The sequence below is a fragment of the Pelodiscus sinensis genome, chromosome 4 (genome assembly GCF_049634645.1).
Source record: "Pelodiscus sinensis isolate JC-2024 chromosome 4, ASM4963464v1, whole genome shotgun sequence".
NCBI classification, from domain to species: Eukaryota; Metazoa; Chordata; order Testudines; family Trionychidae; genus Pelodiscus; species Pelodiscus sinensis.
The window spans coordinates 99,454,466-99,598,644 of NC_134714.1; the positions used below are offsets into that span (position 1 = coordinate 99,454,466).

Sequence of the window (144,179 nt, forward strand, 5' to 3'; positions counted from 1 at the left end):
GTATTTGCGCAAGAGAGCGTCTACACTGGCACGAATGTTTTTGTGCAAAAGCACATATTTTGTGCAAAAGCATCCGTGCCAGTGTAGACGCTCTTTTGCGCAAGAAAGCTCCAATGGCCATTTTAGCCATCGGGCTTTCTTGAGCAAGAAATTAATGTTGCTGTCTACACTGGCCGTCTTACACAAGAATACTTGTGCAAGAGGGCTTATCCCTGAGCGGACGCATCAGAGTATTTGCACAAGAAGCACTGATTTTGTACAGTACAAGGTCAGTGTTCTTGCGCGAATACTCGTGGCCGGTGTAGGCAGGTGGCAAGATGCAGCCTTTGTGTTTAAACTCTATTTCTCACCACAGTGTACTCAACTTGTTTTGAGTGAGTTTTATCATTAAATAACCAAGTCCTACCCGAAAGTGCTTATTCCAGGTTCTTTATTTCGTGAAAGGGAAACCACTTAAAATTGCAATCCATTCAATGCATGGAAGATAAAGTTAGTATTGCATGTGTACATATGCATTATTATGATTTTTTGGGGGGGTCAGTCATTTCATGAAATTATTGCTGGAGCAATAGGGGATTGCTTATTGCAGTATATACATGACTTACATTAAGGCTGTGAAATATTCCCTACCGCAAAAGCTGTATTTTTAACTTTGGAGATTCGTGTATTTGTGTGATCTTTTCTTGAAAAGGATGTCATTGTCTCTTGGCGGAAAGGTGTTTGTAGCTTAATGATCATTTATACTTGCAATGGAATTAGTAATTTTTTGAGCATGAAATACTATAGTATAGAAATTGTATTGGTTCACAATGAATAACCTTATCAGAAATCATTTACCGCCATTGTATGCTTTTTTCCCACCTATTTTCAATGCAGTGAGAGCTCTTTCTCATTTTCTCTCCATAATTTATTGATTTTCCATTTTGTGTGTCAGAGAGATGTTCTTATTAAAAATAAATGTTCAATGTTGCATTTATCTGAATATCCAGACAGGCTTCATACTGGCAGCTGTTATGTAATAGGACAATTTAATAAGTTCAAAGAAAATGGTGGGTTGAAGAAAGATAAAATAACAAATTAAATGCTTCAGTGAATGTCTCATTTTGGAACAACTTCAATCTGTATAGCACTTGAAAACTGTGATGGATTTTTAAATTACAAGGCAGAATGAACAGAGATATTCATCTGACCATGCAATGTCATGTACAGTAACTTTCATGTTAATTTCTCAGATTTTAAAATTAATCAATCACCTATATTCAGTTCAGAGAGGGTTTTTTTTTTAATAAAAGATACAACTTAAATGGAGTTGTTTAACGTTGTTATATGAGAGAGAAATTAAATGGCAATTGAAGTATGTGGTCTGACTAGAGACTTCAGGTTCCTTGATGAGAATAAACCATCAAACCATCTTTTTCAAGCTTTCTTCTTGATTGTATGCTGTGAGGGTATGTCTACACTACCCTCCTAGTTCGAACTAGGAGGGTAATGTATGCATACCGCACTTGCTAATGAAGCCCGGGATTTGAATTTCCCGGGCTTCATTAGCATAAGCGGGGAGCCGCCATTTTTAAATCCCCGCTGCTTCGAACCCCGTGTAGCGCGGCTACACGGGGCTCGAACTAGGTAGTTCGGACTAGGGTCCTATTCCGAACTACCGGTACTCCTCGTTTGACGAGGAGTAACGGTAGTTCGGAATAGGACCCTAGTCCGAACTACCTAGTTCGAGCCCCGTGTAGCCGCGCTACACGGGGTTCGAAGCAGCGGGGATTTAAAAATGGCGGCTCCCCGCTTATGCTAATGAAGCCCGGGAAATTCAAATCCCGGGCTTCATTAGCAAGTGCGGTATGCATACATTACCCCGCTAGTTCGAACTAGCGGGGTAGTGTAGACATACCCTGAGAGACTCAGAATTCAAATATGAAGGAATATTTTGTAATTAGTAAGGCTATATTAATCTGTATAATCTGTGGACTCCAGATTACCATGGCAGTTTTACTATTACTAATTTTGTTTAGCACTTTACATTTTTCTCTGTATGGCACTATTGAGCCATTGAAAATATAATTAATGGTTTGGCAGGAATTGAGTCATAGCTTAACATTTGTTGCACAGTGTATAATAAACACGTGCCTATATTGGATATTTTTTCCATCCATCTCTGATATGTGCTCATCCAGTGGATGAGTGCTTTTAAAAAATGTTCTTTAAAATACTATATACGGTTTCTGTTAGTGCTGGAGGAAGGATGCAGGTTAAATCATTTAATTAAATAATGCAATGGTCCAAAAATCAAATGGTTCACAGTTCCTGGGTTGATGTATCATGGCATACTTGGTTTGACACACCTAATTAAACTCACTGTGTCTCTGTATTAAAATATCTCACTACAAAATTAGAAACAAACAAAAATCCTAAAGTTACTTTAAATCAGTTGGAATCTTAACTTCTCAGGTAGTTTCTGTTTGATAAAAGTATTAAAATGAAACATTAAGAGAAAAAAAATCTGACTTTGATAGGCAGATTGAGGGTGAAATCCTGTTATCTCATCCCCCCACAACCCTCCCTGGAAGCTTTTCCATTGGCTTCAGTGCAACCAGGATTTCAATTTAGCCCACAGAAACCTGCAGAAATCCCCGGTATGCATATGTAGTTCAAATCAAATAAAATGTGATGGCTCCCAACAAGTTTATGAAGGTGATGGTCCTAACCTACCAAGATCAGATTGACTTAAATGATATGTAAGAGAGCCAGCTTGAGATTCACTTCAAAAATACAGGCAGGAAGAAGTCTAAAATGATGTCATTAATCTTTTTACAATTTCTTTTAACTGGGGAATTTTACTTTCAAAGCTCAGTATTTCAGTTGTTACAATTAGCAAAATGTATATTACTAAGTGGCATGAAGGCCATGTTTCTGTGTGACAGATTCAAAAGTGGATCTAATGTAAAATGAATGATGTAATTTGACAGGTTTATGGGTTACAGATTTCAATATTCTCGCATCATGCTCAGCTACATTGTGTTAGTGATCACTGGGCATTTGCAATTTTATAGAATTAATCTTGCATTGTTATAATCTTAATGATCTAAATGACACCAAAAGGAATCTCTGTGTTGCCCTGATTGAAAAGAGAATATACTTTAATTTTCAAAGGAAAATTAATTCATTGGGTGGGTAGGTGTGAAATGTGTATTGCTGCCCCTTTCTCTGAGCCGAACAACTAATCAAATTATGGGGCTTACTATTTCTTCCAGTTTGAAGTTAAAATTAATGGAGTCTGGTATTTTCCTAGATGCAGTCTTGTTTATTTCCAAGGAATGTATAAAGTCCTGCTTCTCCAAATGCAGGAGGAAGAAAGAACCAAGGTAACTGTTTTATTAATACAGGTTGAACCTCCGAAATCAGGAGGGCCCTCTGGTATGGCAATAGCCCTGGTCTGGAAGGATCACAGATGTGGCAGGATCAGAGAGCCCCGGAGCCCAGAAGTGTGAACTGGCTGGGAGCCCCATCCCCCAAGAGCCCCGGCCAGCAGGGCAGCAGTGGCACCAGCGAGCCCTGTCCCTGGGGAACCCAGCGTAGCACTTCAAAGGTAGGGCAGCCGCCAGCCCTGTCCCAGGATCCCTGGCCGAGCGCAGAAGAGGCAGGGCAGCCAGCAAGCCCTGTCCCTGGGGATCCCTGGTGGGGAGGGGGAAAAGCGGGGCCATGGTGGCTGGGAAACTCTGCCCAAGTCCAAGCCTTGCAGGCTGGAGCCCAGTGGCAGTGGGTCTGGAGCAGAGCCAGTTGCAGGGAGGGGGACCGTCCTGCCAGGCTGGTGGCAGGGAACTTCCCCTGATCCAGCAAATTTCCTCAGGTCCTGAGGGTGCCAGATAACAGAGGTCCAACCTGTAGTCTCTTTACCCAAAAGTTCTCTCTAGAATTTTTCAGGGTGTCATTGTGCTCATAGGCTAGTGCTTCACTTTCTTTCCTATTGTCTCTTCCTCTCTCTGTTCTTGGCTAGTCTCAGGTTGTATCTTCTATCTTCCCCACTTATATATGACACTTAGCAAAAGTCTTCCAGAGACTCACTCTAAACTCCTGGGCAGGTTCTCAACTTTGGTCTTAAGTTGGGTCTTCTGTTGAATTTATCCTTGCGGGTATGCAAAATTGAAAGGTAAGTTCACACCCACCAGGTTCAATGAGGTTTTAACTTGACCCATAACAAGGTCTCATCCAGCTCATAAAAGCAGAAAGCTACAGAATGAAAAGAAAATGCATTCCATCCCTATAATGGCAGAGTTGCTGATATTGTTTCTGTTTTTTAGAAAGGGGAGAGAAATAACATAGGCTTGGGAAAAAAATTCAAAGAGTAAGTGGTTAAGAACAGAGAGGTGAACGGTAATTGGGATAAAATAGGTGTTGTTTTCAAAACTTTATGCCAGAGAAACCTCTCCTTCTTTGAGAAAATAACTGCATTTTTTTAGCCAAACAAAATGCAATTAGTGTAATCTACCTGGATTTCAGTAGAGCAGTTGATACAGTTCAACATGGGAAATTATTAGTTAAATGGGAGAAAATGAGGTTTAGCATGAGAGCTGAAAGATGAATACATCTTGTTTGAAGAAGTGATTTCAATGATTCGTACTTGAAAGGTGAACTGTCAGGCTGGAGGGAGGTTACCGGAGAGAATTGCTCTGGGATCTGTATTTGGGATAAGGGCCATCCTTAGGCATACACAGAAAACACAGCTGCCTAGGGCACCACTACATTTACCCCAAATATAGTGGTGTCCTAGACAGCTGTATGCTGGGTATGGGGCAGCAAGGCATGGCAGTGCTGGTTCTGGCAGCCAACCCTATTCCTATGTCACTATGAGGGTGGTGAAGCACTGGGATGGGTTCCCTAGGGAGGTGATGGAATCTCCATTCCTAGCGGTTTTTAAATATTGGCTTGACAAAGCCCTGGCTGGGATGATTTAGTTGGGATTGGTCCTGCTTTGGGCAGAAGGCTGGAATCGATGACTCCTGAGGTTTTTTCCAAACCTTTGATTCTATGCTTCTGCTATGACTCTGTGGTGGAAAAGCTATGGTGCTTAATGAGATTTCTGCAAGTGAGACAACTGCAAGATTATCTCCAAAGGGATAGTAAAGACATATTTACATACCTTTTTTCACCGAACAATTGTGACTTTAAGCACATGACTGCCCCCTTGAGAAAAAGATGGAGTTTGTGTCGTTTTCTGTTCAACGGGAATTTGAAAAGCTGAATTTTAGAACTATTCACATATTGGTTATTTAAAAATTTTACTTTGTGAATCAGCATTTTAAAAAACCAGCAGCACAAGGTATGTGCTATAAAAAGGGAAATAATTACACATGGATTTTGCATAGAAGCTATTTCGCCATAAAGAAAGCATCTGGTAAGCCACTCTAAGAGTAATCTTTTAAAGCAGTGTTTCTTACACTTTTTAAGATCGAGGAACACCAAACAATATTTTTTTTATGAGGAACACCAAGGATTTTTTGTTAAACAAAAAAGAAAAAAAAAAGGTTGAGCGGGAAAGTTATAGAGAAAAAAAAAGTCACCTGCCCCTTTAAGGGTGTCCATTTTGAACTCTGGTGTTCTCCCTGGCACACTGGTGTCCCGCTAAACACAGGGGGGCGATCCCGTTTCTTAGCAGTGTTCTTAAGAAACACTGCTCACCCACACTGCCTTGCTGGGTCCTGGAGACGAACCCTGTCTCTTACCGTGGGGGCCTGGACAGAGCTCAGGACTGAGCCCCAGGCTGCAGCTGGGACCCCAGGTGTTTAATGCAGTCACAGACTGAATCAGAAAAGGCATTTCCAGTAGAGACAGGGATGTGTTAGTGCCACTCTACAAGGCAGTGGCGAAACCTCATCTTGATTACTGTGTGCTGGTCTGGTCTCCCATGTTTGAGAACAATGGATTTGAACTGAGTTAATGCAGTGAGGGGCTACGTGGATGACATTTGCATTTCTGAGGAATGTAAAACCTACCTTCTGAAAGTCTCAGGGGGTAGCCATGTGAGTCTTTAACTTTAAAAGCAATAAGTGGTCCAGTGGCCCGTCTAGCTACGTCTATGCTGTGGAGCTATTTTGAGATATCAGAGGTACCTGAAATAACCATCCCGTTTCTTAGCAGCGCGCCCATTATTTCCAAATATAACAGGCTCACTATTCCAACATCCCTGTAAACTTCATTCCACGGGGAGTAAGGGACATTTTGGAATAGTGAGTTATTTCAAAATTTGGCACTGTGAAGATAGCAACCAATTACAAAATAAGCTATTTCAAAATTGACTTGAAATAAGTTCCTCAATTTGTATAGCTCAAATTGCATAGCTTATTCTGAGCTATGGGTGCAGTGTACACACCTTAGAGCCTAACAAAATATATATGCAGGTTGGACCTTCCTGGCCTGGTACCCTCGGCACCTCACCAGTCCCAAACAAGGGGATTTGCTGGACCAGAGGAGATCCCTTCCTTTCTGGTCCATGCTAAACCACTGTCCCCTCCGGTTAAGGCTCCAGCCTACCCTGATGCGGCTTGGCCAGCCATTGCTCCCAGGGAAAAGAGAAAAAGAAGGAAAAAATGGTATCTGTCAATTGTAGGACTGGTGCCAATGCGGCTAATTAAGTGGACTAGGTGTCCCATACTTAGTTTTTGTTGTAAAAAAGAGCTGTTAAATGCGGTGGAGACTGGCTTCATAATGCAAAATCCATTGAATACCTCTGTTCAAGCCCAGGGAAACAGTGTCAAATGTGCAAATGATTGTCAATTCCGCAAACTCTCTCTCTCTGTAATTGGCTGTTGAGATTCCTTTGCAGAAGGATGGCTACGTTTAAATCCATTAATGAGTGCCCAGGGAAATTAAAATGTTCTCCTACAGGTTTCTGTGTGTTACCATTTCTGATGTGTGATTGGTGCCATTTATCCTTTGTCGCAGAGACTATCCAGTTTGGCCAAGGTACATGGCAGAGGGGAACTTGATGGCATATAGCACATACGTGGGTTTGCATTGTATGAGCCCCTGATGTTGTAGCTTATGTGATTAGACCCTGTGAGGGTGTCACTTATGTAAATGTGTGAACAGAGTTGGCAATGGGGTTTGTTTCAGAGGTAGGATCCTGGGTGAGTGTATCTCAGGTGTGTTGTGGGGCTGCTGGAAAGTATTTGCTTCGGATTAGGGGGTTGTATCTGTAGGTGAGAACTGGCCTGTCTCCCAAGGCCTGTGAGAGTGAGGGGTCATTTCCAGGATAGGTTGTAGATGATCAATAATGCGCTGGAGGATTTTTAGCTGCGGTCTGTAGGTGATGATTAGTGGTGTTCTGTGATTTTCCTTGTTGGGCCTTGTGTGAAATGTTGATGTAACGATCTTCTACCTCCCTGGTGGCCAGGATGGAAGATTGCTGATGTTCTGTAGTTTCCTCAGGAAACTTGTGAAAGCAGACTCAAAGTGCTTGGGTCGTTTAGACTAACCCAAAGGAGACTGAAGGGAGATCTGATTTGTTCTCTATAAATACATCACACAGATAAAAATTTCAATAATTCTTCTCCCACCATTGTAAAGTGCCAATATGGACAGAAGAAAAAGTGACTATAAATTTAGGCTCAAAATTAGGCAAAGTTTCCAAACCATCACAGGAGTGAAATTCTGGAACCACCTTCCAAGGACCTGAAATGTTGTTTCATGCAACTAAGGTATCTCCTCCCAACCCCATATACAAGAGCAGCCCTTTCTGTTGATATAGTCGGTGGCGGGGGGCGGTGGCTGGTACCAAAATGCAAATATAGATGCGGCTTACAGCACCACCACAATGCAGGAACCCATCCTGGAAATTCGTCCATTATGCCCTGTGGAGGGGGACCAACAGACTTGCCAGGCCCCTGGTCAAGGTGGGGGAGGGTGACTGCTCCTGTAAGGGGCATGGCCTCAGGCAGGAGGGACGGGGTTGCTGGCTAGTCTCCCCTAATCAGCCCTTCCGTGCTGCCTGTGTCTCAGGCAATGATTTAAAGAGGCTCTATAGTGGCCGCTGCTGGGATTCCCAGGCCCTTTTTAACCACCAGGCCCTAGGGCAATTGCCCTCTTCACCTCCCATTGTTGGGCCTGGTCCTGCACCTTGCTAAGAGTCACAGTCCTGCTTCTAAGGAGATAATTAATGGCCATACTGTGAAAGGGCCTGTCCCCCTACCCTGGGGGCCCCCTCTCTCCTCGGTCCTTGTCTCAGACCTCCCGATGGCGCTCCCTCAGTCAGCGTGGTCATGAACGCTTTTTCTTTGCACGATCACCCCACTTGGATGCTGAGGGGGGCCTGGGCCCAGGGCCCTAAGGTGGGGGTGCTCCTTCAGGATGCCACCCACCTGGCTGACAGGGCTAACTCCCAAAATGCATCAGCCCGCAAGCGGTTCTCCATCCGCCCGCCCTGGGTACCTCCTCACCCCCAAGCATCCTGGCTTCTCCTTCAGCCTTCCACTCTTTTGTCCTCAGTCCTTCCTCCACGATCCCTGCCTCCCGCCCCCCTTTGTCCTCCTCATCTTCCCTTTTTATGGATGCTGCTCCACCCCCTGCGCCTGCGCCAGCATCCGGAGACCATTTCCCTTCCCCGCCCCCAGTGTATAGTGGGCCTGACCTGCCTCCCATTGCGCCTGAGTCGGCGTTGCAGCGCCCAGGGTCCAAGGCACCTGTGCAGTCCAGGGACAAACAGTCACTCGCCAGCTCTGCTGCACGGGGACAGGTTGCCGTTCGCCGGCTCTGCTCCTGCCGCCGGCTTTGCTCTCGCCGTGGCCGGGGCGGGAGCGACTTGCCCCGCTCCATGCGGAGGTCTAGTGGCAGGGATGCATTTAGTTCCACTACCCCATCACACATACACATTGGCATGCCAATGCCCCCAGCTGGGTTTTCCAACTCCAAAATGATTTCCCACTGATCAGCAGTCGCCTAGTGTTGCCAACTTCCAGAGTGTAATGACCCGTCACCGCTCAGCTCTCACTCTGGAGATCCTGCTCTGCAGAGCCGGGATGAGCCTGGCATGCCGATCCAGAGAAGTGTCCTTTGCTGTGCAAATGTTCTGCTGCCACCGTTGATTGCCCCAAAGGGGCGTTACTGGGCAATCCACCAGCCAGGGCTCATTTCTCAGGCTCAGAAATCTTGAATTGTTTTAGGGCCATATCCCTTAGTGATATTTCCTCAAAGCAATTGTTCTGTCCTTGGCTGTTGTGTTCACAAATACAGGAGAATTGCGCAATGGTCATGAGACTAGTGCAGAGCTCTGCACGCTCCATGCCTCTGTCAGACAGCGAACACCAACAGTGTGGGGTAGGTTTGTGGGATTACGAAAATCAACGTGAATCACGGGATAGCAACTGCATTTTGGGACGGAGAAAGCTGCATGCTTGGAACTTAACCCCTAGCTCCCAGACTTTCCTGGGTGAGTCATTGCTCCACCTCAACACTCTGCAAAAATGTCTCTAAAAACAGAAGTGTTGAGTAAGTAGAAAATAGAAGGAAAGAAAAGTTGATGGATAATTTTGATTAAATCTGAACAAAATCGGGGTATGGCTACACAGCAAAGTTAATTTGAAATAACAGCTGTTATTTTGAATTAACTTTAATAGCGTCTATACATTCAAACCGCTATTTCGAAATTAATTTGAAATAGCAGAGGGCTTATTTCGAATTTGGTGAACCCCATTCTATGAGGAATAATGCCAAATTCGAAATAGCTATTTCGAAATAAGTGCTGTGTAGACACTTAATTCGAAATCGGGTGCCTCCAGCCCTTCCCAGGGAGCCTTGGTGGCTACTCTGGGCACAACCAGGAAAACTCTCCCCCAGCCCCGGGGCCCTTAAAGGGGTAGAGTCTGGACACTGGGCACGTCTCAGCTACAGGCCTGCCTGCAAACAGCTGCAGTGACAGCTCCTTGCACAGTGGCCAGACCATGAGCTGGGCATCCAGTGGCAGCCAGCCGTCCCCCGCCCAGTCTCCCAGCACCCAGGGGCCAACCAGGGGCTGTAGACAGTGTGCACCCTTCTGAATTGGTGCGGAGAACATGGACCTCATTGAGGTTTAGGGGGAGGCCCCCAAAGTCCATGATCTCCACACTAGGTTTCTTTTTTCTTTTTTTCTCTCTCTTTTGTTGTTGTTGTGGGCTTTGTGTGTGTGTGTGTTTTCCTTCACCCTCTTTCTTCTGCCACACTGTGAACTATTCTACTCTTGACACCAGTTGTGGCAAAGCTCCGGACATTCCCAGTGGGTCTCACGCTACTGGCAGACAGTGTTCGCCTCAGAGGCTCGCTATGGTCCTCCACATGGCCTCTTTCTCTTTACTAGAGGCAGGGGTCACAGCCTACTGAGCCATCTTCAGCACAGACTAGTTCATAAGTTTGGGGTAAAGTCCCCTCTGGAGTCCTGATCTCACATCTCAGGGCTCACCCACTACTCTGGGTTCTGGCCCAGGGACCCTGAGGCAGCAGCAGCAGGCAGGGTACTGTCACTCCCAATCTGGCAGCTTTTCCCTGGGCCACTTCCCCAAATGATCCCTCCCAGTATCTTTCGTTTGGTACCCACTCTTCAGTCTTTCACTCACACCCACACAGCTCTTCTACACCACACTTCCTCCTTCCTGTCCTTCGCTCTTTTCCTTCCCCCCTTCCTTGTCTGGTGGGAGACCTTTTAAAACAGCTCCACAGGTAGGGCCCCAAGCAGAGACAGGTGCATCCTGGAGGAGAATGCCTGGCTGCAATATGGTGTTGCCAGGAGAGTTTTGGCTTCATTGACCATGGGATGCTGTTCCAGGTAGAAGGACTGCTAAGCAGGGATGGGGTTCACCTTTCAAGGGAAGGGGAAGAGAGTATTTGGATACAGTATGATTAACATAGTGACGAGAGCTTTAAACTAAGTTTGATGGGGGCAGATGACCAAAGCCCACCATAAGCGAAAAACATGAAGGCTACGTCTACACTGGCCCCTTCTCCGGAAGAGGCATGCTAATTTAGAACTTTGGAATAGGGAAATCCGCGGGGGATTTCAATATCCCCCGCGGGATTTAAATAAGCATGGCCGCCGCTTTTTTTCCGGCTTGGGGAAAAGCCGGAAAAAAGCGTCTAGACTGACGCGATCCTCCGGAATAAAGTCCTTTTCCGGAGGATCTCTTATTCCTACTTACAAGTTCACCTTACAAGTAGGAATAAGAGATCCTCCAGAAAAGGGCTTTATTCCGGAGGATCGCGCCAGTCTAGACGCTTTTTTCCGGCTTTTCCCCAAGCCGGAAAAAAAGCGGCGGCCATGCTTATTTAAATCCCGCGTGGGATATTGAAATCCCCCGCAGATTTCCCTATTCCAAAGTTCTAAATTAGCATGCCTCTTCCGGAGAAGGGGCCAGTGTAGACGTAGCCCAAGACTTTAGAGGCGGGTCAGAAATTGCGGGGAGCATGGGCTATAAGAGCAGGGATAAAGGGGAGACAAGGCAGAACTCGGAGGCAAAATCAAATCAGTATCTTAAATGTCTGTATACAAATGCAAGAAGTATGGGGAATAAGCAGGAAGAACTTGAAATGCTGGTAAATAAACACAACTATGATATAGTAAGTGTCACAGAGATCTGGTGGGATAATACACATAGGCTGTGTCTAGACTGCATCTCTTTTCTGTAAAAGGGATGCAAATTAGACACATCGCAATTGCAAATGAAGCGGGGATTTAAATCCCCGCTTCATTTGCATGAACATGGCTGCCGCTTTTTTCCGGCTCGGGGCTTTGCCGGAAAAAAGCGCCTGTCTAAACGGGGATCTTTCAGAAAATAAAGCCTTTTCCGAAAGATCCCTTATTCCTCTTTAAAAAAGGATGGTCCCTTGTTCTGCCATCTGCCACTACTGAGAACAGCCTCTCTCCATTCTCTTTGGAACCTCCCTTCAATAAGCTATCAAATCCCCCCTCGCTGTTCTCTTCTGCAGACTATCCTCATAAGTAATGTGCTTCAGCCCCATAATAATTTTGGTTTCCCTTCACTGGACTGTCTCCAATGTGTCCACATCCTTTTTGTGATGGTGGTGGGCAGGGAGGAGGGGGGAGGTAGGGAGGGGAGAAGAGGGAGAGAATTGGATGCAATACTTCAGATGTGGCATCACCAGTGCTGCATAAAGGGAAATAATCACTTCCTTAGATCTGCTGGCAAATGTTCTTACTAATGCACCCCATTATGCCCTTAGCCTTATTGCTAACATGCCTGTAAAAACCTTTCTTCTTACCCTTCACATCCCTTGCTAGCTGAAATTCCAATTGTGCGTTCGCCTTCCTGGTTATTCCCCTGCATTCTCAAGGAATAGATTTATACTCATCCCTACACCTCTGTCCACGTTTCCACTTCTTGTAAGCTTCCTTTTTGTGTTTCAATTCAGCAAAGATTTCACTGCTAAGCCAAGCTGGTCGCCTACCATATTTGCTTTTCTTACTGTGCGTAGGGATGGTTTGTTCCTGCACCTTCAATAAGGCTTCTTTAAAATACAGCCAGATCTCCTGGACTCCTTTCCCCTTTATGTTGGCTTTGGTCTTTGTAAGTTGTTTCTGAAGTGAACTGGCCAACAGCATTTGGAATCCCTCCAGGACTAGTTAGAGCTGTTTTACATGATTTCAGCTCTGGGAAGAGTTAAAGTTGAAGGTAAGTAAGTCTTTCTTGAGATGACTGTGACATCAGCTCCTGGGTCCATTTTCAGATCAGTAGTCTATCCGTGAATATTCAGTTTTACTGTGCAGGCAGGCTCTATGTCATTGTGAGCAATGGATCCCAAAAACATGGCTCTGGGTTGTCTATAATATAAGTCAACTCCCTGACTAATTTTATGAGTTAAATAGCTGCCAAATGTCCCTGTTTCATGTGTTTATTATACCATGTGCCTCTGGCTGGACATGCATTGTCTCTGAGTATTTGACTTTTTCCACACACTGTGCATGTAAGCTGGAATGTGTTCCTCTTAGCATGGAAGTTCTCTGTTCTTGCCTCTGGGATTTTATGATCATGACTTTTAACACTGAAATGTCTGTTTGCATTTTCGAAGCTAGTTTTTGGTTTGTCGAGTTTCTCTAGGCTTTTCCATTGCATCAGCTCAGATACTGTTATATGAATCACTGTTGCTAGGGTTAAATCTCTCTTCAATTGTAACTTCTATGAAAGGCTTTCATCTGTTAACTCAATAACAAGCTTGCACCTGATATCTATATGTTTTGCATTCCTCAAATCAGTTTTCAGCCTGTGAATGCAGAGCTCTTATAAAACATTCAAGCATATCCCCTGGTTCTTGAATTTTCTGGTGAAAACATGTTCTTTCATAAAGCACATTTTTCTGGGGCATAAAATATGCATAAAACATGGCAACACTCTGCCGGCTTCTCCCATAGCAATGGATGGCAGGAGATCAGTGGGCTTTGTTAGGATAGCCCAGAGATGGCCCATCCCTTTGGTATAGGGCTCCGCTGTCTTCCCCTGCTGGAGCCCAGGGCCCTCCCCAAAGCTGCAGGGCCAGGTGGAGGGTTTGCCATGAATCCCCACCTCTGTCTGTGCAGCTCTGCCTGACCTGGCTCTGGCCAGGAAGAGGAGAGTCTCAGCCCAGGTAGACACAGCCATGTTGACAGCAGTAGGGAGTCGTGGCACCTTCACCTGCCTGGGATGCAGGGGGCTTAGAGGAGCCCCTGGTCTGTGTTCCCACCTCAGGATTTCTGGCTGCCCAGGGCAGATGGGGAGGTCCCAGGCTCCTCCCAGCTGCCTGTGCACAACATTTATTGTGGCCAGTAGTAGCTTGAAAGCCCCACCCCCAGCTGGATCTGGGTTGGGGAGAGATGTGCAGGAAGTGGGAGGGGGAGCTGGAATGGAGTAGTGGACCTTCCTCCTGCCCTGGGTGGCTGGGGAGTCTGGGGAGCATAGACATGTCCCCCCAAATCCAGCACAGGTGGGGGGGTTTACTATGGGTCCATGCTGGCCTGGCTGGGGCCAGGTTGGAATGGTGGAGCCTTTAGGGGAAACAAGCAGAGTCTACCCTGGGAAAAAAGTGGATAGGCCAGGCCCATTCACTTGCAAACACTGGAGGGCTATGGCCCTCTTGTATTCCCTGGCATTGCCCCATGGTTCCAGGGCAACTGGCATGGGGCTCAGCCACATGGGAGAGAAGAGCCTGTCACCTATAGTGGGAAGCAGGAAGAGATACTGCAACCTTTGTTGCTTTGTTCTTCCAGTCTGTCACCTTCGTTACTGTTTTGTGGGTTTCTGTTCTTAATTTATTCCTGACACCATAGCATATTCTTCTGTACCAAATATGGACTGGTCACAGAGCTTGCTTATAGATAACAGGTACCAGATGTGTTTATCATAAGAGCTTTTCACTTTTTCAACCTCCCTAGACATTTAGTAATGGATTTGAGAATATCCATCCATCTACAAAAGAATTTAAAAAACTGGTTACAAAGGGAGACCACTGAACTGGAGTTCATTTACAAATTCAACACTGTGAACTTAGAATCAAATAAGGATCACAATTGGTTAACGCACTACAAAGGCAATTTCCTCTCTCTAGATATTCATATCTCAACAAAAATTGCTGTGAATGGCTCGCTTCTGCCCTGACTTGATTAACTTCATTAACACAAACAGCTTCTGCCTTATAGATATCCCTGCTTCTGTAACTTCCACTCTAATTCATCTGAAGTGGGTTTTATCCACAAAAGCTTATGCTCTAATAAATCGGTTAGTCTCTAAGGTGCCACAGGACTCCTCATGGTTTTTGTTAATTAGATATTTCACATATAATGCCATCGAAAAGCTGAATGGTGTAGTACAGTTTAGGATACAATTAAAACTGGCACCTGAGATTTTCATGATTACACTCAAATACCACAATTTTATTCTTTATTGTTTCAGATTTCCAGGAAGGCATTTTGGTTAGTAGTGTGGGTCTTTAACAATTTCCAGTTTTTGATATGAAATGATTAGATAAATGAACTAGACTGTCAAGCTACTTCCCTTTGGAAGTTAAAGACCTTTAGTGCTATCACAGGACTTGACACTGCACAGTTAATACGCATAATTTGAGATTTTTAAGAGAAATTAATTGAATCTGAGATGTGGATGGGAAAACATTTGGAAAATGTTAAATTTTCTACACTAAAGACACCTTAATGGTAATAGTCTTCAAAGAAACATAGATGTGGTGTTTAAATTTAAAGTTGCTCAGATCTTTAAACTGTGTGTTAAAGTTTCTGAAATGTGCAGTATTGTTATGTTTATCTGCATGTTTTTAAACTTATGTCAAACTTTTAACCTATTTATTATAGTACAAGAGGTATATTTATCGTCTCTGTTGGTATAAATCCACTGCATTTGGTATTAGTGTTTTCATTCTGGAAAGGGAAAATCCAAGATACATGTCTAATTAGTCAGTCTTGTGTCATGCTGGGTACTATGTTAAAGCAGACCAAATAACTTACTGGCTTGCATAAGCTCAAGTCCTTTCTCCTTTAATGCTAAGGGTAGCACTGGACGTGCTACCATACAACTATTGTGTAAAGATTTGACATGGCCTTGGAACCAGAGTGCAGCATTTTTAGTGTGTTTTTATTAGTCCCTTACTGCAAGATAAAGAGCAGAGCTGTGAACTTCTGTGGAGAGTACAGTGAATTCGGCTTTAATGTTTCAGAGTATGAGGTCTCTGAGCTGAAGCGGGCTTTTACTTTTTTCTGTGCTTAGTCTGAAATTTCATAGTGATGTAAAATGAGAGGGAAAGTGACAATAATACTGTCTTACAGAGAATGCATTCTGATTCTGTGTCTCCTTCACTTATTTTATGTATGAGACTTGAATACTATTGTTTCTGTCCTGTGCACTTGCAAAGCCAGAGGTAAGGCATGCCTCATCTTGATTTGTATACTTATTTTCGTAGTATTTCACGAATGATTTCCATTTGCTTATATCACTGCGTAGGGATGTAAGTGACTAGTCGAGTCACTACTCAGCTACTCGCATTTCCCCCTTGCTGCCTCGATACAGCGGCAGCAAGGGGTGGGGAGAGCAGGAGCTGGTGTTGGAGGGAGTCATCTTAAAACCCCAGCACCATCTTTGTAGGGGTAGGGGGACAGGGGAGGCAGAGGTGCAGCAGGGAACCCTGCACCAGCTGGGACCGAGCAGTCCTGGCTTGTGCTGGGTCCCAGACCACTGCAGCTATACTTTTGATATGTAGTGAGAGCCACCAGTCTTACTACATTTAAATGGCAGAAGCACAGTGGTCTGGGCACTACTCAGTCCCTGCTTGAGCCGTGTCCCCCCACTGACAGGCAGTTCTTACTAGATTTAAAAGGCAGAGCCACAGTGGCCCAGCTCATTCTGCCCCCTGGAGCTAATCCCCTTATTGACTAATTGAGTAGTCAATGGAAATTCCATTGACTACTCACTTAGCTTATTAACCGCTACTTAACATCCCTACAACTGGGTCATGCCAGGTGTTTGGAGCTCATGGGGCTTGGCCCAATGGAGTGTTTAATTGCAGTGTAGGGTTTGCGGCTTAGGCTAGAGTCCAAGCTCTGGGACCCTTTCGCTTCACGGGGTTTTAGAGCCCAGACTCCAGCCCAACCCCAAACCTAAACATCTACACCAGATAAACTGCCTCATAGCTCAAGTCCAAGCCACCTGGCACAGACCAGCCATGGGTTTTTCACTGCTGTATAGACAGACCACAGTGAGGAAGAGGACACATTTACTTCTTGAGTGCATGGAATTGTACTAAGCAGCTCCTTAAAGAACTTTAATCACTGAATGGTGGCTTTGAACATTCTCCTATATAAATTAGGGAGTAATGATTAGCACTGCTATAGGCTGGGTAACAACTGGCTAAACAGCAGAAAAGGACCTGGGGATTACAGTGGATGAGAAGCTGTATATGAGTCAACAGGGTGCCCTTGTAGCCAAGAAGGCGAATGGCATATTAGGTGCATTAGGAGGAGCACTGCCAGCAGATCTAGAGAAGTGATTATTCCCCTTTATTCAGCACTTGTGAGGCCACATCTGGAGTATTGCATCCAGTTCTGCCCCTCCTCCCCATTACAGAAAGGAGGTGGATGCATTGGAGAGGGTCCAGTGGAAGGTAACAAACATGATTAGGGGGCTGGAGCATGTGACTTACAAGGAGAGACTGAGGGATTTGGGTTTATTTAGTCTGCAGAAGAGAAGAGTGAGGGGAGATTTGATAGCAGCCTTCAACTAACTGCAGGGGGTTTCCAAAGAGGATAGAGAGAAGCTGTTCTCCTAAAACTACCCTTTAAACATCCAGAAGCACATTCGACCACCATTCTGCACTTGCTCAGCCTGTAGTTGAACTGCTCTTTGCTGGGCTAAAGGGTACCCATGCACAGCTTCATGTGACACAGGAGCAAGGGGTAGGCTGGATTGCCACGGATCAGAACTGGCATTTCCACCTTTCCTAGTCTGATTTTCCTGTCTGGGGGAATAAATTCCACATAAATCTTTCGGACCATCCCACATTGATGTGGTAAACAGCCCTTGTGATCTGCCAGCACTTGCAGCATCATAGAGAAATCCCTCTTGTGGTTTATGTACTCCTTGGCAAGGTGGTTGGGACCAAGATGGGGATGTGCGCCCCACCGCAGTTAGGGAACCCCATCGCAGCAAAGCCATCCACTATGGTGTCCATGTTTCCCAGAGTCACAACCCTCTGTAGCAGAAAGTTATTGAATGCCTTGGCTACCTGTATAACAGCACCCTCCGCTGTAGATTTCCCCATTCTGAACTAATTCCCAACTGACCGGTAGCTGTCTGGCCTTGCAAGCTATTGCTACGCTCTTTTCTACAGCGAGATTGGGTCTGATTTGGGTATTCCGGTGCTTCAGGGTAGAGGAAAGGCTTTTGCAAAGTTCCTGGAAGGTGGCTTTGCGCATTCAGTAATTTTGCAGCCACTGCTGCTTTCCCCACCTCTTCATTGCAATGTGGTCCTACCAGTCTGTGCTCATCATACATCACACAAATCAGCATTCCACTGTGCCAACAGGATTGACTGGTGGCTACGCTTGCATCAGTGCAAGGGCTTGCATGAGCATTGACTCCATGCCAAACTGGGATTCGTCCTTGTCCTCTTCCTGGGGGAGCGATAAGCGTACACTCTTGAAGGACTGTACCATTAGGTGCAACAAAGCAGACACCAATATCACAGTGGTTTGCTGTAAAATGGGATTCATGGTCACACTGCTATGGCATCGACATGGGCAACGAGTGCAAAAAAGGGAGCAAAAAGACTACTTCCTTTTGATCTTAAGCAAGGGCAGAGGGATTAGACAAGTGCATTATGGGACACTGATGGCATGAACCCATAACCACCCACTGCTCAGTTTTGGTCCTGAGCACACCCCAGAATGCAAAGCAGCTCAGGCACTGTGGGATAGAATCATAGAATCATAGAATCCTAGGGCTGGAAGAGACCTCAGGAGTCATCAAGTCCAGGCCCCAGCCCAAGGCAGGACCAATCCCAACTAAATCAACCCAGCCAGGGCTTTGTCAAGCTGAGACTTAAAAACCTCTATGGATGGAGATTCCATGCCCTCTCTATGTAACCCATCCCAGTGCTTCATCACCCTCCTAGGGAAATAGTTTTTCCTAATATCCAACCTAGATCTACCCCATGGTAGCTACCCATGGTGCATCACTCTGTGAGTTGATGGAAGGCTCTCTAATGTGAACATGCTTCTTCAGACTATATTATGTTCTTCCCTGCAATGAGGACATGGACTTTGCAAAATTGTGTGATCAGAAATTGACCATAAAAGGTTCAGTCTCGTGGTGCAGACATGGCCTTGGTCTGATTTGTTTTTGTTTTTTTTTTATAAAACCAAGTCCTGTTTCCTTGAAAAAACAGCATACTGTTAACTAAGTTACCTTTTGCAGAAACTTCAGGGAAGGCATTGGGTCTCTATCTCAAGGAGCAACTGTCTTGGGCGTCTGCTCTCTAGTGTCCCATGCAAATGTAAATTACTTACCAGTTTTCTTTTTCTGCCAAAGGATTGCCTACAAATAGCTATGCTTTATTGATTATAAACTCTCTGTACCCACATGCGAGTGGGTAGACTAGAGCGTTGCACCAATTTAATTATATTAGTTTCTAAAGTAATGTATTTAAATGGATACAAAACTGCATGTAGACCAGCCACTGGGCCCTGAGGTTACACCAGGGAATCCCCTCTAGCTCAGAGTGCCTCCTTAAGCACATCACGCTTCAGTTGAGAGTTTGAGTCTCAGATTTCCCTTCCTGCAGCTGCTTTGCTGTACAAAAGAACCTCTGAGCTTTTAACTGCCAGACAAAGCACAGTATCTTAACCCAAACAATCACCAGTGCCCCCTAATGAGCAAATCATGAGCAAATGTGCAATGGAAGATAGACTAAGGCTTTGTCAGATCAATGGAAGCATAATTTTGAATGAAAAAACTACATGAATTACCCCAAGTGCATGACAATTTAAGAAATACTCCGCTGAATGACATTGCTATCACACAATGGGAAAAATAAGTATTCAGTTATCCTGTAGGTGTACGCGTGAAAGCTTGTAGCAGACTAAATGACAAAAGGGCAATGAGCATTGGGGGACAGTAATCTGGTGGACTGGCCCTGCAATTGGGAACCATAAGATGTCTGATCTCTGCAACTGACTCACTACATGGTTTGTCTGTTTCTCGTCTGTAAAAAGTACAATTCTCTTGTAAGTAAGGCTGTAGTTGTGCATTACTACTTAAGTTTGTGAGCACTTAAGCACTTTGATATCTTGTTATCTGACATTTCTCCCATTTGTTTTACACAGACAGAGCTAACCTAACATATACTTTACCTACGTAAAACTTAAAAAGCAACAAATAGTCTGGTGGCATTTTAAAGACTAACAAAAAAGTGCCACCAGACTATTTGTTGTTTTTTAAGTTTTTCCTGTTACAGACTAACTCAGTTACTCCTCTGAAACTTTTCACTTAGGTGACCTTCTAATTTCTAAAAAGATTCGGTATTCCAGTTGCATCTCCTTAGAAAATTAGGCTACTAAGCACAGATCAGCTGCTGTCACTCAAGGATAATTCTCATGCTGTTATCCTCTATCGAAAAGGTTATTTCTGCCTCCATATCAAGCTAGAAAAGAATATTATCAGCAACCAAATAAATAAGGTACACAAGTGAATGCTGAATAAATTTCAGTGTGACCCATGTACACAACTGGAAGGGGAGCATGAAACTAAGCTTTAAATTTGTCTAATTTACTTTGTAATAGATATTGTTTAAATGCTCCTCTTGAGCTCTTCATGCCAGCATATGAAGGAGGTTCACATTATCCTTTATAAACATTCCATATATTGTTTCGACTAAAGCTGCATATATTATAAATGGTTAATGAAACTCAGTAAGGGAAAGCTGGCAAGGCAATCAGGCTAAGGAGGGCAGTAAAAGTTCCAGACATACCCATAGAATCATCCCCTCTCTGTCCCCCCTCTTTCGTCCAGATGCCATGACTCCCCCTGCTCCTTCCCACACACATCCTCCCCACCTCCACTCCTGGCAGCCAAAGCCGTCTCCTCTCCAGCCCCAGACTGCATCTCCCTGCTCCACCCCCACTCCCAGCAGGAACCTCTAGAGATGTAGATTCCACCACCTGCAGTCTAGGAGCTTTAATTCAAACTACTTAACCCGTACTGCGTGTAGCCGCGAGCAGGTAGTTCGAACTACCAGGCATTTAAAAATGGTGGTGCCCGGGAACATGCAAATGAAGCCCGGGATATTTAAATCCTGGGCTTCATTTGCAAGTTTGAATGCCTACATTAGCCACCCTACTTCGAACTAGGGTGGCAGTGTAGACATACCCTTACATACAGTGCAACTCCTCCTCCTTTTCTCCCCCACCTGTTCTTCCTGAATAGTTTATACCTTTCCATGACAGTGCTCCAGTCATATGAGTCATCCCACCAAGTCTCCGTTATTCCAATCAAATCATAGTTCTTTGACTATGCCAAGACTTCCAATTCTTCCTGCTTGTTTCCCGGGCTTCTTGTGTTTGTGTACAGACATCTTAGATAACTATCTGATTGACCTACCTTTTCAATATAATTCATGTATCCTCCTCTGTTGCATCTCCCTCCTTGTTCTTCTTCTCAGTATCCCACTTCCCCACTTCCCCTCTGCAGCCCACTGTCTGTTGTCTGGCCAGAACCGGCTCTGTCCTCTGAGCAGGGCCGGGGTCACCAGGGCACTAGACTCCAGGGCTCCAGTTCTGGGCTGTTCTCTGAAACAACAAACTCTCCCCCGCCCACCTTTTCATATTAAATCAGTAACATCTAGGCACTGGGTGCCTCCCATCCCGTATACACCCCCCCCTTTGAACTCCCAAAGCTCCCCAGTTCCTCACAGGGATACCTGAGTTGCCTTTCTTCTCCTGGAGGTTACTTGCTGCCAATTTCCTTCCCCGTTCTGTACTGCCAACTCTGGTTCATCAGCATCCTGTCTGCAGTGTCAAACACTGACTTTTATCTAGAAAGTCTTCATCTTCTCTGATGGAACATAAGGTTGATACTTGGGCCTCTACTCTTTTAATCTTCTCTTCCAATATGGGGACCAGCTTGCACTTAGTACAGATGAAATCACTTCTGTCTTCTGAGAGGAAGATAACCATGGCACATGATGTGCAGGTCTTCCTTTTGAGAGACTCCTCAGATGTTGTTGTTATTATTGCACCCTGAAGCCTGAAGGGGAGAAGAGAGAGAGAGAAAAAAAGAAGGGAAGAGAACCTGAGTTTTTGATTATAGCTATTTATATCTTCCTTTCCACCCTTAAAATACTTAGAAAATAATTTAGCTCCAACTGACATCCATGACAGTCTTTCCATTGACTTTAGTGGGAGCTGAGTCTGGTTCTTAAGATTTGGCTTGTAAGTAAATTTCTTAACATTTTGTTTACTTCAAACTTACTTTTCTCTAGGAGAAATATTAGATAATTTTTAATTAAACTGCAAAGTTTTAACCAGGCCCATTTCTGAAATGAATCAAAGTTAACATTAAAAATAGTAGAAAACCATATGTTCACCTTTTAGTGTGTAGCTGTTTCTTCAAGAGTGTAAAAAATGTCTATGTTCTATTTTCAAAAGTGATGCAGGCTCTTAGGAGTTATCCTGAAAGTGAACGGCTCTTAAATTGCTTAGGCTCTTTTGAAAATGATCCCTGTTTCTTATTGTTTGTTCAGCTTTGATATTTCTGGTTTGACTTTTTTGCTAATATTTGTGTGGTTGTTTTAGAAAGAATTTATTTGAAATCTGAGCAAGGTAGGTAATTCAAAGTACCTAGAGGCAGATATGGTTGTCAGTTTTAATCAATGTGCACAGCTCGGAGGATAATTCATATTAATCTATTTATAATCATTTCTTCCACCCAGGTAAAATCTGTGTGGATAGACACTCTGGGAGGAAAACCCCCAAGGAGTTGAGGGTGGACTGAATATGCCATGCATAGACAGGATTTCTTGCAAAGCGTGCAATGTCAGTATTGCGTTGCATACTTTATTCATCCAGAGTCCATATAAACCTGTTTGTGCCACATACATAAAAAGAGAGTAGTTTTCCTGCCATCTTCAATCTCCTCAGCTTTCCTGTGGACTATTTTCAGAACTCCATCGAAGGGGGGAATGGCATGGCTCTGCTTGAGAAGCATATACTGCAGCTTGAGGAGCAGGAGCACTGGATCCACTTGGAGAGAGCATGCAGGGTTTGCAAGGTAAAAGATCAGTCCAAGCCCAGCAGAGCTGGAGCTCGATTTCTGCATAGGTGCCTCAGAGGGCAGCCTTCACTCTGTGCAAACATCTGTGCAAGAATCCCAAGCATTATTACAGGCTGGGGACCGAATGGATAAGTAGCAGTTCTGCAGAAAAGGACCTGGGGATTACAGTGGATGAGAAACTGGATATTAGTCAACAGGATGTCCTTGTAGCCAAGAAGGCTAATGGCATATTCCTGTGCATTAGGAGGAACATTGCCAGCAGATCTAGAGAAGCGATTATTCCCCTTTATTCGGCTCTGGTGAGGCCACACCTGGAATATTGTGTCCAGTTCTGGCCCCCCCCCCCCCCCCCACTACAGAAAGGATGTGGATACATTGGAGAGGGTCCAGCGGAGGGCAACCAAAATGGTTCGGGGGCTGGTGCACTTGACTTATGAGGAGAGGCTGAGGGACTTGGGTTTGTTTAGTCTGCAGAAGATAAGAGTCAGGGGGGATTTGACAGCAGCCTTCAACTTCCCGAAGGGGGGTTCCAAAGAGGATGGAGAAAGACTCTTCTCAGTAGTGATGGATGGCAGAACAAGGAGCAATGGTCTCAAGTTACAGTGGGGGAGGTCTAGGTTGGATATTAGGAAAAACTATTTCACTAGGAGGGTGGTGAAGCACTGGAATGGGTTACCTAGGGAGGGGGTGGAATCTCCACCCCTAGAGGTTTTTAAGTCTTGGCTTGACAGAGCTGGGCTGATTTAGTTGGGATTGGTTCTGCTTTGGGTAGGGGGCTGAACTCAATGACTCCTGAGGTCTCTTCCAGCTGTGTGATTCTCTGATTCTACTACAGTTTGGATCTCTCTGATCCGGCACCCTTGGGACCTCAGCAGTCCTGAACCAGGGAGTTTGCCAGACCAGGGGATTTCAATGCTCCCTGGCCACCTCTAACTGAGGCCTCTTGGCTGCAACCCCCTATTGAGGCTCCCTGGCTGTCAGTCCAGCTGTAGCTGATCAGCCCTTGCCCAGGGCTCCTGGCCAATGCTTCTGGTCACTGAGTAGTCCTGGTAGGCCATGGATGTTGCTGGACCAGAGAGTCCCGGATTTCAGAGGATCAACTTGAATTGTTGTCCACGAAGATGGTGCCTTTGTGGCTTTTTCCCTGTGTGCCCCTTGTTCACCAGTTTATAGTATGAGTTTGCAATCAATTAACATGGCATACAGAGTCCAGTACATGTCTGTTGCATATATGAGGACCTGCAATATAATCTGTTGTGCTTTATAGTGGATGGGAACTTACATATGCAGCGGGGTGTGATGGGTCTGCTCCACACTGGTCCAAGAAGGGTTAAATCCAGCCCTGGGAAGGGCTGGGGTTGTGAAGCAAGCAGCTGCAGCAGATAACAGCCAGCTGAGGGTTGTATAAATGAGGGTTGCTGAGCGGATAGTGTGTGTTCTTGCTGTGGCTGGGGAGCACAAGCAGAAGGGACTCGGCTGCCAGGGAAGCTGGGGGCTTTCTGAGACAGAGCAGTGCTGGGGAAAAGCAGGCAGGGCTGGGGAGCTTTGGTCTGACCTCACTCCCAGGCTGCAGGACTTGAGACAAGGACTGAGGGACTAGCAATGCAGGAGAACAGCTGGGCTAGAAGAAGGTAGCAGGTCCACTCCCCTTGCCTATGTCAAGTGGCCATTTCAGATGGCAGTTTGCCCCGGAGGCAGGGGCTCAATGGTGACTGGCAGTGGGTTACTGAGGCCAGGTTGGTATAGGGGGATCGGGGTTCCCTGGGAGGGGAGGACCCCAGAGTGCAGGGGCACTGATACAGGGAAGTCCTAGGAGTGTAACGGATACTGTGGGCAGAAAAGGACAAGCTGCTGAACCAGCTGAAGATTTGTAAGAGAGGATGGGACACTGACCAGCAGAGGGCATTCTCTCTTCTGCAGGAGAGCTGATTCCCCCGGAGACCAGCAGGAGGCGCCATGGTGGGGAATGCTCAGCTCATGACAGTGGTTTATAACTAAATGTGTACAGGGCGTCCCCGCTATAAGTCGCCCGAGTATACATCTGTTCTGCCCTACAGTCATTGACACTTGTAGGAACTGATGCATTATAAGTTCTCCCATTCCCTGCTCTTAAGTCACACAACCCCCCCCCCCCCCCAAAATTTTTGCAAATGGAAGTCAGCCATGGGAAAAAAATTCCCCACTTCAAATTGTTTCTCTATAAATCCAAGTTTTTGGGACCGTATCTCAGACTTATAGCGAGGACGGCCTGTGTTTGCAGAAGGGACTTGCATCATGCATTTAACTGCAGTGTTGCTAATAAGACTGGCTTCATTTAATATATTTGTCTCTATTACATACAATTTCAAACAAAATATGTAACTAATTAAAATCTGAAGGCTACAAAACAACATATGTTTGTGAAGGTCTCAACATGCTGATCTTTCTGTGCTCGTTAGGAAGATAAATACTGCAAGAACCATGCTTGTGAACATTTGTCTCATAGCATAGCTTTTGGCTTCAACAGTCTTTGCACCATTTATTACTCAGTATTTTCACATAGACATTTGCATGGGGAATGTACAGACACGGTAGTATTATAAACAATGGTGTTTAAAAGTGAACAAGAATGATGCTGATGATCAATATCATGTGACCTAAATGGCACCTTGCTCATGCTGAACAATGAATATCAATCAAATGAAAGATTAAATAACTGGGTTTTCTGCTGATGAATGTTTCTGGTTGAAAGGGTGGAAGATGACTTACACATTGACTTTTGATATTGCAGTATGTTTAACTGAATCTCTTTCAATCTCTTTGGGCTGAATCACTTAGTCAAACCAACGTAGAGACTGGAGAAAGAAAGATGGGTTTTGTTGCAGTGGGTGAATAAAAAGTGAAGTAGATTTTCCCCATGAACCATAGTGGATTAACATTGTTAATTCCCATTACTACTACTGAGAATTAGCCATTTATTAAACAACAGAAGTAGAGAACTCATTTATATTTATTTAGGTTTACAAAAACTCCTACAGGTGCATATCCCACATTCCTGTTAGAGACATTAAAATGCAGTGCCAGTATATAGAAAATGCTCGCTACTTCTGCCTTAAGGGATAAATACAATATCTACTAGCAAACACAGTGGTGTTAATAAAATAAATCCAGATTTCTAAGCCCATCCACGTCTCAAAAGTCAGGGAAAACAGCATGCAGTATGCTTAATGGACTTAACAAATGTGGAGTCTGGAAGACCACAGCATAGAAGAATGAGTTGCGAGTCAAGGAACCCTTACAGAAACTAGGCGTAAGACAGCAGGCTAAAAAAAAAACCAAAAACCAAAAACCAAAAAAAACAAAAACCCCAAAGGAAATATTTCTTTACACAAAGCACACTTGGGGCTTGTCTACACAGCAGCAATATTTTGAAAATAATTTCAAAATAATGGGCGGCTTATTCTGGATTCTGTAAACCTCATTTTATGAGGAATGAGGCCTATTCTGAAATAGCTATTTTGGAATAGTGCATGTGTAGGCAGGGCGGCTGGAGTTATTTCAAACTAAGGGACCTCCAGGAAATCCCACAGGTGCCCCACTGGCTGTTCTCGCCACACTTGTCACAGCTCTATAGCTTCCCTTACCCTGCAGCCATTAAAGCTGCAGGCAGAAGGGAAAGGGCTTATGGCACAAAGCCTGTCCTAGAGAGGCATAAGGAGCTTGAACAAAACAGAAGTTTTGCACAAAAAACACCTGTCCACACTGCTTCTTTTTTGTTCAAAAAACCCTTGAACAAAAAGAAATGGCAGAAAATATGCTAATGAGATTGCGAATTAGCATATTTTCTGCCGGAAGAACTCGCAGTGAAGACGAAGCTTCAGTGTGTGGAACTTATTGCCAGGGGATCTTGTACTGGACACAAGTATAACTAATTCCATATGTTCGTGAAGGATAGCTCTGTCAATGGTTATTGGCTGAGGTAATCAGGGATGCAACCCCCTCTTCTGAATTTTTATTTGACTGCCAGAAGCCAGGATTGGACAACTGGCTGATCACTTGATAATTGCTCTAGTCTGTTCATCCCCTCTGAAGCTACATCTATACTGTATACTGTAGCCTTCTTGAGGAAAAACATATGCAAATAATGAGCAGCCATTTTTGCCCAAGAGGCTTTTGCACAAAAACAAGCAGTGTCAATGGCTCCTTTTTGCACAATAACGCCCCCTCTTGCGCAAAAAGGAGCCATCTACACTACTCCTTTTTGTGTAAAAGCCTCTTACGCAATAACAGCTGCTCATTACTTATGCAAATGAAGCATGGCGATATTCCACGCCGCGCTTCATTTGCATACTCTTTTCCACAGGAAGGCTACAGTATAGACGTAGCCTGAAGCATTTGACACTGGTCATTGTTGAAGATCCAGCTATTTCTTACATATGGGCTACGTCTAGACTGGCATGAATTTCCGCAAATGCTTCTAATGGAAAAGTTTTCCATTAAAAGCATTTGCGGAAAAGCGTCCGTGCCAATCTAGATGCGCTTTTGCGCAAAAAAGCCCCGATCGCCATTTTAGCCATCGGGGCTTTTTTGTGCAAAACAGTACTGTGTTGCCTACACTGGCCCTCTTGCGCAAATGATTTGTGCAAGAGGGCTTTTGCCCGAATGGGAGCAGCATAGTATTTCCGCAAGAAGCACTGATTTCTTACAGTAGGAAGTCAGTGTTCTTGTGGAAATTCAAGCGGCAAGTGTAGACAGCCGGCAAGTTTTTCTGCAAAAGCAGCTAATTTTGCGGAAGAACTTGCCTGTCTAGACACAGCCATAGGGTACGTCTAGACTGCATTCCTCTGTCAGCAGGGGGATGCAGATTAGGCAGGTCGACATTGCAAATGAGGCAGGGATTTAAATATCCCGTGCCTAATTTGCATAAAAATGGCCACCATGTTTTGCCGACTCAGCACTTTGTCGGCAAAAAGCAGCAGTCTAGAGGGGGATCTGTTGAGAAAGAAAGTCTTTTTCAACAGATCTCTTATGCCTTCTGCAAGGAGGTTTACAGGATCTGTCGAAAAGGCTTTCTTTCTCAACAGATCCCCCTCTAGACTGCCGCTTTTTGCTGACAAAGTGCCGAGTCGGCAAAACGTGGCAGCCATTTTTATGTAAATTAGTCACGGGATATTTAACTCCCTGCCTCATTTGCAATGTCGACCTGCCTAATCTGCATCCCTCTGCCAACAGAGGGATGAAGTCTAGACATACCCATAGGCAGGGCTCAACAATTAGGGCAATCTACTCGCCCATGGCGAGTAGATTTTAGCCTGGTGTGGGGGCTCGCCGTCGCCTGTCAAGCCCTGCCCATAGGAACATATCAAGGATGTTCAACTTTTTTAAACAGTGATTTCTATTTAATTCTGGTTTTTTCCACACTAGATGATTGTGAGTAAGGCTCCTATTTCAGATGAGAGCAATTATTAAGTACCATGGGTGTATTCTCTTTTATTTTAACTTGGTTTTGACATAAAGGATATGATAGTGTGGACATCACTGCTGGCTTTATGACAGCTTTAATGAGGAAGAGCTTCATGCCATGTGGTTTATAACTTATACAAGCAATGTCATTTTGTTGCTTGCAGCTCTCTTCGGGATATTTCTTTACAAGTCCCTTAGTTGTCTTTCGGCGTTATATGTAAACTAGTTCTGTTCAGTTAAGCATCTTTATAATACATTACTGATCTATTTAGATGCCCAATAGTAATATTTTCCAGCTACTGATCTGCATCAGAGACTCAACACTAATCAGAAAGTCAAGAAAAGTAAGTGTCTTCACTGTTTCTGAAATGAGATGGCATAACTAATGGATCATGTGATATTTTCTGGGCAGACAGTTTTTCTTCACACAGTTTCAGCAGCTTTCTCAGCAAAAGCCCCCACACGATGCCAAAAAGTACTGTGTTGATTTCTTTGCATTTCTTTCTTTTGGCAGAAACAGATGGAATTGGATTTCCCTTAAATACTCTGAGCCCAGAATAGCAAGAGCTAAACTGTGGTGTTAAAAGTAGGACCAGTGCAACAGTACAAATACACCTATTATGGAAAATATTGTTCTAAATTTCGCTCACTGTTACCTGAAACCCGACATGAGCGGACATAAAGTTTTGTTATCTTCCATCATGTACTAGCAACATAACTTATGTCAATATAATAATTGTTGACTATGAATGTATGAGTTGACCTTCCTGCCAGTTCCTAAATATATTTATTGTATAATTAGAACTCAACATATACAGTGTTTAAAGCCACACAGTCAAGATACCAAGCTATAGAATATAAGAAGGGCCATGCTGGGTTAGACTAAAGATCCATCTAGCCCAGTATCCTGTCTGCCAACAGTGGACAATACCAGATGCCGCAGAGGGAGGGATCACAACAGGTAATCCTCATGTGATCCCTTCCCTGTCACCCACCTTCAGAGAAACAGACGCTAGGGACACCATTCCTACCCATCCTGACTAATAGCCATTGATGGACCTAACCTCTGTGAATCTATCTAGCTCTTTTTTGAACCCTGTTAAAGTTTTAGCCTTCACCACATCCTCTTGCAAGGAGTTCCACACGGTGACTGTGTGCTGAGTGAAGAAAAACTTCTTTTTGTTTGTTTTAAACCTGCTGCCTATTAATTTCATTTGGTGACTCCTAGTTTTTATATTGTGGGAATAGGTAAATAACTTTTATTTATTCACTTTTTCCATACTAGTCATGATTTTATAGACCTCTATCATATTCCCCCTTAGTATCCTCTTTTCTAAGATGAAAAGTCCAAGTCTTTAATCTCTCTTCATATGGGATCCGTTCCAAACCCCTAATCATTTTGGTTGCCCCTTTCTGAACCTTTTCCAATGTCAATATATCTTTTTTGAGATGTGATGACCGCATCTGTACGCAGTATTGGAGATGTGGGCATCCCATGGTTTTATATGCAGGCAAAAAGATATTTTCTGTCTTATTCTCTATCCCTTTTTAAATGATTCCTAACATTCTATTTGCTTTTTTGACTGCCGCTGCACACTGAGTAGATGTTTTCAGAAAACTATCCACAATGACTCCAAGATCTCTCTCTTGAGTAGTTGTAGCTAAATTAGTCCCCATCATATTGTACATATAGTTGGGATTATTTTTTCCAATGTGCATTACTTTACATTTATCAACATTAAATTTCATTTGCCATTTTGATGCCCAGTCACTTAGTTTGGTGAGATCTTTCTGAAGCTCTTCACAGTCTGCTTTGGTCTTAACTACCTTGAGCAATTTGGTATCATCTCCAAATTTTACCCCTTCCTCTAGATCATTTATAAATAAGTTGAATAGGATGGGTCCCAGGACAGACCCTTGGGGGACCCCATTAGTTACCTCTCTCCACTCGGAAAACTTACCATTTATTCCTACCCTTTGTTTCCTGTCTTTTAACTACTTATCAATCCACGAAAGGACCTTCCTTCTTATCCCATGACAACTTACTTTACTCAAGAGCCTTTGGTGAGGGACCTTGTCAAAGGCTTTCTGGAAATCTAAGTATACTATATCCACTGGATCCCCTTTGTCCACATGTTTGCTGACCCCTTCAAAGAACTCTAGCAGATTAGTAAGGCATGATTTCCCTTTATAGAAACCATGTTGACTTTCCCCCAACAAATTATATTAATCTATGCGTCTGCCAATTTTATTTTTTACTCGTTTCAGATAATTTGCCTGGTACTGACATTATACTTGCCAGTGGCAGGATCACCTCTAGAGCCCTTTTTAAATATTGGCGTCATGTTGGCTATCTTCCACTCATTAGGTATGGAAGCCAATTTAAAGGATCGGTTACAAACCACAGTTAATAGTTCCACAATTTCCCATTTGAGTTCTTTCAGAACTCTTGTGTGAATGCCATCTGGTCCCGGTGACTTGTTACTGTTCTGTTTATCAATTTGTTCTAAAACCTCCTCTGATGACACCTCAATCTGGGGCAATTCCTCAGATTTGTCACCTAAAAAAAAAAGGTTCAGGTTTGGGAGTCTCCCCAAAATCTTCAACCACAAAGATGGAAGCAAAGAATTCATTTAGCTTCTCCACAATAACATTATCATCTTTGAGTGCTCCTTTATCATCTCCATCATCCAAAGGCACCACTGGTGGTTTAGCCGGCTTCCTGCTTCTGATGTACTTAAAAAACCTTTTACTATGACTTTTTGAGTTTCTGGTTAGCTGTTCTTCAAACTCCTTTTTGGCTTTTCTTATTATATTTTTACACTTAATTTTGACAAATTGTATGGTTCTTTCTATTTTCCTCACTAAGATTTGACTTCCACTTTTTAAAATATATCTTTTTATCTGTCACTGCTTCTTTTACTTGGTTGTTAAGTCATGATGGCACTTTTTTTGTTCATTTACTGTGTTTTTAAATTTTGGGTATACATTTAATTTGGGCCTCTATTATGGTGTCTTTGAAAAGTTTCCATGCAGAGTGCAGAGATTTTACTTTTGTCACTGTACCTTTTAATTTCTGTTTAACTAACTTCCTCATTTTTGTGTAGTTCCCCTTTTTGATATTAAATGCCACAGTGTTGGGCTGCTGAGGTGTTTTTCCCACCACAGGAATTACACCAATTTATTACCTTATGGTCACTATTTCCAAGTGGTTCAATTATATTTACCTCTTCAACCAGATACTGCCCTCCATTTAGGACTAAATCAAGAAGAGTCTCTCCCCTTGTGGGTTCCAGAACCAGCTGCTCCAAGAAGCAGTCATTTAAGGTATCAAGAAATTTTATCTCTGCATCCTGTCCTGAGGTGACAGTCAATATGGGAATAGTTGAAATCCCCCACTATTATCGAGTTTTTTAATTTGATAGCCTCTCTAATCTCCCTTAGCATTTCATAGTCACTATCACTGTCCTGATCAGTCGCTAATATATCCTTACTGCTATAAAAGGAGAGACCCCCTGGGACCATGTTTCTTTCTCTACAGGTGCAACTCAAAACACCCCCCCCACAGGAATTCAAATCACCGCCTCAACACCAAGATGAAAACCTTTTGGCAATGATTACAATGATACAGAGAACCCTTGAAGTGCAACAGTAGGGTCTGTGGGAGCTTTATGACCTGGTATTGGAAAGTGCTCGTCCAAAACCTCCAAATCAACCAGTGGCCTCCATGGACACAGCTCTGTCCTCAGAGGAGACCGAGGACACCAACAGTTTCCTGCCCATCTCTACCACCAGTTACTCCACACAACGTCATGCCATTGGGCAGAGACAAAAATGGAAGACCTATGGCTTCTGCAGTGGTAGGGGGCTGCCACTGAAATTTTAATGTAGCTACTGGAAAAGCAATAAGTATCATCCATGTGAAAGATCCTACATCCTCCACACTGTTCTCTGGACAGACACAAACACTCTATATTGTAATACAGGACTGTACAGGACTAATATACCCCACTCCAGAAAGAGATCCTGAAATCATTGTGGAAAGTTCCCTAAAAACATTTGTTCAATGTGCAGTGGCAGCCTAAAAACTAAAAAGCTAACAGAATATTGGGAATCATTAGGAAAGGAATATATAAGACAAAATGCCATATTGCCTCTACTGTATATAAAGTCATAGTATGCCCACATCTTGAATACTGTAGGCAGATCTGGTCACCCCATCTGAAAAAAAATCTATTGGATTTGGAAAAGGTACAGAAAGGTCAGTAGAAATTATTAGTGGTGAGGAACAGCTTCCACATGAGGAGAGAGTAACAAGACTGGGACTTTTCAGCTTGGAAAAGAAATGTCTAAAGGGTGGGTGGATATGTTAGAGGTCTAGAAAATCATGAATGGTGTGAAAAAACAGAACAAGGAGATGTGTTGTGTTAGTGAAGGAATGAATTACAAGAAGATGAGGATTGGTTGGGATTGGTCCTGCCTTGGAAAGGGAGCTGGACTTGATGACCTCCTGATGTCTCTTCCAGCTCTATCATTCTATGATTCTAAGCTGATTCAATTAAATTTTAAACAAAAAAACCCAAATAATTATTTCTTCACAGTCAACTTGTGGAACACTTTGCCAGGAGATGGTGGAAAGACACAAACTATAACATATTTCCAACAGAACAGAATGGCTACGTCTAGACTGGCCCCTATTACGAAATAGCCATGCTAATTTCCAACTTTGGAATAGGGAAATCCGCGGGGGATTTAAATATCCCCCGCGGGATTTAAATAAACATGTCCGCCGCTTTTTTTCCGGCTTGGGGAAAAGCCGGAAAAAAGCATCTAGACTGGCGCGATCCTCCGGAATAAAGCCCTTTTCCGGAGGATCTCTTATTCCTACTTTCAAGGAAAAAAAGCGGCGGACATGTTTATTTAAATCCCGCGGGGGATATTTAAATCCCCCGCGGATTTCCCTATTCCAAAGTTGGAAATTAGCATGGCTATTTCGTAATAGGGGCCAGTCTAGACGTAGCCAATAAGTTTAAGGGGGATAGGTCCATCAATGACTACTAGCCAGAATGGGCAGGGATGATGTCCCTAGCTTCTGTTTGCCAGAAACTGAGAATGGGTGACAGGATGGATCATGATGATTGCCTCTTCTGTTTATTCCTTCTGAAGCACCTGGTATTGGCCACTGTCAGCAGACAGGACACTAGGCTTGAAGGGCCTTTGGTCTGACCCAGTATGGCCGTTCTGATATTCTTTTTTAGAACTGAAACGTATCTGACCCCTTGTTGTAACTCACTAGACTCCACTCCCCTTCCACAGCTGAGAAAGAGCCCAGGAGTCCTGACGGGGTCTGTCTCTCTCCACAGAGTTAGTAGCAAAGTAAGAATATACATTACAATTTTAAGGCTAATCAGTGTCCTTAAAGTGACTTGCCACAAGATGTCAGAATCTGCTAGTGTGAGAGCTGAGTGGATCTAATATTTATTTAATTTTTTCAGTTATATAGGAATTAGATGCAGTGATCCTGTCAGATAACTGCTAAGTTGTCTACCAAAAAAAGTGGAGTTTTCCTGTGCCTTGGTAGCCCCTGGATAGAGATGGGGGAGAGGGCAGATGGGATTTGTCTTTCCCCCATTTGGTGTTTGGCTTGTACTGAGTCTGCTCAGTAACACTGTTGAAGCCTCTGTCTTCAGTCTACCCCCCCACAATGCTCTCACCCTCTTCCCCTCCCCCATCACAGCATACAGAGGCACACACACCCAAATCTGAAATGGTGCCCCTGCTGAAGAGCCACATGAAACTGAAAGACACAAATTGATAAAGGTGATATTTTAAGTTTAAGCCAACCCTAATCAAGGATACTGTATTGCTGATTTAAAATATGTTGCAGTTATACCACCAACTTCTAAAAATACAGAGTAAACAAACATTGGCTTTCTGTTCTCTGGAGTCATTCATGGAGTAATGAGTGAAATACATAATATGATAAGAGTAACGAATAGTGCAAAGGATTCAGGTCCAAGACTAGAGGGATCTGATAATTAACTGTTGAAATTACTCATCTTGTGAATTCTGTGCATGCTTTAAAAGAGGTGGAGTATCACCGATGCCAAAGAGAATGCTGCAGGTATTTGTAAACATGATGGCTACATCTAGACTACATCCCTTTTTTGTAAAAGAGATGTAAATTAGATGTATCGCAATTGCTAATGAAGCGGGGATTTAAATCTCCCCCGCTTCATTAGCATAAAAATGGCTGCCGCTTTTTTTCCACACGGAGCTTTGTCGGTAAAAAACGCCAGTCTAGACGCTGATCTTGCGGAAAATAAAGCCTTTTCCGAAAGATCCCTTATCCCTCTATGAAATAAGGGATAAAGCATCTTTCGGAAAAGGCTTTATTTTCCGCAAGATCAGTGTCTAGACTGTCGCTTTTTTCTGACAAAGCTCCGTGCGGAAAAAAAGCGGCAGCCATTTTTATGCTAATGAAGCGGGGGAGATTTAAATCCCCGCTTCATTAGCAATTGTGATACGTCTAATTTACATCCCTTTTACGAAAAAGGGATGTAGTCTAAATGTAGCCCATTTCTGTTAGATACCTTCTGTAACATAATGTTTACTAACATTATGGCTAAGTCTACGCTGGCAGCTTCTTGCGGAAGAACAGCCATTCTTCTGCAAAAACTTTTGCACAAGAGCTCTTCCAGAAGAGGCCAGTGTAGACAAGCAACATGAATTTCTTGCGCAAGAAGCCCCTATGGTTAAAATAGCCATCAGAGCTTTCTTACGGAAGAGAGCATCTACACTGCCATGGATGATGCTCTTGTGCAAAAGCACATCTCTTGCACAAAAGCAAATGGCAGTGTAGACGCTCTCTTGTGGAAGAGTTTTTGTACAAGAACACTTCCACAAAAGAGTTCTTGCGCAAGAAGCTGCCAGTGTAGACATAGCCTATGACTATTAGGATTCCCTTACTAATAAAACTCTCTGGAAATTATTTTAATTGTGAATTAAAAAGGCATTTTATAAATATCCATGGCACCTGTGTGTTTCCTGTCTTGTATGCCACTCTGTCGATTATGATATGCAGGGAATGTGCATTTGAATATGCAGAAGCCTTGTAATGATTTCTTGTTGTCTTACTGCTTTTTGTCTTAGCACTGCAAGCAAAGGTTACTGGCATTTTGGGCTTGTTAAGATGTGTAGTACACGTTGAATCTCTCTAGTCCAGCACACTTTGGTCCAGCAACATGCATAATCTGGTATGATTTTAGTTAGCCAAATATTAGAGGGGTAGCCGTGTTATTCTGGATATGCAAAAGTGACAAGGAGTCCTGTGGCACCTTATAAATTAACAGATTTATTGGAGCATAAGTTTTCGTGGGCAAAGACCCACTTCATCAAATGCATGTAGTGGAAATTTCCAGAGGCAGGTATAAATATGCAGGCCAGAATAAGACTAGAGATAACAAGGTTAATTCAGTCAAGAAGAGTGAGGCCCACTTCTAGAAGCTGATGTGGAGGTGTGAACACCAAGGGTATGTCTACACTACAAAGTTAATTCGAACTAAAAGCCATTAGTTCAAATTAACTTTCATAGCGTCTATACATGCAAACTGCTAGTTCGAACTTAAATCGAACTAGTGGAGCGCTCAATTCGAACTAGATAAACCTCATTCTACGAGGACTAACGCCTAGTTAGAATTAAGTAGTTCAAATTAAGGGCTGTGTAGCCACTTAATTCGAACTAGTTGGAGGCTAGCCCTTCCCAGCTTGCCCTGGTGGCCACTATGGGCCAAACCAGGGACACTTTTGTGCCCTCCTCCTGGCCCCAGAGCCCTTAAAGGGGCACGGTCTGGCTATAATGCTCACGCCAGTCGCAAGCCTGCCAGCACCCAGCCAGCAGACCCTGCACCTGGCACAGCATGAGCCAGCCACCTGCTGCCACCCAGCCCTTCACCTCTTCCCAGGACCAGGCTGGCAGCTCCCAGGAGCCTGCCCGGAGACGCAAGAGGCGGGCGCCTACCTGATCTAGTACGGAGAGCGTAGACCTCATCGAGGTTTGGGGGGAGGCCTCCAACCTCCATCACCTCCGCACTAGGCACAGGAATGCGGCTGTCTAGGGCAGGAGAGCTGCCAGCCTGGCCACCAAAGGCCACATGTGAACCCAGGAGCAGGTTTGCACGAAAATCAAGTTGGTCCAGTGAGACCCCCTGACCCTGAGCCCTGAGCTTAGAACATAAGAACATAAGAATGGCTGTACTGGGTCAGACCAAAGGTCCATCTAGCCCAGTAGCCTGTCTGCCGACAGTGGCCATCACCAGGTACCCCGGAGGGGATGGACCGAAGACAATGACCAAGTGATTTGTCTCGTGCCATCCATCTCCAGCCTTCCACAAACAGAGGCCAGGGACATCGTTCCTACCCCCTGGCTAATAACACTTCATGGACCCAACCTCCATGAATTTATCTAACTCTCTTTAAACTCTGTTCTAGTTCTAGCCTTCACAGCCTCCTGTGGCAAGGAGTTCCACAGGTTGACTATGTGCTGTGTGAACAACTTTCGCATATTAGTTTTAAACCTGCTGTCCATTCATTTCATTTGGTGTCCTCTAGTCCTTATATTATGGGAACTAATGAAGAACTTTTCTTTATTCACCCTCTCCACACCACTCATGATTTTATAGACCTCTATCATATCCCCCCTCAGTCTCCTCTTTTGTAAGCTGAAAAGTCCCAGTCTCTTTAGCCTCTCTTCATATGGGACCTGTTCCAAACCCCTAATCATTGTAGTTGCTCTTTTCTGAACCCTTTCCAAGGCCAAAATATCTTTTTTGAGGTGAGGAGACCACATCTGTACACAGTACTGAAGACATGGCGTACCATAGTTTTATACTTCCCCTCCTCCTTCTTCCCCTGGCTTCCCCCTTCCAGCTCCCTCCTCCCAGGTTTCCCCCTCCACTCTCCCATGCTCTCTCTTCCCCTCTCCCACCTCCTTTTCCCAGTTTCCCCAGAGGTTAACCCTCCCCCCTCAGTTTTGTTAAATAAAGAGAGTTTCTATTTTTGAACACACGTGTCCTTTATTTTTTACATCAGGAAGGGGGGCTAGGGAAGGGTAAGTGGGCGAAGGTGAGGGAGGAATGGGGCACGAGCCCCCAATGGGGAGGACTGGAGTGGCTCCGTGGGCTCCTCAGGGTGGAAGCTCTCCTGCAGGGCCTCCTGGATCCTGACAGTCCTCCAATTGACCCCCCCGGATGGCAGCCTGCGGCAAGTGCAGCCGGGCTGATGGCTGAGTGCTGTGATGTGCCGAGTGAGGGCACTCAGGGTACTCCAAGACAGGACTGCTTTGCTGTCCCTCATCAAGTTAGACAAGCAAGCGGGGAATCCTGAGAACTGTCTGTCCGGGGTGGGAGTCGGGTCCCTTTAAGCACAGCCCTCAGCTAGCCTGAGGCAGCAGCTCCACACTCCAAGTTCTAACCTGATGCCCTGCCAGTACTGGTTCCGGCCAGCCTTAACTTCGGTTCAAGGTTCAATCAATGTGGACATGCTATTTCGAATTAGCAAAATGTTAATTCAAATTTGTTTTTAGGTCTAGATGCACTAATTCGAATTAGCTTAGTTCGAATTAACTAATTCATATTAAGTTAGTTCGAATTAGTGCTGTAGTGTAGACATACCCCAAGAGAGGAGAAACTGCTTTTGTATTTGGCTAGCCATTCACAGTCTTTGTTTAATCCTAAAATGATGGTGTCAAATTTGCAGATGAACTGTAGCTCAGCAGTTTCTCTTTGAAGTCTGGTCTTGAAGTTTTTTTGCTGCAGGATGGCTACCTTTAAATCTGCTACTGTGTGTCCAGGGAGATTGAAGTGTTCTCTTACAGGTTTTTGTATATTACCATTCCTAATATCTGATTTGTGTCCGTTTATTCTTTTATGTAGGGACTGTCCAGTTTGGCCAATGTATGAAGCAGAGGGGCATTGTTGGCACATGATGGTGTATATTATATTGGTATATGTGCAGGTGAATGAACCGGTGATGGTGTGGCTGATCTGGTTGGGTTCTGTGATGGTGTCACTGGTGTAGATATGAGGGCCAAGTTGGCACCAAGGTTTGTTGCCTGGATTGGTTCCTGAGTTAGAGTTATTGTGGTGCGGTGTATAGTTGCTGGTGAGAATTTGCTTCAGGTTGGTGGGCTGTCTCTGGGTGGGGACTGGCCTGCCTCCCAAGGCCTGTGAAAGTGAGGGATCATTGTCCAGGATGGGTTGTAGATCACTGATGAGGCATTGGAGAGGTTTTATTTGAAAACTGTAGGTGATGGCCAGTGGTGTTCTGTTGGTTTCTTTCTTGGGCTTGTCTTGTAGTAGGAGGCTTCTGGGTACGTCTGGCTCTGTTAATCTGTTTCCTCACTTCCTCATGCAGGTATCGTAGTTTCAAGAATGCTTGGTGGAGATCTTGTAGGTGTTGGTCTCTGTCTGAGGGGTTGGAGCAGATGTGGTTGTACCTTAGTGCTTGGTTGTAGACAATGGATTGTGTGGTGTGTCCGGGATGGAAGCTGGAGGCATGAAGGTAGGCATAACGGTTGGTAGCCAAATGATAGTTAGCCAAATGTCCACTTATGAATGTGGGCAAGTTTCCCACCATCCCATAGAGTTAGTTACAGCCACCAGTCCTGGCTTTCAGTGTTTTGTGCTATTATTTAGCTCTTATTTACCCCTAAAAGTCTTCTAAGAGCCCAGTAAGCAGTGGAAGTGTTGGTAATTCTGCTAGACAATATTGACCTCCCATAGTTTGGCAAATTCTCTGGTTCGGCACAAGACAGATCCCAAGGATGCCAGACTAGAGAAGTCCAACCTAAACCTTTGTTTAACAGTTGTCTGCTAATATTGATTCAGACTATTATAGTTTCTCAGTTCATTTTGTCCATGGTCTCCTTCTCTCTTCGTTTTACTCAGAAGAATATGGTTGCATCTCTTGTTGAACATATTCACTGAAAGAGTTGGCAATGATGTTGGGTCATGTGGGTCTATTAGTATAGTGTTTCTATTTGCTTACATATGCAGAAATAATATGCTTTCTGCACAGTGTTGCTATACCATTCATATTGTTGACTAACTACTTGGGATGCCCATGGAATATCATATTGACTCTACATATACATATCTTAAATCAGTAAATTCTTCAGAAAAACCTAATCATTTGAATTAACCTGCTCCATTATTGAGGGAAGTTAAAGACTGCTCATTGGAATGGATTTGACTGCTAATTGCATTGTGACCCTACATGGACTTTGAAATAACCCTGGCAAGCTATCTGTATATCTCTCTGTGTAATTTCCTTCCGCAGACAATTTACTTTTAATGACTTCAGGATTTGGTTGGTATCAGGTCACATGATCAAAATATTGTATTTTAAATGAATGGCATATTTTTCCAATAGTAATACCAGTCCAGGTGGCAGAATAGTTAAAAATACATATTCTGGAAAATTACGATGCCTGTCAGACATTCTTCTATACTATACTAGAGCTTGGCAGCTAACAAGAATGTGGATTCAAAGAGAGGCGCCTCTGTATTCTATTCCATGTTGGATACAAGTGAATATAGATATGTTGGTAGCAAATTCTGAACACAATGTAATCGTCCTTTTACTTACACAAACTTGACCAGCTAAGTCACTAATTTAGCAAAGCACTCAACCATGTGCTTAACTTTAAGTTTTAGACATTTGTTTCAACATTTTAAAACTTTATTTAAAAAAAATAAAGTTACTTTGAACTAAGGATGTTAAGTATCAGGTATTTCGCTAATCGAATAGTCAATGCATTTTTGTATTGACTATTCAATTAGTCGATAGGCTGGAGCTGTCCCTTTGAAACACCAGCATGGCATTTCAAAGGGGCAGCACCTCATAGCTGATCTCAGGCTTAGTGCCGCACGGAGTGTGGAGTCAGCTGGGTACTCCAGCTAACCCTGAGCTCCGTGCAGTGCTGCCCCTTTGAAACACCACGGTGGTGTTTCAAAGGGGCAGCTCTGCACAGCAGACCCCAGGTTTAGCACTGCATTGGATAGAAGCAGCAAGGGGAAGAGTGATTCGCCAGCTATCCTGTCGACTATCCAATAAGCATTTATTTATCGCTACTTAACATCCTTAATATCCCTACTTTGAACCCCAAAAATATTTTGTTTGAAAAATCAAAACAAAATGTTTAAATGTTTTCATTTTGGGGAGATTATTTTTATTACCTTTTTTGTTGTTGAAGTTGTTTGGCAAAACAGAACAAAATGTGTTAAACATTTCAATGTTGCCAAACCTGCTATTTGTTAAAAAAAATGTTTTCTGCTTGGTTGATGAGGGGAATGGAGAGAGAACCTATCTTACAAGAGGAGACAAAAAAAAGCTTGACTGGTTTAGGCTAGCAACATGAAAGCTGAGAAAAGGATATTCTTGCACTTGCTGAATCCAGAGAGGAAGGGAGGTGCTAAACACCAGAGAAGGTAAAGAGTTATTAAAACTGAACAACAATGCTGACTCAAGAACAAATGGATAAAAACTGACCAGGAATAATTGTAGGCTGGAAATAAGAAGGTTTCCAAACATCAGAGGAGTGAGGGTCTGGAACAGCCTCTCAACAGAAGTAGTGAGTACAAACAACCTGACAGGCTTTAAACTGGAACTTGTGCAATTTATTAATGGGATTATATAATAGTGTTGTGTGCAGTATTAGGGGTCTGGACTCCATGATCCAGAAAGTCCCTTCCAGACTCCTGTTCCTTTCCTGGGTTGGGATCTAAATTCAGAAAGACTCTGAATTCAGTTCAGATATTGTTTCTTTATACAACCTGGAGCCATGTATGTTCAGGATACAGTTCACATTTGCTAAAAGTAAATCTTTTAGATTTGAGAGAGTTCTTTTTCCTTTAATTTGGTCAACCTATTTTTTAAAAAATCACCTGCTGTTTAATGATTAATGAGGTAGCCTATTTCTGTATTCTTTGAGATGAACCACAAATTATGTTTTTCATTTTTAATTTAAAAGCAGCTCACTGAAGAAGAACATTTCTTCCTAGATTATTTACATTTTAGACTATTTCAGACAGAAAGAGAGAATGAGGAAAATGTCATCAAGTTTTCACATACAAATCCATTTATTTATCTTCATCATACATTCATTTACCTAGTCTGTTTTAATTATAAATGTACATATATTTACATATATCACTGTAGTAGCTGAGTAACTTCCCAAACTCTAGTAAAAATAACAATAATCAAAATGATCTCTGCCTCCAGAAGTAACTTCAAAAGTAGCAGATTGCCCCTTCTCCTATCCCCCATACTCCCTTCCCGAATAGAACCCTCTTATCCTGAAGCTTACAAATTGCTTTCTTGGGCCACATCGACACTATGAGATGAGGTTGAATCTATTACGATCAATAATACCTGCCTGGTTTTACAAAGTTGAAGGTCCCTGTCCTCACTGCAGGGACGAACTCAATGTAGTTTGAAGTGGCGCAATCCCATGAGGGAGCCTGCCATCAACTTTGAGAACAGTTTACTGTGGGTAGCTATCTCACAGTGCGTTGCCTTCTGGGTTTTGCCCCCATGAATACAAAATTGTACAGAGGGTGATAATGAGTTTATGTTGTCAGCATCTCATAATGCTCTCGTCTAATCCCTCCGCCTTGATAAAGAAACAGGTTATCCCGCTCAGATGCCATAGCAGCATAAGCATGGGTCCTCATCAAACCATTGTGATGGTGATATCTGCCTTGATGCGTCTGATGGCACAATATTTTGAGAGCATTACCATGGCACTCCAGGAAGAGAATGAGGAAGAGGAATCTCTTCCATCTTGGGACCCCGCACTGGTCAGACATACTCTTGCATTGAGTGAAATGGAACTGCAGATCGCATTTATCCTATTGACCATATGGATGCTGACGTGTGCCGTGGTGTGCCTTAGGGCACACTACTTTGAGAGCACACCTGTCGTTCCACCAGGAAGAGGATGAAGATGAATCTCAGCTGGGTATGGTGTCTCTGCTCATGCATGTCCTGGCACTGACGCAAGTGCAGCTGCCAGTCAAACCCATGGGCACAGTGGAACGCTGGTTCTGGTGCCAAGAGACAAGCACAGACTGATGGGAACACGTTGAGATGCAGAGATGGGGCCATCAGCCGTGGCTACAAAACTTCCGAATGCGCAAGGCCACTTTCTTGGAACTTTGCAAATGGCTTGGTCCCACCTTCAAGTGCAAAAATACCAGAATGAGACCCACTCTGACCATAGAGAAGTATGTGGTAATTGCTCTGTGGAAGCTTGCAAGGCCAGACAGCTACCAATCAGTTAAGAGTCAGTTCAGGAAGGGGAAATCTAGCAGGGGCTGTTGTTATACAAGTATCCAAGGCCATCAATGCCATACTGCTATGGAGGGTTGTGACTCTGGGAAATTTGGATACCATAGCGGGTGGCCTTTGCCACCCATAACTGCAGTAGGGCAATAGAAGGAACGCATATCTCCACCTTGGCACCCAGCCACCTTGCCAAGGAGGACATAAACTGCAAAGGGGAACTTCTCCATGGTGCTGCAGGTGCTGGCGGATCACAAGGGCCATTTCACTGACATCAGTGTGGAATGGTTAGGAAAGGTGCTTGACGTGTGCATCTTTAGGAACTCCTGCCTCTTCCACAAGATGCACACTGGAACTTATTTCCCAGACCAGAAAATTACAATTGGAGAGGTGGAAATGCCAATTGTGATTCTTGGTGATTCAGCCTACCCCTTGCTCCCATGGCTCATAAAGCCATGGACTTCAGTAAGGAGCAGTTCAACTACAGCCTGAGCAAGTGCAGTACTTGAAGTTGGTTTTATGTAATAAATTAGCTTGTGGGATATTCCCTCCTTACCTGCTTGCTTCACTGCCCTCTTGTGAATTGATGGTACAGTTGTACCACAGGTAGAGTTTATAGTTTTCTGCGCACACACACATAGTCATAACCATGCTCTGTATACATGTTTGATAGAGACCAAGTTCAGAACATCAAGCTTTCATAAAAGACCTTGCTCAATATGTTTTTATAGAACCAAAACACTATACACAAATAGTTGACAACTGCTTATTTTTGGGGTTTAAACCTTCCCTTCTCCACTTTTGGAGTCTAGATCCTGATCGTCCCAGCACCATTTTAGAATTGGTACTTCCAGTAGAGTTTGCAGATGGGTCTCCTTTAACATTTCATTTGATAATTAATAGTATTTGTATTGCATCTTAGGATCCCTAGACATAGATCAGGACCCCATTATACGGCATGTTTTGAAAACTGAACACATAGACCCTGCGGATACATTATTTTTTATACCAACATTACTCACACTCCACATGGATGGGGAAAATACTTAGCAAAACTATCTTCAGTCTCAAAAATCCTTAGGGTTAGTGTGAGAACAGAGGTTCAGGTCAGTTCACAGTTAACTGAGTGAGTTTATCATTGCTATTTCTAACCCCCTAAAACAGAGTGACTTTTCATTTGAAAAAATGTGTCAAAATTAATATCTATATGATAGGTGTTTTGACTATTTTCCCATGCAATTTTGTAACTACAGCTGTGCACCATTTGTGGTTTCTACGACTTGATTTACTATTTGCAACTGTAGTTTGCATATACACATTCTCTTTCACAGACGTATAGACCTATGCTTTAAAAATGTTTTGGCAAATGTCAGACCCAATCCTTCAAATGCTCACTAGTTGCCTTCTGTTTACTGTCATGAATAGTTTTGCGGAAGCCAAATTTATTCCTCATGGTAACAAACACTAGTTCTGGTTTGCAGCATTAGTCCTTTAAATAGTGCAATGAGAATCCTTTGAAGGTAGATTTAAAAGGAGAGACATTCAAGTTTCCAACTATAGGGGAAAACACAGATAAAACATCAGACACTCCATTTTAACCTCTGTACAAAGCAAGGAGCATGTCTTTGATCCACAAATTTACTGATTTCCTGTTAATACTAATGGAGAGTCTTTGTATTGATGGAGGACCATATAGTTCCTTTATGATGTCTAATGTCTCTTTAGAGCCATTTGCATTGCTCTTTCTCTAATTAGAAAAATAGCTATTTTGTCATGCATTCATGTTTCCAAACAACTATACCCTTCCTTCATCAAACTCTTCTTAAAGGTCAAGCAAGAGAATTCTTGCTTTGGTTAGTCTGTGGATCTCCGTACATAAATACAAATGATAGGCCAAATTATTTCCTGTTGCAATTCTAGTGGAGTTCAGTCAGCTATAGCAGGCATTCATGCAGACCAATCTGTTGTGTTTTAGTTTGAACGTCGTACTGTATTTAGCTGACGCACAGTCAAGAAGATAACCACAATTAAAAATGAGAATATCAAAAAGCTTTTGAAATTTTTAAAACCCAATTAAATATTTAGAAATGCAGTGAGGAAACAAGGCTAGAAAAGACAAGTTAGATTGTTTCTGCTGCTTGATGGAACATTTTCAATGAGTGACTGACATTTTGTAGCTGAATGACTAATGAATTATTTGTCAATACAATAAAAGAAACAAAGGACATATATACTCAGTGTTCCATATTGATATTAAAATGTACCTCTTCTCCCCCCCCACCTCCCCGCCACAGCAGTGGTTCTCAACCTGTTGTATGCAGCCCACAAAGTGCTACCTGGGCCCGACGCCAAATCTCAGTACCCAGTGCCCTCTGCCCAGAGACCTCTCCTCAGACTGGGGCCAGGAACAGAGCACCAGGCATGGGGCAGGTGGGCAGGAACCCCAACCCCACTGCATGGGGACCTGGCCCCCAATCTCACCATGACTCCAACCCTGCTGTGACCTTGGACTGCAGCTAGCAGCCTGGAGCCCACCAGGCCACAGCTGGCAATTCAGAGCCTGCCAATCAGCAGCCTGTAGCCTACCTCTAGGACTTGGCCCCATAGACTTTGGCTACCAAATAAGCGGGACCACAGCTGTGTGCTAACCTGCAATGAGGTTTAACAGGTAGTTCGAACTAGGGCTTTATTTTGAACGCCCATTTCACTGGCGTGTGTAGACACGGGCAGTTACTTCGGGCTTGTAAATTTCAAAAATGGCGCCCGGCCGGGAAGATGAAAATCAATTGCGGGATATTTAAATCCCAGGCTTGATTTGCAATTTTGAATGCCTACATTTGCAGCCCTAGTTCGAATTAGGCTGCAAGAGTAGACATACCCCAAGAGGTCATTAAGTCCAGTTTCCTGCCCTCACGGCAGGACCCAGCACCTTCTAGATCATCCCAGACAGGTGTCTGCCTAACCTGCTCTTAAACATCTCCAGTGATGGAGATTCTGCAACTTCCCTAGGCAATTTATTCCAGTGTTTAATAACCCTGGGTATGTCTACACTACCACCCTAGTTCGAACTAGGGTAGTTAATGTAGGCAATCGAAGTTGCAAATGAAGCCCGGGATTTAAATATCCCAGGCTTCATTTGCATCTTGCTGGGCGCCGCCATTTTTAAATCCCCGTTAGTGCGGACTCCGTGCCTGTGGCTACACGCGGCACGGAGTAGGTAGTTCGAATTAGGCTTTCTAATTCGAACTACCGGTACACCTCGTTCCACAAGGAGTAACGGTAGTTCGAATTAGAAAGCCTAATTCGAACTACCTACTCCGTGCCGCGTGTAGCCGCGGGCACGGAGTCTGCACTAACGGGGATTTAAAAATGGCGGCGCCCAGCAAGATGCAAAGGAAGCCCAGGATATTTAAATCCCGGGCTTCATTTGCAACTTCGATTGCCTACATTAACCACCCTAGTTCAAACTAGGGTGGTAGTGTAGACATACCCCCTGATAGTCAGGAAGTTTTTCCTAATGTCCAACCTAAATCTCCCTTGCTGCAGTTTAAGCCCATTGCTTCTTGTCTTGTTATCAGAGGCCAAGGAGAACAATTTTTCTCCTTCCTCCTTGTGACACCCTTTTAAATACCCGAAAACTGCTATCATGTCCCCTCTCAGTCTTCTCGTTTCCAAACTAAACAAGCCCAGTTCTTTCAGTCTTCCCTCTTAACTCATGTTCACTAGATATTCAATCATTCTTGTTGCTCTTCTCTGGACCCTCTCCAATTTCTCCAAAACTGTCTTGAAATGTGATGCCCAGAACTGGACACAATACTCCAACTGAGGCCCAATCAGCACAGAGTGGAAGGATGACTTCTCGTGTCTTGCTCACAACATTTCTGCTAATGCATCCCAGAATCATGTTTGCTTTTTTTGCAACAGTGTCACACTTATATTTGGCTTGTGGTCCACTATGACCCCTAGATCCGTTTCTGCAGTGCTCCTTCCTAGACAGTCACTTTCCATTCTGTATGTGTGCAAAGGATTGTTCCTTCCTAAGTGGAGCACTTTGCATTTGTCCTTATTAAACTTCACCCTTTTTAGCTCAGACCATTTCTCCAGTTTGTCCAGACCATTTTGAATTATGACCCTATCCTCCAAAGCAGCAATGATACCCCTCCCAGCTCGGTATCATCTGCAAACTTAATAAGCATACTCTCTATGCCAATATCTAAATCATTGATGAAGATATCGAACAGAACCGGCCCTAAAACAGAACTCCATTTTTTATGCCCTTCCAGCATGATTGTGATCCATTAATAACTACTCTCTGAGAACAGTTATCCAGCCAGTTATGCACTCACCTTATAGTAGCCCCATCTAAGTTGTATTTCCCTAGTTTATTGATAAGAAGGTCATGCAAGATCATATCAAATGCCTTACTAAAGTCTAGGTATACCACATCCACTGCTTCTCCCTTATCCACAAGGCTTGTTATCCTATCAAAGAAAGCTATCAGATTGGTTTGATATGATTCGTTCTTTACAAATCTTATTTTCTTCCAGATGTTTGCAGATGAATTCCTTAATTATTTTCTCCATTATCTTTCCTGGCACAGAAGTTAAACTGACTGGTCTGTAGTTTCCTGGGTTGTTCTTATTTCCCTTTTTATAGATGGGCACTAGATTTGCTCTTTTCCAGTCTTCTGGTATCTCTCCTATCGACCATGATTTTTCAAAGATGATAGCTAAAGGCTCAGATACCTCCTCTATCAGCTCCTTGAGTATTCTAGGAAGCATTTCATCAGGCCCTGGTGACTTGCAGTCATCTAACTTTTCTACGTGATTTTTAACGTGTTCTTTTTTTATTTTAACTTCTAAACCTACCCCTTCCCAATAGTTTTCACTGTTAGACATTCCTTCATCATCAGACTTCTTGATGAAGATAGAAACAAAAAAGTTATTAAGCACCCCTGCCATTTCCAAGTTTCCTGTTATTGTTTCTGCCTCTTCACTGAGCAATGAGTCTACCCTTGGTCTTCCTCTTGATACTAACCATTTATAGAATGTCTTCTTGTTACCCTTTATGTCTATAGCTAGATTTAGCTTGTTTTTGCTTTTGCCTTTCCAATCTTGCCCCTGCATACCTATAGGCTTTGTCTACACTGGCTTCCCTTTCAGAAAAGGGATGCTAATGTAGCACTTTGGAATAGGCAAATCCGCGGGGGATTTAAATATCCCCCGCGGTATTTGCATTAACATGGCTGCCGCTTTTTTCCGGCTTGGAGATAAGCGGGAGAAAAGCGCCAGTCTAAACGTGATTCTCCGGAAAATAAAGCCTTTTCCGAAGGATCTCTTATTCCTACTTGAAAACATACCGAAGTTGCTAATGAAGCATGGGATTTAAATATCCCGTGCTTGATTAGCATATTCGCAGCCAGTTGCCATTTTAAAATGCCGGTCGCCCGATTTAACTTGCCGCATGTAGACGCTGTAGTCTGATCCAAAACCCTTCCCTCGAATTAACTGTTACTTCATTTTAAAATGGTGACTAGACGTGAATATGTTAATCAAGCATGGGATATTTAAATCCCTTGCTTCATTAGCAACTTTGGTATGCTTCATTTGCCTCCCTAGCCCGAACTAGGGGGCAAGTGTAGACATACACTCTGAGTTTATTAAAATCTGCCTTCCTGAAATCCATTGTCTCTATTTTGCTGTTCTCCCTTCTACCACTTCATAGAATCATGAACTCTATGATTTCATGGTCACTTTCACCCAAGCTGCCTTCCACTTTCAAATTCTCAATCAGTTCCTTCCTATTTCTTACAATCAAATCTAGAACAGCTTCCCCCATGTAGTTTTCTCAACCTTTTGAAATAAAAAATTGTCTCCAATGCAGTCCAAGAACTTGTTGGATAGTCTGTGCCCCGCTGTGTTAGTTTCCTAACATACGTCTGGATAGTTGAAGTTCCCCATCACCACCAAATCCTGTGCTTTGGATGATTTTGTTAGTTGTGTAAAAAAAAGCCTCAACCACCTGGGTAGGTGGCCTGTAATAGACCCCATGCATGGCATCACCCTTGTTTTTTACCTCTCTTAACCTAACCCAGAAACTCTAGGAACTGGAAGGTGTCACCAAGCAGAGAACCTCAGACAGCGCCCACTGTTCCTTGAAGCTGTCTAGAGAGCCATTGAATGCCACCCAGAGAAACTCTGCCTGGATACGTGAAACAAGGGAGTAGCGGAAATAGGTCCTACAGTCACAGAGCGCCCCTTTGTCCAGCATCCTCCTCCTGGTGTTATAGATGGTGACCTTATCCTTAACCAGGAGGTCCCAGGCCTTTGTGGGGCCACGGATGGGGTGTGCATCAATGATGAAATGTGGGGAAAAGTGCAGCCCAGATCTCAGCAGGAGGTTCTGCAGGAGCTGGAATAGGGGCTCCAGCCTGGTGCACTCGAGGTAGGTGTATGCCAGGTTCTTCCTCATGCCACAAAAGGAGCTGTGCAGTGAGGCAGAGTGGGAAGAGTTCCTCCTTGAGTCCTGTTGGACAAAGCTGGGCTCCACCCAATCGCCTTACTGGAAGTCATGGGGCAGGTCTAGAAGTATCAGGGTACATCTATAAATCAGGGCAAAAGTCGAATTAAGCTACGCAACTTGAGCTATGTCAATTGCATAGCTGAAGTCAAAATAGCTTAATTCAGCTTTTGGCACTGTCTACACAGCAGGAAATAAAAGGAAGAACACTCTTCCTCCAACTTCCCTTCCTCCTCATGAAATGAGAGTTGCAGGAGTCAGAGTAAGAAGTCCTCCAGCTCGCCATTATTTCAGAATAACGGCTCACAGTGTAGACACACTCTTTGTAATTTTATTTGTTATAACGTCGTTTATTCTGAAATACCGCTGCTGTGTGGACATAGCCTAAAAGGCCAGCCCAGGAACTCAGTCGGGCCCCAGCTGCCAGGAGAACCAGACAGCTGAGGACCCACCGGGAGCTGGGAACTGGCCTAAACCACTGGGACCCTAGACAGACTTCAAGGCTAAATCCATCAATGGCTATTAGCCAGGATGGGTAGGAATGGTGTCCCTAGTCTCTGTTTCTCTGGAGGTGGGTGACAGAGGAGGGGTCACATGAGGATTACCTGTTGTGTTCTCCCTCCCCCCGGGGCATCTGGTGTTGGCCACTGCTGGCGGACCCCAAACAGCCGCTTGCACCATTTGCCCCCATGCGGTGGCCCGGCTGAGTGGCGCAGAAGTCAGCCAAGCACCACGGCACGAGGCAACAGCGCCACCCAGAGGGATCAGCCAGTGTTTCAGCGTTACAAAGTCACAGACATTAGGCTACTATATATATGATGGGAGAACTAACAAGAGGAGTGGAATTTTGCACCAAATAACCCTTAGAACCTGGCTTCTTGACAACATAATCCACTTGCCCCAGCCCCTCAAGGAAGACCAGATCTACACTAGAAGGCATGATCCCTTCAGGAGATTTGGGTAGCAGAGCACTCCCTTCTATATCTTGGCTTCAGGGGATTTATTCCTCTTCTCTCCATCTGCTTGACACAGCCCACATGATCAGACCACTGTTATGTTCACCATTTCTTTGCATCTTTGTTTCATCAGGTGTACTGCCTCTACTGGTTGGATTGGCTTTCAGTCATTGACTGCTTGTTTTCCTGCTTGACTGGCCTCTTCATTTTGATTGCATCTTCTCCCCATGCTGCCCACTTTGCTTTGCTGGCTGCTAATCTCTGGCCACCTGCTCTCCTTCATTTTTCAATTACCTTCCCATTTCATTATTTTCCCAGCTCTTCTCTCATCCCTCTTTCTCCACTCTCTGCTCTCTCTTTAGGCTGACACTCTAACTATTGTATTCTTACTCTCCTGCCTCTAGGGGTGTGTCTAGACTACATGCCTCCTTCGACGGAGGCATGTAGATTAGCCAGATCGGAAGAGGGAAATGAAGCCGCGATTAAAATAATCGCAGCTTCATTTAAATTTAAATGGCTGCCCCGATCTGCCGATCAGCTGTTTGTCGGCAGATCGGGGCAGTCTGGACGCGACGCCCCGACAAAGAAGCCTTTCTTCATCGACACAGGTAAGCCTCGTGAAACCAGGTTTACCTGTGTCGATGAAGAAAGGCTTCTTTGTCGGGGCATCGCGTCCAGACTGCCCCGATCTGCCGACAAACAGCTGATCGGCAGATCGGGGCAGCCATTTAAATTTAAATGAAGCCGCGATTATTTTAATCGCGGCTTCATTTCCCTCTTCCGATCTGGCTAATCTACATGCCTCCGTCGAAGGAGGCATGTAGTCTAGACACACCCTATGAGTGCATGCCTCCACCACTTAGCAGCACCAGTTACCTCCTCTCTCACATTTCCAAAACACACTGAAACACACTGAAACTCCTGTTCATGCTCTCTCTTACTTGGACTCTCTCCTGAGCCCCCTATTGAAACCTGAGTCTCCACCTCTATCACTAACCTTTCCTAGATGATGGTATCTTCTCCTCCCAGATATAATCTTCTCCCATGTCTTCACCTCCACTGAAATACACTTCTCTGCCTCTTCTCTTTCATCTGTCTACATCATCTGGATAACTGAATCTCCCTGGTCATGTTTCTTAGTGTGTTCTGGGAAGGTGCTCTGATATTGTGATGATGAGAGCAGTGTAGAAACCTACATAGAATGTGAAGTGATGAATGCATTCACGTGTTTTCCCTTTCTGAACCAAAATGTGTTCATTGCCACAACCAATGGAAGAATCAGCACCACTGAAGGCAAAACATTTGGAGTATGTCTACACTACAAAGTTAATTCAAACTAACAGCCATTAGTTCAACTTACTTTCATAGGCGCTACACATGCAAATTGCTAGTTCGAACTTAATTCGAACTAGCAGAGCGCTTAATTCGAACTAGGGAAACCTCATTCTACGAGGACTAACGCCTAGTTCGAATTAAGTAGTTCGAATTAAGGGCTGTGTAGCCACTTAATTTAAACTAGTGGGAGGCTAGCCCTTCCCAGCTTGCCCTGGTGGCCACTCTGGGCACAACCAGGGAAACTCTTCTGCCCCTGTCCTGGCCCCAGAGCCCTTAAAGGGGCATGGTCTGGCTATGGTGCCCGTGCCAGGTGAAAGACTGCGAGCACCCAGCCAGCAGACCCTGCACCTGGCACGGCACAAGCCAGCCACCTGCTGCCACCCAGCCCTCTGCCTCTTCCCGGGACGAGGCTGGCGGCTCCCAGGAACCTGCCCGGGGCTGCAAGAGGTGGGCACCCATCTGGTCTAGTGCAGAGATCGTGGACCTCATCCAGGTTTGGGGGGAGGCCTCCAACGCCCACAGCCTCTGTACTAGGCACAGGAAAGTGGCCATCTAGGGCAGGATAGCTGCCAGCCTGGCCACCAAAGGCCACATGCAAACCCAGGAGCAGGTTTGCATGAGAATCAAGGTGTTCCGGTGAGTCCCCCCAACCCTGAGCCCTGAGCTTAGAACATAAGAATGGCTGTACTGGGTAAGACCAAAGGTCCATCCAGCCCAGTAGCCTGTCTGCCGACAGCGGCCAACACCAGCTACCCCGGAGGCGATGTATCGAAGACAATGACCAAGCCATTTCTCTCGTGCCATCCCTCTCCGGCCTTCCACAAACAGAGGCCAGGGACACCGTTCCTACCCCTTAGCTAATAGCACTCCATGGTCCCAACCTCCATGACTTTATCTAACATCTCTTTAAACTCTGTTCTAGTTTTAGCCTTCACAGCCTCCTGTGGCAAGGAGTTCTACAGGTTGACTATTTGCTTTGTAAAGAAGAACTTTCGCTTATTAGTTTGAAGCCTGGTACCTATTCATTTCATATGGTGTCCTCTAGTCCTTCTATTATGGGAAATAATGATGAATTTTCTTTATGCACCCTCTCCACACCTGTCATGAATTTATAGACCTCTATCATATCCCCCCTCAGTCTCCTCTTTTCCAAACTGAAAACTCCCAGTCACTTTATCCTCTCCTCATATGGGACCTGTTCCAAATCTCTGATCATTTTAGTTGCCCTTTTCGGAACACTTTCCAAGGCCAAAATATCTTTTCTGGGATGAGGAGATCACATCTGTACACAGTACTGAAGATGTGGCGTACCATAGTTTTATACTTCCCCTCCTCCTTCTTCCCTGGCTTCCCCATTCCAGCTCCCTCCTCCCAGGTTTCCCCCTCCCCTCTCCCACCGTCTCTCTTCCCCTCTCCCACCTCCTTTTCCCAGTCTTCCCAGAGGTTAATCCCCCCCCACTCCCAGTTTTGTTAAATAAAGAGAGTTTCTATTTTTGAACACGTGTCCTTTATTTTTTACATCAGGAAGGGGAGCTAGGGAGAAGTAAGTGGAAGGAGGTGAGGGAGGAATGGGGCACAAGCCCCTGATGGGGAGGACTGGGGTGGCTCGGCGGACTCCTCGGGGTGGAAGCTCTCCTGCATGGTCTCCTGGATCCTAACAGCCCCCCGATTGACACACACCCCCAGATGGCAGCCTATGGCAAGTGCAGCTGGGCTGATGGCCGAGTGCTGTGATGTGCCGAGTGTGGGCACTCAGGGCACTTCAAGACAGGACTGCTTTGCTGTTCCTCATCGAGGTAGACAAGCAAGTGGGGAACCCTGAGAACTGTCTGTCCAGAGTGGGGGTCGGGTCCCTTTAAGCACAGCCCTCGGCTAGCCTGAGACAGCAGCTCCACACTTTAAGTCCTAACATGATGCCCTGCTGGCACTGCTTCCGGCCAGCCTTAACTTTGGTTCAGGGTCCCCTTAGTGTGGACATGCTATTTCGAATGAGCAAAACGCTAATTCAAATTAGTTTTTAGGTCTAGCTGCACTAGTTCGAATTAGCTTAGTTCGAATTAACTAATTCGAATTAAGTTAGTTCGAATTAGTGCTTTAGTGTAAACATACCCTTGGAAAGTGAAGACAGGTAGAAACATGGATTCTCTCACATTTTACCATGTTTGTTCAATGTAATCAATTCAATTTACTCTGAAAACATATTACAGGTTTAACCTCTTAAGTCTGGCATCCTTGGGACCTGACTGGTGCTGAAGCAGAGAATTTGCTGAATCTTGGGAGGTCAATATTGTCTTGGGAGGTCAGCATCACCAACACTTCCTCTAATTACTGGGCTCTTAGAAGACATTTAGGGGTGAATTAGACCTAAATAACCACACAGAACAGTGAGAGCCAGGACTGGTGGCTCTAAACAAACCCCAGGAAACTTGACCACACCCATGATAAGTGGACATCTGGCTAACAAATCATGCCAGGCCACGATTGTTGCTGGACCAGAGAGTGCCAGACTAGAGAGGTTCTACCTATACTTGTACAGCTTTCCTAACAGCTAATTTTGTGCATTCCAGACACAAAGTATGGTTTAGATGAGAAGGCACAGTCAGACTGAGGACACACAGAATTCACTTCCAGGTTAAGAATATCTATTTTAACAAGACAAGTAAAAATCTGACCTACATTGCTCCTGCACAACTCCTCTGAAATCAGCCTGGCCGGACACTGAAAACTATGCTGCTCAATTCTGCTAGCTGGAAAGTTGCTTTTGAAGTTGTTTCTAACTTTCATTTGATTTGTGAGGCATCATATGAATGTTTCTTTTTAAAAAATATTATTTTTCATTATGTACTGTGTAAGTCATTTTTCTGATATCTTGCTCTGTAATATCTTTGCTTTGCTGGTTCTTGGTTATATCATTTATCGTCAAATTATAAATACCGGTTTGCTTTGTAAAAAATAAAATTGAAATCTCTCCTTTCAACCGTCCTCCTAAGACGAGAAACATGACTGTGTTTATCAGATTTTGCTGTCTAATCAGTGCCAATTGCGAGGAAAGAAAGAAAAATGAGCTTTTCCTTATTAAGACACTATATCAAACTCATAGGCCGTGATTTTAATTGTGGCTGAACACATTCATATTTAATATTCCTTGCATAGTGCATAGTGGTGGCAGCATACATCATTCACCAATTTCTCTTGGAATGCCACAAAATAGTACAAGGTAACTATTGGAAATAATTTGGTATAACCTATTACTGGTGTCACAAGACAGCCTCTTTGTAATGTTGTCAATAATTTATCTTACCTACTCTATATATTTCACACTACATTTCTCTGTAAATGGAATGCAAATTGTTTTCTTGGTGTCTAGTATTTATAAAAACATAAAAGTGTCTTAAAATTAAGAACATCTATTTAACTCAGCAGTCTGATTTATTGAGTACTTAATATTTATTTTCTTTCACTTAACTGATGCTTTCAGGTATATTTCCCCCCAAGGAATAGAATACATCATATAGGTAAAAACATACTTATTTTAAAGAAATATTCTGACTATGGTAAAAGTGCATCAGAAACTAAATCATCACATGTGATTCAGAAGGCAGATTTTAAATAAGTGCTATGTTAGCTGTAATGTGCAAGAATTAATCTCATTTGTGCTTCCATGTTCCAAATAGCACTTTATAATGGAGCTGAACCATATTGACATTAGAGAACTGAAGGCCAAGAAGGATGCCATGTTTGCAAACCAGGATCAAGCAGTCCTTACACAGGCAAAATTCTCCTCATTGTCTGTTAGAATTAGATTTTAATAAGACTCACGAGGCCAACTCATGGGCATTTTAAGACAATATGTCTAACTGGGGCCAAAAATGTTGAACATTTTTTCACACTAGTGAAGAATTACTGACTTGTTATTAATGCCTTTTTCCCAATTGTAGCTCAAAGGATTCTGGATGTCACTGCACCTTTGTGTATGTAAGGAGTTCACCTTGTAAAATATAGACACTGAAATAAAGACTAGATCAGGTCAAAATATACTGATCCATTGATGTGATAACTGCCTGGAACAGCCCCCTAAAATATGGATCTAATAGGCATATATTTTTCCTACCTGCACATTGGGGAAATTACATGGCTGTTAGTAGATAAGCTGAAAAGTAAACCATAATGATGAATGTATAAAGCAACCCAAAGCCAAACTTGGCAGAAGTTAGATAATGCCCAGAATTAAAGTTACCCAGTGCCCACCTTAATTCAGCCTTCTGCTGTGTATGTATTATGATACATTTAACTCTGCAGCAACCTTCTAACATTTATTGCAAAGGATGGATGGTGATTGAGGCTGCAAGAAGAGAAAGGATGAATATTGTCAGAAGAGTTTTTGTTTGTTTGTTTTTCAGGCACTGAGCCAGGTCACAGAAGATAGTGCTGCTTTTTTGGTTTGGTGGTGGTCAAGATTCTGTTATAATGAGTATACACCAGAGAGCTAAATGAAAATTGCCTGGGTTGCCTTATATTTGCATTTCCTAATTTTAGTACATAACTATACAGCCTTACTATTCTTATGAAAGAGGTTTTGGATGTTATATATCATGTAAGTATGTGTCTGTATAATTTTTTATTGTAGGCAGAGGTGTTAGCACTGTCTACTAATAAAGTTATCTCTTTCCCCTTAAAAGTCCCTGTTTTAAGTTGTTGATAACTGTGGCAAACTGTAGTCATGTGGACTGAAATTTACCACCCCACATGTTTGCTGCAGACTGGATTGTTTAGGAAAATGTTGCTGTAAATGGTATAGCTGGGTCTCAGAATGATAGAGGAAAGCTGTGTTGTTTTCGTTCATATTGAACAATTCCAAAAATCGTTTCACTGAAAAGTTCTAGTGCCTCAATGCTTTGTATCAGAGATTTCATAGTTGGCAGTTGTGCAGCCTTTTTATCAGGGATGTGCTTTTGAAAAACCACCTTTATATGAGCAGCAGAGATGAGCTACTAGATGTTAGTAGCTAGCCTCCATAAAGGTTATTTCTGCACAGGGCATGCTCCAGTCCCTGCAATTGTAGCTTTGGTCTGCTGTGGATTGTGAGGAGTCTGAGAAACTGACTGGAGAAGCAAAAAAGTTGAACACTTTTTTTTTAATAGTCTCCATGGTGCTCCCACCGGAGCCAGGCAGCCTGGAGGAGGAAGCTACCTGATGAAATATGCAGCGCGGACAAGAGCTGAATATAGACTGCTGCATGGATGGAAACGGGGGAGCTGGGAGTGGAATGGCTGGTCCAGGAGATGGGGAATGGGTCTGGGAGTAAAAGGTGCAGATGTGGTCTGGCACTGAGAAGGAGATTGGGGTTTGCCGGGCTAGACTATCAGAAGAGGGAGACTCAGAGCAGGTAAGAAGCCAGAGCAAGCTGGAAAATGGCTGGGCAAGGAGAGCAGGGCTAATAACCCGTGAGCTGAGGAAAGGGGAGAAAGATTTGATAAGGACTCATAGACTCATAGACTTTAAGGTCAGAAGGGACCATTATGATCATCTAGTCTGACCCCCTGCACAGTGCAGGCCACAGAATCTCACCCACCCCTCCTAGAATAATCCTCTCACCTATATCTCAGATATTGAAGCCTTCAAATACTTCAAAGACCCCAAGATGCAGAGAATCCTCCAGCTGTGATCTGTACCCCATGCTACAGAGGAAGGCAAAAAACCTCCAGGGCCTCTGCCAATCTACCCTGGAGGAAAATTCCTTCCCGACCCCAAATATGGCGATCAGCTAAACCCTGAGCCTGTGGGCAAGACTCATCAGCCAGACACCCAGAAAGTTCTCTATGGAGATGAGGTGTGGGAGAGAGCAGTTACTACCCGGGCAAAGGAGCAGCTGTGAAATGGTGGGTGTGTAGGGCTTCCAACTGTCAAAATCACACAACCTCAAACACCCTGGCTCCTTTCCTGCCCCTATTCTGAGACTCCGCCCCCACTCACACCCTCACACCGTCCCCCCTCACTTTGTTGTTTGTGCTCCCCCACCCTCACTCACTTTCACTGGGCTGGGGGTGGAGTTTGGGGTGTGGAAGAGGGTGCAGGCTCTGGGCTAAGCCTGAAGGGTTTGGAGTGTGGCAGGGATCACACCTGAGCCTGGGGCGGGACAGGGCAGGGTACGAGCTCTGGGAGGGAATTGGAGTATTGCAAGGGGGTTGGGGCTGGAACAGGGGCTTAGGGTGTGAGCTCTAGGAAGGGCTCAGGGTTGGGGCAGGAGAACGGGGCCGGGGGAAACTCTGAGGGAACTTGGGTGTGGGAAGGCACTCACAGCTGGCATAGGGATTGGGGTGCAGGAGAGGATGTGGGTTCTAGGAGGGAGTTTAGGTATGGGACGGGGCTCAGGGCTGGTGCAGGAAGGTTTCAAGGTGCAGGCTCAATTCGGGCCTCCTCATGTGGCTCCAAGTCTTCCTAGGCAGTGCATCAGGAATTACGCAGGTTCCATGCTTGCCTGGCCCTGCACCACGGCTGGAGGCGGTCAGCATATTCCTGTGTCCTCTAGATATGGGGTCAGGTGGCTCTACATGCTGCTCCTCCCCCCTACCCAGGCATCGCTCTCACAGCTCCCCTAGGCTGCAGTTCCTGTCAGTTGGGAGCTGTGGAGTCACTGCTCAGGGTGGGATAGCCCCTCTGTGCTACTTGACTTTTAATGGCTGATATCCCGCTACAGGAGCCTTCAGGTATTTGAGCCCCAAAACCAGAAGGGTTGGCAGCCCTAGGGAAGGGTGCCCCCTCACTCACAGGGTGGGCGTGAAAGTAAATTAATATTTGTGAAGCACTCAGAGAACATGTTAATGAGCACCAGAGAAAAGCCCATGGTGACAATAATTCTGCCTTCAGAGCAGGGTTTGAATAGCAGGCAGGAAATAATGGAAGGGGCTATCTTTCTGAATAGGGAGAAAACGAATACTGAATAAGTGTTTATTAAGTGAGCATTCTGTGAGGAAGGTTTCCTGTGAAGAAAAAGATTATCTGATCAAGTAATTAAAGAGTATATTATGCTACACACACAGAAGAGGGCTGAATTAAGGTTGCATGAGCATGCAGGTTGGGTTTGTTTTGGGGTTTTTTTTGTAGTGAGTTTTTTGTTTGTGTGTGTGTGAGTGTCTAGGTTGTTATGAAAGCAAACCAAAACCAAAGAAATTCCTTCATCAGCATGGTTGGAACCTATAGTTTTGCACTTGAACTAGTGGAGTGACAGATAAGAAATGGCAGAATTAAGGATTCCTGACCAATCTAATCTTTGAATGCCGGATTTTGCCACTGCAAAAAAGTTATTTTTATGTAGTCTTTGGGATAATACTCTGTGAACATGTTTGAATTTTATATAAACAGAATGTAAACAACATTATTCAACTGCTATAATTATTTCCATATGTATTCAATGCTTATTTACTTAACAACGCTCATGCAAAACTAATTGGGGTTGATTCAGTCAAAAAATACAGGCAAAATAGCACAAAGCCATCAAAGCAAATTTTTCAGGTTGTTGGCAGCCTGTGGGGTCTTCTATACAGCATAAACCAGCAAGGCTATTTTACATTTCACCCTTAGTGGGTTTCCTTTTTTATGAAAAATGTAATTATATTTTGAAAGATGAATATTACATTGTAGCAAAACAAATACAAATCAACCCACTACATCCATCCACAATCAGCAACCTAAGTCCTGGGTGAAAGAGACAGAAGTTTCATGTGTTCTTGTGACCCTCCTCCTTGTTCTAGGTTTTTTTATTTTTTTCTGTGCTTAGATAATAGACTGACCAGCTGTTTTATAGAAGAGCATGTAGGTAAACAGTGACAAACATCTTTTGGTTGAAAAAGCAGTGGTTGTCTGTTAGCGATCTTTTGCTCTGGAATGGTTTAGCTATTTCAGAATTTTAGTAAATGTAACATAAGATGCATAAGTTACTCATGTGCTCAGCTCTGAGCACTACGGTAGAATCTAATAACTGTTTCACTTGGAAAGTAGTAGGAATGTCTGTTCTTTGTATAATAGTAATAGAAATGTAGCTGTGTTAATCTGGTCCAGCTGAAACAAAAAACAACTATGTAGCACTTTAAAGATCAACAAGATGGCTTATTAGGTGATTTGCTTTCATGGGCCAGACCCACTTCTTCAGATCAAGGAGGAAGTGGGTCTGGCTCATGAAAGCTCATCACCTAATAAACCATCTTGTTAGTCTTTAAAGTGCTACATAGTCCTGTTCTTATCTTAGTTTCAGTAATCTCTATACTTCCATTATATACATTCTTAAAAAATCACGATTTGCTGTCAGATAATCAACTGTTTATTCTCGAAGGGTATGTCTACACTACAAAGTTAGTTCGAACTAACGGACGTTAGTTCGAACTAACTTTAATAGGTGCTACACTAGCGCTCCGCTAGTTCGAATTTGAATCGAACTAGGGGAGCGCTTAGTTCGAACTAGGTAAACCTCATTTTACGAGGACTAACGCCTAGTTCGAACTAGCTAGTTCGAACTAAGGGCTGTGTAGCCCTTTAGTTCGAACTAGTGGGAGGCTAGCCCTTCCCAGGTTCCCCCTGGTGGCCTCTCTGGGCACAACCAGGAAAACTCTTCTCCTCTCCCCCAGCCCCGGGCCCTTAAAGGGGTAGACTCTGGCCAGACGGCACTGGAGTCAGCCAGCCCTGCCAGGAGTCTCTGCCCCGAACCAGTGGCCCCACCATGAGCCAGGCAGCCAGTGGGAGTGACATGTCCCCTGCCCAGTCCCCCAGCACCCAGGGGCCAGCCAGGGGCCGTAGACGGCGCGCGGCCTCCTGGACTAGTGCGGAGGTCATGGACCTCATTGAGGTTTGGGGGCAGGCCCCCAACGTCCATGATCTCCGCACTAGGAGGAGGAATGCGGCCGTCTATGGGCGCATAGCAGCCGCCATGGCCACCAGGGGACACAGGCGCACCCAGGAGCAGGTGCGCCTGAAAGTCAAGCAGCTGCGTCAGGCGTACGCCAGGGCCACCAGGGGTGGCGCCACAGCAGGGGCTGCCACCTGCCCCTACTTCTCTGCCCTCAACCGACTCTTGGGGGGCAGGGCGGTCCGTGCCAGCCTGGGGGACAGCGAGCCGGGACTGGAGGGCCCTGACCCGGGCACACCGGAGGGGCCACCGCAGGATGTCCCAGCACCGGAGTCGGCAGGGTCGTCCAGGGAGACCGTACCGGGTAAGTAGTTTGAATTAAGTAGTTCGGGGGGGGAGGTGGCAGGGAGACCAGGGACCGCGCGCGTGGGCCATGCCTTCCACGGATCACGCAGACACCTGTACACGTGCGAGCACGTGCCATGCCACCCTTGGGCAGGTGGCTCCAGCTGCGTGACACCCAGGGGCCATTGCCCAATAGGCACATGCTTGTGCAAAGAGACGTGACATGCTCCCGACCCCGGGGCAGGACCCAGCAGGATGATTTCCCTTCACATGTCCCCTCTACACGGAGGCAGGGGACATCTCCCCTTTCCCCCCACCGCCCCGGCCACACTATACATGGCACAGGGACATGGGTGCGGTCTTGGGGCAGCTTCCAGTCCCGGGGAGAGCCAGACATCCTGACCATGGCCTCTGTACAAGCACAGCGGCTGTGACGGTGCAGGACATGGTCACCCTCACGTTGCGGAGTTGGGGAGGGGGCTGGGCATCATCCTCTGCGTCCCCAGGGAGAACTGACCCCTTCTCTTCTTTCTCTACAGCTGCACCAGCTGCTCGTGCAGGGCGCACCACCCCGCCTGGGACATGCTCCCGCACCCGCGGCCTGCTCCGGACTGCCAGCACGGAGCAGGAATACTGGGACCAGCACCTTGGGGCCCTGCAAGCCGTGCACCGCACACTACGGTCATGGATGCAGGAAGACCTGCAGGTCCGCCACGAGCTGCTGTCTGAGGTCCGAGGGCTGAGCACCAACCTGCAGCTCCTGCTGCAGAGCATGGTGCCCCGTGCTGATCCTGCACCAGCTGTCCCCCCAACTGCTGTCCCTCCTCCCACTCCTGCTCCCCCTCCCACCTCTCCCTCCTCAACCCCCACAACCTCTTCCTCAATGTCCACACCCCCCACCTCAACCTCCGCACCCTCCACCCCATCGCCCCGGGGACGCCGAGGCCCCCTCCCTCGCTGTACTGGGAGGCGGTCGGCCCGGCGAGACCCCCACCCCTGATCCTTCAGTTTCCCCACCCCCTCCTTTCCCTTGCTTCCCCCTTTCAGCTCCCTCCTCCCAGTTTTCCCCCTCCCCTCTCCCAGCCTCTCTCTTCCCCTCTCCCACCTCCTTTTCCCAGTTTCCCCGAGTTTTGTTAAATAAACAGAGTTTCTATTTTTGAACACATGTGTCCTTTATTTTGTACATCAATAAGAAGGGGGGCTAGGGAAGGGTAAGTGGAAGGAGGTGAGGGAGGAATGGGGCACGAGCCCCCGATGGGGAGGACTGGGCTGGCTCTGCGGGTTCTGGGGGTGGAAGCTCTCCTGCAGCCCCCCGATTGTCCCCTCTCCCCAGATGGCAGCATGCGGCAAGTGCAGCCGGTCTGATGGCCGAGTGGTGTGATGTGCCCAGTGTGGGTACTTCGGGCACTCCAAGCCAGGACTGGTTTGTAAGCGGGGCACCCCTGAGAACTGTCTGTCCGGGGTGGGGGTCGGGACCCTTTAAGCGCAGCCCTCGGCTAGCCTGAGACAGCATCTCCACGCTCTAAGTCCTCCTCTGATGCCCTGCCAGCACTGCTTCCGGCCATCCTTAAGCCCTGTTCAGAGTCCACTCAATGTGGACTTGCTAGTTCGAATTAGCAAAACGCTAGTTCGAACTAGTTTTTAGTTCTAGATGCGTTAGTTCGAACTAGCTTAGTTCGAATTAACTAATTCGAACTAAGTTAGTTCGAACTAGCGCTGTAGTGTAGACGTACCCAAAAATCCAATTCAGAGTTTTGTTGTTTATCCCAACATGGATTTTCAATAATACAAAAGCCTTCTTGTATAATAAGGATTGTTTGCAGAGATTTTTCTTACTATGGGTATGTCTACACTACCCCGCTAGTTCGAACTAGCGGGGGTAATGTAGTCATCCGCAGTTGCAAATGAAGCCCGGGATTTGAATTTCCCGGGCTTCATTTGCATGAAGCCGGCTGGCGCCATTTTTAAATGCCGGCTAGTTCGAACCCCGTGCCACGCGGCTACACGCGGCACGGAGTAGCTAGTTCGGATTAGGCTTCTAATCCGAACTAGCTGTACGCCTCGTGGAACTCCTCGAGGAGTACAGCTAGTTCGGATTAGGAAGCCTAATCTGAACTAGCTACTCTGTGCCGCATGTAGCCGCGCGGCACGGGGTTCGAACTAGCCGGCATTTAAAAATGGCGCCGGCTGGCTTCATGCAAATGAAGCCCGGGAAATTCAAATCCCGGGCTTCATTTGCAACTGCGGATGACTACATTACCCCCGCTAGTTCGAACTAGCGGGGTAGTGTAGACATACCCTATATATTAGATGTGATCTGGATTCTATTATTGAATGAGAATTTTCACCCTCTTGTTTGTAAGCTCATTTGGGCTACACTGCACAATTATTTCAGAATAAGCAATTTTGGAAGAAATACAGCAAAAGCTCATCAAAATAGTGCTGAGCTATTAGAGTGTCCACACTGATTGGATGCTAACTCGCATGAGGCTCGTCCTTAAAGGGACCCCCCGTACAGCCGTGTCTCAGGCTTTTTTCCTTTACCTGCTTCCTTGAGGGACAGAAAAGCCTTTTCCTTTGCCTGCTGTGTTTGCCCTTGTGGACACCTCAGCTCTCTAGTTATGGAGCCAGAGCTGTCTTTGGGCACTCGATGGCTATTGCAGCTTGTGCTGCACCTCATGCAGCAGTTTCTGCAGGCTGCCTCCCAGAACTTGCAGGAACCCAACCCCCTGCTCCACTTTGAGACCCTCCTCGGCTTTCTGTGGGCAGGACTCATGATGCTGGATCCCACCATGCAATACCACTTCTGGCGTCTCGACACCAGTGCCAGCTGGTGGAACCGGCTTGTCACAGAGCAGTGGGGCAACTAACAGTGGCTCCAGAATTTCCGCATGTGGAAGGACACTTTCCTGGAGCTCTGTGAGTGGCTTGCCCCACCCTCAAGTGACAGGACACTCACATGAGACTTGACATCCCCCTCCAGAAGCAGGCCACCATTGCCCTGTGGAAGCTCTTGATATGTATGGGGGGAAGTGGGTTAGGCTTGGGGACCTCCCCAAGGGCTCTGGCCATCCTATGATTCTTTGTTTGTCTGTCTCCTTCTACAGGTGGTGCGGGCCATCAACACCATCTTGCTGCACAGGGTTATCCACCTTCCCGAACTGCGGGGGTGGGGGAGTATTGACAGCAGGCACATCCTCATCCGGGCCCCTGGCCACTGGGCTTCTGTGTATATTAATCAGAAAGGGTACTTTTCAATGGACCACCGGAGCCAGTTTACAGTCATCTACGTCAAGTGGTCATGCATGACTCCACATCTTCTGCAACTCTAGTGTGTTCCAGAAGCTGCATGCCAGCACTTTTTTCCCCAGTCACCCCATCAGGGTTGGGGACGTGGATGTGCCCATGTGCATAGTGGGGGGTGCAGCCTATCCTCTCTTGTCCTCTCATGCAGCCCTACACAAACCACCTTGACTGCTCTAGGGAATGTCAGGCTCAGCAGGGCCCGCATGGTGGTGGATGGTACCTTTGGGCATCAGAAGGCATGGTTCAGATGCCTCCTCACCTAGCTGGACATCGGGGAGCAGAACATCTCAACCTGCCACATGTTGGGTGCTCCACAATATTTGTGAGAGGAAGGGGGCAGCATTCCTGCCAAGGTTGGGGGCAGAGGTGGACCAGCTCAGCAGGGCCTTCAAGAAGCCCATCAAGGGGCCCTTCGCATCTGGAAAGTTCTGAGGGAGAGTTTCTCACAAGTACCCCAGTGACACTCTCCCCTGGGCCTCCCCATTAGGGGCCTGTGCATCACCCCACTCTGCCTTTTTCTCCAACACCCCTTCCTTCCCCCCTTCCCCTGCAGAGACAATCAAACACACATTGGTTGTTTTTTTATTTTATTTTATTTTTTTATAAACAATAAACTGTGCGCGCTTTTTATTTGAGGTCAAAGGAACCAAGGAGGGACTGGGGAAAGAACCTGGGAGAGGGGAGGATGGAAAGGCTGAGGAGGGGGGATGAGAACCTTGGAGGGGAAGCAGGGAGCTGCAAGGGGGAGAAAGGGTGAGGAGAGGCTCAGGGATAGGGATGGAAGTGGCACCTGGCTCTGGGGATCCCACTGCCATGGGTGCGAGGGCCTTTGCGGCCATGGGTGGGGGGTTAGAGGAAGAGCAGGACAGGAGCAGCTGCAGGAGAAGGAGCAGGAGCAGGTGCAGGAGAAGGCACAGGCAGCATGCTGGTGACCAGGGATTGCGCAGCTACACATATGGTGTGACCCTGCTCCAGCATCTCCCACTAGGTGTCTTGCCACAGCTGGATGTCTTCCTGCAGCCTGCAGTTGATGGTCTGCTGGGTTTTCTGAGAATGCAGGATTTCATCCAAACCCCAGTGAATTCAGTGCAAAGGATCCCATTGACTTCAAGTGGTTGTGGATCAGGCCGTCATACCTTTATTTAAATTGAGTCAAAAAAAGGACGCAGTTGGAGACAGAACCATTGCTTTGAAAAGGTCATAATCCATTTAGACAGAACAAAACAAAAAGTCAGGAAAAAGAGCCTGGTTATCATTCCCACCTCTCTTACAAGTGGGCAATTGAGACCCAGAACGAATGATCTCAAAGTCCGATGTCCTGAGTCTTAGACAAGTGCACTGCCCACAAAACCTGTTTCTCTTTTTCCCTGGACATGTTTTTCTTCTGTATATCTGATTGTTTTGTTCTGAGGTCATAGACCATAAATTACTACATGCTTATGGGTACTCCGTTGATGCCCAACAACATATACTCACCTTCAATATCAACAAGTGCCATTCACCCCTTATTCTATGCTGGCTCAGCCAAATCCCTCATCATAAACACAAAAATACCCCACGTGAAGGAAAGTCCAGGCCTTGGTGTTAGTGTTTCTAATTCACGGCTTCCCACTGTCTTATTCAGCTAGGAATAGGCAACACGCAAATTCAGAGTGTGTCTCCGCTGCCATCAGAGGGGCAGCGGCAACACTTGTAGACAAGCATAACCAAGCTTTGATGTAGCTGGCTCAAAACCAAATGGCAATGAAGCTTGAGTGGTTATATACCCGTGGTTGTGATTAGGCTCATTTGCCATGTTGAAGCCCTGCTGCTGTGGTTTCCCTGCTATGGGTATGTGATTTCACTGTTATGGGTACCCACGCTAGCTAAAGTAAAGTGAATGTAGGTGTATACACAGACCTCACTTGCGGTGTAGACACACCTATGGTCTCTCACTGAGAATGTGCTCTTCTCGGGGGGTGGAGGGTTTGAGAAAGGGGGACTTTCAGGCAAGGGCAAGAGGGAGTGGGGGATGGAGTGGCACTCGGAGGACACTCCTTGGCCACCCCTGCACTGATGCAGGGGAGGGGGATGTCCTGACAAGGGGAGGGGTGTGTGGGGGGGGGGAGGGCTCTCCTCTCAAGCGCTTAGGTAACCTGTCTAACTCCCTGGTTTCTGTCTGTCTATTCGTCTCGTGCTGCAGGTGGTGAGGAGTCAACAAAGCCTCTGTCAAAAAAGGCGTGCAGTCTAGACGTAGCCTTGGAGACAGAGTGCGGCTTCTTGAAATCACAGTGGCTGAACTAGAGGAGCTGAGGGAGATGCAGAGGTGCAGAGACATGACTTTCAGGGACACAGTAGAGGAGTGCCCCAAGTTGACAGCTCCTGTGCTGTTAAGGAGGACAAAAGGCGAACATCAAATTGGAGTGAAGGGAAATAATCCCATGGGTGGGCTCCTGCTTTCAGATGATGTGCTGTTATCATCTTCCAGCGAAGATACCCTGCCTGGAGAGGAAACCCAGTTGCTAAGAAGAGATAGGGAATAGTAACAGGGGAATTTGATTAGAAATATAGACAATTGGATGTGTGACAACAGGGAAAATCTCTTGTTCAATTGCTAGCTGGATGCATAAAGATACTGACTGCAGAGGACCCAAAGGAAAAGGGAGCGGGAGCTCATTCCCCAGGAGTCAGAGCGTAAGTGTGTCAAATGATGTGTTCTGTGCTGCTTACAACTTCTGCCCTGGGAATATTGGGTTTGTTTATAACGAGAGACAGGATGATTGATAAAGCAAAAGGCTTATCATTACATTAAATTAAGGCCCATTAGATGATCCCAGAAGCATTGCTGAGCACGTGAGTTAAAGCTTAGGAAATGAAGAGTAGGAATAAATGGACCATTTTCCAAATGGAGACAGGTAAATAGTAATGTCCTGCAGGGGCTTGTACTGGGACTTCTTCATAAAGAAGATGGCAAAGTTTGCACATAATACAACAATACACAAGATTAAATCCAAAGCTGACTTCAAAGTGTGAACAACAGTATCTCATGAAACTGGGTGACTTGGTGACAAAATAGCAGATGAAATTCAATGGTACTTGAGGAGTAGTGCACACGGCAAGATATAATCCCAACTATACCTACAAGATGATGGTACCTAAATTAGCTGTTACCCATCCAGAAAGAGATCTTTGAGTCATTTGTGGTATTCAGGAAGCACTGTTTCCAGAGCCCTGCAAATGTATTACAACCCTTCTCACTGAACTCCTGAACTCCTTCTCCAGTTTCTGAAGAGTTAAAAATGATCTCCCATCATCAGTGGGACACACTCAACTGAATAACATAACTGTACTTAACATATATCAACACCATAGCAGGGAACTGGATATAAATAAGATCGCTGACAGTTTCATCCAGAAAACTAGAGTGAGACATAATGTCTTTAAACTGGGATGTTAGTGAAGACAGCTCATAAGTGATTGCAATTATTCTAATATACTGTAATTCATGATAATGTAATTCTACAGTTCAGAATCTTTTCATCATTATTAAAAGCATAAAGATACCAATGATAGGCATGTTCAATAACTAAAAGAAGTGCATAAATATGCTGAAAATAGCCTTCCTCCAAAACAAGCAGAGTGCCTTCTTCTCTCCCCAAGTGGGCACAGACCTCTTGAAAAGCAACACCGACAAAAAACAAAAGTCAGCACCTATGTCTGGGTGCAAGGTTGTGGATCTCCCATGGTATCTAGACAGATTTATGTACAGTGCTGGTTGTGGGGGCAGTGTTCATGGTAAGGACATAGGGAAAGTAGGAGAAAGATTCTGGAGGCCAAATTTAGGCTGCTAGGTAAGAAATTAAAATGAAGATCCTCCATGGTAATATTCTCTGAAATGGTTCTAGTTCTACGTGCACAGTCAGTTAGACAGACAGAACAGCACCATCCCAATACATGGATTTAGATTGCAGTGGGGGGAGTAGATTTGTTAGGAACTGGAGAATCCTTTGGAAAAGGAGTAGCCTATTAAGGATGGTCTCCACCTAAACCATAAAGGAATCAGACAGCTGGCATATAAAACTAAAAGCTGACATGTACAGAGAAGCACATGGTTTGGGTGAAGACATCCCTTAGGGATGAATCTATTAAAGGGGGAACTCTATATCCTAGTGAAGAGAGTAAGACAGAAGTTGATAAAGCACACGTAGGAGTTAGTAAATGTGTGCTATTTAAATATAACACATGATGGCAAGCAACTAAATATTAATATATATAAATGTTTTTACCCAAATGCTAGATGTCTACATCCCAAGATAGCTGAAAGAAAGCGTGGCATTAAACGAAATATTGAAATTTTAGGAACTGCAGAAACATTGTGAATGATGGTAATCAACGGGGCATGATAATACAAGGGTAAAAACATGTAGAAATAACAGAGGAGGTTGTGCTGGTGGGGGCATGATATTATATTTCAAAGTAAACATAGATCCAAATAAAGTAAAACTCTTAAATGACTCTGCATGGGTGGAAATTCCATGCCTGGACAACAAGACTATAGCAGTAGAAATGTGCTGTCAATCACTTGACCAGGATGGTGACAGTGATTATGAAATACTCAGGAAAATTAGAGACTACAAAGGCAGAAAATGTAATAGTAATGGGAGGTTTCAGCTATCTTTGTGTCAAGTGGATATATGTCACCTTAGGAAGGGATGGTGAGAAAAAGTTTCTAGACACCATAAACAACTGCTTCTTGGAGCAGCTGGTCCTGGAACCCGCAAGAGGAGAGACAATGCTTGGTCTAAGAAGCACAGGATCTATCCAAAGGATGCATTTAGCAGTCCTGTTTGGTAATAGTGACCGTAATGTAATTAAACTTAAATCTTTAGGGAGACTTTTTAAGGACACCTTAATAAAGGCTCAAACTAAATGTTTACCCAAATAATAATAATTTAAAACAAGCAAGAAGAAATCCAGATAATACCAGGGATAGACAGCAGAGTAGAAGAAGCAGTTATAGGCAAAAAGGATGCCAAAAGAACTGGAAGTTGAATCCTAGTGTAGAAAATAGAAAGGAGCACAAACTTTAGCAAGTCAAATGTAAAAGTATAAGACGGGCCAAGAACGAATTTGAAGAACAACTAGCTACGTCCACAAACTAATAGCAACTTTTTTTTACAGTACATCAGAAGCAGGAAGCTTGCTGCACAGTCAGTGGGGCAACTGGTTGATCACAGAACTAAGGATCATTCCAGAAAGACACAGCTACTAGGGAGAAGCTAAATAGATGCTTTGCATTCTTCCGTCTTTCTTAAAGAGGATAAGGGGGAAACCATGATACCTGAGTCATTCTGGTCAGGTGACATATCTGAAGTTCTGTGCTTGACTGAGATTAGAGGAAGTTTTTGAAAAAAATAATAAATTAAACAGAAATAATTTACGAGAATCTGATAGAATTCACCTAAGTGTTCTGAAGGAACTCATATGCTATTGCAAATCTACTAATACGATGTGTAACTAATCAGTTAAATCAGCCTCTTTACCAGATAACTGGAATAGCTAATGTAACACCTATTTTTAAAAAAAGTTTCCAGAGGTGATCCTGATAATTATAGGCCAATAGGCCTAATTTTGTACTAGGCAAATTGTTGAAACTATGGTATACAACAGAATTATCAGACACATAGATAAATATGGTTAGTTAGAAAGAGTCAACATGGCTTTTGTAAAGGGAAATTATGCCTCACCAATCTATTAGTCATACATTTAATATGCAAAAGCAGTCAAAAACAATACAGGGTTGAACCTCTCTAGTCTGGCACCCTGGGGACCTGACCAGTGCTGAACCAGGGAATTTGCCGGACCATGGGAAGTCAATATTGTCTAGCAGCATTGCCAACACTTCCACTGCTTATTAAGCTCTTAGAAGACATTTCAAGGTAAATTAAAGCTGAATAGCAGCACAGAACACTGAAAGTCAGGACTGGTGGCTGTAAACAAACTTTATGGGATAATGGGAAACTTGTCCACACCACAATAAGTGGACATGTGGTTAACTAAAACCATGCTAGACCACGGATGTTGCCAGACCAAAGTGTGCTTGATTAGGGAGGTTCAACCTGTATGATGTTATGAATCATTAAGAAAGGTATAGATAATAGAAAATATCATAATGCGGCTATAGAAATCAATGGTTCTCCTGCACCTTGAAAACAGTGTGGTTCTGATCACCCCACAGCAAAAGAGATATCTGAGAACTGGGAAGGTGCAAAAAAGGGCAACAAAAATTATTAGTGATATGCAACAGCTTCCATTTGAAGAGAAATTTAAAAAGACTGGGTCTATTCAGCTTGGAAAAGGGATGACTACAAGGGGTATGATAAAGATATATAAAACCATGAATTATATGGAGAAAGTGAATTAGAGTGTTGCTGACTTCTTCATATAGCACACGAATTAGTGGTCACCTGACAAAATTAATAGGCAGAAGGTTTAAAACAAACATATAGAGGAAATTTTTCATGCAAAGTATAAAACTTTGTATGAAGTTGCTGTGTGATGTTGTGAAAATATAACTGAGTTTAAAAAAGAATTAAGTAAGTTCTTGGAGGACAGGTCGCTAAATGGTTTTTAGTCAAGATAGTAAAAGGCACAACCCCATCCTGTGGATGTCCCTAAACTTCTGAAGGTGGGAGTGTACAATAGGGAATGTATCACTCAAAATATGTGATTCATCCTCCGAAGTGTCTGGCACTTGCCCTGGGCAGAGACAGGATCGTGAGCAAGATGAACCATTGGTTTGGAACAGTATGATTCTTCTTAAGTAAATCCAAGAGATGCATTTTATCCAGCTAATGGAAAACTGGGTATCTATAGATTATATTTCTATACCATGAACTTTGGCTTTCACAGGAAAAAATAGCTCCTCATTTCTTGTGGTTCACCCCCTCTTCTCCTTTCCCCCCCCCTCCTAAATTTTGATCCTACACATTCCAAATTTCCATGATTCCACCTCTGGGTTTGCCTATTTTTCTTTACATTTCAAGCAGTCATGGAACAGATTCTGCTGTTTACTAAATCCATTTTGTGCTAGTTGGGTTGTAAAGTGGATAGATTCAGGCCATATTTGGCTAGAGCAGACAGTTCCCTTGTACAAGGAGAATTGGCAGAGGCAATGTAGCTGTTTCTGGCACCAACCAGAAACCTTTAGTGTCAGGGGAGAGACAGGGAAGGGTGGAATATGGTGGAACAGAACTCTGCTATCCCCAGGTGTCCACTAAAGTCACTGAAGATGTAGGTCTAAGGTAAGGCTCCTTCTCAGAGGCACTAAATTATACTGGGGCCATGCAGTGCAGCACTAGGGAGCCAAACGTAGATTCTTAGGCATCCACTTTCCTGCTGTGTGAAATCAGAACACAATCACAAATGAGAATCCAGCCTCTACCCCGAGTCCTACAACTACTCACAAAACCAATAAAGTTCTGTGCGGAATGGAAAAAATAAATCTCCTCTGAGTGCTCACTGCTTTTGTTTCAAAAGTTTGAAGTGTGTTCCAATTAGTAGTATGGTACTGCATAGATTTATAGTCCTGCCTTTTGTTACAGATCTTAACAGCTGAATTGGAGCTCAATATGAACGTTAACACGAAGAGTGACAATGAGCTTCCAGAAGCTTATTTCACAAAACTCTCCAGTGATACAAGTAATTTACTATTGCTCCAGACCTTTGCTATCTCTGTCCTTCTAATAATGGAGGGTGATGTGGCAGAACAAAGAGAGCTTGTGTTAAAGGAAAAGACTCAGATCGGTTTTGCATTTACTAACTCTGAAATGCACATGAATATTGGGAAGCCCTCCAAGGACATAGTGGTGGTTAGAAAAGATTTATAGTTTGGAATTGCTTGTGATGGGTGTGCACAGGGGTACCTGATGGGTTCTTAGTAAATAATTGGTTGATAATGCAAGAGATGGAATCGAATTGGCCACAGATCTGTGTTGGCTCCTCAAGGATAAATGGAACAGCCTTGTTCAGATTCTGAATACAAAGAAGGAGAAGAAATATGAGACATCAGGGGCGTGTCTAAACTACACCCCTCTGCTGACAGAGGGATGTAGATTAGGCACATTGCTATTGCAAATGAAGCGGGGATTTAAATATCCAGCGCTTCATTTGAATAGAAATGGCTGCCGCTTTTTGCCGACGCGGCACGGGGATTGGTTGACAAGGATCTGCAGGCAGCACTGGAAGAAGCACACGTGTGGCTTCTTTAAGAAATCCAGCTGCTCTGGATCCTGCACCCCTCGCTCTCCCCACCTCCCCAGAGCATGGAGAAGGAAGGGAAAACAAGAAAGCGCACACACTGTTGAGGGCAGGGAAGGAGCGCACACTTTTTTGTCTTCCTTACCCGTGCTGCCTGCCTTCCTTCCTGCAGCGTGGGGGGGGGGGGGGGGGGGGGGAAGGAAGTCCTGAGGCTCTGCACCAGATTTGGCTTCTCAGGAAGATGTGCTTCCTGAAAAGCCGTATCTGGCGCAGAGCTGCAGGACTTTTCCCCAATGCTGCAGGAAGCCGGAGCTGGCTCTATTTTTGCAGGAGGCTATAGTGCCAGTGCGGGCTCCTCATTGGGGGTAGGGGGTGTGATGGACCGGGCTGGGTCTGGTCACCGCTGAGGGCATCTGCTCAGGGAGAATTGCTCAAACTTGGGGCTCCTTACAGCCCCAAACTGGAGACCTTCTCAAATAGGCCACAAACCAGTCCCACCGAGCACTTCAGCTGCCGATCTGGCTAGCCAGAAGCTTCACGAGCAAAATCCCTCAGACACCCCAGCTCTTCCTGTGCCACAATCAGCCCCAGACCTAACACACAGGTGAGGGGTTATAGAACCCAATCTCACCTTCCCCAAATAGGTTCTTCCAGTCCCAAGAAACCAGCCATAGATCCCAGGTCAATTTACGCTCTGAAGCTTACCCACAAGATCACACTGAGACAATCCTTTAGAATCTAAAATCTAAAGGTTTATTACTAAAAGAATGAAAAACATGGGAGTAAGGTTGTTAAAGGATAATACATTACATGCATCGAATCACCCAGTTCTCGATACAGACTCTTAGCAGAGATGTTATAAACTACTATCTTTAAAGTCTCTGGTGTACATCCTATGTCAGGATGGGTCCACAGTTCTTTCCAGCTCTTGGTTCCCTGCAAGGCTGCCTCTGGGATCAAGAGCTGAGCTGAAGACAAGATGGAGCGTGCCACATGGCATTTACATACCTCCTCTGGCATCTTCCTGGCCTGAGCAGGTTACTGCAGGTCACATGGTCCATTGGCCTATCCTTGTGTCCCATGCTGGTTTGCAGGTATCAGTCACATTCCTGAGGTGTGTATTGGCACCTAGAGCCTCATTGTTCTCTTGCTAATTAGCATAGCCATCAGCTGAGCATTCCTTGCCCATTGCTCAGCCACAGACAGAGAATTTTCCAGCATCCATACAGAGTACATGTTTATAACGCCACCTACAGATATTATACAAGTACACGAATAGCATATACAGAATCAGTAGAACAGATGCTTTCACGTGACGCCTCACATGGCCTCTTTGTATACACTTTGGATCAAATACCCGCCCCATGGGTGCAGCAGTGATCTGGCTGCTCCCCTTAAACTCCAGTAACATGACAGGGGGAACAAGAAGGGGCTGGGAACACTGCCTTGTGATCAACTGGCCATGCCCCACAATCGACCAGTCAATCTCAGATCTTTATAAATAAGTTGAATAGGACTGATACCAGGACAGACCCTTGGGGATACCACTCATTACCTCTCTCCACTCTGAAAACTTACCATTTATTCCTATTTTTGTTTTCTGTCTTTTAATCAGTTATCAATCCACGAAAGGACCTTCCTTCTTATACCATGACAACTTATTTTACTTAAGAGCCTTTGGTGAGAGACTTTGCCAAAGGCTTTCTGGAAATCTAAGTACACTATATCCCCTGGATTCCCCTTGCCCACATGTTTGTTGACTCCCCTCAAAGAACTCTAGGGGTATGTCTACACTACCACCCTAGTTCGAACTAGGGTGGTAATGTAGGCAACCGGAGTTGCAAATGAAGTCCGGGATTTGAATTTCCCGGGCTTCATTTGCATAAAGCCGGGCGCCACCATTTTTAAATGTCCGCTAGTGCGGACTCCATGCCGCGCGGCTACATGTGGCATGGACTAGGTAGTTCGGACTAGGCTTCCTATTCCGAACTACCGTTACTCCTCGTGGAACGAGGAACGAGGAGTAACGGTAGTTCGGAATAGGAAGACTAGTCCAAACTACCTAGTCCGTGCCGCCTGTAGCCGCGCGGCACGGAGTCCGCACTAGAGGACATTTAAAAATGGCGGTGCCCGGCTTTATGCAAATGAAGCCCGGGAAATTCAAATCCCGGGCTTCATTTGCAACTCCGTTTGCCTACATTACCACCCTAGTTCGAACTAGGGTGGTAGTGTAGACATACCCTAGTAGATTAGTAAGTCATGATTTCCCTTTACAGAATTCATGTTGACTTTTCCACAACTAATTATGTTCATCCATGTGTCTGGCAATTGTATTCTTTGCTATTGTTTCAACCAATTTGCCTGGCTTAAACACCTTGAGCAATTTCTGCTGTTTGGTTTCTATAGCTCCAATACGGTGTATCTGGGAGAGCCTGAATGCTTTAGAAGATGGGAAATTTCCCTTTCTCGCTAACTCTTGACAATAATGTTGCCATGTCATGTGCTGGGAGAAAGAAAAGAAAATCCCTAATGATCTGGCCTAGCTTCTAGTCCAAATTCTGTGTCTCCAACGAAGGCAACTCTCTATTCTATTCATGCAGTAATGCTCATGTGTCACCAATGTTTATTTTAAGTCAGAGTTCAACATTGTCCAAAAAATACAACTGCTACACGAAGCAACTCTGGAACCAACACTGATTATAATTATCTATTTCTTATATGCCAAGCAGCTTTGCATTGATACAATTTGACAGATTTTTAATAGCTGACAGATTTTCATCAAGAAAGAAAACAAAAAGGTACTGTCGTATTCCCTCTCACTGGTTGATTCAGAACAATCTGAACCGTTGTGAGAGGTGACTTCTAACCAATGCTCTTTGGCATAGCAGCTTTTTGGTCACGTGGGTGGTGACTCATTCCTGTCAAATGAAGAATCAGAGATAAGACACATGCATTCCTCCGAAAGTGGTTTAAAAAGACTACTGAATCTGTTGTGAGTACCTCTCCCAAAAAGCAACTTTCCTCTTCATCCTCTTAGGTTTGAAATCTTGACATCGGGTAAATTTTCTGTTTCTTGGTTAAGTTCAGGTAGAGGAAAGGAAATACAAACAAGCCAGTAAAGTTAGTAAGCACCTAAAATACTTTTAGTGCTCAGTACTTAATACATTGCTTTTTATTTGTACCTCAGACCCATTACTCCGTTCATCTGAAGAAGTGGGCTGTGCCCATGAAAAGCTCACAATACCATCTACATGTTTTGTTAGTCTCTAAGGCGCTGCAGGACTATTCGTTATTTTTTAAGTTTTTCCAGTTACAGACTAACCCAGCTACCTCTCTGAGAAAAACACATTGTATTAGCAAATTATAAAGAAATATGCACATTGGTATCTTACACTCTGCTTTGCTCTACTTTATATGTTTACTTTATATTTGTTTTGAAGGAATTAGGTGGTTCATTCTAGCCATGAATCTATGGAACCTACAATGAAGACTTGAGCAGTTTTTAGTTCCTTCCGGAAGGCAATAATCCACAGATCTGGCTAAACTGTGCTCAGGGCAGCAGCTAGGAGATGTGGAAAGTAGTTCCACAGTAGATTTATCATCTCAGATTGCTATGGCTAGTGGGTATAGTGCTGGGTCCTGGACTGAGTTAGAGCAGCATCAGGGCTAGAATGGCCCCCAAACGGATTGTGATTTCTGGCCAAGATTCCTGTAGGGTGGTAGAATTTCTGCGATGCTCTAAGCACAACCATGACCATGGGTGTGCACAGCACATTTCATTAGGATGTGCACCCAAAGAATTTTTTTAAAATGCACTTTGACCCCCCCATTAGCCACACCCCTGGACCCTGTTAACCACACCCCTGGCCCCAATTAGCCACACCCCTGAAGGTAACCCTTTCTGAGCAAGATAGGCACATGACCAAAAGTAAAAGTGTTATGTGACCCCTGACCCAAGGACTTTTCCCACCATCCTCCTACCAATAGGGATTAGTTTGACCCCTCCCAGCCCACCCCCCATGAAACTATCCTGCAATTGCATTAATCCAATATGTGACATTAATGCGGGGGTGGAGAGTCTGGGGGGGAAGGAAGTGTTCCCTCTAAGAGTTTCCCCCTAGGAGCAGAATTAATTTTGTGTTGTGCACCAGTTCTGAATTCCGGTGGTTTGTATGGATGAGCCATTGTGGCACCCAAGTTATTAATAAATATCTACCTTTCCCCTCTGCTGCCATGTCTCGTCCCCTTGCTCCATCAACTCCCCTGGTGCCTGCTGCCCTCCAACCCCTCACCCTCCTCTGCTGTCCTGACTCCTGCCCTTCTCACTGCTCTCAGCCTTCCTGAGACCTGCCCCCCTCCACCAGCCCTTCTCTCCCCCCTGTGCCCAGTCCTCCAGTAGCCCCACTCTGATCATGTGAGCTACCCCTCCTCATCCCTTCATCTAACACCTCCCTCGCCTCTCTCCTCTGGTGCTGGTCCCTCCCCTGAAGGTGTCTGTCCTTCTTCATCACCCCCAGAATCCCCTGGCACCTACACCTTCCCTTACCCCTGTACCATCCTGGTGCCTTCCCCTTCCCTCACTACCCCTGCACCCTTTGCCCTTTTTTCCCTAATGCCCATCCCCTCGCCACCATCTGCCCCCATTCCCCTCATGCCCCTGTGCCCTCACACATGACTTGCTCCAACCCCACCTTCCTCATGCCCACCCCTTCTTTCAAGCCTTCTCCCAGCACCTCCCCCTCCAATCCCCAGTGCCCTTACCCTCTCCTCTTCCAGCATCACCCTGTCCCCCCTCCCACTGACAGCTCCCCTCCTGCCCTTTTCCTCATTGTCTCCACTTCCCCCCTAGCATTTGTGTCTCCTCTACCCTGTCCCTTCGGTGCCTTCCCCTTTATTCCCCCTCTCTCCTCCCCCTCCGTACAAGCCCCTTCCACCCCTTCCCCTTTCTTCCTCCCCCACCCTCCCCCACTGCAAAAGCCCCTTCCTCTCCCACCCCTTCCTCTTATTCCCCCCCCACCTTCAGCTTCTGCCTTACAGCTTGCAGGGCTGGAGTCAGAGCCAGCCCAAGCTGCAGGACTGGGGAGGGGCACCTCGTGGCGCTGTATGGTACTGCAGGGCCGGGCAGGGGCATCTCTGGGGCACCGCGCAGTGCTGCAGGGCAGGGTGGGAACGCCCCTGGGGTGTTGCACAGTGCTGCAGGGTGGGGCGCCAGGCGGTGCTGCCGAGCCGGGCAGGGGCACTCCCGGGTGCCTCAGGGGCACCGCGCCATGTGGCTGGGCTGCATGGTGCTGCCAGGCTGGGAGGGGCCCAGGGAGCAAACATGGCACACCCCGTGTGCACGCCTATGACCATGACATGACCCCAGACATGCCTTCTGCCATGCCAGCAGTAAGAAGGCACTATAGCTTGGGGGCAGGTCTAGCCTACTGTGACCAAGACAGTGAGCATGTTTTGGGGGTGTTATTAGCCCTAGGAGTTGGCAGGTATGCATTATAGGCCTGATTCAAAATTCACTGTGGTCTGTGAAAATCTTTCCATTGACTTTAGTGGCATTGGGAACTGGCCTTGTATTTCCAGTTCTTACAGATTTCCTGTGTGACTTTTACTTTGCTAATTACATAACCCCTCAATATTACACTCTGAAAAAAAATGATAACCCTTGCTATCCTGGGAGAAGGGATCAAAGAATTGATATTTAAAGTGCTTAGAGATCATTAGTGGAGAGTTGATATAGAGGTGTGAAGAATTAATATTGTAACACATCTGGATACTTATGATCACAAACCTGAATTAATTGACTTTAAAAAGTATTGGATAGCTAAGAATTCAAATAATTGTTATAATCTCACTTGTGGAATAAGGGTTTCCTTATAGAAGGGGTGGGCAATAATTTTTGCTGAGAGGCCACTCCAAGAATTCGGACAGTGGTTGAGAGCCATACTCTTCCATTATATTAGTGGAGGAGGTGTGGGGTCTGGGATGGAGGCTGGGCACAGGAAGCTTGGGATAAGGGAGGGAGTTTGGGTAAAGGAGGCAGTTGTGACTTTGGGCACTGGACTAAGGTAGAGGAGGCTGGATTGTGACCTAGGGCAGGGAGTTGGGGTACAGGAGGGGGTTGTGGGATAGGGCAGACGGGGACTGTGATCTGGGGCAGGGGATTGGGATGCTGCATCTGGGAGGGAATAGGGGCACAGGAGGAGGGCAGAGGATTTGGGTATGTGGAGTAGGGGACAGGAGTGGGGGGAAGAGGGTTGGGGAAGAGAGGGATGAGGTGCCAGAAGTATGCTCTGCCAGGATACTTACCAGCCAGTAGCAGTACCTGAATCAGCCTCCCTGCCTGCTCCACCCCTGAATAGGCTGCTACCATATGCTCTGGAGCCCCTTGTGCTTCGTGGCTGCCTGTTATTGAAACAGGCAACTCCCATTGGTCAGTTTCTGGCCAGAAACTGGCCAATGGGATTGTGCTAGGGGCGGGAGCATCTCCTAAAGCAGGGGTGGCCAACTTGCTGCTCTCAAGCCACATGTGGCTCTTTTGCTCAGAGAAATGCAGCTCGTGTGAGTTCTGAGCTGCGCACCCAGACTGCTCATGGCCAGCCGCTCTACACAGGCACCCCAGCGCATGGAGGGAGAAGTGCCGGGCAGCAGCAGCTCCAGTAAAACCTAGCCATTAGGTTAGAGCAGGAGAACTGGGGGTGCCTGGCTCTGGGGGAGAGGAGAAGGATTGGGTTAGAGCAGGGGGGGGCTGAGGCACCTTAAACTCAAAGTCTTCATGGATGCAGAATCAGGCATAAGAACATAAGAACGGCCGTACTGGGTCAGACCAAAGGTCCATCTAGCCCAGTAGCCTGTCTGCCAACAGTGGCCAGCACCAGGTGCCCCAGAGAGGGTGGACCGAAGACAATGATCAAGAAATTTGTCTCCTGCCCTCCTTCACCAGCCTCTGAGAAACAGAGGCCAGTGACACTATTTCTATCCCCTGGCTAATAGCCTTTTATGGACCTAACCTCCATGAAATTATCTAGCTTCTCTTTAAACTCTGTTATAGTACTAGCCTTCACAGCCTCCTCTGACAAGGAGTTCCACAGGTTGACTACACGCAGTGTGAGGAAGAACTTTCTTTTATTAGTTATTAGTTTTAAACCTGCAGCCAACACAGATGTCATATTTAAATTCCAGGGGGAAAAAAAGAGTCAGCATGTTTCTGGTTTATACTGTGTTTCGTTAAAGAAAATTCAAAGGCTATTGTTTGCCAGACTGAAGCCATTATTCTGAGATATGAGTCTCTCCTTTACTGTTTTTGAACCTCATATTTGCAGTCTGGGGCAGACCTGAATTTTTAGAATTATAAAAAAGCCATAATCTTAATAAGTAAACAAAAAAACAAGGAAACCATGCCAGAGATCAACAAGCTGGAGTGAAACAGGAACTTCAAATTCTGCTAATTTACTTCTCAGTTCACTTTAATTTTTAAAAACCTCACAGGACACAATAGAGCAGTAGTGTTATATTTAAAATACATGATGGGGATGCCCATTTTTAGTGTAAGAATATTACTGTATTTTTAAAGTTTTTTTTTTTTTTAATTCTTGTTTGTTCCTTGTCAAGTTCTCTGAAGATCTATGGACTGGCCATGAATTTTTTAAGTGACCAAAGACTTTTTCATTGGTTTTTGTCTGAAATGTCCTGTAACGTTATTTTTATCACTACATTTTGTGAAATCTATCTATCTATCTATCTATCTATCTATCTATCTATCTATCTATCTAGACAGACAGACAGACAGACAGACAGACAGATAGATATGTAACATGTGGCTCTTTGTACTCTATCCACAGCTATTTTGGCTCTTCGTCTCCAACTGGTTGGCTACCCCCTATCCTAAACCTTCTCCCCTCCCCTCTGGACTTACAATTTTAAAGGAAAAACCACCCCACAGCCCTGTTTCTGAGCAGTGTGCTGATGGGACAAGGCAAGCAGAGAGCCTGCCTGAGGCTCCCGTGGCTTGGTGAGCCGGATCTAGCCTGTGGGCTTTATTTTGCCCAGGCCTGCCCTTTAGCCATATCTCTTTGGATTGCAAATCCACAGCTTAATATCAGAGTGGGACAGTACTTTGCTGGAGGCATTTTGTTGAGAATTCAGGGTCCTCCTGAAGGAATAGAGGGTATGTCTACACTACCACCCTAGTTCGAACTAGGGTGGTAATGTAGGCAACTGGAGTTGCAAATGAAGTCTGGGATTTGAATTTCCTGGGCTTCATTTGCATAAAGCCGGGCGCCGCCATATTTAAATGTCCTCTAGTGCGGACTCCGTGCCGCGCGGCTACAGGCGGCACGGACTAGGTAGTTCAGACTAGTCTTCCTAGTCCGAACTACTGTTACTCCTACGTTTTACATTTAAAAATGGCAGCGCCCGGCTTTATGCAAATGAAGCCCGGGAAATTCAAATCCCAGGCTTCATTTGCAACTCCGGTTGCCTACATTACTACCCTAGTTCGAACTAGGGTGGTAGTGTAGACATACCCTGATTCTGGTAATCCAGTAGGTGTCATTTTTCCACGAATCTAAGGATGAGTGGCTCTGTACTTTAGGTTGATGCTAGGCATTATCACCATGCTAGATGATGAAATTGAAATGCAAACAATTTATGGCACTTTTTGGCAAGAATAGTTTGTTCCTCTCATTTCCAGTGTGGAATGTTATAATCTATCTACAATTCATCCTGTGGTTTCAACTGAGCATAGTATTTTGTCATCTTTCCTCTTTTGAATTGTTGCACAGTGTGTTTTTACTGTCTCTTGGTAACAATTGCCACATTTCGCTCCAGAGGTGAGTACCTCTCGAATGTGGTTTAAATTATTTATATGTATAGTTTGTAATGAACTATGCATGTATGATCCTTCATGAAGAAGTCAAGATCTAAATTAGTAGTGCTATGCATATTCATCAGTGTATTAAAATAGATGTTTTTTCAAGCAGTGCAAAATCCTTTTACTGAATAAAATAGTAATACCTTGTTTTTAAAGACATAGTCATAATACCTGAGAATGACTTGATTTGGTAGTTGCGTTCTGCTGCAACATATTTCAAAAGTTCTTACCACAAATCAACTGAACTGCAATTATCTCACAGTGTATGGTGGTTTGTGAATGGTGATAACTGGTCCTTTTTTTTCCACCCTGGTTTTTAGGCAAGTCAGAAGCAGAGGTGCAATGGTGCTTTCCCCATTTTCTATATGAGGCACTCAATGAAGCCAAACACTTTTAGAAAATGAAATGATTTCCGCTAAAGGCAGCTTTGACATTCTGGACTGGCCATGCAAAACAAATCTATTGAAGAAGCATACTTTAACATTACCCTCGGATAACTAAGAGGAGCACCAATTTATCCCCAGGGATGGGAAAATGTCAATCATTTTCTCTGTTTCAATGGCTGATGACATATCTTTTAGGGAAAGAATTTGGCTCTGTGTTTGAAAGAAATGAACTAAATTAACAGTGCCACCGAGAGGATGTTTTTAGTTTGTAGGAAGACTGACGCGCTCATGAAGTTCAGGGGTTCAGCTCAGAAAATGGTGAGTTTCCATGGAAGTGATGGCATCAGACTAAGACTTCCACACCAACAACATTGGGCTCAGTGCGATTGTAGAGGGTGACTTTCTCTGATACGCTGCTTCTCACAGGGCCTGATTCAGCGAGGTGCTGAGCAATCCCTTGAGGGTACTGAGTTCCATCAACTCCAAAGGACTTTGGGGAGCTTGGAACTTGTGCAGCGCCCTGGTCAATTTGGATCCACAATTCCCTTTCTAATCATCAGAGCAAAGTGATGGATGAAGCCAGTTCTGCTGAACTGAAATGCATACTAATGAAGCACCAACAAAGAGGGTTGTGAATTGCTCTCCTGAAAGGAGCTTTGACTTGTTCTTATAAAGAAGCTTGTTTTCCTGTTTGGATACTAATTAGGATGGAGAAAGAAAACCCTTTACCAAATAGCTTTTGGACATCTATTCTACCCAAGCAAGAATTATGGATGTTTAAAAACACACAACTTTTAACTGGGTATAGAGTCAACTATTGTTCCCATATACCATAATGGAGATAAGGGTCCAGAGTCATATTGTGTTTCTTTCAGCAACGCGAGCTTCCTACCTGTTCCCCAAGCTGTTAAGCCCAGAGGTTCATGCTGAGGGTTTGTTGCAAACTGCCAGTAAAAGAGACCAAGTTGTTTTAGCAAGAGTGGAAGTAGGCAAGAGAGGTTCTTGAAAAGGAGAGTGTGGGAAACAGGAATCCTGAATTCTAATCCCAGTTTCTACATTGACTCCATCTGTGGCCTTGAGCAACTCATGTCAACTTCTCTGGCCCAATTTGCCCATTGGTAAAAGGAGAGTATTTATCTGACTTACTGGGGCATTGTGGATATGAATCATTTAAGGGAGATTCATAAACGCATAAAGGGGAACTAGGCTTAAGTTCCTTTTGTGCCTTTGAAAATCTCCCTGGAGGTCCATACAGCACTTTGAAATTGAAAAGTGCTAAGATTGGGACCTACTGTTGTTATTTAGTATTGCTAAATGGACATATAATATTTTACTACTCCTACGATTGCATTATATCTATGCAACAGCTGTAATGCATCTAGGTTCTTTCGCATTAGACTTCTTGTCAATTTCCACAGTTCTGTGTATCTTGAAGGGCAGAAGCAATATATCACTTTACATTATTTACAACTATACTATAGTGTTAATCAACACAACAAACAAAGCAAGGGAGTGTACAGGACAGATTATAAGTTTTCAGGTAGTAATTCAATTCAAGTGTGAATCATTTGTAACATAAATAGACTTTCCTACAAAGATTTATTCTCCATGTAGGCTTTTTCATGGCTCATAAAAAGTGATGGATGAACTTAATTTTTAGTTTAAATTTTTTGCTATTCAGTTCAGTAATTTCTGTAATATTAAACAAAAAATATTAAGGATCTGGAACCATTCAGTCATCATTTAATAGTTGTGTACATTAGAGTAGTATTTTGAAGTTTGTTTTATACAGTGTGTGACTATAATTTTTCGTTCCTTCAAGAAACCCTGTTTTTTAGGGTAGATTTAAATTTCTTCCAATTTATTCTACTCAGTTTCTTGCTCTAGCACATATTTATGTTAGTGAGTTATGAGAGTGATATCTCTAGTCAAAGGTAAGTTTTGCTGCTCAGATGCAGATGAGTTGCACTGGAATTTGCCTTTGTGAGGACAGCAGGACTGGGCCTAAGCACAGTTTAGTCTTAACATTCTATTATTTTTGTGGAACATTCTCTGCCCCACAAGCTGAATGTCATTGAATAGCACTGACTTCCAAGACAATCCCATGCTTAAGGACAAGGGGAATTTTAAAGTCTTCGCGACTAGTTTTCAGAGGTCAAATATTCAGGGAAAAAATATTCAGGTCTTTTCCAAGCAAAATGTTTCATGGTTTTGCTGGTGGGGCAGAGTGTTTGGTTATTTGTGTGTGTGCATCAATTTCAGAAGGACAACCTTTCATAAAACAATATTACTATGCACAGCACTGGAGTAACAACTGTTTCAATTGTCTCATTCTGATATGGGCTTGTCAACTTTCTAATCATACAGAACTAATCACCTTTGCCCCATCCTGCTCCCACTCACTTTATCCCCTCCCTCAATTGCTTGCTGTCCCCCCACCCTCACGTGTTTTCACCAGACTGTGGTAGAGAGTTGGGGGGTGGGAAGAGAGGTTAAAAAGACATAGACTTTTCAGCTTAGAAAAAAGGACAACTAAGGCTCCATCTACACTGCATCATTTTTGCGGAAGAGGAAATGCAAATAAAGCACTCATTAGCATTTCTTGGACTCTCATTTGCATATTCTCTTCCAATCCTTCTTGCAGAAGAGGTTTTTGTGGGAAAAAACACAGTGTAGACGGGGCCATTTTGTGCAAAAACTCCTTTTGTGACGAATAAGGGTTTTTGCACAAAAGGGTTTTTTTGTGCAAAATGGCCCTGTCTACACTGCGTTTTTTTCCGCAAAAACCTCTTCTGCAAAAGTGTGAGAAATGTTAATGAGCACTTCATTTTGCATTTCCTCTTCCACAAAAATGATGCAGTGTAGACGGAGATGATAGAGGTCGATAAAATCACGACTGGTGTGGAAAAAGTGAATTAGGAAAAGTTATTTACTTATTCGCACAAGATAAGAACTAGGGGTCACCAAATGAAATTAATAGGCGGCAGGTTTAAAACAAACAAAAGGAAGTACTACTTCATGCAATGCACAGTCTGTGGAACTCCTTGCCAGAGGATGTTGTGAAGGCCAGGACTTCAACAGGGTTAAAAAAAACCTAGATAGATTCATGGAGGATAGGTTCATTAATGGCTATTAGCCAGGATGGGTAGGAATGGTGTCCCTAGCTTCTGTTTGTCAGAGTCTGGGAATGGGCAACAAGGGTAGGATCACTTGATGATTCCCTGTTCTGTTCATTCCCTTTGGGGCACTTGGTATTGGTCACTGTCAGCAGACAGGATACTGAGTTAGATGGACCGTTTACACAGTATGGCCATTCTCATGTTCTTATGTAGAACCAGGAGGGTTAGGTGTTATCTAATTTCACTGGAGACCAATGAAGGGTTACACTTACACGGATGTATTCAACGTTGCTATTGGACTGAACAAAAAGGGACTAAAACTCCTTCACACATGTACACGTACATTCAGACACTCAAACACTTACACACTAACAGCCGTTAGTTCGAATTAACTTTAATAGGGGCTACACATACAAAACGCTAGTTCAAATTTAAATAGAACTAGCGGAGCGCTTAATTCGAACTAGGTAAACCTTATTCCAGGAGGAGTAACGCCTAGTTCGAATTAAGTAGTTTGAATTAAGGGCTGTGTAGCCACGTAATTCGAACTAGCTGAAGGCTAGCCCTTCCCAGCTTGCCCTGTTGGCCACTCTTGGCCAAACCAGGAAAACTTTTGTGCCTCCCTCCTGGCCCCGGAGCCCTTAAAGGGGCACGGTCTAGCTACAGTGCTTGTGCCAGTTGCAAGCCTGCCAGCACTCAGCTAGCAGTCCCTGCACCTGGCACGGCATGAACCAGCCACGTGCTGTCACCCAGCCCTCTGCATCTTCCCAGGACCAGGCTGGCAGCTCACAGGAGCCTGCCCGGGGCCACAAGTGGCGGGTGCCCGCCTGGTCTAGTGTGGAGATCGTGGACCCCCTCATCGAGGTTTGGGGGGAGGCCTGCAACGTCCACAACCTCTGCACTAGGCACAGGAAAGCGGCCGTCTATGGCAGGATAGCTGCCAGCCTGGCCACCAAAGGCCATATGCAAACCCAGGAGCAGGTTTGCATGAAAATCAAGTTGGTCCAGTGAGACCCCCGACCCTGAGCTCTGAGCTTAGAACATAAGAACGGCCGTACTGGGTCAGACCAAAGGTCCATCTAGCCCAGTAGCCTGTCTGCCCACAGCGGCCAACACCAGCTACCTCGGACGGGATGGACCGAAGACAATGACCAAGCGATTTGTCTTGTGCCATCCATCTCCAGCCTTCCACAAACAGAGGCCAGGGACACCATTCCTACCCCCTGGCTAATAGCACTCCATGGACCCAACCTCCACGACTTTGTCTAACTTCTCTTTAAACTCTGTTCTAGTTCTAGCCTTCACACCCTTCTGTGGCAAAGAGTTTCACAGGTTGACTATGTGCTGTGTGAAGAAGAACTTTCGCTTATTAGTTTTAAACCTGCTTTCCATTCATTTCATTTGGTGTCCTCTAGTCCTTCTATTATGGGAACTAATGAAGAACTTTTCTTTATGCACCCTCTCCATGCCTGTCATGAATTTATAGACCTCTATCATATCCCCCCTCAGTCTCCTCTTTTCTAAGCTGAAAAGTCCCAGTCTCTTTAGCCTCTCTTCATATGGGACCTGTTCCAAACCCCTAATCATTGTAGTTGCCCTTTTCTGAACCCTTTCCAAGGCCAAAATATCTTTTTTGAGGTGAGAAGACCACATCTGTACACATCTGAAGATATGGCGTACCATAGTTTTATACTTCCCCTCCTCCTTCTTCCCCTGGCTTCCCCCTTCCAGCTCCCTCCTCCCAGGTTTCCCTCTCCCACTGTCTCTCTTCCCCTCTCCCACCTCCTTTTCCCAGACTCCCCAGAGGTTAATTCTCCCCACCCCCCACCCTCAGTTTTGTTAAATAAAGAGAGTTTCTATTTTTGAACACGTGTCCTTTATTTTTTACATCAGGAAGGGGGGCTAGGGAGGGGTAAGTGGAAGGAGGTGAGGGAGGAATGGGGCACAAGCCCCCGATGGGGAGGACTGGGGTGGCTCTGCAGGATCCTCGGGGTGGAAGCTCTGCTCCAAGCTCCTGGATCCTGACAGCCCCCCATTGACCCTCCCCAGATAGCAGCCTGCAGCAAGTGCAGCCGGGCTGATGGCCGAGTGCTGTGATGTGCCGAGTGTGGGCACTCAGGGCACTCCAAGACAGGACTGCTTTGCTGTCCCTCATCGAGGTAGACAAGCAAGGGGGGAACCCTGAGAACTGTCTGTCCGGGGTGGGGGTCGGGTCATTTTAAGCACAGCCTTCTGCTAGCCTGCGGCAGCAGCTCCACACTCTAAGTCCTAACCTGATGCCCTGCTGGCCCTGGTTCTGGCCAGCCTTAACTTCGGTTCAGGGTCCGCTCAATGTGGACATGCTATTTCGAATTAGCAAAACGCTAATTCCAATTAGTTTTTAGGTCTAGATGCACTAATTCGAATTAGCTTATTTTGAATTAACTAATTTGAATTAAATTAGTTCAAATTAGTGCTATAGTGTAGACATACCCATGAGGAGTTGCGTGGAGAGCGCAGAAGTAGCCAAGCAGGATGGGTCTAGCGTGTCTGCCTGCAGTCACCAATCTGGGCTGGAGAGTTGATTGCATGACCCATTGTCTTCATGCCCTCTGCTCTTTGTTGAGCTGGGTGACCCTAACTTCTTTTTCTATGTCCATCACTGAGAGGCCTGCCCAGACCTCATTTTCCTCATGCATATTAATTCCTTCTTCTCATCTTTGCCGTATCTCTATTTCTTGTCTTTCTTGTGTGCAAGCGAAGATGACATCAGACCCTACTTAGCCTCAGGTTCCTCTCAGTAGCCTCACGTCTCCTCTCCACAAACTTTTCATGTCTTTCGAAAAGTGACATGTCTTTCTTTCACATTATACTGGATGGTGCGGAGGTTTTACACATCAGGGAGCTTCAACTAAAGATGCTGCTCCTAGAGAAGTCTCTTCATGAAGCCTTGTACATACCACATCACCAAGACAACTTTCTCCTAAGGTGGTGTCAGACTGGTGGCAGCGAGTGATATTCCCTTCTCACAGAGCCGGTCACAGATCTGCTCCAGCGATCAGATCCCACAACCAAATCCAGTCATTTTGTCCAGCACCTCTAGGTTCATTCTGCCTTGTCCACGTGGCTCCTTTGGTTGCATGCCACTCTTGGCTATCCTTTAGCTGTGGCTCCCACTAACCTCTTGCCAGTAACAGGCTGCTCCCCAGTGTGGCTCTCAGCCCCTCAATACCAGCTACTTAACAACACAGCTTTCTCTTCACAGTGAGACTTCGCTCGACTACTTCTGACTTATTGCTCTAGCTCCCTTTTGACTTATGTCCTCTATGACGGTGTGTCTAAACTATACCCCTCTGCCAACAGAGGGATGTAGATTAGGCACATGGCTATTGCAAATGAAGCGGGGATTTAAATATCCCATGCTTCATTTGAATAGAAATGGCTGCTGCTTTTTGTCAATGCAGCACTTTACTGGCAAAAAGTGGCAGTCTAGATGGGGATCGGTCGACAAGCAAAGCCTTTTCTGACCGATACCTTATGCCTTGTGCAACGAGGTTTACAGAATCAGTTGGAAAAGGCTTTCCTTGTTGACCGATCCTCATCTAGACTGCTGTTTTTTGCTGGCAAAGTGCTGCGTCGGCAAAAAGCAGTGGCCATTTCTATTCAAATGAAGCACTGGATATTTAAATTCCCGCTTCATTTGCAATAGCGATGTGCCTAATCTACATCCATCTGTTGGCAGAGGGATATAGTTTAGACACACCCTATTGACTTCTGGCTTAGGTCGTCACCTACCCAGATCATCTCTCTCTCTCTCTCTCTCTCCGTCTCTGTGTCTCTCTCTCTTTATTAAGATAGCTGTACCATGAAATCTCAAAGGCTGCTGAACAGACACTACCAGCTGTCCCCTTTTTGTTAGCTGTCCTGGGAAATCTGAAGGTGTGCTTCCTATATACTGCCAGCGGTCCAGTTTTAAAGTGCAGGAGTATCTTGGAGTTGCGACTCTACTTCTGGCAATATTTTTCTTTTCCATGGTGGAGTGTTATAGAGCACTCTACAGGTTGGGTATTGCATTTGGGGTTAACCCAGTGCCAATCATAAAATTCTTAGTGAAACTAGGTCCATTTTTATCTCTTTCAGCTCCACTGCTGAAATTGGTGAATCTATTCTGTTTGGTGAACCAGACTTTACTAAGAAGCCCGTCTCAAAAGTTGTGGTTGTCTCATTATTATCTTTTTTTAAAAAGCCACATTTTGAGGCCCTTCAGTACAAATGTAATGATATGTGAATTTGTCTGCATTGAGGTAGCAGTGTGTAAGGTACAAACTGAAGACTACTTCCTGCAGGAAAGAATTAGCACATTCCTTTTTTTATAAAATATGGCTGTATACTTTGCTTCAGCTTTCCAAAACATATCAATCCTGGCATAAGATCCTGTCTGAAATTTCATGATGATCAGTATTTGAAAAAATTAGAGGAAAGGAATGCAAAATATTATGTAAGGTTGAAGCAAATCTTTCTTGGTAGCTACAGTATAGGAGAACTAACATCTCTTCATTCTGGGAATAGATTATTTTAGAGCTCTTGTTATAATGAAGTCTGTTGTTCCAGGATCATCCCTCCATAGGATCTCATCTTCCTACCTATAGCTCCAGCCTTGGAAAATCCTGCTGTTCAAAATCTAATCCTTGCTCTATCTTCTACAAAATGACTATCTTCTCCTCCTCCTCAAAACACAATTGCTTCTATGTGCACTGTCTCTGTTGGTATTAAACTTAATCCATTTGTGTTTTCTTCTCAGGAAATGTAGACCAACTTGTAGACACATTTCAGAAGGTATTTATTCCTAGCTAGTATTGGCCTGCTATTCCAGACACTTCTTGTAACTTCTCATATCATCCAGGTTGGCTTTCTGAGGAACTAGTGTGTTATAGCTGTCTTTGTTCCTCAGCATTTGCCTCGCTACCCAGAGGCCAGGTGTAGGACTCTGATCTCCCTCCTGAGCCACAGATGAGTACCGTAGTTGTAGATGGTCAAAAGAGAACACTGCAGTTGATAGCAAAAGCATAACCCCTTTTATTACCTGGGGATAATACTGTTGTAGGTTTTTTTAATGAGTAATGTACGTTCTATGATACCTGATACGTTGCCATTTCTTAAAGTGCTGCTGCACATTGTGCTTATACTAAAAGAAAACCGGTATCAGGAGCAGACTGCTTAATACTTCCATGTTTTTTTTTCTCTATTTGCTTACCTTCATATACATCTTGATCTGTATTAAAATGAGAGAGATGAATTAGAAGTGTGCTAATATCCTAGAAGGAGAAAAAATGATCACTTAGGAGAACATTCCCCTGATCTCCAAATTTATATCTGAATCTTCTATTATCTTCCTAAACAACCTTGAACCATTGCCTCGGTGGCTTTTAAAAAAATCACGAATAAGTATGATTAAACAGAGTAGACTAGCAAGAGACAATCAGGTCAAACAGTCAACGAATTTACAGTTTGACTACATTTGTATTCTACCAGGACATCCCATTTTGTTAACCTTATGACAGATGTTGTACATTTAAAGTCAGTAGAAAAGCTTGGAACCCCAGGTTCAGGAACAATTAGCAACATTTCCATGTTCAGTACCCCTGGTGAGTAAGCTCTAGGGAATGGGTAATGTGCCCGTTATATGCACAGGTTTCATTTTTACCTAGGCAAAGTGCTGCTGGGTTTGTTCGGATGTGTGGATCAAAGAGGCAGCAGAAGCTATTTGAATCAGTAGCTACTGGGGCTATATTCTAATTAGGGGGCTCTTTTAGGATTCAGTTTGGGTGTCCTACATTTGCAATGGAAACTTCAACTGTCTTGGCTGATTACTGTAGAGTGGTAATGTTGTTGTTGTTGTTGTTTTCCTGCTGCGCTCAGAAGGCTGCAAATTCACTTCCTGCCATGATGAATGCTGTAATTAGCAGCATGTGCTGAAATTTGACAAGGTGGGCCAAGGTGTCATCCTGTAGAGCAATAGTTACTCTTGAGAAAAGGAAACCTAAAAGGAGAAAATAAAATTGAAATCAGAGGTATACGAGAAAGCATGACTTTTGAACAGAACCAACTTAAGCTAGTTACAGTGAGGTTACAAGATCGCCATTATCAGGGGTCATTAGGAAGGCCAATTAAGAGGACTAAGGAAGGGTGCAGAAATTGTTAAAATGACCATTTCATACAGATTTGTTCAGATTAGATCATTCTTTGTTCCTCTGTTTCTCTGTTTCAGCTGCACCAGTGGATAACAATTTTTCTTCTGGCTTCATTAAAACTATCTATCTGCCAAATTAGCAATTATAATGCCATTTAGCTGACAATATCTTGCATTTAGACTGACATTCTCTTTGAGGTCCCCTCTTTTGGATAAGATAAAGGGTGTTTATTTACAAATGAGGTGACACTGGTGATCAGGCCAATGTTTCCTTTTTCATCCAATTGGCTCAATCTTTCCTTCATAGCTGGCACCAAAGAAGGGAGCCTTTAATGAAAAAAATTCAAGAAAATATATGTGCTTACAGTTGAACATAAACATCATGGGCTAGCTCTAAGGCCAATGCTGAAACCGCGACAGTTTAGACCTCCCTGCTCTGGCACTGAGTGACCTTTGTGGTCCTGAATGAGAGAATTTGCTGGGCCTGGGAAGTGTCCCCTGACACCTGCCCGGATCCAGCTGGCCTCCTGCCTTGGCCCCTCTACTCTCTCCCAAGCTGGGCTGTCCGTCATGCTGCCGCTGCCCCCCATAGGTAGCCAGAGTTCTTCTGCCCCAGCAATGGTCTTGTGCTATCACAGATGGCCAGGTTTCCCCAGCTCCGTGCTGATGCGGATGGTTGGGGCTCTCCAGCCCCTGGCTTCATGCTCCTGCAGGTGACCAAGTTTCCCCGGCCCCGCACTATCGCAGGCTGCCAGGGTTCTATGACCCCAACCCCAGGACTTCTGTGGGGACCTCCAGCCCTGGCTGGGCTCCTGGCCCTCCTGCTATTAGTCTCCCAGACTTTCTTGTTCAGGAGCATCCATGCTCCTGCCAGACACGGGAGTTGCCGGACCAGAGAGTGCTGGATTTTGGAGGGGCGACCTGTATCAAAGAATAAGTGCCTGATCTTTTAACAACTCTTGGGTGAGCTGGTCACTTCATCTTTCTAGGCTTGTGGATCTGTTGTGGTGAAAATAAGTGTGGTCTAATAAATGACTACCAGGTGGTTTAAGCATCATCTGAAAAGCCAGCAGCTGTTCAGTCTTTCAGTTTGCTTGAGAACTACACAGACACGTCCTGTAGACATGGAGTAGCTTTGAGTTGTACCATGTTTTGGAGCTACTTTCAAAGAGAATATTGTGTTTTCTAGCTGCTTCTGCTGTATTTTTTGCAGTGGGCATGTGTCTGATAAAAGACCAGCACATCTCAAGGAAGGATAATGAGATACTGTTTTGTATGTGGATACACTAATCACATTCATTAATTTCACGCCACATCTTTCTCTTCGTTCTTCTTCTACTGATCTGTGTGCACTTGATCCAAGCAAGAACAATTTACTGTAAAAGTGCAAGGGACAAAATAATTACTACATATGCCATTTAGGTTCTTCTTTGAGTGATTGTTCATGTCCATTCAATATAGGTGTGTGTCTGCCACATGCACCAGTTCAAGAAGCTTTTCCCTAAGCAGTATGGATAGGGGACAGTGCCCCCAGCACCGCCTGGAGTGGCACACACTGTGCTATATAGGGTGCCCCAAACCCCTCCCTCCTCAGTTCCTTCTTACTGAAAGTGGGGGTGCTTGGAACAGGGTGCCCCAGCCTTGACAGTGACAAGTACTCCCTTTGTATCACAGTTCATTAACGGGGAACTTCAAAGTACCTGTTAATCTTCTACCCTTTGAAAGATTCTGTCTGGAGGATAGGGCATTGCCCGCCCGCCTCCCCCCCCCTTTCAGCTTCAAAGCCTGTGCTGTTTGTCGCAGGCCCATGCCAATTAGCAACCCTTCCATGTTGCTAGTGTCGGTGCACAGGCCTGGTGTAAGGACCCAACTCAGGTTATGTTGGGTGTCCCATATCACCCTCAACTGCACTCCAGGGAGCTGGGAGCCAGTGCTTCAGACTGCGGTTGGGGAGCCCACATAGGGACCCTTCGCAGCCAAGGCATGTGGTCCCCACAAGAAAGGGCATGCCACATAAATGTAAAATTGCTAAGGATAATCAGCAATGCTGCATATGGGTGGTTCCTACTGCATCTCAAGGGCAGAGTGGTGTGCGTTCTCACAGACAACAAAGCCATCACATACTACATAAACAGTCAAGGAAGAGCCCGGTCTCCAGAGCTCTGTGCAGAGGAGATGAGGCTCTGGGAGTTTTACATGCTGCAAGATGTCATGCTGGAAGCCTGTCACTTCCCAGGGGTCCGAAACACAATCACAGATCGTTTCAGCAGAGAATTCTCCTCTCACCATGAGAGGTTACTCCACTCAGAGGTGATTACCTCCCTCTTCTGAGACTGGGGCCGTCAAGGCTGTTCTCCACTCTGGCACGACAAATGCAGAAGTTGGGGCCTGCAAGAGCACCCCAAAACCTTATTTCTTTGGTAGAAAAACTTCCCCCCAAAATCCTAATACCCAGATTTGGGGGAATCCGCTGCCACCACCCAAGTAATTTAATGAGAAATCAGGGAAGAGATCACTTGAGAAATTTCCTCGCTAAGGTAAAACTAAAGGAGAAAAACAAGCTGCAGTCTGTGGTAGCTGACCCCTCAGTTAGGCATGCAGATACACACAGACAGATCTTCCAGGACACAAAAATCAACCAATACCAGTTAATTAGAAAAAGAAAACAAACTTTTATTATCAAAACAAAACTACAGTAGAAAGTATAGTAAAGTGGCTAGATAGAAAGGGCCACCAATTGATCTAGATACTCAGTGGGACCAGCCAGGGCCAAAACTTTAGTTATAAAAGAGAGAAAACACAATTACCAGCTCAGACATTAGTTCCAAATTCCCAAACCAGAAAAACAACAAAATCCTGACTGGATTATCTAAACTTTGCCCTACTTACACATTGTAAGAAGTCTGTTCTTGGAGAGAGACAGGCCTCTCATCTCCTTCAGTCTTGGAAGAAACTGCTATAAATCTCAAATAAAGAAATAGAGAAAAACTCCTCTTTTCCAGTTTGAAATTCCTACTTACATTGTTATTGGCTAACCACCTGATACCTGGCTAGGTACAGGAGACATAGTTAACCCCTTAGTCTCTAGGTGCTGATTATCCCCTAGTGCATCTCTTTTCAAAGTGCAGACAGTTCTGTTCCTGGTTCGGCCTCGAGCAGAGCTCTCTGCCAGATGCATTCCTGTACAAGTGGTCGGAAGGTCTCCTTTACACCTTCCTTCCATTTCCCCTCATCCGTAAGGTCCTGCAAAAAGGCCAGAGGGATAAGGAGACAGACATCTTCATTATACCAGCTTGGCCTGACCAGCAATGTTTTAGGATATGGATGAACCTGGTGTCCTATGTGTCCTGGAGGCTGCTGCTGAGGCCAGACCCATTCTCCTAGGACCAACATCACTTGCTCCACCCAAAACTCAGCTTGCTCCTCCTGATGGCATGGTTCATCCTTGGTTGAACCTGCAGGAACTGGCTTGTTCAGGTAATGTGAAAAAAATTTTCATGGAGAGCTGAAAGCCATCAACATGGTCCTCCTGTGTTGCCAAATGGACCTGTTTCTCTGCATGGGCACAGCAGTGGTGGGTGGTTCCAGCCAAGGCCTCCCTTCAGGAATCCTGGACTGCTTGATACACCTGAAGCAGCAAGGCCTAGCCTTGGCCACCATTAAAGTCCACTTGGTGGCCATTTCTACATTCCTTCTGCCACTGCAGGGTCACTCAGTGTTCTTTCATAGGGTCACCTCTCGGTCCCGAAAGGGCCTGAAGTAGCTCTACCCCTAGGTCAGGTACCCTCTCCTACCGTCAGACCTGAACCTGGTCCTGGCATGTCTCACAGGCCATCTGTTTGAGCCCCTGGCTGCATGTTCCCTGTTGCTACTCTCCTTCAAGCTGTTAGATTAAAACTTGGATACATTGTCAGAATTTTAATAACAATAATTTGAGATGCCAGACTGCAGCTTTAGAAACTAATAAAGATAATAACAAGGCTCAGCAATTGGATTCTCTATTAAAGTTTCAGTCATTTAAATGACTTAGATGTGCACTCTAATTTGAATTCATGGAATATTATAAAATATGCTTTCTGCTGATAGCTCCAAGATATTTAAATGATTGTGGACTCCTTTGCAGCAAAGGAAGCTAGCAATGGTGAGGTGGTCCATTTACAGTCATGTTGGTATGGTTGTATTAGGAAGCTTAGATTCCCATTGCCTGGGCTGTGTTTGGCGTGTGGATGGAGAGAGAACGCCATCCTGCAGGGCACTGTGATGGGCATCTGCCTTGCACTGGCCTTACATGGGTTACAACCAGTCTAGGGAGGCTGAGCGGTAGGCAGCCACAGGTAAGGCAGCTGATAATTAACAGCCAGCTGGGGGTATAAATAAGGGCTCCCTGATGAAAACACTCACTCATACTCCAGATGGGGAGCAGGAGGGACCTGGCTGCCAGGGAAGCTAGAAGCATCCTGAGAGAGAGCAGGGCTGGGGAAAGGCAGGCAGAGTTGGGGAGCTCTGGCCAGACTTCACTTGCAGGCTGCAGGACCTGAGGCAAGGCCTGAGGGTTCTAGGGGTGCGGGGAGACAGCCAGGATAGAAAAAGGCAGTAGGTCCACACCCCCTTGTCAATGATGAGTGGCCATGTCAGACTGCAGTTTGCCCCTGAGGCAGGGGCTAGATGACAGCTGGCAGTGGGTCACTGAGGCCAAGAGGATAAAGGAGGTTGTGGGGGGTTTCCTGAGTGAGAGGACCCCAGAGTGTGGGAGCACTGTGGCAGGGCAGTACCCAGAGTGGAGGGCACCATGGTCTGGGAGGGACTTGGGTCCTAAGTTAAGGTGGCAGAACCATTAACGCATAAACAGGTAATAGCAGGCGAGACACCAGCCAGAAGGGGGCGCTCCAGTGCTGAGTGGAGCTAATTCCTGAATGACCAGCAAGCAATGCCATACTGGTGAGTCGCACTGTGTTACAGGTATAAATTTGGAATCTTTCACAGTCACTAAATTCACTTTTAAAGTTTTGTTGTTGTTGTTTTTAAATAAGCAGAAAGGAAAGATGTGCTTAAACATGAGGGTCCATGGTAAGTGAGTATATTTACCTTACTTTTTGTTGTTTCCTATGGATATGGTAGAATGGTGCTTTTTGAAAAAAGGATCTTCTTTCAAATGGGGCTTCCAGGGTCATTTGTGTCTATCCTACGTACTGATTGGTCTTGACAGTTCCTTTTAAAGAACAAAAAGAGAGGTTTTGAAAGCTCTTCTCTTGGACTGCACTTCTCTGCTAGCTGACTGTCACTCTCCAGCTGTGGGAAGTGTTGGCATCTAATAAAGAACAACAATATTGAACATTATGGCTATGTCTACACTGAAGGCTTCTTGCGCAAGAACTGTCTTGAGCAAGAGTTCTTGCGCAAAAGTGCGTACACACTGCCATGTGCTTTTGCACAAGAGCATCCATGGCAGTTTGGATGCTCTCTTGCGCAAGAAAGCTCTGATGTCCATTTTAGCCGTAGGGGTTTTTTGTGCAAGAAACCCCTGTTGCCAGTCCACACTGCCTTCTTGCACAAGAGGGCTTATTCCTCGTGGGGAGAGGAATAACTCTTGTGCAAGAAGCCCTCTTTTCTGATGCTTTACTGTAAATTTACTTGCTCAAGAATGCGCATGCAGTGTAACTGCTCTGCACGTTTTTGCACAACTACGGCCGTTCTTATGCAAAAAGCCTGAAGTGTAGACATAGCCTATATGTTTGTGTATTGATGTTACATTGTCATGAAAGCTCTTCTTCACCATTTCTCTTTTCTGCTGTAGTATCCGGTAGTCCTCTAATTCTTCATCATTTGGGGATATTTACTGTTGCCTCTGGAAGGCATCTCTGTTTCTTTAGATCCCTATTCTACCATCCTTATTCATGTTCTATTTTACCATTGAAGTCTCAGTGAAATGAGCGAGGTCACTTGCGTAGCAAGGTGCAATATGCAACGCAAGAGAGGGTGGCTGAATTGAGTATTGAAATGATTGATTGTGATTCTTGCCTTTATTTTATCAATCTACTTGCCATACAGAAAAGTGATTTTCAGCTGAATAGTTGTGTTTTTAAGGCTACATCCTGTGCAGCTGTGTCTGATGTCCAGTTATCCAGAATATTTGTTGGTAATTGCCCTACAATACCACCTTTTAAAAAAGTAATATTTCCAAATCTGTCTTCAAATCTAGTTTTTCTCCTCAGTTAGTGCTAGAAGTTGGCATGGTGTAAAAAAAAGTATTATATGCATTACTTCCCAGCAAATATTTCACATCTCTCTTCTTTCTGATGCATGCTTCATGGCTTTCTCATATAATTATGTGGATTAGGGTGGCTACATTTTTCTGGCCTGCTGTCAAGGAATTTGATTTTCCTGTATTTTTTTTTAAGTTCATTTATAATTTTTATACAGGGTTATGATAGTAAATGAGACACCTATTTTCAATTTAACTATTGAGATCTGCCAAATTAAGTATACAAGATTAAAAGACTGAGATCTCAACAACAGCATTGTGACACTATACAAAGCAAATTTATTGATTTATCAGGGCTATAATTTCTCCCAGAATGAGCAGGTTTCTTCCTTTCAAAAGAAGTATGTGGTTATATTCTTTGTATAAATATGACAATAGACATTAGGTCAATGACAGTTAACATTTTTTTCTAAACTCGTAATGTTAAAAACTTGGTAAGGGCTCCAAAAGTTACAGAAAACAATGAGGCAACAATTTACTGTTATGGCAATATGTCTCAAGATCAAATGATCTTGAAAGATTTTTCTCATTTAATGCCATGAGATTCTGGTCCAGCTGAGCCTGAGGCTATGTCTAGACAGAGGGCTTCTTTCAGAAGAAGCTTTTCCGGAAGAGATCTTCTGGAAAAACTTCTTTTAAAAGATAGTGTCCAATGAATGTGGACACTATCTCACATTTAAGTTCTGATTGCTGTGGATGGAGTGGCCACTAGGGCACCTTTGCTTTTTCCTGGAGGCCTCTTCTTTTCGGAAAAAAAAAACAAAAAACTTTTTCCATCCACACAAGCCTTTTTCCAAAAGAGCTTTTTGGAAAAAAGGCTTCTTCCTTGTAGAAAGAGGTTTACCACTGTTGGAAAAACCCCTCTGTTCTTTTGACTTTTTATTCAAAGAACACAATTGCAGTGTAGACGTAAGTGTAGTTTTTCTGGAAAAATAGCTATTTTTCCAGAAAAACTCTGCACTGTAGATATAACGTGAATAACATTGGTTCCTGGCTGGTTTAACTCCCATTGTTTGCAGTTGCGATCGTGATGTGCTTAATGAACTGGGCTTGTTTAGTTTGGAAAAAAGAAGATTAAGGGGGGACATGATAGCGGTTTTCAAATATCTAAAAGGGTGTCACAAGGAGGAAGGAGAAAATTTGTTCCTCTTGGTTTCTGAGGACAGGACAAGGAGTAATGGGCTTAAAGTGCAGCAGGGGAGGTTTAGATTGGACATTAGGAAAAAATTCCTAACTGTCAGGGTGGTCAAATATTGGAATAAATTGCCAAGGGAGGTGGTGGAATCTCCCTCTCTGGAGATATTTAAGAACAGGTTAGATAGACATCTGTCAGGGATGGTGTAGACGGAGCTTGGTCCTGCCTTGAGGGTGGGGGGCTGGACTCGATGACCTCTTGAGGTCCCTTCCAGTCCTATGATTCTATGATTCTATAACTGCTGCTCTGAGAAACAAGCTGTGGAAGATCATTTACATCTAGACTGGTGACTGTACTGAAAAGAAAAAGTTATAGGCAAGTCCTGTCTTACAGGGGTATGGAAGGGGTGGTAGGTGATCTAAGAGAATCAGAAGTTAGAACTGGAAGATGCCCAGGTCTCAGAAAAAGAAGTGAAAGAAGCTACAGAGCAATCCATCATTTCTTTTGTTCCTCTTATTCTCCTTTGCTTATTCTCCTTTGCTAATTTTAATGCCTCTGAGAAGGCAGGAAGGATAGATGTCCTAGTAACTACCTTGAAATCAGCATCTTTAGCTGATACTGAAGAGAGGATAGATATTTACACAACTACTCGATATAACCTAACTGAAGGGAGATGCAGTGACAATTTACACCAAGCAGGTGAAAAAAAAGGAAATTGCTGGCATTAAACTAGAAAACTAAAATACTGGAAGAAGAGATTGAAGAAAGCTGCAGAAAATAAAAAGGAAATATTGTGTTGGATATGGAGGAGAAAATAGCTATGGGGAGTATTTATAGAATCCTAGGGCTGGAAGAGACCTCAGGAGGTCATAAAGTCCAGCCCCCTGCCCAATGCAGGACCAAACCCAACTAAATCAACCCAGCCAGGGCTTGGTGAAGGAGAGACTTAAAAACCTCTAGGGATGGAGATTCTACCACCTCCCTAGGTAACCTAGTCGGGTGCTTCATCAGCATCCAAGGGAAATAGATTTTCCTAATATCCAACCTAGACCTCTCCCTCTGTAAGTTGAGACCATTGCTCCTTGTTCTGCCATCCGTCACTACTGAGAACAGCCTTTTTCCATCCTCTTTGGAACTTCTCTTCTGCAGACTAAATAAGCCCAAATCCCTCAGTCTCTCTTCATAAATCATGTGCTCCAGCTTCAAATTTATATGTGGTAATTTTCATCTCAAATTTCTTTATCACATGAATGACTTTTTGAAGCTAGTAATATTATATACTTTTGCAGATGGGGAAATTGGGGAAAAGGGAAGTTAAAACCAGATGCCATTTACCTTAAGTCATGCAAGGGCAAAGTTGGTAGTAGAATCCAAGCATCTTCTATAGCAGTCCATGTACAATACCATAAACAACATCAGAATTTGTCCTGAAGTATTTTATTCTACTAGAGCTTCACCCAGGTACAGCTGAACTTTTTTACCAGCCAATGAAATGTATCTTATCAATATGTCACTTCAGCCAAGATGTTCATGATGGCAACATAGCCTGCTCGAGGGGAGCCTCTTGAAACAGAGGCTGAACTAGTGTGTTTGCATCTGCACCAATGCACTGCCCCACTTCAGCACACTTGGTGAAGAGGCTCTGCATTGATGGGAGGGCATTCTCTAGTTGGCACAATACTGCTAGAGGCAGTAGTTATTTCTGCAGGAGAAGCTTTCCCACTGACATGGCACTGGCCACATGGTACTTAGGTTGGTATAAGTTGCATACTCAGAAGAGTGGTTTATTCATACCCCTGAGTGACATAAGTAGTGGTGCGTGAAAGCCCTGAAACAGATCAGGTTCTTGGTCGCTTGAGGTGTTAGCTCCTGTTGTGTTGCAGGAGGTACTGCCAGGTAGCAGGTGGGTGGTAGAGTGAAAAACACAGAAAGTAGTGGAGTGGAAAAGGCATATTAACAAAGCTATAGAAGAGAAGATGGGTGGAAGAGGGGAATTGCAAAGGAAGGTAGGAGGGAAATGGAAAATGGAGCGAAAGCTGTCCTGATCCCTCAGGGAGAGCAGAATCAGGGAGAGCCATGAAGATGGAGAAATGGTACAGCTGGTCAGCTGACAATCTGATAGTGATCTTGGGCGACCTAGCCGACCTCTTGTTCCCCCAGCTCATGAACCCCTACGTGGGCACCCTGGACTCCATCAAGGAGGAATTCAATAACAGGTGAGCAGGTACAGAATGGTGGTGGAATGGGCCTTGGCATGTTTAAAGGGGAGATTCAGGAGTCTCCTCGCCTGCTGGATCTCAGTGAGTGCAGCATCCCCTTTGGGGCGGCAGCCTGTTGTGTGCTCCACAACCTGTGCAAAAATAAGGGGGAAACCTTTGTGACAGGGCTGGGGGCTGAGGCAGAGCACTTGTCCAGAGTGTTTGAACAGTCAGACACCAGCGCCATAAGGAGAGCACTGCAAGGGGCAGCACTAGTCAGAGAGGCCTTCAAGGACAGTTTTATGCAAGGCCAATTGTGAAACTCTTCCCTGTGGCTCTCCACAAAATGCTCCATGCATTCCTTGTGTTTGTTTGCCTTTCATACCCCATCTCTTCCCTCTCCTATAGTCCCCTCTCTTGCAGTTCCAGAGATAAAGAGACCATTAGTCCATGAACAGGAATCTTTATTTGGGGGAAAAACAGGGGAGGGAATGGATATGGAACCAGAAAGGGGAGGGAGGGTTCAGGAACAGGGTTGGGACTGCTGCCTGTCTTCAAAGGCCCTGAAGGCTCCAGATGTCCAAGAGGTCACACCTCCCCCTCATGTTATGGGGTCCCAGCAGCCTCTGAAACCCTGACAGTGGAAGCCACAGGGCGGATGGGTTGTTAGCCAGTGGCCTATTCCAAGCAGGTTTCCACACACTGCATCACCAAGCTGAGGAGGGAGAACATGGTCTCCTGTTGGTGCACGAGCTGCTCCTGGGCAGTTGGACTTCTTCTCCTCTCAGTTGGACTTCTTCTCCTCTTGCTCAGTGACCTGATGCTGCTGCTCTTCCCAGACAGCCTGCATGAGGGAGTGCAAGCATTCCCTCCGCTCCCTCATGAGCTTGTCCCTGGTTTGTTTTTGTCTGTGGATTCCAGCCGGGGGATGGGAGGAAGATGCAGTAGGAGGTGGAGAATGTGCTCAGCGCGCAGATGGCCCAGCTGTCAAGAAAAGTTACAAGGGCAGACATCACAGGAGATATTTTGTAAGAAGCCTACCCCTAACCTCTTAGTGTACACTGAAGGTCTCACTTCAGACAATGGTGATGTGTTTTGTTCATGGCCACATTTTGGCTTTAAAAGGGACACTTTACAGCAAGCGTCCAGATCACTCAGGAGAGCATTGGGACACACACAGTCAGGAGGCAAGCAGTAATGGTAAATGGCCATCCAGACCATGAGCCTGCAGGTGGGAGAGGAATGGCAGGAGAAGGTGGCTTCCTGCTGAGTCTAGCACATGCCGGGTCCAGCACTCACAGCCCTCCAAGACAGAGTACGTCTTTCCCTGCCCACAGGAGGGGTGGGGTGTGTATGTGTATGAGTGGCACACACTGCTTGAGTGCTAATGGGTTCCCCTCTCTCTCCTCCTGGCAGGTTCTTATTCAAGTTATCAGTCTTCTCCACATCACCACGCTTGATCAGGAGTGAATGCTGGCTGAATATGGGCATGAACCTGGGCCTTATGCTGCATTGCTGTATGGTTCCATGACACCAGACCGCTTACTGGTTGCTTGGTGTGGGAAGGTATCCTACTGTGGAGGGTGGAATATAGCTGGCCTCCCCAGGAACCTTGTGAGAAGGAATGAGGGGTTCCTGTGTGAGAGCTTCATGGAGCTGGGTATTCCAAATTGGTTCCATCTGATGACATGTGAACAAGCTATTCTGCACCCCCGTGCTGAGTAGACTGAGAAAAAGCATGCCTCCTCAGAGCCTGTTGTCTGACCCCTATTGTAGTTAGAGAATTCAGCAGAAGTGCCCTCCCCAGGGTCATCAGTGGCCTGGGAGATGTCCAGGGGGAGGGCACTCACTCCAATGTGAGGAGCAGCTCCCGGCTCTCAAGCATCTAGACGTGTCTGGTCTTCTCCTCAGCCATGTCTTTCTCCTCCTCCTCATGGCCCTGCACTACCCCACCCTCCTGAAGGCTGACACCAGTCATGCCTTGGGCAGACTCGATAACCAATCTCTCTCAAATGGCATCCAGCTAGTCAGAGTATCAGCAGGTATGAGGTGCCACCCCAAAGTGTCTGCTCTGCTCCTTGGCTTCTGATAGGACTTCCTTAACTTCTTGATCTTGAGCCTGCACTGCTTGAGGGTCTTGGAATGGCCTTTTGTGATGAGGCTAATGGGGATCCTGCTGTAGATGTCGACATTCCTTTTCTTGGTGTGGAGCTCATGGAGGATAGACTCCTCCCCCCACACCTTGATGAAGTCCAGGATCTCCCTTGCACTCCAGACTGGAGCTCTTCTGTGGACCTGGTAGTGGAGGCCATGGAAGCAGAAGTGCTCACAGCTATTGGAGTGTTCAAGGGAGCGTTGGGGATGCTCATGTCATGGTGTGCTGCATGCTCACAAAGGTCTCATGAAGCTGGCCACATGGGATGGGCCCTTCTTCACTTCCCAGGGCTTTTTGAAGTCAGCGGGAGGAGAGCAGTGGAGCAGTCATAGTGGACAGCTGCAGGAGGCCTCCCAGAGGTTAATGGGGTTGGATTTCCAGCAATGCAGCATCTACACTAACATAATTTTGGACATGCACAGATGGGAATAGCGTTACTCCTCATGAAAAGCAGGACTACAGGATTTGAGTTCTGCGGCTCCTTAGAGCAGAACAAAAGGCTTGGTTGTGTACAAGCATTGCATAGATAAGTGACCACAGGAGGAAGAATTCAGAATGAAGCGTTAGTATAGACCAGACCTAAGTGACCTTCAAAAATCCATGGCCAGGTAGGGCTCTGAATAGATTTTAAAGGGTTACCGTTAATGCAGAAAACAGGTTTTAGTGAAGGTGTGCAACATGAAAATACTGTTTGTGGGAGTTATGTGAATTCCCCCCATACCTTGCTAAAAACGTACTCCTAGAAATCTAGGGCAGTTGAATAACCAGTTAGAGAAACCCTTAGTGGCATAACCTGTAGGCAGTTTGGGATAACATGTGAGGTCTATATTTTTAATTACACAACTGCCATAGCTGCCTCATACTTGCTTTTCATAGTAGTAATGTGATAGGAAGTATATGATCCTAATTTGTGGTTAGACTGAAAATACCACAACTTGGCAATGGTGCTAGCAAAGAGTATATAATAATTATAAAAACACTGAGCGGTGTTCTGATCTTATTTACTCCAGTGTAAATCTGGCATAATTCCACTGTAGTCATTGTTGTTACTTGAGATAAGAATTTGCTTCTACATCTACCATAGCAGCATATCACATCAACAGCATTGGTCCTGATTTATTCAGGGAGAACAATGCCACTAACCTGGACGGGTTTCCTTCGGTTGTGGGAACAGTCTCTTGGAGGAATCTCTTCAGTATGCCAGACCCCCAATGAGTCAGACTTCTCGGCAGGCCATGAGGCCTCACTGCCTCCTGAGACTGAGCCTGCTGTTGGGCTTCAGCACTCCTGGTTTTTATATGAGCTTTCTTCACTGAGTCCAGCTGAGAGGGACTACTGGTAGACACTAGTATGCTCTTCAGGGATTAATGCACCCAAGTCTTTACAGGGCACTCAAGCAGCGTTTTCAGAACAGTAGGATTTATTAGTCAACTGGAACAGAGCATTGAAAGGCCTAGTCCATTCTGGCTATTTTAGAGCAGTTTAGAAGCCAAACTGTAGTGAACTCCATTTTCCAAGCTCTGCCTCTCTCTGATGCCCTTCCTTGATCAATTCCTTGGTGACAGACCCTCTATCTCAGTGTTTCTCAACCAGTGGTATGAGTACCCTTAGGGGTACTCGAGAGACGTCTGGGGGAGTATGTCAACACAACTGAAATTTGGAGAAAATGGAATTTTTGTTTTAAGTTTTACAGAGCTTTATTATTTTTGTACTTTTTACACCCAAAAATTTCATCACCCGCCCAGCTATGATTAAGTTGTTTAAACAAATGTGTTGCAATGGTAGAAAAAAATGTGTGTGTATGAAAACTGTAGGTACTGGGGGTACTTATAATTTTACTTTATACCACTGGGTCCTTGGTTACTAGGTTGGCTTTTCCTGTGTCTTTTCAGATTTTCCATTTAAAAGGGTTGGCCTCAGTCAGTCTTTTTAAATGACCCATTGAGTCCACTTGGACTGCTAAATGACACACACCCCTATGTTCCTAAACTACATGGAGGACAAAGTCCTGTTTTCCTCTCTAGGTAGCTGTCAGCCGATGGTCAGTGCAGAGAGTGTGTGTGTGTGTGTGTGTGTGTTACACCCGAGTCTTCAACTGCTGGGACACAAGTTCCCATCACAGCAGGCAGCCTAGGAAAGGCTGACAGTTGCCCCGAGAAGTTTAATGTCCATGTCTTTGACCGCTAGGACCAGGTGCCCTCGCGGTGGGCAGCCAACAGGCTGACAGACGCCCCAGAGTTTACAGGGAGAGCTTATTACACCTCAGATTTTGACTGCTAGGATACATGATCCCTTCGCAGCAGGCAGCCTAGGGAAGGCTGAGAGATGACCTTACGGATCTGTCCCCTGGAAGCGACACGATCCAAATGCCCAGCTCTGCCTATATCTGTCCCTTATGACCAGCTGGAGTTCTTTTAAATTGTGCTTGGTTCTGTTACAGCAACTGAAGGAGTCAGGTTAAAGCTTAAACAGTTACAGGTTTATTAAAGAAGCTTATAAATCATATGGTTACAATGGCTATTGCTCTATTTCTTAACTGCTAGCAAATACAGATCTTAAAAATGGTTATAAAGAAAATAAAGTTAGAAAATAGAAATAATGGTACCAAGTGACAGCTTAATCTTTAAAGAGCTCTAAGTCTATGTGTACACTTAAGACAAAGGACACATCCAGGTACAATTTTTACCCTCTTCTGTGCCTCTCGATTCCAGCATATCAGGCCAGGGCCGGTGCCTCAATTCCCAGGAAAGACAAATACGAGGTGGGTGTCCCCATGGAACCTCAGGAGGCCAATCACCTAACCCTACCAAAAGATGGTTGGTAGATTGACGATCAGAGTAAGTGTGCTTCTGGACCCATCTTTATACCCATAGGGGCCTGTATCCTCTTTCTTATCTAAGATGCTAAATTGTGTTGGTCCATCTTTGTGACGCCAGTTCTCACAAGGGAGTTTCAACTTAATTTACACTTGCAAGAGAGATAACTAAATTGTGAGTACTGGACATTTTTTTACTGGGTGGGAGATTCCTCCCCCCGGACAGTGTGTGTTCGCATAAATATAGATTTCAGTCAAGGGCACTCCTTGGCAGCCTCTTGGTCAGCAATTGGCATATCTCTGTTTACAGCCATCCAGGGTCACAGCAGCCAGCATATCCAGGCCTTCTGTGAAGGCATCGAAGACTATGCTGATTGTACTGCTCTGTCTATGTCCTGTGTGCTCCAGGCAAGCAAAGATGGATGTTATGGGGGGGGGGGGGAGGGGATTCCTGTCTGTCTACAGTAGCCATGCAAATTATAGGGGAAACAGAGGCACAAATAGCTACATAAAAACATTGTAAAAAACCTTCCTACTTCATCTTACCTGCATATAGTGTGGTAAGATAATTATTACTTTAAATGGTGTCCTAAATGCGCTGAGGTCTGTATGGAAGCAAATGTCCTTTTCCTGAAGAGATCCAGTGTAAGGTCAGGGGAAACGTTTCTGTTATTTTGGTGAAAACCAGTGAAATGTGTACCTTCTGTTCCTGTGCAACAAAGATAATCAGGGGTCAGGACACCACCACCATTTCAAGACAGGCAGGTGAAGAATTTCAAACATTAAGAATTTCATATCTCTGCTGCCAAGGTGAGAGCTGGAAATAATACTTCACTGCTATTTGTACTCATTGTATGTTGTGTTTTCAGAATTGTACAAGAGATGACAGAAAAGCCAATGCATTGTGAAGAGGGGAGACCACCCGCATGAAATAGCATATAGTTTAATCTATCTCAAGTTACAGTAGCTTCAGAGGATTTATAAATATATAGGAAAAGTTTTAAGGATCTTCTCTTCAGGAGGGGTTGAGAGTCACTATTAGTATTCATTTACCTTCCTCTTTATAAGATTCCACAAGGCTCCAAAGCCAATTCTGTGTAGTAGAAGCTTATAAGGGTTTTATTGGTATTTTTTGGCACAATAATGTTTTACTTGGCCTGTATTTTTCAAGAAGAATTTAAGAAGATTCTGCTGTTTTATGAAATATTCTGGGTTGTATATACAAATCTCAAATTATATTTACTACTCCAGGCAGCTTGAGAAAGTGCTAAGATTCAAGATAGCCTTGTGGGGAATATTGTAGTATCTCATTGAAATGACTGTGCATTATCCAAAAAAGAAAACCTTTAGGCTGTGTCTACATTGGCATCCCTTTCCGGAAAAGGGATGCTAATGAGACACTTCGAAATTGCAAATCCACGGGGGATTTAAATATCCCCCGTGGCATTTGCATTTACATGGCTGCCACTTTTTTCCGGCTCGGGGTTTTTGCCGGAGAAAAGCGCCAGTGTAGACGCGGTTCTCCATAAAATAAGCCCTTTTCTGGAGGATCCCTTATTCCTACTTGAAAGTAGGAATAAGGGATCTTCTGGAAAAGGGCTTATTTTCCGGAGAATCGCGTCTACACTGGCGCTTTTCTCCGGCCAACACCCCGAGCCGGAAAAAAGCGGCTGCCATGTAAATGCAAATGCCGCGGAGGATATTTAAATCCCCTGTGGATTTGCAATTCCGAAGTGTCTCATTAGCATCCCTTTTCCGGAAAGGGATGCCAATGTAGACACAGCCTTAGAGTTATAACAAAATACAGGACTATGTAGCACTTTAAAGACTAACAAGATGGTTTATTAGATGATGAGCTTTCGTGGGCCAGACCCACTTCCTCAGATCAAACAGTGGAAGAAAATAGTCACAACCATATATACCAAAGGATACAATTAAAAAAAAGAACACATATGATGTAATTAACACAGTCTGTTTGCACACTACCATATGGACAGTACAATATTAACAATTTCCATATATTAAAATTGTGGTTGCCATTTTGTGTCCATAATTCGATAGTGAACTTAGATTACATAGACAGTCCTTTTTTTGGGGGGGGGGGAGGGAGGAGGAGGTCAGAAGGAAAGAGTATGATGTTCTAACCTGGCTGTCTGCATAACACAGTCTATCCATTTTTACCAATTGATTCCCAAATCAAGCCTATCACTTCTGCATGAGCTACAGCATATCTTTTAGAAAGATCCTATTTTCATTTAAAGAATCCAGCCTATCCCATGGCATGTAGTTCCAGTGGTTAACTACTATAACTGTTAAAAAATTTACGTCCTCATTCCTAGTCAGAACTTGTCTAGCTTCTTCTTCAATCCATTGACCTTTAGTGCTAGATTAAAGAGCCCTCAATACTGCACAGAAATGTATTTGTAGGGTGGAAAACTATTTTCACCCACACCTCAGGCTACTTACCCCATTGGTTGAGCAAAAAGTTCCCCAAAACCAAATAGGTGGCTAATCCATTTTAAAAAAGAGGATCCCGCCAACAGCTTATCTGCTCAGTGTTATGAACAAACCAAGTGGCACCCCCAGAAGTTGTTGCCTTAGGTGCCTGACCTGCCCTTACACCATAGAGCTGGCCCTAGATCAAGTCGCTTCTTAACCTTTCCTCTGATAAATTAAATTGATTGATCTTTAGTATCAGACTAGAAGGCACAGTTTCCAGATCTTCAATCTAGGTACTTGCTTGTTGGATTAAGTGGTTTCCCAGGAAAATATGCTGATACCTTTTGTTGTTGCAAAAAGAGGTACCGAACCTTAGTCCCTATAAAAACTTAACTTGATGTGCATTGTTCGTCCTATGTGACAAACTGTTCACGGGAGCAGCAGAAATGGTTTTCATGCTCGTGATCATCCTGCTGAACACTTAAAGATTTTCCTCGGGAAATTGTTAACATTGATTTGAATTTGTTCAGCACTTCAAAGATGTGAAGTGCAATATGAATGCAGCATTATTTCATTATTAAATATAGTCAGAGCACTTCCTGTGTCTACTCTCCCTGATGGCTGGCCCAACAATATCATCACTGGCTGGAGGCTATATGCCTGTTATTATAGTGGACAGAATTCTGTTGATTTATACTCTGTCTTCCACAATGAAGTTGGTTGGGATACAAATTGGTTTTAAATTTTCCCATACTATTTTTAATTCCTGCTATATGAATTACAGGGCCCTGCTCTCCTCTTAGATACATGACTGTTAGTTTTATTGAACTAAATAGGAGCTACACTTATGTAACTATAGGCAGAATTAGGTCCTCTCCATCAGCAAAATGTTAAAGGCAAATGTTGTATTATTGCTCTTTCTTATGTACACGGCTTGATAGGATGTGCAAGGCATTTCACGGATTTATAAGATTACAAGAATCCTGAACAAAGGAGCTCACAAATATGAATTAAACATGACATCAAACTAAACTGGCAGAGAGGAGAGGTAGGGGAAAAAAAGTGAGGGGACAAAACAAACTAAGTGGAGTGCAGGTTTTGAGGGACCAGTGTGTTCTTTGTTTCGGGCCCAGATCCTTTTAGCTAATTCATTTTTCATATGCCGTATTATTTTTAAAATAAAATTGCTCTCTTTTGTAAGGTTCAGGAGTTGAAGCGCGGGGTAGTTAATTGAATAGTCAAGTAAATATCAGTTAATTGAATAGTCAAATATCAGTTAATTGAATAGTCAAGTAACCTCACGCATTCTTAGTGGTTAGTCAACACTCTATTTGTTAGAAGCCAAAGTTTAATTCCAGGCATGACTGTTAAAGTTAGGGATCTGCTCTAGCAGAAGTTTTATTACCGTCCCTGTAGACTTGCTGTGTAAAAAACTGGTTTGATGGCAATCATCTTTCAACTGTACTTAAGAGCCATTATTAAACATGATTTTAAAACAGTTTAGATGGGCACAAAATGATCACAGCAGAAATAATAACAGCTGGGTCACACCTGGAAAATTTAATAGCAAATTATTCTTACTGGTTGTCACGACAGCTGTTGAAATTTCAATTCAGTGGACAAAATGAATTGCAGTGGTAAAATGTAAGTCCTGAAGGCTCGGTAATATAGAATTGTGAGGAAACCCGGCTAGTCCCTCCTAAGTAAATGTGCCCCTTATTATATTGATTGCAGACATAGTAAGATGTCTTTGTAGTGATGAATGAATATAATATAGATGCCCAATAGCTGTAAAAACGGATAAGGATTCCTTGCCTCTGTCCCAAAATGAGAACTATCTTTTACTGGAAGGCAGTAGGGCCAAGAATTGCCTGCCTCAACCCATTTTATATTGCATTTAGTCATGCAAATGCTTGGAGTGCACTTACTACTGTAACATTTGGTTACATTAGTGTAGGTTTTTTTGTCACAGTGTGTCCATACAACCTTCTGTGAGATGGTAGCGAAATAGGGGCATTGTAAAATATAGAGGACAGGCTGGTATAGAATTGTTTAAACTGAGTTGACTAGAGCAGTGGGGAATATCGCTACTCCTCGAATTTGGGATATTCAGTGACATAGTTAAGAATTAGTTAAGACCTGTGAGTAGCCCTTATGGACAAATACTATATTTTCAGATATTAGTTATTCGATACAGATCATACATATGTAGATGTGACTGGGCGAAGTATCCCCACTCGGCTAGGGCCGATCTGCCCCGCAGTAGCCCGGTAGTGGCACATGTGCTCTTTGGGGTCAGCTGGGAAATTCTGGCCCTCTGCATGTGCTGTTCAGCTGCGGCAGCCCAGCTGACCAGTGCAGGAGCTGCACGCCGGGGCAACGCCACACGCTGGGTCATGCCAGTGGCGTTTGGACGCCCTACCCCAAGGTTGGAGGGTGACATCAGTGGGCAGGACACCAACGGAGATATAAGAGGGGAGAGGGAGAGCACAGCAGGGAGGTCAAGAGACGGAGGACAGGGAATAGAGAGGAGAGAGGCGAGCTGGAGGAGAGAGACAGGAGCAACGGAGCTGGGGAAAGGCGGAAGGAAGGAGAACCATGGGGAAGGATGGGACAGGGGCAAGGACCAGGGGAGGGGGGCAAGTGAGGAGAATCGCCGCTGAGGACAGTGGGGTAGGAAGTAGCCCAGGGCAGGGCAATCCAGGATTTGCCGGTGGGCTGTGAGTTTTGGGAGCAACCCCCCACCAGCCGGACAGGACTACAAGATCCTGTCCTTAGGGCCCTGGGTTGGGGCCCGTGAGAGAGGGTGGGCCCAGGTCCTCCTAGCCCACCTCCCCTACCTGAGGAAAGGGGAAGACGCACTTGTGAGGAACCCTTCCCGCACGCCAGACTGGGGGCATGACTGGCATTGGACCTGCATGTGCAAGCTGCAATGCCGCGCTGAGTAGCTGATTCAAGGGGGGTGCAAGGGTCACCCCTGTACAGTGAGAACATATTGAAATGTGAAACAGAAAATACTTCATATAGAAATTACTCAGTGGTACATGCCAACTCAAATTCTCCTCTAAGTCTGACTTCCAGCTCGAGAGCAGAATTTTGCCCAATATATTTTGTGTGTGATGTGAAATATATAGTCATACCATGTATTTTAAATATCCTTAAAAAGAAATTAAATCCACCATGCATTTACAATGGTGACAATATATTTTAGGCAACAACCCTTATAATAAAAATAGAGCTAGACACTCTATACTTAGCACACATCTCCAGGCAAATCATCACCTGTCATTTGTCACAGCTCCACTGACTTCAATACAACTATGACAATACCCCTCAGGCAACAGGTTTGTCTCTGGAGTGCTGCAGTGAGGAAGACACTGAAGAACCTTCTGTAATGCAGCTAGAACTGAGAACCTTTTTTGAAATAAACTCTATACATATCACTAAAATGCAACACGGTTTACAGATCTGCCCCACTAATCTATACTTCACAGGAAGAGCTTGATGAGGAAGGTAGAATGAGGATGAATAAATGAACAGATGATGAATTACTTTTTGGGGTTTTGCCCCACCTCTTTTCAATTCAATGTTTTCCCCCTAAAATTGGTTGCTGCTGTCTGGCAAGAAAGCCACTTCAACATCATGTTTTGTTGTACTGGAAATACTTGATTACATATCTATATCTGCAATATGCTATGTCCAACCCCTGGGTGTGTCTAGACTACAGGGTTTTTTCGACAAAAGTGGCCTTTTGTTGAAAAAATTATACCTGCGTCTACACTTCCGCTGCGTTCTGTCGACAGTAAGTTGACAGAACACGGCAGTTTTGTTGACGGTGGTAGCCTTTCCTGTTTGTAAACTGGGCTGCTCGATGGGGCGGTGTGCGGATTGCAATGTGTGTCCCATTGAGGGCTCCTCCGCAGTTCGGGAAGCCAAGGGCAGCAAACCCAGCAATGATGTTGTCCAGGTCCCCGAGATGGACGAGCCTCTTCAGCAGCTCTGCATTGATGGACCTCATCACCTGCAGCACAAGACAAATAGACAGAAACCAGGGAGTTAGACAGGTTACCTAAGCGCTTGGGAGAAGCGTTCTCCCGCCCTACCACCCTCCTTGTCATGATGCCCCCTTCCTCTGCATCAGTGCAGGTGTGGCTGAGGAGCAGCCTCTGAGTGCCACTCCCTCTTGTCCTTGCCTTGCAGTCCCCCTTTCTCAACTCCCCCACTCAGCATCTACATGTTTTGTTAGTCTATAAAGTGCTACCAGACCATTTATTGTTGTTTTCTGTAACAGACTAACTTGGCTACCCCCTGAAGCTCTTGTCATAGAAAGGAATCAGATTGGTCAGGTATGACTTTCCCTGGGTGAATCCATATTGACTGTTCCTGATTACTTTTCTCTCTTCAAGTGCTTCAAAATGAATCCATTGAGGATTTCTTCTAATCTATGCCCCAGAAAATATAAAAACAGAGGGAAAAAAACAGTGGCTCTGGCCTATGAATGATTTTTTTTGTTCTTTTGTTTCTTGGAGAAGTTTGATGAACCAGTGACATTTGCTCAATGCAAGAGGCAAGTGCAAGTTTTACATGCTTTACTTAAGCAGTATTTTGATAAATTGTAATAGAGATGTAGCCCTGTTATTCTGGTCTTGCTGAAACAAAAGACAGGACTACGCAGCACTTTAAAGACTAACAAGATGGTGTATTAGGTGATGAGCTCCTGCTCCTGGGTTTGCATGTGGCCTTTGGTGGCCAGGCTGACTGCTATCCTGCCATAGATGGCCACGTTCCTCCATCTAGTGCGGAGATCATGGATGTTGGGGGCATCCCCCCCAAACCTGAATAAGGTCCATGATCTTTGCCCACCTTCTCTGGCAGACTGCTCCTGGGGAGTGGTGGAGGGCTGGCTGCCAATGGCTTGCTGGCTCATGTTTTGGGGCCACTGGGTCAGAGGCAGTGACTGCTGGCTCTGGGCTGGCAGACTTGGAGCTGGCACAGGCACTGTGGCCAGAGTCTACCCCTTTAAGGGCTCCGGGGAGGGGGGAGGGAGAGGAGTGTTCTTGGTTGAGGCCAGAGTGGCCACCAGAGCACCCTGGGAAGGGCTGGAGGCCCCCTATTTTGAAATAGGTGTCTACACAGCACTTATTTTGAAATAGAAATTTCGAAATTGGCATTATTCCTCATGGAATGAGGTTTACCAATTTCGAAATAAGCCTTCCACTATTTCAACTTAATTTCAAAATAGTGGTTGGCTTGTGTAGACGCTTAGAAAGTTATTTTGAAATAACAGCTGTTATTTCGAAATTACTTTGATGTGTAGACATACCCGTAGTTAGTAGCAGTGACAGTTCTCCTCACTTCCTTCCCTCCTGGGGGGATGCCTGGCCTGCACGGCTTCAAGCCTTATTTGCAGTGCTTGAAACTCATGCCCTGGGGTGAGCCCCACAATGCTTGCCTACAGTGACTGGGGGAAGGGCATCTTGCAGATAGCTTCAAGATTTGTAGGGGCTTTAAGCCCAGAACAAAAAGGGAGAGAGACTCCAGGTTGAAGCTGCTACTTATGGAGTTGGCTCTCCAGCCTCCAGCACTGGACCTGCCTCCTTTGGTTCGCAGAACACCAGGGTTGGTGTTGGAGTCGGTGAGCACAGTGAGGCCTTTGATGGCACTGAGTGCTGGTACCGCTTCACGGCACTGATCTCAGTCTCTGGTGCAGAAGAAAAAGACCCACAGAGGCGGGTCCCCGTCTCGCCATGGACACAGAGTGCATCCACAGACAGGACACTCTGGAGCCCACATACTGCTATCTCCTTCTGTTTGGCACTGGAGGAAATGAAAGTCATGCCACAGCACCAGATATGGCACCGATTGACCTCAGAATACTCATCTGAATCTGAGGTGGTGTTGGTGAAATCAAGGGCCTCATTTAACAGGTCTTGATCATAACACCGCTCCTGGCCCAGACATTCACCAAACATGGCTCCCGCAATGGCAGCTGCAGCTGCAGTGGCCCTTCTGGACTACCACCAGGCACAAGGACTCATGACTTTGATACCGGGGTTGACCTGCACTTATTCAAGGGGTACCCCTTTCGCTACACAACTTCCACGGGCACCAGTGCCAGATCACAGGCTTAGCCCCCAGAAGGAGGCAGCCAGACCACCCATAGGGTACGTCTAAACTACATGGCTCCATCGACGGAGCCATGTAGATAGTTTACATGAAAAAGGGAAATGAAGCTGCGATTTAAATAATCGCCATTTCATTTAAATCAAAATGGCCACCACGCTGTGCCGATCAGCTGATTGTCAGCTCAGTGCAGTAGTCTAGAAGGGGGTCTGCCAACTCCAGAACCCTTCGTCAGCAGATCCTGTAAGCCTCGTTTCACGAGGCATAAAGGATCTGCCGATGAAGGTTTCTGGGGTCGGCCGATCCTTGTCTAGACTACTGCGCTGAGCCGACAATCAGCTGATCGGCACAGCGTGGTGGCCATTTTGATTTAAATGAAGCCGCAATTATTTAAATTGCGGCTTCATTTCCCTTTGCTGTCCTGACTAATCGACATGGCTCTGTCAACGAAGAAAGAGAGAGGTTGCGGTGAGTTAGATGGCAGCTTCAAAACAACCACACGTGACGACATTCAGCAGTGTGGTGAGCCCCTGGCCATCAGGGACTCATCCTCATCGTCCCCTGATGAGGCCTTAGCTGACCTTTTGCTGACCTTACCCACCATGGATGCTAGAACCCACCAAATGTTACTGAAGACACTGGAGCGTATCTTGGAGGCCCAGGCTGACGAGGTTGTGGAGGATGCACATCCCATGGTCAACATCCTCACAGCTGAGGCCCTGGCTAGGGTAGCCCTACCCCCTCAATAAAACAGTGGCTAAAATTTCTAAGACCCTGTGGCAAACTCCCACCGTAGCTGGGACATGAGCATCTGTATGTTCACTCGCCCCCTGGAACCTTGCTGGTTCATGCTGCCAACCACAGAGAAAGGCAGGGCCAGCTGAGACCTACTCCCAAGAGAAAGGACCCTAAAAAGCTACACTTGCTCATATGGAAGGCCTAGGTCACTGGAGGTGCGCAACTAAGGATTGCCAAGCAGCAGGCAATATTTGCCTGCAACTCTTGGGTGGCAATTGAAATAAGAAAGAACAAGACCATTCCATAGGTCAACTCAACTTTTTATTTCAGTAGCTGAAAGGACAAGAGGCCTCCCAGTATCAGCTCAATCTCTATGTTCCTGGATCAGATCATGTAGGTGTGTTATGATCTTGCAGAGACGGGTCCTCCTCTTACCGCATATTCCACTAGGGCGCATGCTTCGTCGACAACCTTTCTAGCGCAAGTGCCCATTCTTGACATTTGTAGGGCCGCCAGTTGGTCATCGGTGCACATGTTTACCTGTCATTATGCTATTGCACAGCACGCCAGGGATGATGCAGCTTTTGGCAGAGTGATGTTGCAGTCCATATCCACGTAGTCTCCAACCCCATCTCCACTGGTAGAGCTAGGAGTCACCTACATGAAATGGACATGAGCAAGCGCTCAAAGAAGAAAAGACGGTTACTTACCTCGTAACTATTGTACTTTGAGATGTGTTGCTCACATCCATTCCAAATCCCACCCATCTCAACTTTGTTGGAGATTTCTGACAAGAAGGAACTGAGGGGGCAGAGGGTGAGCAGGGGTATATATGCGCTGATACATAGGCGCCACTCCAGGGGTCTCCCTGGCTGGCTCAACGGGTACTGCTGAGGGAAAAAGCTTCTGACATTGATGCACGTGGCATGTGCACACCTTCATGGAATGGACATGAGCAACACATCTTGAGGAACAAAAGTTATATGAGAGGTAAGTAACTGTTTTTTCTTCTTAGACCTGAAGAGGTTCAGAGTTTGTACTGCTCCCCGCAGGGGGTAGGGTGGGGGAAGGGGAAGAGGGAAGTGATCTGAGCTCTGTGCCTTGGCTGGGGGAGAACAGGAGATCTGGCCCAGCAGGACAGGGTGGTGAGAAGCCCCAGAGATCAAGGAGGTGAGTGTCAGTAGTTTTGTCAGTACAACAGGAAGCACCCCCAAGGGGTCTTGTGTGACTGCACCTGGTCACAGCCACACTGTTTTATTCTAGATTTTTAATGGCTTTGTTTCATACTTTTCAGAGGGGGAGCCGAGTTAGTCTGTAACTGGAGAAACTTAAACAACAAATAATCTAGCAGCACCTTAAAGACTAATAAAACATGTAGATGGTATTATGAGCTTTTGCGGGCACAACCCACTTCTTCAGATGTATGAGTGGGCTGTACTCATGAAATGTCATACCATCTACATGTTTTATAAGAGGAGGGGGTCAGCAAGAGACCAGATCCAGCTTGTCAAGCCACGGCTGCCTCCCTGGGACTCTTAAGCACAGTGCAAGGGCAGCCGATTTGAATGTGGCTGCTCTATTCTTTGTGCTCTGCCCCATCCTTCAGCAAAATCTCTCAGCTCCCATTGTCCAGTTTCTGACCAATAGCAACTGAGATATTTTGCTGAAGGCAGGGGCAACCGATGAAGCCTCCTTTCTCCCTCCCCTTCACCCTGACAGAGCAGAGCCACGTAGAGTAGCTTGCCACTGCAGCCTTCAGGGTCCTGCAGGGCTGCTGGCTGGGAGCCACCTGGGTAAGTGCCTCCCAGCCAGAACCTGCCTCTGGCATCCACACCCTCTCTTCCCCCAATTACCTGCCCTAGGCCATCACCCAAACCCTCTGCACCCCTTTCATTCAGGTCATAATTCCCTCCCAAAACCTGCACCCCCTCCTTCAGCCCCTCCCCTAGGCCAGAATCCACTCTGATATCTGTATCCCCTCCCTGACCCTGTATTCCATTCCCCTTCCCCAAGCCATCATCCAAACCCTCTGCACCCCTTTCACTCACATCATAAATCCCTCCCAGACTCTGCACCCTCTCCTAGACTCCCTCCCTCAGGCCAGAATCCTCCGGTGCACCCTCCTGGATTCTACACCCCAAGCCTCTGCCCCAGATCACACCCCCCCTCCTTCACCCAAGCTCCCTCTCAGACGCCAACCCCCTCTTGCATCCTAGGGTACGTCTAGACTACCGCGTTTTGTCGACGGAAGTTTTGTCGACAGATACTGTCGACAAAACTTCCATCGACAAAGAGCGTCCAGACACATTGAGTTCTGTCGACAAAGCAAGCTGCTTTGTTGACAGAACTCCGTAGTCTGGACGCAATGTTACAGGCAATAACACCTTCTGTCGACAGAGTTCTGTTGACAGAAGGTGTTATGCCTCGTAAAATGAGGTATACCAGCGTCGACAAAACTGCTGAGTTCTGTCAACGTTATTTCGACAGAACTCAGCAGTAGTGTAGACGCTGGTATAGTTTTGTCGACAAAAGTCCACTTTTGTCGACAAAACTAGGTAGTCTAGACACACCCCTAGTCTCCTACCCCAAGCTCCATTCTGCACACAACCTCTGTCCCAGACCTGAAACTCACTTGATAGAAGTGTGTCCCTTGAGCACCAAAATCTTGGAGTGCCCCCCCCCATTAAAATTATTTCCCATGCCAGTGCTAGACCATTTGTTGTTTTTTACGTTATTTCATACTATTATGAAAAAGAAACAAATTGATAATATACAGGGTTGTGCCTTTACAGTGACTCTCCAAATGTAATGAGGTTCTTGCAGATGTGAATATTAGACCCAAGTAAAACTTTCTTCGCAAAATTCAAATCTTTGTTAAACTCAGTTGATCTTATATTTTATCACTAATTCAGACCAGATTTGTCCGTTGGTTTTACTGTAACTTGACAAGCCTTTTTAGCATTGAGTGAAATGAATAACATGTGGTTGGATGATGGTTTTGTATTGGCACCGTGTTAAAGCATGTAGCTCTGTGTAGGTTTTGGCACTGATCCACATGGAACTTAGCAGTTTCCTTGACTGAACTGCACATTGAATTCTTTGAGATTTCTTCAGACCTGGAACTGAGGAGGTGCAAACCCAGCAAACCAAAGCACAGAGAGATTTGTTCTCAAAACTTAGCACACATGGTTTAACTGGAATGATACAGAGAAGATTAGCATGACCTCTGTGCAAGGATAACAAGCAAATCTGTGACATGTTTCCCAAGCTTCTGAATTTAGTGCAGTTCTGAGGCTAAGTGATCAGCTATAGTTTTACACATCTCAAAAGAAAGGGTCTCTCAAAGTGGAAGCAAGAGTAAATCACACAGCTACCTTGGTCAGCTGAGAAGCTAAGTATTATTTATTGATTATCAACAAGTTGCTTGACACTTCTTTGTGTGTGGATGTATATGTATGTTCAGGCCCACTGACCAGGGCTAGGGGTTGGGGTGGGGACAGCTGCCCCAGGGTCTGGTGATTCAAAATGACCCAGGGTTCCCAGCTCTCAGCACACTTTATATTGTCACCAGAGCCCTGCACAGCACCCTCCAGGTGGTGCTGAGGGCTAGCCACCCCTTCCCCTTTCTTCTGAGATCCTGTCACTTTCAGGAGCACTGAGCCAACATCCCCCTCCCCCCGCCCCCCATCCCTACCCCAACCTCCTGATAAAATATGGAAGTTGTAGAATGATCTACCCAGGGTTGTTTTCAGAAAATGTCATGAGAACTGTGGTGTCTGAAAGGGGGAATGCTTTCATACCAAGAGAAGAAATATCGGAGAATTTCACTAACTCCCTTGGCTAATACGAAATTCATCCCAGTGCAGTGAGCCAGTACATGGCCTAACGTGTATCTTAAATCCTCGTTTGAGAGTTTAAATTAAAATGAAGTAGTTTCTGGAGCTGGCCTTCTGCACTGGGATGAATGCCTCCCATTAGAGATTACCAAACTGTTCATGCTAATGAATGCATGACTTTAAACAAAAAGAACAAGCATTATAAAAGGTCAAGATTTTAAAAAGAGATTTCTTCATAGGATAGGCTTTTTCATTTGTCTTGACCAGCATCATTTATATAGCTTCATAATATACTATTCTCATGTAGCATTTGAAAAAGTAATGAAGACAGAGGATTCTTTATTCCAATCTGTCTCATAGTACTGCGTTAGTTCAGGACAGCAATACAGTAAATTCAGAATTCACTGGTGTGGTGTCCTTATAGGTCTCCTGCTCTGTCCGTGATGTTGAACATTCAGCTTTGTGTGTTTTCATATGCTCCCTCAGTATATTGTGCCAGCTCTGTGCAGGTAGCCAGCATGATAGACTTCTTGAGAGCTCCCAAAGACCCAGACTCAGATAAGATACTAAGGCACCTGAGTTAAGTTTATTTTCGAACAAAGTACATTACTAGGTGTCACATGGCCTCCGAGCCCCTATGTATTTGTACCCAGGACAATGAGCACAGTTCAATCGATAGCATGGAATTCACTATCCCCCCCTAGGCCAGCCAAAGAGTTAAGTGAGATACCCCAATATTTATAGATAGAGATATACAATCTAAGATACCCACCGTACGTATCCTCTTATGCATTAATGACACATTTGGTGCCTCTCCTTGTCCTTTCCTCCAAAGCATTCACTGCCCGTTGTTCTGCTTTCACTCTGTTGTTTCAAATTATTTTATTATGTACTCAGGTGGGTGTCCCTGTCTTGTCCTGGTGGCCGGTATTTACAGACTTTATGTGCTTCTCTCCACTCCAGCAGTTCTGGTGCCAAGACACTGACGTGCAGGCAAACATCTGCTTTTGACATGGTCCATCTGTTACTCATAGTATAACTTTTGCTTAGGGTGTGTCTACACTGCAGGGTTTAACTCAAAATAAGCTATGCAAACTGAGCTATGTCAGTTCGGTATCTTATTTTGAAATAGCTTCTGTCAAAATTGGGAACGTCTACACAGCACTTAGTTCGAAATAGAGCACTCTTCCTCCAACTTCCCTTATTCCTTGTACAATGAGGGTTAGAGGAGTCAGGGTACGATGTCCTCCAGCTTGACAGTATTTTGACACTATTTCAAAATAACTGCCTGCTGTGTAGACACAGATTAAGTTATTTCGGAATAGCGCTAGTTATTTTGGAAAAGAGTTGCAGTGTAGACGTACCCTTACTTTGGTTAAAGAACCAAGCCCATGCTTCAGGCTCTTTCTTTCTTCTACAAGTACCGCTCAAGGGACAGGAACTGGCCACAGTGGACCAGCAGAGATTTGTCCTACTGGAGGTCAACTCCATGCTTGGAGCAATTGTGCTGGCTTCAGTGGCTAAAAATGCCATGCCCCCTTGACTCTGGCTAGGGAGAACAATGCTTCACACATCTTTTGCTCATGTAATGGTTCCTACATCACTAGCGTCAATTAGAGCTACCTGGAAGAGGCTCTAGAGCATCAAGGCTTTGGGTGGCCTTGAGAATCAGGAAGATATTCTGGCTTCATGACATTTCTCCATGCCCTCACGCTGAGCTGGCCTTTGAAGGAGAGAATGAGCCCTAAGTAACAACATGAGACCTCTCCTACTGCGTTCTGCTAGTAACACGTCCCCGGGGAGAATAGGGAGTGAGAGCACTGGCTGTTTGAATTGTGTTTTTGTCAAGAAACACTAGGGCTACATCTAGACTGGCATGATTTTCCACAAATGCTTTTAACGGAAAAGTTTTTCCGTTAAAAGCATTTGCGGAAAAGAGCATCTAGATTCTTTTTGCGGAAAAGCATCCATGCCAATCTAGATGCGATTTGCACAAGAAAGCCCCGATCATCATTTTCGCCATCAGGGCTTTTTTGCGCAAAACAGTTTTCAGCTGTCTACACTGACCTTTTGCACAAAAGCATTTCCGGAAAAGGGCTTTTGCCCGAACGGGAATGTCAAAGCATTTGCTCAAGAAGCACTGATTTTGGACAGTAGAACATCTGTGCTTTTGTAGAAAATCAAGTGGCCAGTGTAGACAGCAGGCAAGTTTTTCCACAAAAGCGCCTGTTTTTGCAGAAAAACTTGCCAGTCTAGATGCAGCCTAGATATCTAGGGCTAGCTCAGTGAGAGCAAGTGAAGGTTGCACTGATGATATCCACAAAGGCCTCCACTTTAATTTTGTTCACCAATATTTATTGACCAAGTATACAAGGTAGGACTTCAAGCAAAAATTAAGTTGCGAAAGAAATGTAGCAATTCACCCAGCCTTGATTTAACGGTAGCATTCTATCAAGTAAATTGCTATTTTTTTAAGTTTAGCATCCATAAAGTTTAAGCCCATGCTTCACTTTATGGATATCCAAAAGTCCCACTGACTTGGATGGGATTTACATATGTGCAGAAGCTCTTTTCTAACGGGACAGGGAATAGAGCAAGTGCTTAACATTTTTGCTGGGCTCCCTTTTATGACAGGACAGGATGAACTGAGATGGGAATAAGATTTTAATATCAGTGTCTCATCATGCTTGGTTGTTTGTTGTGGAAGTATGAAGTGGAGCTTCAGTAGTTTTGATATAGTAGGTTCATTAAAGTTTCCCCTGAAGGAAAAGTTTAACTAGAAAGTGCTTGAAGTGAGATAAATAAGTAATTCATTTGTAAAACAAGACATGAATAAAACCTTAGAAGTACTGGCGACAATATTGCTTTTCTTTCAGCCATGTGAATATTGATCTGAGAAATGAATGTTTGCATCATCTGCAGCATAAGGAAGGAAATACATATCTGACACTTTCTCTGTTTGACTATGCAAAATAGACACTTATGTGTGTTTGCCTTTGTCTTTCCATTTAAATGACTCATTTTCAGACTGAATAAAATAATGCATTTTTTCTAGTTATTTTTATGTATCAAAAGGATGCAAAGTAAATCTGGTATAAACCTGAAATATTGGAGGCAAGCAGCATATCTTTCCTTAAAAAATGGCAATTGAAGAAGCAAATCCTATGATTTAATGCAATCATTTAAAAGGAGGATTCACACTATTTCCTCCCACATACATCTAACCTATCCACTTTTATTTTAAAGAGCTCATTCACACCAGAAAGTTTTGATTGCAAATGATTATGTTGAAGGTATAATAGAGAACCTAAAGCTGAATTTATTCAAAAACAGCATATATATTGAGTGGAGCTAAATCTAATTATGAGGTATGTGTGTGAAAACACCTAACTCACTGTCTTTTAAAGCTTCAGACTTACAGCCCAAGAACAAATAGTTTCCTCTATAAATTGGAAAGACCAGTCAATAGGCAGTACATTTTCAGAAAGCCATCTCTAATTATTTATGTGCTAAATTCCAGATGCATCTATTTGCTCACCAAGTTACCTCATTTGAGCATGCAAGTTAGCATTTACACTCAGATCCAGTGACAAAGTGGGGGATGACCAGCATTTGCCTGTGCAAATGGGTATATACAAAATTGGATTGACACCAGCTGAAAATTAGGTGCTTGGTTTGATTTCCTTTCAAGAAATTCTGTGATCCCTCTTTTTGAAGGTTGCAGTCTTGATACTTTGCAGGATCTGAGTCCTTGTAATTGTGCTATGAGTTTCTTTTTACTAGTGGATATAAACTAAAGCAACTGATTCTGTGTAGCATTGTTCTGCACAGTTTTATTTTAAGCATCTAGTTTTGCTTGAGTCAGTAACAGAGCAAGAAATATAGGTAAGTGAGCAGCCTTGAGGATGCAGGTAATTCAATGTAGAGCTATGTTCTGTTTATTGCTATGCTTGCATGCTAGATGTACTGGTTTTATGGTTTTGTGTGATAATATAAATAGATTAGTGAGTGGAGGAAAGGTTGACATTTTGCAGGCTTGAAAGCTTGGTAAAGAGCCTGTTTTGTAGGAGACTCATGTAAAAGTATTAATGGAAATTTGACTTAGCCAGTTCTAGAGAGGACAGTCATTCTGTCATATTACAGGGAAGTCGTGTAAAACTCATATAGATAATAAAATCTCGTCTCAGCCAGCAGTACAATCAGGCTATCGAAAGACCCAGCTCTGGAAAGCCACTGCTCACAAAACAGAGAGGTGTTTTTTGGTCAGGGATGGGATTTTTGCCATCCCGGTGAAAACCTGTCCAAATCTAGCCAAATTAGAATGAAGCCTTTGAAAAACTGCAGTTTGCACAAGTGCGTTGCAGATTTCTTAGATTTTAACCACTAAGGGTATGTCTACATAGCAAAGTTATTTCGAAATAACTTTCCTAGCGTCTACACAAGCCAACTGCGATTTCAAAATTAATTCAAAATAGCGGAGGGCTTATTTCGAAATTGGTAAACCTCATTCCACAAGGAATAGCACCAATTTCGAAATTGGTATTTCAAAACAAGAGCTGAGTAGATGCTTATTTCGAAATATGGGGCCTCCTGTCCTTCCCAGGGTGGCCTGCTTGCCACCCTGGCCACAAGGTAACTTCTGACCTGATGCCCTGCCAGCACCAGTTCCCGCTGGCCTTAAATGCAATTCAGCATCCAATCAGTGTGGACACGCTATTTCGAAATAGCAAAAAGCTATTTCGAAATGCATTTTTTGTGTAGACATGTTATTTTGAAATAAGATATTTTGAAATAATGCTGTAGTATAGACATACCCTAAATTTGCCAAAGGTTTTGTCCACACTAAGGGCTCATCTAGATTCCACCGAAGTTTTGAAAGAGGATATGCAAATTCTGCGGTAATTTGTATAGCTTCTTCCAATTTCACTTTCAAAAGCGGAGTTTTTGAAAGTGAAAGTAGTCAGGACGCAGTTTCTTTGGCAACCCTCCCTTTTCGAAAAGCCACTCTTCTTCAAAAAATCAGATTTATGCGGCTTTTTGAAAAAGGGGGAGGAGTTGCCAAAAAAACTGACTACTTCCACTTTCGAAAGCTCTGCTTTTGAAATTGAGATTGGAAGAAGATATGCAAATTCCCATGTAATTTGTATATCCTCTTTAGAAACTTCAGTGTAGTCTAGACATAGCCTAAGTGAAGTCCATGAGCAGGACTTTTACTGCAATTGCCAGTCCGGCGGCTGTGCACAGGGCTGGGTTAGGATCTAAGCTGTGAGTAGGAAACTTCTCTCTCCTGTGCACTGTAACCCATGCTTTTGGGACCATGCAGCCTGGAGGGAGAAGCTTCCTGCTGTGAATGAAAAGGGGATAAGAGCAACGCTATGGAAGGGGTAGATAGGGACAAAGAGCCACAGCTGGACTGAAACCAATTTCAAAAACATTTTGAATGTTCCTTGAACTGGAGATTGTCAGTTTCAGCCAGCTCTGTGGATGTTGATTGGACTGGACTTATGCAACCAGTTCAATGCAGGGGCAGTGCATATGTGAATGTATCATTAACTGGATGAACAAAGCAAGAAGATTTTATACCAGCCTATATTACTTTATGATGTCCTGATTATTCCACTTACTGTATGAAAACAGTACAAACTGAACTGGTTGCAAGTATGAAATGTGAGGAAATATTAATTGAGATGCCACTTTTAATATAGTTTTCTCCAGTGGATACAATGTGAAAGGGTAGGGTCAGAAGGATACAAAAGAGTAATGGAAGGGAGGTATATTAGCCTCAAACTGAGAAAAATCTCTATTCCCAGGGTAAACAGGCAGGGACTAGTCCAGAACCAGTGAGAACTTGCCAGAAGTAATCAGGCAAATAAGCACCTGGAGCTAATTAAGTGGACTTGCACAGTTAAGTGAGCCAAAGCTAGTTAGAACACCTGGGGCCAATTAAAGAAACAGTTGTGACTGACAGATTATAAAAAGAGCTTCTCTGCAGTTAGCATGTGAGGAGTTGAGAGGACAGGGGGAGCTCTACAGAGAGTCTAGGAGGAGCAAGTCCCTGCAGATTCCTGTAGGAAGAACCGGAGATAAGGAAGGTGCTGGGGAATTTGTGGGAAAGTAGCCCAGGGATTCTGTAGCTGTCTCGCAGCTGTTATTGGAGACCTTTTATAGTCTGCAGCTATTACAGGGCCTTGGTCTGGAACCCAGAGTAGAGGGTGAGCCTGGGTTTCCCCCCCAACACCCACTTCCACTTAGGGAAAAGATTGGCTGGGGAAAAGATGGGGGGAGTTACCTAGCCCTGTATCATTTGGGGATCCACCAAGACTGGAGTTTGGTTTCCCTCCATATCTTATGCTGGCCTGTAACACTGTGTGACTCAGCACCAGGGTGCCTCCTACTGGTCACTCTGGGAATTAGCTCTTTGGTACTGGAGTTCCCCCTTCTGGCTGGTGTCACATCTGCTGTTACCTATTCTTCTCCACCTCTGTGCTAGGACCCACATCCCTCCCACACTGTAGCGTCCTCCCTCTGGATACTGCCCTGCCACAGTCCCTCCCCCGCACTCTGGGGTCCTCCCCTTCTGGGAAACCCCAAACTCCTATGCCTCCTTGCCTCAGTGACCCACTGCAGGTCTTCATCTAGCCCCTGCCTCAGGGGCAAACTGCAGTCTGTTATGGCCACTCATCACTGGCAAGGGAGTGTGGACCTGCTGCCTTTGCCTACCCTGGATGCCTCTCTGCAGCCCTAGTTCCTCAGGCCTTGCCTCAGGCCCTGCAGCCTGGGAGTTTGCCTGGCCAGAGCTTCCCCAGCCCTGCCTGCCTTTCCCCAGCCCTGCTCTAACTACAGCCCTAGTATTCCCAGGCTTTGTCTCCAGAAGCATTTGGCTTTCCTGAACACCAGGTCCCTCTTTCTCCCCAGCCAGAGCAAGAGTGTGTCTGTCTCCACCCCTCCAGGAGCCTTTATTTATACTGCCCTTGGGTGGACCCTAACTGGCCCATACTGGCCATAGCAGCTGACTACACAGCTCCAGCCCTTTCCCAGGGCTGGGTTTTTACTCTTAAAGGGCCAGTGTGGGGCAGACTCCCCAACACATATCCAGTGATGAAAGTAGCTCAACAAACAGCAAGCTGATGCCCTAGGTGTGGTACCTAAATTGAAGGCTATTGTGAGCCTCTAAGGCAAGCAATCTGTGTGAAAGCACCGGACCCACCATGCTGGAATAGGAGCTTTGTCACAAGGTAAACTGGCATTTAAGCTCATTCACTTAAATGCCCACTGTACACATAAACAGCAACTTACATGGGAAAATTATATTGTTCCATTTCAGAAATATGGAATACTTTATGTGCAATATTAAAATAATGACAAATTGACTGGCTTTTAAGATGACTTTATTTAGATTATGTTTTAGTTATAAGGAATACTAAAACATTTTAACTTGGGAATTATAGTTTAACGATACCTTTGGAATCACTTTCCTAAATGACATAGGTGCAATGTTATGATGTAGTTTAAAAAGAGCAAAACTTATTGAGCACCTAAATGTGCTTCAATAGACTTTATATTTTAAGAATGGAATGATACAATTTTACAGTTGAATTGTGACCTGCATTCTCCCCCAACTGATTCCCATATTCCAGAGCCTAATCAACAACTTTGAGGGTGAAAAAATGTAATACTCAGCTTGAAATATTGCACTGTTCACATTTTTTAATTTAATTTTCAAAATGAGTATTAAAATTCCTATTAAGATGTAATGGAATGTCAAACTAGATGAATAGATGTACTTTTCCAGTATATTGTAAATATTTTTTCCTTCATACAGGAGAATTCTCCCTTTATATGAGTCATGTCTCTTAAATTAGTGCAATTCTTAGATTTTTTGATTTTTTTTTTGCATGGTTCTAGTTTGTTCCATTCAAAAGAAAACTAAGTATTTGGTCACCTTTTTCACCCTCAAGATTGTTAATAGGTTCTAGAATAGGGGAATGTGTTGGGGAAGAATGCAGATCCCTTTCAATTTTACTAGTGTATTTTATAGCCAGTTATTTATCATTCATTCTGTCTGTGATCACTATGGACGTAGAAGTTAAGCTGTCCAGGGGAACAACATTGATTTTTTTTTCCTGAGTGAGAAATGGGATTAGTATAAGATTTTGAAGGCACTGGGTTCTTCCACACTACAATAATCTGTTGTCTCTCTTCTTCCCCATAGAACGGATGCATGTTAATAGTGAATAGAATGTTTGTTTTCCCACCCAAGCTGACATACAGTTTCAGAGGTCAAGCACTGTCTGATACTGCATTTATTGGCTTAAACTTCTCGTTTCCCACAGACGGTAGATTTGTATAAGAATCACCCTAGCAGCTTTTCCATTCGCTGGGAATGTTTCTCAGATGGCGGTAAAGCCTTCTTGCCTCAGTTCAGAAGCTGACCACTGCGCATGATGGGGAATTATAATGAGGCTGGCACAAGATACGTCTCCACACTGAATGGGTAGGGTAGAGGCAGAGGAGCTCCTACTCAGCAATTGAGCAATTCGATGTTTCCATCCTCAGTCTGAGCACCTCATGGAGAATGAGAAATAAAGGCTAGACGGGGTGCTATCTGATGTTTGTTTCCTTTTGCACTGTGTTAAACCAGTCAGTCAGTCCAGAGAAACCTTCTTACACCTGTTGAAATTGAAGGGGACGAAGGGGCACTGGTTAGGACACTTAAAATATTTTTTGTGCCAACTGTTGTCCCCACATCCCATTGTAGTGCTGAAAGGACGTTTCTCCCAGATAACCCCTTCCTCCCACTACATAGCAGGCACTAGCTCTAGCCAAGCACTTTATTGCTCAGTCACATAGGGAGCTTCTTATCCATGGCAAGCAGAAAGATAATGTGCTCTTGTATTCAGGCAGGACCCAACTCAGTGAAGCATAAAATCAGTTATTTCCATCTAGCTCGCTTTCTGATTGAAAGAACAGCATCCAGTCTCACAGCCAGAGAACTAACTTGTCACTCACTGAAGCAATTTACCCATTTCAAAGGCAGCCACAAGGCCGCCGCTGTTACAACAGACGCTACAAACGGTATCCAGGATCAGTTTAAATTGATGTTGGTCAAGCACAGATCACTTTTCTTTTCTCATTTGTTTGGATGTGAGCACTATTTATATCTTGCTTAAGAAATTAATGGGTTTGAGGGAGAAAGGGGACTATTTAGTACCCCAAAAAAGTGCTTAATCATTTGTTATAACCAGAGCCCTACACTACTTAGCGGTAGAGTTTCAAGCAGCTAATGTCTTGCCAGTGCTCCTTTTTGCTTTTGAAAGGTTTTTCAGTCAGGAAGGTGAAATTATAGTGCTTTTAACAAAATTGATTTTTTTGTAACCACAAATCTTTTCTCCAGTGAAATGGTGTGTCATTGACCCGTCTTTATAATACTGTTTCTAGTGCTAGCACAAGTGCAATAATTGCTTTTCCTCACAGACTGACTGAGGCACCGGCCTATGAAGTAGGAGTTAAAGTTCAAATGACGCAATCTTTGGTCTTTGCTTAGGACTACCTGCTCTGAATACTTAACCAAACCAGGAAAAGAACAAATGAGCAACACTAAAAAAGTTCTAAGGGGCTGTTGCTTTTGGAAGGATAAATATGGAATATTACAATGAGAGTGAATATCAATCTCCTGTTGTACAGGGTCCTGTCTCACAGCCTCTCTTCTCTTTTCTCTCCAGAGTAGTTTCAGTGCTCTACTACAGTACGTGCCCTTTACTGTGCTTTCCATTATAACAAAACATATGGCAGCATATGATTTAACACTGTGCAGTATATGGAGAGTTTTACAGCTAGTGGGTTAAGATAGTAAATGTTAAAAAATAGGGCTATCACAGACATAAGAATTAGCTGTCACATTAAAGGTCAACATTACGTGGATTTTTTTTCTTTGCCTTTATTTAGGACTCATGAGTTTGTCCTTACAGCCAGACTGCAGAATATAATAAAAGGCACAGATGGGATTAGTTATTAGACAGTGTAATGGCTGGGAAGGGGGAGACGTTTCATTTGTGTCAGTATAATACAGTAAAAAACCCACAAACACTTCATTAACATCAACAGCCTATCTCACCTTTCCTTCTCCCGTTACCAGCAGACCAGACAGACTGCTTACTGAAGAGTGGAGCTTTATTTACCATCCTACAAGATAATCAGGTTAAGTATTTAGCAGCATCAGGACTTTCCCAGGCATCAAAACATTGCTACAGAAGACTATATATAAAATTTGCTATATATATAATTTGCTCTACAAACGAAGTCTTCCCACTACTCCAAAGGTGAGCTTGCAGCAAGCACTTATGCCCCCGTTAATATGCACTCATGGCCTGCATGGGTATGTCATTTTGATCCATCCCCAGTGCTTGGCTTTTCCTTAGGCCAGTGAGTGAAGATGCTATTACTGCACTGTCCAAAGTCAGTTAACCCATCTATCAATCAATTAATTAATCTGTGTCTAGATAACAATCCCGTGATGCTGAATGTCTTGAGGAAGCCAAGTCAAGACTTTACCCAGCCTAATGAAAATTAACTGATTAGGCACTATATTATTCTCTGCCTCTGTGATGTCCCTAAATGTACCAGCCAAAGTCATCAGTAGCCTGCACAAAAGGTGCGCCCAGATGTTAAGTCAGAGTTCTCCCCTGCAGTCACATACAAATTTTGTGTATCAGAAAGGAAGAAGGGACCCCCTCTTGGAATGGAACAGACCCTGCCATTCTTGTACCGCCTAAAGTTTAGGCACTAAAAGAAAAAGGATTTTAAAATCTGAACCACATTGTAAATTCCAAGTATCATATACACAGGTGCAGCACAAAGCCAACTGTCACCATTGTGATTGTATCATTGTAGTCACTCTTATCTTTTCTCTGTTAAATCTGCCGAGCTTTTTCGTGAGTCAGTTTTCTATGTGCCCATATGTTCAGGCATGTAGACACACACACACACACAAAACTATGCAGCCTTTTTCATGTGGATGAAGAGAGAGATCAGTGGGATATCATAAACAGATGGCTAGTTCAGACAGCTAGATGGGCATATAAACAGTTAAATGAGGGAGTGGATTGAGGAATCTTGGTAAAGTACGTTGAGTTCATAGTCTTGCCTCAAACTCTGACTAGCTGTCGGATCTTGGGAAATAATTTAATCTCTCTTTACATAGGGTGTCCATTTTTCCCTATGTTGAATATGGGACACTTGGTAAAATTACTCATATTCAGACAAGTTCAGTGGCAATCAATCAAGGTATGTCTACACTAGCCTCCTAGTTCAAACTAGGGAGGCTAATGAGGACGACCAAAATTGTAAATGAAGCATTAAACCTGTTAAACCTGAAATGAGGTTTAACAGCTAATTCGAATTAAGGGCTGTACTTCAAACTCCCATTTCACTGCCGCGTGTAGACGCGGGCAGTTATTCTGGGCTAGTCAATTTCCAAAATGGCGACCGCCCGGGAACATGCTAATGAAGCGCGGGATATTTAAATCCCGCACTTAATTTGCAATTTCAGTTGCCCTCATTAGCCTTCCTAGTTCAAACTAGGGGGCTAGTGTAGACAAACCCTCAGACCTATAAAGTACACATATTTAAATTAACATCAAATTGAGGGGTCTCTCTCTCTCTCTCACACACACACACACACACACACACACACATATTTGTATACCACTCTCCAGGGCTGGATTTAGGTTATGAGGGGCCTCAGGCTAATGGGAGGGAAGGGCCTAAGTATGCCCTAAGAATTGCAAAAAAATTATGAAGTCATCATATATAGGTAAAATTGGCACATTTATTCTTCTCAATTCCTCACACAAACCATTTTGTATTCCTAATGTTAGCTGTTGCGAAGTGATGAATTATGTCCTCATAATTCAAAGACCTGATAATTTTATTCTGTGTGCAAGAGGAACAAAGCACTGAGGAGTTCTTGAGTCATGGTGGATTGGAGGACATTTCTGACTCTTGTTAGAGGAGAGAAGGAATGTTCTCCACTACTGTTAGCAATTGTTAGTGACAAATATAGCCAGGATGCAGTTTCAACCTTTGGGAAACATTCTGTCACATTGGATTCAGTGATAACTTGGTACATTCAAATAGGTACGCTTTCGTCATCTCTTTTGTCAAGTCAAGAAATCGAAGAAATTGTTTAGCAAAATTTGTTGGGCGATTTCCTGGGTACTCCTGACACAGACATTTGACTCCTTCACTGACTTTGGAACTTGACATGTTAAATGAAAATTTTGTCAGTACAGTAAGGCTGCATCTAGATTGGCATGATTTTCCGGAAATGCTTTTAACGGAAAAGTTTTCCGTTAAAAGCATTTTTGGAACAAAGCATCTAGATTGGCATGGATGCTTTTCCACAAAAGCACTTTTTGCAGAAAAGCGTCCATGCCAATCCAGACGCACTTTTCCGCAAAAAAGCCCCGCTCGCCATTTTCGCGATCGGGGCTTTTTTGTGGAAAACAAATCTGAGCTGTCTACACTGGCCCTTTTGCGCAAAAGCTTTGCATAAAAGGAACTTTTGCCTGAACAGGAGCAGAATAGTATTTCCGCAAGAAGCACTGATTTCTTACAGTAGGAAGTCAGTGCTTTTGCGGAAATTCAAGCGGCCAGTGTAGACAGCTGGCAAGTTTTTCTGGAAAAGCGGCTGATTTTCTGGAAAAACTAGCCAGTCTAGACACAGCCTAAAGGTTTTGTTAATATTTCCGATATTCAGATAAACTTTTCAGTTTGTGGATGATTTGGAGGTGTTAACTCTGAAGGCCTCTTTGTTACTGAGGGTACGTCTACACTACAACGTTAATTCGAACTAACTAAGCTAATTCGAACTAATGGATCCAGACTAAAAAACTAGTTCGAATTAGAGTTTTGCTAATTCGAAATAGCATGTCCACATTAAGTGGACCCTGAACCAGGCTTAAGGATGGCTGGAAGCAGTGCTGGCAGGGCATCAGAGGAGGACTTAGAGCGTGGAGATGCTGTCTCAGGCTAGCCGAGGGCTGTGCTTAAAGGGTCCCGACCCCCACCCCAGACAGACAGTTCTCAGGGGTGCCCCGCTTGCAAAGCAGTCCTGGCTTGGATTGCCCGGAGTACCCACACTGGGCACATCACAACATTCGGCCATCAGACTGGCTGCACTTGCCACAGGCTGCCATCTGGGGAGAGGGGGCAATTGGGGGGCTGCAGGAGAGCTTCCACCCCCAGAAGCCCACAGAGCCAGACCAGTCCTTCCCATCAGGGGCGCGTACCCCATTCCTCCCTCACCTCCTTCCACTTACCCTTTCCTAGCCCCTCTTCTTGATGTACAAAATAAAGGACAATTGTGTTCAAAAATGGAATCTGTCTTTATTGAACAAAACTGGGGGAGACTGGGAAAAGGAGGTGGGAGAGGGGAAGAGAGAGGCTGGGAGAGGGGAGGGCAACTAAAATGATCAGGGGTTGGGAACAGGTCCCATATGAAGAGAGGCTAAAGAGACTGGGACTTTTCAGCTTAGAAAAGAGGAGATGGAGGGGGGACAGGATAGAGGTCTCTAAAACAGGAGTTGGGTGGAGAGGGTGCATACAGAAAAGTTCTTCATTAGTTGCCATAAAGAAGGACTAGAGGACACCAAAGGAAAGGAATGGGTAGCAGGCTTCAAACTAGTAACAGAAAGTTGTTCTTCACAAAGCAAAGAGTCAACCTGTGGAACTGCTTGCTGCAGGAGGCTGTGAAGGCTAGAGCTAGAACAGAGTTTAAAGGGAAGTGAGACCAAGTCATGGAGGTTGGGTCCATGGAGTGGTATTAGCCAGGGAGTAGGAGTGGTGTCCCTGGCCAAGGTTTGTGGAAGGCTGGAGAGGGGTGGCACGAGACAAATGGCTTGGTCACTGTCTTCGGTCCATCCCCTCCAGGGTCCCTAGGGTTGGCCGCTGTCGGCAGACAGGCTACTGGGCTAGATGGACCTTTGGTCTGACCCAGGACGGCCATTGTAAGCTCAGGGCTCAGGGTCGGGGGTCTCAGTGGACCACCTTGATTTTCATGCAAACCTGCTCCTGGGTGGCCAGGCTGGCAGCTCTCCTGCCCTAGACGGCCACTTTCCTGTGCCTAGTGCGGAGATCGTGGACGAGGTCCACGATGTCCGCACTAGCCCCGGCGGGTGCCCGCCTCTTGCGGTCCGGGGCAAGCTCCCAGGAGCCGCCAGCCTGGTCCTGGGAAGAGGGGGAGGGCTGGGGGACATCGGGTGGGTGGCTCGATCCGTGCCAGGTGCAGGGTCTGCTGGCTGGGTGCTGGCAGGCTTGCACCTGGCACGGGCACTGTAGCCAGCCCATGCCCCTTTAAGGGGTCCGGGGCCGGGAGGGGGGCAGAAGAGTTTCCCTGGTGTTGGCCAGAGTGGCCACCAGGGAAAGCTGGGCAGGGCTAGCCTCCCACTAGTTCGAATTAAGGGCCTACACACCCCTTAATTCGAACTAGCTAGTTCAAACTAGGCTTAATCCTCGTAAAATGAGGTTTTCCTAGTTCGAACTAAGCGCTCCGTTAGTTCGAATTAAATTCGAACTAACGGAGCGCTAGTGTAGCGCCTATGAAAGTTAGTTCGAACTAACGTCCATTAGTTCGAACTAACTTTGCAGTGTAGACATACCCTGAATGAGTGGACATTTGTATCATCGCATGTCTTCTGCCTTTTACCGCATTTGACTGAGCTATACTCATGGTCAGCAGTCCCTGCAGTACCCTGAATTTCATACTCACCATAACTATCCTGCATTTGTTGCAGAATAGTTCCAAGACTCCTCATTAGACCGCACTTGCTGAATGGCTGAAGTAAATCATTCCAGACCTCACACAAAATACCAGTTTCCAAAATGCACATTGTATCACTCAGGAGCTTTGCATATTGTTGATTTTTGACATTAATCATCCTTGATGTTCCCTAGTGCTTCAAGGATATTGTGAAATCCCAGACCAAATGCGTTCATGGCTCCAGCATTGGCATTCCACCGTGTCCCTGAGAGTGATTTGGGCACTGGGGAATCCCTTTGGGTAGTGAATTTCTAAGAATTATCCAACGACAGCTTGATGTAAAGAAAAAATTATACAATTTTTGGACAAATCCCAAAAAAAGGAAGTGTTTTGACACAATGATCAGCAGCACACAGGTCAACGAAGTTGAGAGAGTGTGCAGAGCACATGGTATACAATCAACCAATGCAGTGCACACTTTTGTCTTTGCCTGTATCCCTTAATATTTGCTACATATATTACTTGAATTGTCATAGTTTTGGCCATGACAAAACCTGATGTCAATCCCATTTTCAGTGAGGAAACTGAGCAGGCATGAGGCAAGTTACCTGTGTAGCTGGTGATGTTTCTTCCCTGTGTAGCCAGCACTAGGTATGCTGGGTGTGACAGACCGGGCCGTGTCTGGGCACAGCTGAGGGCATCCGCTCAGGGCGAATTGCTCAAATCCGGGGCTCCTTACAGCCCCCAGACTGGTGACCTCTCCAAACAGGCCACAAACCAGTCTCACAGAGCGCTTCAGCTGCCTGCCTGAAGCCTCACGAGCAAAACCCCTCCGACACCCCAGCAATATCCGTGCCCCAGATGGCCCCGGGCCTCATACACAGGTGGGGGGTCCTAGCACCCAATCCCACCTACCCCGAACAAGTTCTGTCCGGTTCCAGGAAACCAGCCACAGATCTCTGGCCAATTTATCCTTTGGACCTTACCCACAAATCACGCTGGGCCAATCCTTTAGCATCTAACAACTAAAGGTTTATTAACACAAGAAAGAAAAGCATGAGAGTAAGGTTGTTAAAGAATAGTACATTACATGCACCGAATCTCCCAGTCCTCGATGCAGGCTCTAGCAGAGATGTTACAGCTGCTGGTATAAAAGTTCTTGTTGCACATCCTAGCATCAGGATGGGTTCACAGGTCTTCCAGGCTCTTCGATCCCTGCAATGCTGCCTCTGGGATGAAGTGCTGAGCTGAGAACAAAATGGCATCAACCACATGGCCTCTTTATACCTCCTTCCTGGCCTCTTCTTGTATGCAGCAGGTCACCTGGTCAGAGGCCAATCTCTGTGTTTCCTGCTGGCTGCTCTCAGGTGACAGCCCCCATTCTTTGGGTGTGTCCTTGGCCCATCAAGTGCCATTGTCCCACAGGGCCTGGCTAATCAGCCTGTCCATAGCAATGCTTAACCACATTCAGAGAAATATTCAGCTTTCACACAGATTACCGATTCCTACCTACACACACAGACATTATACACTCACATAAATAGCGTACATAGGATCAGCAAACAATAAGCTCCCATTCAATACCCCACATGGCTCCCTTTTATACCAATTTCTGGGGCCAACACCCCCACCTAGGGGTGCAGCAGCGATCTGGCTGCTTCCCTCCAATTAGGTAATGCGACACTGGGCAACGCATAATGCAAGATGACAGTCACCTTAACATACCATTAGCCTTCTTGGCTACAAGGGCACACTGTTAACTCATATCCAGCTTCTCCTCCACTGTAATCCCCAGGTCCTTTTCTGCCAAACTGCTGCTAAGCCAGCCTGTAACAATGCTTGGGGTTCTTCCATCCCAAGTGCAGGACTCTGTACTTCTCCTTGTTGAACCTCATCAGATTTCTTTTGGCCCAATCCTCTAATCTGTCTAGGTCACTCTGGACCCTATCCCTGCCCTCCCACAAATGTGCCTCTCCCCCTAACTTAGTGTCATCCACAAACTTGCTGAGGGTGCAATTCATCCCCTCAACCAGGTCATTAATAAAGATGTTAAACAAAACCGGCCCTAGAACCGATCCTTGGGGCACTTCATTTAAAACCAACCGCCAACATGACATCGAGCCTTTGATCACTACCCGTTGGGCCTGACAGTCTAGCCAGCTTTCTATCACCTTACAGTTCATTTATCCTATCATACTTCCTTAACTTGCTGGTAAGTATTATGTGGGAGGCCATATCAAAAGCTTTGCTGAAGTAAAGATATATCACATCCACCGCTTTCCCCATATCCACAGAGCCAGGTACCTCATCACAGAGGGCAATCAGGTTGGCCAGGCATGACATGCCCTTGGTGAATCCGTGTTGACTATTCCTGATCACTTTCCCTTCTTCCGAGTGTTTCCAAATGGATTCCTTGAGGATTCCCTCCATGATTTTTCCAGGGACTGAGGTATGGCTGACTGGTCTGTAGTTCCCTGGATTGTCCTTCTTCCCTTTTTCAAAAGATGGGCAGTATGTTTACCTTTTCCCAATACTCCAGGATCTCCCCCAATCGCCACAAGTTTTCAAAGGTAATGGCCAATGGCTCTACAATCTGTAGAGGTTGAAGGGTCAAGTAGACAGGAGTGCTCCAGGCTCCAACAGGGAGGAAAGATGAGTAACAATAAGCAGAGATAGCAGATGCCCTGCCTCTCCCCTCTAAGTTGCTCCATCCAGTTGCAGCTCACTCAGTGCTTCTGTCTCCTGGAACCCTGTTGCTTCCCTCCCTCATCTGACCCCAGCTCTGCCTCATGAGGAGGGTCTAAACAGTAGATGGGCCTAAGGCTATAGGTTAAGGCTAATTGTTAATCTGGACCTGCCTCTCTCACATGGTTGGGGACTAACTGATCTTCCCCTCACTGTCCAGTGCTCTCTGCCCTCCATGCCTGGCTGGACCCCTGGGACACACCTGCCTCTCGTGGTACCTGGTGCCATGTCTTCTGAGGCAACATGGGGAAGGTGTGGGGGTGCCATGCAGCATCACATGCCTCCGCCCCAGATTTCTGCCAGGGTTCATGACAGAATGGAGCCAGGAGCAGCCTTTTGGCACTGCATGAGAGGGAGGGGATGGGAGCCGCTTCCAACCTTCAGGGGAGGAGGGAGTGAGATCTGGACCATGTCTTAATGGACTTCATCTCTCCTCTGCCTTGCTCCCCGCCCCCACCCACAGCTAGCAGTGGCTTGACTCTTCCTGATTGCACAGTGCTGAAAGGCAGCTCACACCTCCAGGCTGCTGCTGCTCACTGATATACCCCAGCCACCTCCTATCCCCTGGCTACAGGGTAGGCAGAAAGGGGTTTAGCCCTAAGGATACACTGTACTCCAGGGCCCAGAAACCCGACTAGAGGGGCTTCAGCAAATTCAGCCCGAAAGGTGACTTAGCAAGGGAGGGTGCAGCCCCATGCTTTCTGGGGTAGAACCTGGGGTGGGGGAGGAGATGGGTGGTTCCCCCTGGGGGCTGATGTGAAGCCTGCAGATTCAGGGTGTGAATGAGCTGGAAATCAATCCCTCTCTTCCCACCCCTATTCCAGAGCTTAGCTGGGGAGCAGCGAGGCTTCCCGTGCCAGGGTTGGGCTTGGAATTGCTTCAGGCAGGACTTGGCTCCTTCGGGCCAACGCCCCTAGCTGGAGGATCGTGGGGAAAGGGAGAAGCTGCCGGACAGGTTGTTAATGAGCTGCGTGCCCCAACAAGGGCGGTTCTCCACACCGTGCTGGGAGGGGATGCGCCCAATGGGAGGGATATGGAGGAGTAGCGGAAGGGGCAAAGCAGAGGGACAGCAGTGAGAGGTGGAGCATGTAGAGCGACAGTGGGTACGCAGTAGAGGTAACATATAACCAGCCACCACTCAAAGTCACTGCAGTTCACTGCACAGCCCATGGAGGACTGGTGAGGGAACATACGGGGGGGGGGGGAGGCATTGGCCATGTGACTCCTGAGAAATGGCCAGAACAACCCCCACTTTACTCCAGGCCATGTCTCTCTCCATCCCTGTCCAACCCTCCCTGTCCTTGCTCTGCCTTTTCCTTGTCTCTGCTCTGGACCCACCCCACCTCTTCCCCCCACCAATGCAGAATGGGGCTCTAGCCATGGCATGGAGTCCTGGGTTGGCAGCAGGGGTCTGGCCCACCCTTGCACTTGCTGGCTACAGTCAGGGAAGTGAAGCAAGAGGGGCCCAGCTTGCTCTGCTACTCTGACCACATCACACCACTTCCCACTAGTGTGTGCGGGGTGGGGGGGGAAGTCCTGTCCCTCCTCTGAGCGACGCTGTAGGAGACGAGAGCAAGCTGAGGCTGCACTACTTCACTTCTCTTGCTGTTGCCAACAAGGGGGAGGGGCAGCCCCCCCCACTGTTGGTACTAGTCCCTCCCATTAATCCCTCTAAAAGCCTGGGGACTCTGGCCCCACCAGCTGCTGGCTGGCTCCTTGCCCTCACACCCACAACATTGTACCCCCTTCACCTCACCCCTGGTAAAGCCAGTGCCTGCTGGAAAGGCAATGGAGGCAGGACCCTGTTAGCCGAGAGCCGGCACACAGCAGGGGCTGTGCTGACAAACCAGCATGGGGAGCAGCCAGCGCTGATTGCTGCATTTTGCTCCTCCACCAGCTTTGCGCACGCACCCTCCTCGTTGTCCATTGCCTCCCCCCCACACACACGACTGGTGAGCAAGGACAGATGGGAGGCAAGAAGGACAGATGGGAGGGAGAGAGAAAAACAGAAAATATGGGACAATTTCCCCATTTTTGAGAAAACATTAGAACACGCGGCATGAGGGCTTAAATACGGGCCATCTGGTCACTCTGTTTGTACATCACTTTCCTTATCTGTAAAATATGGATAATATCTATCCACCTTAAAACAGCTTCTGGTGCAACATAAGGAACAAGAATTTATATACCAACATCATCACCACCACGACTGGTTTCTAGGTGAAAGGGGTTCTGTGAGAAGAATATAAACAAGGAGGAAGACATTTACCTTTACTGGAAAGTCTGAGGAGTTGTGGATGTACAAACACAAGAGAAAGAGACAGTTCCTACCCCCATGTCCCATTGGCAGAACTATTAAAGATGCTCCTTCCAAGTGGCAACTAGCTAACTGGTGTACTAATAAATCCAGTAGCCTTAAGAGACAACATAAATAAGTAATTAAGCTTCATACTTCTGCAGAGATAACCTTTAGGGTTATAGACATGCTATTTCAAGTTACTTCTGAAACCACCATCCAAAAAGAGCATCTTCCACATGAACAGTACCTGTTGAGACTGACCATCCCTTACAGTCCATGTATCCAATCCATACTTCTTTAAGTTGCTGGCAAGTACACTGTGGGAGACTGTATCAAAAGCTTTGCTAAACTCAAGTTAGATCACATCCACTGATTTTCCCATATCCACAGAGCCAGTTACCTCATCATAGAAGGCAATCAGATTGGTCAGGCATGACTTGCCCTTGGTGAATCCATGATGACTGTTCCTGATCACTTTCCCCTCTTCCAATTGCTTCAAAATGGATTCCTTGAGGATGCCCTCCATGATTTTTCTAGGGGCTGAGGTAAGGATGACTGGTCTGTAGTTTCATTGTTTGTCCTTCTTCCGTTTTTTAAAGATGGGCACTACATTTGCCTTTTTCCAGTCATCCAGGACTTCTGATCACCATGACAAGACAATAGTCAATGTCTCTGCAGTCACATCAGCCAACTCCCTTAGCACCCTGGGATGCATTAGATCCGGCTCCATGGATTTCTGTGTGTCCAGCTTTTTTAAATAGTTCTTAACCTGTTCTTTCTCCATCAGGGGCTGTCAGCCTCCTTCCCACCTCCTTCCCATACTGTGTTGCCCAGTGCAGCAGTCTGAGAGCTGACCTTGTCTGTGAAGACAGAGGCAAAAAAAGCATTGAGTCCTTTAGCTTTTCTCACGTAATTTGTCACTAGGTTACCTCCCTCATCCAGTAAGGGTGCCACACTCTCCCTGATCACCCTCTTATTGCTAACATGTAGAAACCTTTCTTGTTACCGTTCAAATCCCTAGCTAGCTGGGATTCCAATTGCATTTTGCCCTTCCTGATTACATCCCCGCATGCTCAAGCAATATATTTATACTCCACCCTAGTCATCTGTCCAAGTTTCCACTTCTTGTAAGCTTCCTTTTTGTGTTTAAACTCATCAGTGATGTCACTGTTAAACCAAGCTGGTTGCCTACCATATTTGCTTTTCTTACTGTGCATCGGGTTAGTTAGTTCCGGTGCCTTCAATAAGGCTTTTTTAAAATACAGCCAGTTCTCCTGGACTCCTTTCACTCTCATGTTCACGTTCCAGGGGATCCTGCCCATCAGTTCCCAGAGAGAGTCAAAGTCTACTTTTCTGAAGTCTTCAAGAAATACTAAATACCTGTATCTTTGTTTTCTTTCTACATTTCTAAGCCATTTCAATCATTGCTGCTGGAGCTGTGAAAAATATTCACAGTGAAGTAAGTCTCAGGTTCTGAGGTCTGGAATATTTGCAAATCCTCTTGGCCAAGTATTTCTGCACAGCTGGTAAAGCCATAATTCATATGCTCACATCTAATCTCTTAGGGTATGTCTACACTACCACCCTAGTTCGAACTAGGGTGGTTAATGTAGTCAATCGAAGTTGCAAATGAAGCCCGGGATTTAAATATCCCAGGCTTCATTTGCATCTTGCTGGGCGCCGCCATTTTTAAATTCCCGATAGTTCGGACTCCATGCCCGTGGCTACACGCGGCACGGAGTAGGTAGTTCGAATTAGGCTTTCTAATTCGAACTACCGTTACTCCTCATGGAACGAGGTGTAATGGTAATTCGAATTAGAAAGCCTAATTCGAACTACCTACTCCGTGCCACGTGTAGCCACGGGCACGGAGTCCGAACTACCGGGGATTTTAAAATGGCGGCGCCCGGCAAGATGCAAATGAAGCCCAGGATATTTAAATCCCGGGCTTCATTTGCAACTTCCATTGACTACATTAACCACCCTAGTTCAAACTAGAGTGGTAATGTAGACATACCCTTATTGTCTGCCAAAAGTTGCCCTATATCTTCAGAAGAAGCCCTGGGAATCCCAGGAAAATTATTTCCAAGTGATTATTCTTTATTATGTATATGGCAAAAAAAACCCACCCTAAATTAGAAGTATATGTTGGCAGAATGATTTCTAAATACAGTAGAATTCTTTATGAAGTTTTCCTTGGAGGCAATGAAGTCTATAAGATTACTTTCCACGTTATATGGCCTAATGCAATGCATTCTTGGTGTGCATCTACACAGCAATGTTATTTTGGAATAACAGACATTATTCTGAAATAATATGCGAGTATCTACACTGGTAAACCTCATTCTACAAGGAATAATGCCCCTTCCGAAATAGCAATTTTGAAATAGGGGCTGTATAGACATGGCAGCTGCACTTATTTTGAAATAAGGGGCCTCCAGCCCTTCCCACGGTGCCCTGCTGGCCGCTCTTTTCACACTCAGCCAAACTCTGTAGGCCCCCCTGGAGCTCTTAAAGCTGCAGCCTCAGGGGAAAGGGCTTGTGGCAAACAGGAGGCCCTGACAACTCTGAGCCACCCAGGAACTGCCACAGCGATGCATTTTGGCCACAATGAGCCAGTTTGCTGCTCCCAGGAACCTTCCTGGGCCCAAAAGAGGAGTGTGCCTTCTTGGTGTGGTGTGGAGATCCTGGGGTCTGGGAAGAAGAGGCAAATCTCCAGGATCTCTGCGCCAGACACAGGAATGCCGATGTCTATGGCTGTATGGCCAAGAGTCTGGCCAACAAAGGACACATCCGCACACAGGAGCAGGTGTGAATGAAAATAGAAGAGCTCTGCCAGGCATATATCAGGGCCCGAATGCGCTGCTCCCACTCTGGGGTAGAACCTCACACCTGCCCCTACTTTGAGGACCTGAACTGCATCCTGGGGAGTGGGGCAGTCCCTTCCTCATTCCCCTCTTCCCCCACACTAGTGCACTCAGGGCTTGAGATGCCTGTCTTCATCCTCCCAGGAGATAGAGCCAATGAGGAGGAGGAGGAGGAGGAGGAAAAGGAGGAGCCAGACGAGGTCATCACCGTCACCTTCCTGACCCTGGAGCTGGTACCCCACACTCTGGACATATCCCAGGCATTGTCTGAGGCCGGGGAAGGACATCAGGTGATTGCCATCACGTTCCTTACACAAGTGGGGGGTGGACAGCGAGAGACTGGGGCACATCCTCATTCAGCCTTTGCAGCCTGGGGATCACACAACAGCCTGTGCACATGGGAGTATGTGGAGCGACAGTCCAGGGCTCGCAGCCCCAGGAGGCTGCACCAGAGGATCCTTGTGCTACTGGCCACAGGGTGCCTGGAGAAGCCTGGCACACTAATGACACTGGGGTGGGACAACCTATCTCCACAAGCCACCACTAGGAGGCAGCTGGGGACATGGACACGCACACAGCAGTGCCACACACAGCATGCCCACACACTTTGGAAGCACCCACTCATGGGGACAGCACAGTGAGGCGCACACGCATCTGCTGCTCACGCACCCCTCCCTACAACACCCTGACCCTCTCTCCCCCAGCGGGCAGGGACACAAGTTCTCTCCCTGCAGGACACCACCACTGCTGGACCCGACAGGCACATGGCATGGAGTGAAGCCTAGATGCTGCATGGGCTCCCCACCTCCACCGACAGCAGGATCCCGGTCTGGTCAGCACCTTCCCATGCCTGTTTGTCCCCGATCCGGGGGTAGTGAGACCCCCCCCCCCAGGGTCATCAGGGCCCCTGCAGACAAGGGCCCACTGGCTAGAGTGCACATGGCCTTGCTCCAAGCACATTGCCTTTGTCTGAGCCGAGAACTGTCACTCTTGGCTCACAGATGGGAGCTGGGCTTCAGGCAGTGTTCCCTGGGATGACTAACTGAGGGTATGTCTACACTACCCTCCTAGTTCGAACTAGCGGGGTAATGTAGGCATACCGCACTTGCAAATGAAGCCCGGGATTTGAATTTCCCGGGCTTCATTTGCATAAGCCGGGAGCCGCCATTTTTAAATCCCCGCTTGTTCGAACCCTGTGCCGCGCGGCTACACGCGGCACGAACTAGGTAGTTCGGACTAGGCTTCCTAGTTCGAACTACCGTTACTCCTCATTCCACGAGGAGTAATGGTAGTTCAAACTAGGAAGCCTAGTTAGAACTACCTAGTTCGTGCCACGTGTAGCCGCGCGGCACAGGGTTCGAACAAGCGGGGATTTAAAAATGGCGGAGACCCGCTTATGCAAATGAAGCCCGGGAAATTCAAATCCCGGGCTTCATTTGCAAGTGCGGTATGCCTACATTACCCTCCTAGTTCAAACTAGGAGGGTAGTGTAGACATACCCTGTCTCCCTTCATTCTCCACAGCTGGACCATGGAGGGAGAGTGGGGTCAACACCACCCAGGGCAGCCTCCCAAACCCGAGGGATCCACAGGAGCAATTTCCAGAGGCAGCACCTCGCGGCACTCCGATCCCTGAAGCAGACCATCGACTGCAGGCTGTAGGAGGACATCCAGCTGTGGCAAGACACTTGGTGGGAGATGCTGGATCAGGGCCACACCATGTGCATGGCTGTGTAATTCATGGTCACTAGCACAATGCCTGCACCTGCTCCTGCCTCCTGCTCTTCCTGCTTCTCCCCCAAACCCCTGCCCTGGCTGCCAAGGCCCCCGCACCGTGGTAGTGGGATCACCAGAACCAGGTGCCACTCCCAACCCCAGTCCTGAGCCTCTCCTCACCCTTTTCTCCCCTTCCAGTTCCCTCCCCACTCCTCTCTTTCTCCTCCCCTCTCCCAGGTTCTTTCCCCAGTCCCTCACCAGTTACTTCTATCCCAAATAAAAAAAAACACAGTTTGTTTTTTCCAAAACAAACCATCTGTTTTATTGTCTCTGAAGGCAAGGGGGGAGGGGAGAGCAGGGAGGGGTGTGGGAGGAAAGGCAGAGAGTGGCAATGCCTAGTGAGGAGGTCCAGGGGAGTGTCACTGATGTTCTTGTGAGAAACTCTCCCTCAGGGCATCTAGTATGCACATGTCCCCCAGATGGGCTTACCAGATGGCAGCTGTGTGTGGCTGCTCAAAGGCCTTGCTGACATGGTCTGCCTCGGCTCCCGACTCTGGCAGGAATGCCTACCCCTTCCTCTCACAAATATTGTGAAGGACACAGCATGTGGTTATCATGTTTGGGATGTTCCGCTTCCTGACATCCAGCTGGATGAGGAGGCATCTGAACCGTGCCTTCAGATGCCCAAAGGTGCCCTCAATGACCATGCAGGCTCAGCTGAGCCTGGCATTGAACTGTTCCCTGAAGTGGTCAAGGTGGCCAGGATAGGGCTTCATGGGCCAGGGCAAAAGAGGGTAGGCTGCGTTCCCCACCATGCACATGAGTATGTCTATGTCCCTGACCCCGATGGTGCAGTCGGGGAAAAAAGTTCCAACCTGCAGCTTCTGGAACACACTGGAGTTGTGGAAGACGTGTCCATCATGCGCTTTCTCCAACTACCCAACATAGCTGTCCATAAACTGGCCCTGATGGTCCCGGATGGCCTGCAGGAATATTGAGAAGTACCCCTGCCAGTGGATGTATTTAGCTGCCAGGCGGTTGGAGGCCCAGATGGGGATGTGGGTGCCGTCAATAGCGCCCCCTCAGTTGGGGAAGCCCATGTCGGCAAAGCCGGAGACGATGGCATTGAGGGTTACTGGGATGTCAGAATAAGCCACCCATTATTTTGAAATCTATTTTGAAATAACAGGTTGCCTCAATAGCTGCAGAATAGCTATTTCGGGACACTTCCAATCCCGAAATAGCTCTGCAGTGTAGATGTAGCCTCAGGGTATGTCTACACTTGCCCCCTACTTTGAAGTAGGGAGGCAAAGGAAACATACCGAAGTTGCAAATCAAGCCTGGTATTTAAATATCCTGCGCTTGATTTGCATGTTCCCGGCCGGTCGCCATTTTAGAAATTCACTAGCCCGGAGTAACTGCCCGCATCTACACGCGGCAGTGAAAC

General features: G+C 45.2%; 1 non-coding gene across 1 annotated transcript; it reads left to right on the plus strand.

Moving 5' to 3' along the window:
• The first annotated feature begins 117,677 nt into the window (after positions 1-117,677).
• On the plus strand, positions 117,678-117,783 carry LOC112545104 (U6 spliceosomal RNA). The gene has a single exon (XR_003088526.1). It is a non-coding gene; the product is annotated as a U6 spliceosomal RNA (small nuclear RNA).
• The last annotated feature ends 26,396 nt before the right edge of the window (positions 117,784-144,179 follow it).